This window comes from Bos javanicus, chromosome 15 (genome assembly GCF_032452875.1).
Source record: "Bos javanicus breed banteng chromosome 15, ARS-OSU_banteng_1.0, whole genome shotgun sequence".
NCBI classification, from domain to species: domain Eukaryota; kingdom Metazoa; phylum Chordata; class Mammalia; order Artiodactyla; family Bovidae; genus Bos; species Bos javanicus.
Window position 1 is genome coordinate 26,678,902 of NC_083882.1, and position 144,179 is coordinate 26,823,080.

The window sequence follows — 144,179 nt, forward strand, 5'->3', positions numbered from 1 at the left end:
TCATGTTTTGTGCTTTGACTATGTATTTGTCTATAAATAAAACACATCTTTTGGTAACTCATTTTTTCATCACTTTTATGTTTTAGAGACTTGTGGATTTGGTTATATATGAATCAGGTGCATTCACTGAAATTTTTTATTGTACAGGATTTCACTGTGTGAATAAATCAGCTTATTAGTCCCCTGGTGAGGGGTGGTTTGTTTCTATTTATTCACTTTTACAAGCAGTGCTGCAGTGAGAATCCTTGCACATTGCCTTGTGCTTATTTGTTAGACATGCCAGTCTAGCCGGTCTATAGGATACATGCAAGAAAGGATATTGCTGTTTCTTATGTATGGTACATGCACACATGCTCAGCTGTGTCCGACTCTTGGCTCATGGAAAAGAGGATGATTTCTTTTCTTCCTTCCCACAAGTTTAGGTAAAACTGTTACCTCCAGAACCATGGACAGAATCCATCCTGCGTTGTTTGTTGTGTAGTCTCTCAATCGTGTCTGATTCTTTGCAATCCTGTGGACTGTAGTCTGCCAGTCTCCTCTGTCCATGTGATTTCCCAGGCAAGAATACTGGAGTGGGTTGCCATGCCCTTGTCCAGGGAATCTTCCTAACCCGGGGATCAAATCTGCAACTCCTGAGGCTTCTGTATTTGCAGGCAGATTCTTTACCACTGAGCCAACTGGGAAACCCATACATTACTAACACACAAAAAAATAAAATTGATTTCTGTATATATTTTGTATGCTTCAATATTTCCAGACTCACTAATGAGTTCTAGTAGCTTTTTTAGTAGATGCCGTCAGAGTCTCTACATAGGTGATAACATCATATATAAATATAGACAATCTTGTTTCTTCTTTCCAACTTGGATGTCTTTTTTTCTCTCTCTCTCTTGCTGTATTATCCTGGCTAGGACTTCTAGTTAAATAGAGGTAAAGAGAGTAAGCATCCTTGTGTTGTTCCCATTCTTAGAAGAAAAATGTCTAGTCTTTTGCCATTAAACACCATGCTAGCTGGGCTTCCCTGGAGGCTCAGCTAGTAAAGAATCTGCCTGCAGTGTAGGAGACCCAGGTTTGATCCCTAGGTTGGTAAGATCCCCTGGAGAAGAGAATGGCTACACACTCCAGTATTCTTGCTTGAAGAATCCCATGTAGCCTAGCAGGCTACAGTCCGTAAAGACTCGCAAAGTGTCGGACATGACTGAGCACATGTACCATGTTAGCATGAGTTTTTCATGGATATTTTATGTCAAGTTGACTAATTTTCCTTCTGTTTCCGTATGTTTTTTTGGATTCTTACCAGAGGTGAATATTGTTGTTGTTCAGTCACTCAGTTTTGTCCAACTCTTTGCAACCCCATGGACTGCAGCACACCAGGCGTCCCTGTCTCAGTATTGGGACTTCGTCAAATGCTTTTAGTGTATCTTTTGAGATGATCATATGGTTTTTTTTAGTTTGTTAACATAAATGTATACTGATTGATTTTCAAATCTTAATTTCACCTGGCATGCATGAGATAAAACTTACTTGGTTATAATATGCTTTGCTTTTTACAAATTATTGGGCTTAACTTGCTAAAGTATAAAGAATTTTTTACTTCATGTTCATAAAGCTGATACCAATATGTAGCTTTATTTCTTTGGATTATCTTTATACAGTTTTGGTATCAAGTTAATGCTGACCTTGCAGAATGAATTGAGAAACATTCCCTTCTCTTCCACTTTTAAAAATATTTTATGTAGAACAGGTATTTTTAAGTGTTTGATAGAAGGAAGCCAATGCAGTCACCTAGGACTGAAGTTTTCTTTGTGGGAAGGTTTTTAATTGAATGATTTTAATAAGTACAGAGCTAGTCACGTTTTCTATTTCATCTTGAGTGAGCATTGATAGTTCTCATCTTTAATTATTTTTTTCATTTCATCTAAGTCATAGAATGTATTAGCATCAAGTTATTAATAATATCTCCTTATTATCTTTTTAATATCTGAAATATATTTTATTCCTAATATTGCTAAATTTGAGTCTACTCCCATTTTTGTCTATTCAGGCTGCTTCATTGATTTCTGTTCTGATCTTTATTATTTGCTTTTCTTTCTGTTGTATGAGTTTAATTTGCTGTTATTATTTCTAGTTTCTTAACGTGAAAGATGAGATCACTGGTTTGATGCCTTCTCCTTTTCTAACATAGGCGTTTAGTGCTATAAATTTCCCTATAGGCACTGCTTTAGCAGCATCCTACAAATTCCAGCTCTCGTGTTTTCGTTTTTATTCATTTCAAGATATTTTCTAATTCTTCTTTTAATTTCCTCTTTGACCCATGGGTTATTTAGAAGTAACCAAATATCTGGTGATTTTTTTCCAGATACATTTCTGTTGATGTCTACTGTAATGTTACTTTGAACAGAGAGTATATTTTGTATATGGTGAATTCTTTTACATTTTTGTGCTTTTATGGCCTTGAATATGGTCTATCTTGTGAATTACCCCTTGGACACTTCAAAAGAATCTGTGTTTTGTTGTTTGAGGGCAATGTGTCCTGTAATTGTCAATCAGGTCAATTGGATTGATAGAGTTATTCTGGTCTTTCATGTTTTTACTGAGTTTCTATTTGACCTATTAATTATTGAGAGAGTGGCATGAAAAACTTTTGAGTGTTCTCTGTGTAGATGTCTCCTCTTTAATGCTCTTTCTTGCTAACTCTAGTCCCTCTGGCCTCAAATTCTCAGCTCCATCTTCTCAGGGAGTACCCTCTCCTTGCCTGGATACTCAAAGCAGTAAGCTAGTGCAACATGTGACCACTGGGCTCAGGTCGTTTCTTTCCTGTTTCTTTGAGATCGCTGTGATTTGTTGCCTGATGCCCAGTGTTTAGAAAATGGATGTTTCAGGTATTTTGTCAGTTTTTTGACTGTTTCAGGTGGGAGAGTGAATGCAGTTTCTAGTATTCCACCTTGACAAAATGCAGACAACCTATATGTATGCCATTCCTTTGTTTCTGCTTGCCTTATTGCAGTGGCTGAGACATTCAGTATAACATAAAATAGAGGTGGCAACTGTGGTTATGTTTAATTCATCCGCAGCTGAAGGGGAGAAGTAGTCAGTATTTCACCATTAAGAAACATGTTAGCTATGAAATTTTCGCAGATGACTTTTGGAGGTTAAGGAAGATTTCCTCTGTTTTTAGTATGCAGAGAGTTATTAATTTTTCATAAATGGCTGCTGAATTTTATCAGATGCATTTTCCTGCATGTATTGAGGTGATTTTTTCTCAATCTGTTATTTTAGTGAATTACCTTCATTAATTATCAAATGATAAACCAATTCTGTATTCATGATGTATTATTCCTGTTATCTGTTGCTAGGTTCAATTTGCTAATATTTTATTAATGACTCCTATTGGTCTGTAGGGTATTTTTCTCTTGAAGTCTTGACTGGTTTTCTGTATCAGGATTATTCTGCCTTATAAAATGAATTGGGAAGTTTTCCCTCTTATAAGTTTTCCCTCTTATTCTGAGTCTTAGAATATTGGCATTACTTTTTCCTTGAATATTTGTTTAAATTCACCTGTGAAATGTCTGGACTTGAGAGTATTATTTGTGGGAAAGCTTTTAATTACAAGTTTAATTTCTTTAGTAAATAGCTATTATTAAATATAATTAATTTATTTAAACATAACAGATTTTCTATTCCATATTGGGTCAATCTGGTAATTTTTAATCTTTTAAATTTTTTTTCATTCATCTAAGTATTCAGTTAATTAATAATTTTTCTTTCAGCATCTGTAAGACCTGTACTGTTGTCCTTTCTTTCACACCTAATGTTGTTAATTTGTGTCTTTTCTTATTTTCTCAATTTGTCTAGCTAAAGATTTGTCAATTGCATTGGTTTTTTAAAAGAACCACTGTTCTGTTTCTTGGATTTTTATCTTTTGTTTATCCATTTCCTATTTCATTGATTTCTACTCTTATTTTTAGTATTTCCTTTCTTCTCCCCTCTGTAGGGCTAATTTGGTCACTTTCTCCCTTGATTCTTTCAGCTAGAAGCTGAAATAATTTATTTCAGACTTTCCTTCTTTACTAATTTAAGTATTTAAAGATATATATTTCCCTCAAAGGACACTTAAGCAGTATTCCACAGTTTGTAAATGTTATTTTATTGAGGTCTCATTTATACACCACAAAATCGATACTTTATTGGTATACAGTTCTATGAATTTAAAAAATTTGTATGGTCATGTAACATCACCTGATCAATATATAGAATGTTTCAGTCACCTCAGAAATTTCCCTTGTGCCTATTTATAGTTAATCTTCCTCCTCTACCTTCAGCCCCTGAAAATCACTGATCTGTTTTCTGTCTCTGTAATTTTTGTTCTTTTCCAGAATATCTTAAAAAATTGTAGAGCATGCATTTTTTTGAGGTTACCCTCTTTCACCTAGCATAATGCCCGAGAAATTCTCCCATATTAACATGTGTGTCAGTACTTGATTTTTACTTTAAGAAGTGCTGTATGATAGGACTATACCACAATTTATTTATGCATTGACCAGTTGGACACTTGTGTTGCTTCTGGGTTTTGTTGATTATTAATAAAGCTGCTGCAAACATTTAGATACAAGTTTTTATATGAACTATACTTTTTAATGTATTTGGGTAATACTTAGCAGTGAAATTACTGGCTTGTACGCTATGTGTCATTGTTTTTCAGTGACCCAGTCATGGCTGACTCTTTGCAACCCCATGGACTGCAGCACGCCAGGCCTCTCTGTCCTTTACCATCTCCTGAAGTTTGCCCAAGTTCGAGTCCATTGCATCGGTGATGTCATCCAGCCATCTCATCTTCTGATGCCCTCTTCTCCTTCAGCCCTCAATCTTTCCCAGCAACAAGGACTTTCCCAATGAGTCAGCTGTTTGCATCAGATGACAAAAATACTGGAGTTTCAACTTCAGCATCAGTCCTTCCAGTGAGTATTCAGGGTTGGTTTCCCTGAAGATGGACTGACCTGATCTCCTTGCTATCCAATGGACTCTCAGGAGCCTTCTCCAGCACCATTGTTCAAAAGCATCAATTTTTGGATGCTCCGCCTTCTTTACGATCCAGCTCTCACAACTGTATGTGACCACTGGGAAGACCATAGCCTTGACTATATGGACCTTTGTTGGCAGAGTAATGTCTCTGCTTTTCAACACACTGTCTGGGTTTGTCATAGCTTTCCTGCCAAGAAGCAAATGTCTTCCAGTTTCATGGCTGCAGTCATCATCTGCAGTGATTTTAGAACCCAAGAAGAGGAACTCTATCACTACTTCCACATTTTCCCCCTCTATTTGCCATGAAGTAATGGTAAGTGAATGTTTAACTTAGTACCAAAATGCAAACTATTTTCCAAAGTTGCAATACCATTTTGCCTTCCTAACCAATGGATGAGAGATCCAGTTGCTCCATATGCTCCTCAATAGCACTTGGTATTGTCGATTTCATTCCTTTCTAAATGAAAGCCATTTTAATAGGTAGTGGTATCTCTGTGGTTTTAAATTGCCTTCCTGTTATGTCGACGGAGAAGACGATGGCACCCCACTCCAGTACTCTTGCCTGGAAAATCCTATGGACAGAGGAGCCTGGTGGGCTACAATCCATGGGGTTGCGAAAAGTTGGACATGACTGAGCGACTTCACTTTGACTTTTCACTTACATGCATTGGAGAAGGAAATGGCAACCCACTCCAGTGTTCTTGTCTGGAGAATCCCAGGGATGGGGGAGCCTAGTGGGCTGCCGTCTATGGGGTCGCACAGAGTGGGACACGACTGAAGAGCAGAAGTTATGTAGAGCATATTCAGGTTCTTTTTTTTTTTTTTTTTTGCCATCTGTGGGCTTCACTGGGCTCAGTGGCTCAATGGTAAAGAACCCACCTTCCAGTGCAGGAGATGCAGGTTTGATCCCCTGGTTGGGAAGATCCCCTGGAGAAGGAAATGGCAACCCACTCCAGTATTCTTGCCTGGTAAATCCCAGGGACAGAGGAGCCTGGAAGGCTACAGTCCACGGGGTCGCAGAAGAGTCAGACATGACTGAGTGACTAAACAACAACATTTGCCATATGTATCTCATCTTTGGCGTTGTTGTTGTTAAGTCACTAAATCATGTCAGACTCTTGTGACCCCATGGGCCAAGGTGTAGATTGAGATGTTTCTGGTTTTGTTTTTCATGTGGATATTCAATTGTTCCAGTAACATTTATTGAGAATACTAACTTTGATTCTTTAAATGGCATTGAAATTTTGTCAAAATCTGTTGGCCATAAATTTTGAGTCTATTTCTGGGCTCCCCAACCTGATTCATTGATCTGTATTTCTATATTTTTTACTTATATAGATCAAGACTGCATGATCTTGATTACTTAGTGCTTTATAGTAAGCCTTATAAAAGTCTTTTGTAAGTCCTGCAATTTTGTTCTTTCTCAAAATTGTTTTTATTACTCTAAGGATATTACTTGTTTATGACTGCATAACAGTTCACCCAAAATGTAAAAGTTTTAAAAAGTAAACATTTATTATCTCACAATTTCTGTGAGTCAGAAATTCAGAGAAGCTTAGCTGGAGTTTTCCAGATAAGGTTCTCTCATAGGTTGCAGTCAAGATGTTACCCAGAGCTACAATCATCTGAAGGCCTGGCTGGATTAGAAGGGTCATTTCCAAGTTCAGTTACATGGCTGTTGGTTAGAGACTCCAGTGAGGGCCTCACCACAAGGGATTCTCCTTAAGTTTGTTCACACATGGCTGCTGACTTTCCCCAAGGTCAATGGAGAGAAAGGGAATGTGTGAGGGAGAAAATAAAGAAAGTGACATGATGCCTTCTGTGACCTACTCTCAGAAGTAACATACAATTATTTCTGCCACATTCTATTGGTCACACAGACTACTCTGAATACCAGAATTATTGGAGGCCATTTGGGAGGCTAGTTACCACACCAGGTCCTTTGCCTATATATACCAACTTGCTGATATCTCAGTTCAGTTCAGTTGCTCAGTCGTGTCCAACTCTTTGTGACTCTATGGACTGCAGCATGCCAGGCTTCCCTGTCCATCACCAATTCCCAGAGCTTGCTCAAACTCGTGTCCATTGAGTCAGTGATGCCATTAACAAACAAACAAAAACAAAACCCCTTAGTAGTTTTGATTGAAATTCCATTGAATCTGTAGATTGATTTTGGAAGAACTCACTTCTTCTCAATGTTAACAATATTGAATTCTTCCAAAGTATGAACATATCTCTCCATTTATTTAGGTCTCCCTTGATTCTTCTCATCATTGTCATGATGTAAAGCAACATTGTTTTACAGTTTTCAGCATAGAAATCTTACATACATATAATAAGATTTTACTTTTGTGTTGTTAGTATGTATGAAATTCCTTTTATAAGTTTAAACTTCCACTGGTGCATTGCTAGGATGTAGAATACAACTGATTTTTTTAAAATTATGCTGCAAACTTATAGAATTCACTTATTAATTCTAATAGATTGTAGATTTTATAGATTTCTTTAGGATTTTCTACATAATCATGTTATCTGCAAAGTACAAGATTTTTACTTCTTTCTTTCTAATCTGTATGCCTTTTGTTTCTTTTTCTTGCTTTATCACACTGATGAAGACCTCCAGCACAATGTTTAGTAGGAGAAATATCCTGTAATATTCTATTTTGTCAAATATATTATCATTTGACCACATGATGCTGTGATCACTCACCTAGAGCCAGACATCCTGGAATGTGAAGTCAAATGGGCCTTAGGAAGCACTGCTCCCAATAAAGCTAGTGGAGGTGATGGAATTCCAGCAGAGCTATTTCAAATCCTGAAAGATGATGCTGTGAGAGTGCTGCACTCAATATGCCAGCAGATTTGGAAAACACAGCAGTGGCTACAGGACTGGAAAAGGTCAATCTTCATCCCAATTCCCAAGAAGGGCAGTACTAAAGAACGTTTAAACTACTGGACAACTGCCCTCACTTCCCATGCTAGTAAGGTTATGCTCAGAAGCCTTCAAGCTAGACTTCAGCAGTACTTGAATTGAGAACTTCCAGATGTAAAAGCAAAGGAACCAGAGATCAAATTGCCAACATTTGTTGGATCATAGAGAAAGCAAGGGAATTTCAGAAAAACATCTAATTCTGTTTCATTGACTATGCTCTAGCCTTTGACTGTGTGGATGTGATCCAACCATCTCGTCCTCTGTCGTCCCCTTCTCCTCCTGCCTTCAATCTTTCCCAGAATCAAGATCTATTCTAATGAATCAGATCTTCACATCAGGTGGCCAAAGTATTGGAGCTTCAGCTTCAGCATCTGTCCTTCCAATGAATATTGAGGGTTGATTTCCTTTAGGATTGACTGGTTTGATCTCCTTGCAGTCCAAGGAACTCTCAAAAGTCTTTTCCAACACCACAGTTCAAAAGCATCATTTCTTCGGTGCTCAACCTTCTTAATGGTCCAATTCTCATATCTGTAGTTGACTGCTTGAAAAACCATAGCTTTGACTAGACGGACTTTTGTTGGCCAAGTAATGTCTCTGCGTTTTAATATGCTGTCTAGGTTTGTCATAACTTTTCTTCCAAGGAGCAGGAGTGTTTAATTTCATGGTTGCAGTCACCATCTGCAGAGATTTTGGAACCTAAGAAAATAGTCTGTCGCTGTTGCCATTGTTTCCCAATCTATTTGCCATGAAGTGATGGGACTGGATGCCATGATCTTCATCTTTTGAATGTTGGGTTTCAAAAATGTTAGTCCTAAAGGAAATCAACCCTGAATATTCATTGGAATGACTGATGCTGAAGCTGGAGCTACAATACTTCGACCACCTGATGCAAAGAGCCGACTCTTTGGAAAAGATCCTGATGCTGGGAAAGATTTCGGGAAGAAGAGGGTATCAGTGGATGAGATGGTTGGATGGCACCACCGATTCAATGGACATGAACTTGGGCAAACTCTGAGAAATGGTTAGGGACAGGGAGGTCTGGCATGTTGCAATCCATGGGGTTGCAAAGAGTTGGACATGATGGCGACTGAACAGCAACAAAAAATTATCATTTTTATATATTGCTGAATCAATGCTAGTATTTTATTAAGGGGCTTTATATCCATGTTCATGAGGAGTATTAATCTGTAGGTTATTTTTTCTTTTTTAGTTTTTCTTTGTTTGGTTTCTTTTTTTTGTTCTTTGGTTTCAGTATCAGGGAACTGCTGACCTCATAAAATTATTTGTAAAGTGTTCTCTCCTTTCATCTTCTGGAGGAGTTTTTGCAGAATTTGTATTTTTTTCCCCTTCAATGTTTAGTTCGAATTAATCAGTAAAATCATCTGAGTCTAGAGTTTTCTTTTTGGGGAGTTTTATAAACAAATTCTACTTCTTTAATAAATATAGAGCTATTCAAGTTATCTGTTTTTTCTTGAGTGAACTTTGCTAATCATGGAATGTGTCGATTTCTTTTATGTTTCCAAGTTTATTTTCATAACAGTTCAAACCTTCCTTTATTATCATTTTAAGGTCTGTAGGATCTGCATGACGTTTCCTCTTTCATTTATGATATTGTTCTTTTGTATCTTTCTTTTGTCTTTGATCAAGTTTGGCTAGAATTTTTCAATCTTATTGATTTTTACAAAGAACCATCTTTTGCATCTTTTGATTTCATTGTTTTTTTTTCCCTCTATTGCTTTCTGTTTTAAATTTTATTTATTCCTGGTCTCATGATTATTGTTTTCTTTCTCCTTTTTGCTTTGTTTAATTTTATATTCTAACTTGGTTTCTTAAAGTGAACACTAGGGTAATTTAGTTGAGATTTTTATTATTTAATACAAACATTTAATGCTATAAATTTCCCTCTAAGCATTTGCTTTATCTGCAAGTTACATTTTAATTTTTATTAAATAAAAAAATGTTTACTAATTTCCCTTGTGGCTTTCTTTTGATGCAACTAAATATCCAATATATTTGAAAGTATATTGTTTAAAATTTTGTTATGTGGGGATTTTCCAGATTTCATTCTATTATTGAATTCTATTTTAATTTCATTATGGACAGAGAACATACTTCTCATGATTTTACTTCTTTTATATTATTTGCTTTTATCACTTTTGTGGTCTATTTTAATGAACATTCCAGGTACACTTGTAAAACACATGTATTCTGTTGTTGGGAAGGATGCATAAATGCCAAGTTAATAATTAGATAATTAAAATAGATTGTGCTAGTTAATAACGCTGTTCAGAGCACCTATTCTTGCTAATTTTTTTTGACTATTCATTCTATTAATAATGACAGAAAAAGGTTTTTTAGTATAATTTTTGACTTCTCTCTTTCTCCTTTCAGTTCTATCAGTTTTGCTTTATGTATTTTGAAACATATTCTTAGACAAATAACATTTAGAACTATTATGTCCTCTTGATAAACTGATCTCTTCATTATTATTTAATGTCTCTATTCCCTGTAATATTCTATGTTTTGAAGTCTCTTTGGTATCAGTATAGCCACTTAACCTTTAAATAATTATTTTCATAATACCACATTTTTCATTGTTAAATTTCAACTTGTTGTTGTTGTTTTGGTTGCTAAATTGTGTCTGATTCTTTTGCAACTCCATGTACTGTAGCCCACCAGGTCTCTCTTCATGGGATTTCCCAGACAAGAATACTGGAATGGATTGCCATTTCCTTCTCCAGGGAATTTTCCTGACCCAGGGATCAAACTAGCATCTTCTGCATTGGCAGGCAGATTTTTTACCACTGAGTCATCTGGGAAACCCAAATTTTAACTGTTCTATATCTTTGTACTTAAATTGGATTTCTTATAAAGAGCATACCACTTAATCATCCATTTTTTAATCCAGTTTGAGAATCTCTGCCTTTCAGTTGGAGAGTTTACTCTTAATGTATTTGGTTGAGTTTAGATTTACATGGTGGCTCAGACGGTAAAGCATGTGCCTGCATTGTGGAAGACCTGGGTTCAATCCCTGGGTTGGGAAGATCCTCTGGAGAAGAAAATGGCACCCCACTCCAGTACTCTTGTCTGGAGAATCCCATGGATGGAGGAGCATGGTAGGCTACAGTCCACGGGGTCACTAAGAGTCGGACACGACTGAGCAACTTCACTTCACTTACTGTGTTGCTCTTTGTTAATTCTTTGTTATTTCTTCCACTATATGGACCTTTTAAAAATTTTAACTTTTTATTAATTGAGTACTTTTTATGTTTTCATTTTATCTCCTGTTGTGGAGAATTGGTTATATTTTTATATTTTTTAATGATTGCATCATGGTTTGCAGCATACATTCTTATTAATAGCTTATCACAGTCTATCTACTGTCATATCATATTATGTCACATATAAATAAGAATCTTGAATCATTAACCACATATAAGTAAGAATTCCATTTTTCTCCTCCATTCTTTATGTTTTTGTTTCTACATATTTTAATCAGAGACATTACTTTGTCAACAAAGGTCCATCTAGTCAAGGCTATGGTTTTTCCAGTGGTCATGTATGGATGTGAGAGTTGGACTGTGAGGAAAGCTGAGCGCTGAGGAATTGATGCTTTTGAACTGTGGTGTTGGAGAAGACTCTTGAGAGTCCCTTGGACTGAAAGGAGAGCCAACCAGTCCATCCTAAAGGAGATCAGTCCTGGGTGTTCATTGGAAGGACTGATGTTGATGCTGAAACTCCAATACTTTGGCCACCTGATAGGAAGAGATGACTCATTTGAAAAGACCCTGATGCTGGCAAAGATTGAAGGCAGGAGGAGAAGGGGATGACAGAGGATGAGATGGTTGGATGGCATCACTGACTCAATGGAGATGAGTTTGAGTAAACTCCAGAAGTTGGTGATGGACAGGGAGGCCTTGTGTGCTGCAATTCATGGGGTCGCAAAGAGTCAGACACGACTGAGCAACTGAACTGATAACTGATTTTAATCTTTCATGTTACAAATCCCAAAATAAAGCATTATGTTTCCTTATACAATCAATGATAGTTAGAACAAATTAAGTGAATAAAAATATTACATTTAGCTCCATAATTGCTATGTCCAGCACTCTACATTCCTTTATGTAAATCTGTTTCATTAACTGTCATTTTTCTTTTCAGCCCATTTCTCTTGACTCATTTTTCTTCTTCCATTTATGGGCCACATTTTCATGATTCCTCACATGTCTACTAGTTTTTAATTCAATGTTGGAAATGGTGAATCTTATATTGTTCAGTTCTGGGTTTTGTTGTATTCCTGTAAAATTATGGGATTTTATTTGACAATTAAGTTACTTGTGAATCAGTTTGATCTCTTTAAAGCTTGTTTAGGAAATTTTTTAAAAGACAGAGAAATGTTAGTGAGAGGTAAAGAAACTCTTAAACAGTCTTAGGAGGGTAGAGATTGAAAGTAAGTGGGCAATACACATTGTAAACTGAAATGTGAAAACACTTTAGACTGAGAAAATACCTGTACATTTAATTTATTCCCCTAGTGAACCATGACCTTTTTGGTGTCCCTCCTAAGTTTTCTGTGTAAGCAACAAAGTCCCTCCATTCTGGCCAGTGGGAACTCAGATGATTCCTGGACTTGTGTGAACTCTGTAAACTGTTCTTGGCTTGTAACTGTCCCCCGCTCCCCAGCCCCCAGAAGCTGATCTTTGTCCAGTCTTCAGGAGTTTCATGTTGTACCTGTGAAGAATGGTTTTCAGTCAACAATTCAAGGGAATTCCTATGCTGATTCATGGGGTTCTTTATCTGTGTATCTTCCCCTCTCCAATATTCTGCCTCAGGAACTCTCGCCACTTCAGTGTTGCTGGACTCTGACATCTGACTTCTCAACTTATTGGGACCATCAGGTCATTTTGGTCTCCATTCCCTGCAATATCTAGAAATTGCTTCAAGGCAGAAAGGATGGTGGGGTTCACTTGTTTGGCTTCCTTCTTTCAGGGATTACAGTACAGCATGCCTCTTGTTCAAGATCAGAAAAACGTTGTTTCACTTATCTGTCCAGTTTTCTATTTGTTCACCTTAGGAAGCCAAGTCTGGACACTCATACTCCTTTAAAGCCAGAGTGGTTATTGCTTGATTATATGTTCACATTTCACTTTACAATGTGTATTGCCCATTTACTTTCAATCTGTACCCTCCTAGGAATGTTTAAGGGTTTCTTTACCCCTGACTAACATTTATCTTTGTAAATCAAATAGATTTCAAGTTACATCTGATTTTTAAAGTTTGTATTTTATGATTACTAGTGAGGATAAGCACCTTTGCTTCATATGATTTTTTAAATATAAATTTTCCCTGTTTATATGCTTTGGCCGTGGTGACCATGGACTCTTGCTTATCTGACACAGTCCTAGTGTGTATGTAAGATGCATAAACAGCATTCGACATAGAATATTATTGTGCTTATTGATTTCTGGATTGAATTGTACTTTTCATTGTTCTATTCCTAGATTCATTTTCCTGCTTTCTCTTGCTTTGATTTGATTGATTACATTTCTTTTAATTTTACTTCTTTTATGTAGTATTTTTCTCCGTGTGTGTGTGTGTGTGTTTAGCTTTAAATTTTTAACATGCTTGCTGACTTGGAAAATGTAAACTTAATCAATATTTCTATCCTCTTCCTGAACAAAACAAGAATGTTTGAACATTTCAGCTTCAAACTATTATGCTCTGTTTTACTTGATATTATTGTCCACTATTATTTTCCACCTTGTTTTTCAAATCCCAAGTCAGATATTTTCATTATATTCATGTTATACAGTCAAGTTTTGCTTTATGTCACCCACAGGTTCACCAGTTTCTTTATTCACCATTACATTTTCCGTCTTACTCTTTCTTTATGGGCTCCATTCCTTTCTACGATTTTTCTCTCAGTGGGATCCCATGAGTTATAAACTCTCTTAATCTTTGAGTTTTTTAAAGTTATCTTTATTTTTCCTTCACTTTATTTTTCCTTCACTTGGATCAGGATGGAAGCTGGGGTTGGGAGTTATTTTTCCTCAGCATTTTGAAGACTTGTTCCATTATCCTTTGGGTTAAATATTGCCATTGAGAAGTCTGCTGCCCAAGTAATTATTGTTTGTCTACACAAAAACATCTTCTCTGTTTTGTTTTTGACTTTTGTGTTCAGCAGTTTCACTATGATATGTTTAGTTATAGATTTTTAAATTTATTCTACCTGCACAGTATGCCTTTTTAAAAACACAATTAATCAAGTTTGTCCAGTTCTGGACAGCTTTCCTCTTATGCATGCTCAATTATTTTCTTCTAAAAATTCTATTAGGCATTTATGGTGGCTCTAATTCCATTCTTTATTTTGACACTTTTCATATTTTCCATCATTTTCTCACATCATATTCTACTTTGGTTAAAGTCTCCTGATCCAGTTTCTAATTCATCTTTTCTCTTGTTTCCAAAATGCTTCCATTGAGCCTTTAGTGCCAAAGGCTGTATTTTTAAAAATTTTATTTGGTTCACTTTAATACTTTTTCTGTCTTCATAGTGACTTATGCATGTATTAGAATCTACATTACTTTTTAAAAGTCTTCATTCATTTTAAACATACTTGTTTTGTATTATCTTTCAGACTGCTATCCTGTCAACTTTCTGATGCTCAAATATTCCTGCTGTTGGTGTTTGTAGATTCTCACTCATGGTAGACCATTTCCATGTGTCTGCCTCTGACTTCCCTAGGTCTTGGTTTCTTCTTTCATTTATTCCTTTTCTTTTCTTAAGATTTTAAGTTGTGCTTTACAAGATTGTTTTTACATAAATATCAAACATTTATAGCTACTTTTAGTGGTGTAAGACTTTCAGGTTGTGATAATTTACCATCTTGCCAGAAACATAATCTCAGCTCTTCTTTCTTATTGACCATGCTTTCTATCATATTGGTAATCAAATGAAATAAAAGGTGTCACCTTGTCTTAACTGGGTCATTTCTATCTTTGCAAACTTCAAAATGAGATGGCAGCCATTTCCTTTGACATCTGATTTTACTTTTAGCAATGTTGTTTTGATTGTGGACATCAAAAACAAGCAAAAAATGGAAACAAAAGCTATAAAGTTTGGCAGGGTGCGGGGATTATTCCAAAGACACAGGGGCATCTTCGACCCTGGGGAGAAGGAAGAGCTGAGCCTCAGGATGGACTAGAAAGTTGTCCAGTGCCTAAGCAGGCTTTGTGCTGGATGTCCGGCCTCACTTCTCTCTGTGCGTCTGCCTTAGCCTTCTCTACTTTCTTTCAGATTGGCTTTTCCTGCCTCACATGTACATGGCCAAATGTGGCTATCAGCTTCTTGACAACCCAGCTCACCAGTTTACTACTCTTTGTTCAAAGGACTAGCTTGGGCTGAAACTAGTCTTTTGGTCTTCTTTCTCAACTCCTGGAGAGAGAAGACTGGATTAGCCCTGCTGGATCATGAGTCTATGCTGGTCCTCTCAAGTACGGACAATGAATGAGGACCATGTAATACAAACATAGCTTCTGGACCACACTCCTATGTCAGGCAGTAACCAAAGAATTGGGTGACCATGCATTGGTAAGACACCCCCCAGAAGATACTTACTACATCCCTAAACAGAACTGTTCTCCTTTGCATCATTTCTCACAAACTGACCTGGAGGCTCATAGATAATAACAATGAAGAGAAGTAGAAAGGGGTCTTAGCAGATGCTGTGAGCCTCAAGTTGTCATGGGGCTTTTCCACATGAGAGGAAGAATAATGATCTAGCAACAGAAATGGGGAAGTAGCTGAAAGTCGACTCTTTCAATCTCTACATTTTCTAGATGCTATAGAGTGAGTGGAGGATAAAAATCTCCCATTAAGAGGACTCTGGAGGAAGCCATGACCTCTGGGGTATCCGGGTTTTTATTAGAGCCAGAAGACAGAGAGTATTGGTGATGAATTTGAGCACACAAGATTCTTTTTTTTTTTTTTTTTACAATACAATAGGACTGAATGGGTTACAGAGGAAAAGACTGAAGGAACAGTAAACAGTGAGAGATCAACTGGCAGGTGGGGTGGGAGGCACAGAGCAGTGCAGGAAGAATTGTCAGGGGCACGGGAGCCAATGCTAAGCGAGGAAGCAGGGATGAGTGTGAGTGCAACTGTCGAGAGTTTGCCACCTGTTGAAGCTGGGGCTCAGGGGTCACTGGATTTCACTGTCTTTGAATGTATCTTGTATGTTCTTCCCCTTTCCTTTTAACGGTTCTGTTCATTAAGTTTTCATCAGCTTTCAGATGCAGCCCAGTTCCACATCCTTTGGCAGGCCTTCCTGGGGGCTCTTTAACCTCTCCTACCTCCTATGTTCCTTCTGGTCACACCATCCATGTGTTGACTCCCTGTGGACCACCTTGTGCTATTGTCCCAAGCTGCCACCTATTCCTATGTTATCATTTAACTAGCCATGGTTTCTGGTGTTTGGATTTACCAGTGAGCCTGGAAGAGCCGTGAGGGGGGAGCCTGTCTTGCCGTTCTTTGTACCTGCTGCAGCATGGCAGGTAGTGACCGTAACAAAGAAGATGAGCAGATGTTTAAGATGTATTTATACTAACTCTCTGGGTTCTTGTTTATGACCTTTGGCACATCACTCTGTGACGTTCAGTTTACTTAACTGTAAAGCAGAGATAATAATCTCCTCTTTCCATTCTTTTGCCTCTCAGTTGGTATTTCTTGAGCACCTACTCTGCATGAGGGTGAATGTGTGGAGTGAAAGCTTATTAACAGGACCACTAGAAGCATCAGATAAGATATTGGACATGAAAAATGCCATGAAAAGCAAGAAGCACTTACAAAGGAAAGGCATGATTTAAACATTCACTTTTAGACATTGGAACATTAACTAAATAATTTTCTAAGCTCCCTCCTGAGTTTCTTTAGCACTCTGAGTCTACAGTACCTGTATTATAGTACTTATTGCATTGTGTGATAGTTATTTGTATATATTTCCATCTCTGCCCCAGACTGTGAGCTTCAACATTGAATCCCCAGTACTTAGCACAGTGCCTGCCACATAATAGGTCTCAATAAATATTTTAAATAAATTAATGAGTGAAAGAAAATCAGCCTGAAAGCATGCTCAGCCTATAAAAATGCATTCAGACAGTAAGCATACTGACAAGAAGTCTGTCCTGAGAATCTTGTGGAGAGGTTTACAAAGGAAAAGAAAAAGTATAGATTTTGCCCTGGAGGAGCTTATAAATGGAATAGAGAAGCAGAGAACATGCATCTGAAAATGCCTTAGATGATTTATCAAATTACCTAAAAGTAGTTGTATTTTTCAACTAGGACACAGACAATGATGGATTTCAGAATAAAAGGCAAGAGGGGTTAATCAGGAGGAGCTTTTGTGAGAAACAGGGAATTATATAGGGAGGCACTGACAATATAAACAAAATTTACAGTCTACTACTTCATGGATGGAGGGATTACATGGACCACTGGTGATTTGCAAGGGTATTTAAGAGCTCTAGAGTCATAGTGTTTGTGGGAGATGCTCTGTCCCTCTGTTGGACACACATACATGCACACACACACACACACACACATGCATCTCTGTGGCTATAGTGGTGTGGTGATGGGCTTGAAGTGCTTCCTTTCTCTGGGGGGAAATCCTCTGCCCTCAAGTGCTTCTTTCTTTGCTTTCCCGTCGGCCCTTTGAAGGTAGCAGCTTTGCAGTTCTCAAGAGCTCTCTCAGGACAGGGCCTGCTCTGCAAGTGCCACCACTTCCAGGATGGAACACAGAACTCATTGGTGATGAGTCTTTGTTTCAATGCCTTTGATCATCTTAGGAACAGGTAATTTGAGTAAGTCAGCAAAGGGCAGAGCCGGTTGCAATATTTGAGCCACAAGCTTGACAATAATGAGGAACAGGACTTCTTCTCTGGTGGTTCAGTGGATAAGAATCCAGCCGCCAATGCAGGGGACATGGCTTTGGCCCCTGGTCTGGGAAGGTCCCACATGCCTTGGGAAAATTAAGCCCATGCACCGCAACTACTGAACCCAAACTCTAGAGCCTGGGCTCCACAACAAGAGAAATCACTGCAATGAGAAGCCCGAGCACTGCAACAAAGAGTAGTGCTTGCTGCAACTAGACAGAGAGCCTGCAAGCAGCAGTGAAGACCCAGCACAGCCATAAACAATAAATAAATACTTTTTTAAAAAAGAATAATGATGAACCAGCCGTACAGAGAACTAAGGCAAGGCCATTCCAGGCAAAGAAGTGTGAAGTGTAGGTGCAGAAGCTTCTGCGGAGCTTGAAGGTGTGTACATGTGCTCACTCACACACCTGAGCACACACGCATATGTGTGCACATGCACACACACAAACACACACGGGAATTAGAGCTTTTAAGGAATCAAGATAGAAGACAGTAAAGGCCAGATCATGCAGGCTCAGTGCCCCATAGTGATGCACTGGGATTTTATTCCAGGGGCAATAGGAAGCTGGGAGTGATGTGACCCCATAAGAAAGACTTAGTACCTAGCCTGTGTCATGGGAGATGGCAGCTTTTGTGCTATGCCAAAGCCTTTGACTGTGTGGATCACAATAAACTGTGGAAAATTCTGAAAGACATGGGAATACCAGACCACCTGATCTGCCTCTTGAGAAATTTGTATGCAGGTCAGGAAGCAACAGTTAGAACTGGACATGGAACAACAGGCTAGTTCCAAATAGGAAAAGGAGTATGTCAAGGCTGTATATTGTCACCCTGCTTATTTAACTTATATGCAGAGTACATCATGAGAAACGCTGGACTGGAAAAAGCACAAGCTGGAATCAAGATTGCCGGGAGAAATATCAATAACCTCAGATATGCAGATGACACCACCCTTATGGCAGAAAGTGAAGAGGAACTAAAAAGCCTCTGGATGAAAGTGAAAGTGGAGAGTGAAAAAGTTGGCTTAAAGCTCAACATTCAGAAAACGAAGCTCATGGCATCTGGTCCCATCACTTCATGGGAAATAGATGGGGAAACAGTGGAAACGGTGTCAGACTTTATTTTTCTAGGCTCCAAAATCACTACAGATGGTGACTGCAGCCATGAAATTAAAAGACGCTTACTCCTTGGAAGGAAAGTTATGACCAACCTAGATAGCATATTCAAAAGCAGAGACATTACTTTGCCAACAAAGGTCCATCTAGTCAAGGCTATGGTTTTGCCTGTGGTCATGTATGGATGTGAGAGTTGGACTGTGAAGAAGGCTGAGCGCTGAAGAATTGATGCTTTTGAACTGTGGTGTTGGAGAAGACTCTTGAGAGTCCCTTGGACTGCAAGGAGATCCAACCAGTCCATTCTGAAGGAGATCAGCCCTGGGATTTCTTTGGAAGGAATGATGCTAAAGCTGAAACTCCAGTACTTTGGCCATCCCATGAGAAGAGTTGACTCATTGGAACAGACTCTGATGCTGGGAGGGATTGGGGGCAAGAGGAGAAGGGGACGACAGAGGATGAGATGGCTGGATGGCATCACTGACTCGATGGACGTGCGTCTCAGTGACTCCGGGAATTGATGATGGACAGGGAGGCCTGGCGTGCTGCGATTCATGGGGTCGCAAAGAGTTGGACATGACTGAGCGACTGATCTGATCTTATCTGTTCAAGGTCTTAGTCGTGGTACAACTTCCCATACAATCCCAGCCTTTCATCTCTCCCAAACCATAGAAATTGCCATGTGGAGAGATGGTCCATGATCCTCAAAGGCTGCCTTAAGATACGTCAAACTGCAAAGCCCAGAAATTTGAAACTACTTCTCTCTTTTGGGGACCTTAAAAAAAGCCAGTGAGTGGATGGAAGATGGATCAAAACTCTTTGTCTCACCAGGGATCACCAAAAATCATTGAAGTCACCTTGGAATTATTTCAGACATACCAGCGCCCCTTCTCCACTGAAATATTCCTGAGAAGCATCTTGTTTGTTGGCATATTCCATTATTTTCCTCTCTGGGAATTTTCTATTATCCCATACTCTTTCCCTGATGACTTAGCCTAACTCTTTCCTCACAAACAAGAATGTCTGATCAAGAACACATCTTAGAGAATATCTCATCCAATCCATTTGGTTTGTAAATGGGAAAGCGGAGAGTCAGAGAAGGCGAGTGACTTGATAAAAACCATAAAATCCACGTCTTTAGGTTTTAGTCTTTTCCCCTTCAGTATACTTGGCTAGCATGAAAGAAGACACCTTGATTCAGAAAAAGAGCCCGCCCCGCCCCCCACCCCCACCCCATTTAACAACCAATTCAGTTTGCCAGCACAGAGAGTCTGGGAAGTGAAAACGGAATAGCCATGATTCACCCATTATCTCCTTAAGCTCCAGATTCTATAACTCAGAACTTCCAAAATAAGCAGGAAGAGTGATCCTGGGGGCTGAAAATCTCATCAGTCTTTTCATATCTTCAGGAGGTTGAGGTTTTAGGTAAAGGATCTTGGTGGTGGTAGGGGTAGGGGTTGTTGACAGCAAGTGCATGCTCTTAATTCATGGGTGCCAAGTGGCCTACCTTGGGAACTGGGAAGCCAGGCTGCAGGGCACGGGAGGGCCAGCTCTGTTTGAGGGGTGAAGGGGATGGGCCCTGGTAATCCAATATCCTCTTGGAGCCACTCAGTGCTCCAATCCAAATCCATCACTGCAAATGAACCTGGTGACAGGATTAAATATCCCCTAATTGCAGTCCCCCAGGGAGGGGCTGTGCCAGCTGTCTCTTCCACATGCCTAGCCCAGCAGATGGGAGATCAGATATCAAAGGGTCACTTCTGATGGCCCACGAGGGAGCCTGGGTCCTGGCCACCTGGGCCGAGTGGAAGGAGAAGAGGAGGGCAGATTGGGTGCTGTAATGGGTCTGAAAACCAGAATATTTAGTACCATCTGCCCCTCGGCATCTATATAGCAAGGTCTGCGCTACTCCGTCCTCTTCATTCACCAGGACAAGATTTGAGCCACTGCACCCTCTCCTCCTGCCCTCTGAAATTCACTGCAAGAAATGGATTTCTGCCTCAGAAAGCCTGATACACCCAAGGGCATGAGGAAGTCTACCTGCCTGGCCCCTGTTCCCAACTTGCTTCTCACTGCCTCAGAGGCAAAGATTTCTCATCATTCCTTCCAGACCTCTTGGAAAAGAGATTCTATAGGGTTGCCAAGTTATGTGTTTTTGCATCCTGGGTTTCAGTGAAGGGCAGGTTGTCCAAATTCCCTGAGGACCAGGAGAGAAGAAGAGGGACTTACTTTTGGGCTCAAGAAATGCACTTGAGCAGCTAGCAAAGTTCCAGGCCACAGGAGGCTTTCTTGGTGCAGTTGACCAGACAGAAAACCTAGAGCAGAGGAAGAGCAGTGTGACTTCTGACAGGCTCTAGACTCTTCTTCTGAGACCTTCCCACTTGGGAGGCTCTGCTGTTGTCTCTCCTCCAGACGGTTCTCACCCAAATCAGCTCCCACCTAAGGGTGCTGGCAGTTCTGTATGAATAAGATGCATTTTCATTGAGCTGAAATCATGATATTGTAAAATCAGCAGGAGCCAGGTACAAGCCAAGAACAGCTCTCCATCCAGGGATGGAGAGACCACAGGCAGAAAGAAGGCTTGTGTTCTGGGGCTCCAGCAAAAGCTAGAAACAGACATCGAAAGTAGTTCTTGGCCCACGATGAGAGGGCTGCAGAAGACGCCAGTGACCTTTGAAACAATGTGATTGTTGAGAAAGACAAGACCTCCACAGATGGGTCAGGACTCAAGTTGGTTTTCTCTAGGGCAGTGGGAGAGCTCTGGGTATTCAGTCCCTGGACTTAGAAAAGGGTCTGATGCTGATCTAGCTCTAACTCATTTTTTTTTAAGGATAGTCTTTTATAGTCTTAGAAATATGCTAAGAGCAAAGGTGACTAAGATAAATACTGTCTTCAACCCCAAGGATCATGCACCTGTTTGACTTAAGAAAGTTACGACATTGCTCCGAACTTCAACTTCATCATCCACCAAATGGAAGTTATCATATCTACCCTAGGTCCTTCTAAGTGTTGCTGAGAAGCTCACATGAGATGACCGAGGGAAAACTGCTCTGGAAAAGCTCTTTGGCAGGTGCTATAAAACTAAGCAGTATTTGGGAGTCATGCTTCAGCTCAGAGAACAATGTAGCTTTGTTGCCAGGGATCTGAGGCCTCCTTCCCTTTCTCCCCAGCTTACCCCTCCCCTTACTCTAAACAGAGACGTAGCCCAAAGAGAACAATCCCACGCTTGATGATAAAAGGCACAATGGGATTTCTGAGTGGTCCTCTGGGCTCACACACAGGATCCCTGCAGTCCAGGATGCCAAACAAACCAGGTGACTTTGGAGGGAGGCGGCAGCTGAGCTATAGGCTAAGAACAAAAGACTTGGCCCATTTCCGCGTCTCTGCAGTGGTCACACACCAGCTGAGCATGTCAGTGTCTACTTGTGTCCCAGTTTTAGGAAAACCAGAAACCTGGAGTCTCGACAGAACTCTCCACCCCCTAAAAATGATAGAGAAGGATGATTCCTGATAATGATGTTTGGGGACTAGTAGTGTGTTCTCATATAGGCCAGTGGGCCCAAATGCTGGAATTACCTGGGAAATTAGTCGACATACAGATATCCAAATTCTACCATGAGAGATTCTGATTTTGAAAGTTTTGTTGATATAACCTCAGAAAGGATTCTGATCCACCGGAAAGCTTGAGAATCTCACATATAGACAATCTACCCACATCTTGTCTGCTTTTATTATATGCTCAGGATAGACCACAGAATAGATCCTTAGTAAATGTTTGTTTACTAAGTAAATAAATTCATTAAAATATATCCAAATACACTCAAGTAAAAAGCAACGCATGGCAAAAAAAACAAATTTTTTTTAATGGTTCAGAAATCTTCTAGGACCCACCTGTATCTGACTTTCTGACTCTCAGTTCTCAGGATACAAAACTGAGAAAACTTCATTTAACTTTTTTGTACTTTCTATTAAGTTTGTTCTGAATAAATGGAACTTTGCTCCCATTGGCATAAGATAGAGCTTGATGTAAGAATGGTTTATCCTGTTCCTTCTTTCAAAATATTTTATTATTTTATTAATTCGTTATCAGTAATAATAACAATGTTGTTGCTGTTCAGCCGCCCACTTGTGTCCGACTCTTTGCAATGCCATGGACCATAACACTGCAGGCCTCCCTGTCCCTCACCATCTCCTGGAGTTTGCCTAAGTTCATGTCCATTGCATTGGTGATGCCATTCAGCCATCTCATCCTTTGATGCCCTTTTCTCCTTCTGCCCTCAATCTTTCCCAGCATCAGGGACTTTTCCAATGACCCGGCTGTTCACATTAGGTGACCAAAATACTGGAGCTTCAGCTTCAGCATTAGTCCTTCCAATGAGTATTCAGAGTTAATTTCCTTTAAGATTGACTGGTTTGATCTCCTCGTTATCCAAGGAACTCTCAGGAGTCTTCTCCAGCATCACAGTTCGAAGGCATCAATTACTTGGTTCTCTGCCTTCTTTATGGTCCAACTCTCACAATAGTACACGACCGCTGGGAAGACCATAGCCTTGACTATACAGACCTTTGTCAGCAGAGTGATGTCTCAGCTTTTCAACACACTACAGTAAATGCTTTACTTCCATCATCTCATTTCCTCATTAGAGATCTTATGAAAGACATAGGGAATTATTATCCCCACTTAACGAGTGAAAAAGCTAATGCATTAAGAGGCCATATAGCTCATCTCTGCACTCACCCAGTTGGAAAACAGCAGGATCAGACTCTTGACTCGAAATCTGATATTCTTCATGCTCTAACAAGCTTTCCCCAAAACACTGCAGATCTGAATCCAGTGACCTCCCACGTATGTCACTCCAAATGTGCAAACCAGGATGACTGTAAGCATCCCCAAAGAACCAGGATAAGTTCCCTTACCAAAGAATTCCTTTCAACAAAACTCTTCATTTTATGTAGGATCATTAAGAGGTTAAGACAGATAATGTAAAGAATCACTCACTGCTAATTGAAATGCAGGCAAATCATCTCTGTAATGATAATGTAAGTTAATAGGAAAGGGCAACTCATTCTTTTAAACATATCTGGCTTATATGTGACCTTTTAGGAGTATACCTGTCACAGGGAAGACAGGTGAATGCACACACTCATATAACAGACTTGCATAGGAAATCCAGTCCTGAACTGAAAATAAATTGACAAATAAGCTGCTTTTCCTTTTTTTCTCCTAGAGCTAGGTTCTAATGCCTCAGAAGGTTCTAGCACCCCAGCCACTGCAATCAGTCAGATCAGAGGCTCATGTATTTTCTTCTGGGCAGCTTGGGCTGAAAGAAGCTTTTGATGGAGTTCAACAAAATCATCAGAGCCTTAGGCTGCATCCAGACAAAGCCCAAAGAATGAAAATGATGGCGATTTTCTGAATACTCTAGAATTCTGGATTTTGAAAATGTCATTTGTTTCAGATACAAAGATAATGACTGAATATTTAATCTGACCCATTATCCTAAATACTTTAAGCAATGCCTACTAAATCCATGACTTTCTTTAATTCCTGGCTTTGGCCATTTTGAGCAGAACTGATCCATTAATTTATCCTAAAGTCAATTTGATTAAATAGTCAATCAATTCAGTTTAACATCTGGCTATTCCAATAAATGGGCTAACTGACAAAATAGAACAATAACCTTGACAATGGATCTTGGAGCCTGTAAGACGTAGGAAGTCACCAGCTTCTCAATATGAGGCCACTTGCTATAAAGCAAGGGCCGAAGCAGACATGACTGGAATAAAGATGCTCTTTATCCTCTATAGATGTCTCTGGGACCCAGAAAGATATAGTTATTCCTCTGGAGAATCCTGGTTGCCATATGGAATAGCCTGGCTCCCCACCAGCTCTCCCATCCATGCCACCCACCCCTGCCTGCCACCTCCAACCAGCTCACAGGCATCTGGGTCCTCTAACAGAGGGTGGGGATTGGTCAGGCCATTCATTGGTTCTGAAGTTTCTTCTACTTAAACCAATTTGTTAGGTGCTTCGTGATTTACGGCCACAGTGGAAAATGGGGCTGGGTATTGATTCTTGGCCTTTTCTATTGCAAATGGGTGTAATGTTTTATAGTATGTCAGAATAATAGCAGTGGGCACTCTATCAATGTCAAATGTTAAAAATGATCAGCTATTGTGATGTAGGAGATTAAATATGAAAGCTTGATGGGTATATAAAAGTGAAATGGCAATAATAAAGGGATTTTTATGTTCAGCTCATTGCTCTCTGGAATCCACCTGGGGAGCTATTAGAAGCAATTGTGCTGATCAGTGACATATCACCATGGGTTAAAGGACGAGACAGGTGTGCCACTCCCCAGGCGATGTTGAGCCTGGCACAGTGGAATGGGAGGACCCAAGTGGAGAGAAAAGAGTTCACTGGGCCCTTTCAGGTCCCTGGAAAGATGGCAATCCCATTCGGTGCAACCATGGAAAGTTACAACTGGAATAACTCTCACAGGTCACTTTGTAGAGTCAATCTTCCCTATTAAAATCCAGGGAATTGAGGCCCAGAGAAAGAAAACTATGCCCAAGGTCACACAGGGCTTCCCAAGAGGCCCTAGTGGTAAAGAACCCGCCTGCCAATGCAGGAGACATTAAGAGACGTGGGTTCGATCCCTGGGTCAGGAAGATCCCCTGGAGAAGGAAATTGCAACCCACTCCAGTGTTCGTGCCTGGAGAATCCCATTGACAGAGGAGTCTAATGGGCTACAGTCCATGGGGTTACAAAGAGTTGGACATGACTGATCGACTTAGCACACACACAAGGTCACGCAGGTAGTAAGTGACAGAGTCAGATCAAACCCAGGTCCAGGCTGGAAATCTCCCCAATGTCTGTTCTCGTCTGCCACAGGCGTCTGATGCCCTTGTGTCCTCCAGATCAGCACTACCCAACAGAAATATGATGAAGACTCTATACACGCCTTAAAATATTCTAGTAGCCACATGAGAAAAAGGGAAAAGAAATAGGTGAGATTTAATCTTAAGGCATTTTATTTAACCTAACGTAGTCAAAATATTATCCTTTCAACGTGTAATCCATGTAAAAATTATTGAGGGGACGTCTCTGGTGGTCCGGTGGCTAAAAATCCGCCTGCCAATGCAGGGGACTCGAATTTGATCCCTGGTTCAAGAAGACGCCACTTGCCATGGGGCAACTACTGAGCCCATGCCCTAGGGCCCATGCGCTGCAAAGAGCAGCCCCAGCTTGCTGCAGCTAGAGGAAGCCTGCACACAGCAACAAAGATCCAGCGCAGCCAAAGATAAATAAAAAATTTAAAAAATATGTTGAGATATTTTACACTCATTTTTTCATACTAAGTACCTGGATGTATTTTACGAGTTGGGCACATGTCACTTTGACTAGCACATCCAGTGCTCCATAGCCATATGGGCTAGTGGCCTCAGCTGCAAACTGAGATGCACAGAGCCCCGGGGAACATACCCCTATCCCCTAGGGTGGTACAGAGGGCTTAGAGGAAGGCATATGTACTTTGAAAAAGAAAATAAATACTATTAGTATAATACATTTGGAATTTTTTTAACAAAAATTTCTTTTATAAGCACAGACAGTAAACCTTGACAAAATCAAGCACATTAAAGACAGACCATCAGTCACATATGAGACTTTTCAAGAGGGTTGGAAAGTATATTAGAATTTCCGGGCGTTGTAAGGGACCTGGGAAATTTTTATATATATGCCAAAAAAGAATACGAATTTACAAAGACTAAGAAACTGACTAACCTTTGGGGCAGAGCAATTTCCCAGGTGATGTTGTCATCATAAGTTACTAAACTCATTTTCCGAGAGAAGAACCAGGTTGGAGAGCTATAGAGTCTCATGTGGAGGTTGCATTAAGTATTTGACTTTGTGTCAGAGACCAGGGAAACTTTGAGGATTTGCCTGAGTCACCAATGCCCTTTTCTCAAACATGCAGTGGAATGGCAACCTTGCAAGGATGCCATTTACCGATAGGTCCATCCACGCCCTGGAACATCCACTGGGTACCCCTAGGGTGGGGGAAGAAGTCATAGTCCTCAGCTCCAACCTGGAGATCAGCCCACAGCCAGAGGGTGGGGAAGCAGGAGCTGGGGCAGAGTGGCCATCAGGGTACCACACAGCCACCTCTGTGTTACCATTCCTGAGAGCAAGCCAGCCAAGTAATGTACACAGAGCCAGCCTGAGAACTAACCCCGGGTCCCTTTCAGCCAGAGACAGGTTGTCATTCTGACAGCTATCAAGCCAATCAGAAGGGTAAATTAAGGTGTCCTTCTCTTTTTTTTTGGAGGGTAAGGGGTGGTTAAAATGCTGATCTCCGAGTGACAGGTTTCTGAGCTGAGAGTGAGCTGCCACTGCTGCCATCCTCACTCTGGAGCTTCTCAGGAAGAGCATGTCAGGGAAACCAGCAGGTTCCTTACAGACCCGCTTGCTCCCTAAGGGCATCCAGGCACAAGTCACGCTGTCTGATCTGTCCCTGGGGACCCAGGGGACGAGAGTGCCAGCCTCCACCCATTTCAAAGGCACTGGGAGCCAGGGATCAACTTTCCACTTTTGGGGGAGAAACGCCTTTTTCTCGCCTTAATTGCAGCATTAATAATTAAGTGGGTGCTTTAACAATGCGGGCATCTTGGGCGGTGCAGGGTGACATTTGGAAATCCACACACACAAATGCACGCACCTTTGTATACTTATGTGAATTCTGGAAGCCAGTCATCAAATCACTTAAAAAATTATCGTAAGCAAAAATTTTAAATAAAAAACAAGGGATGGATGTGTGCTTAATTACAAGAGGACTTTATTAGCTGGTGCTAATTAAAGCGTGTTATGAAGTCTGACAAATGTCTAAAATTACTCACTTTGGTAAATAGTTTTGACTCAAGTAATTTGTTTACAACTAGAACTTGGTGGAAAAGTTCAAGTAATTTTCTTTTTGCCTGGGTAGCACATTATGTGATGTCTAGGGGGGTAATTAACGATTAGTGGTTTAATGACAGAGGCACATTCATTATCCTGTTTTCTGATTCCCGCCAGGACTTCCGTGCTGAGCAATCAAGCCATGCCCTTTCCACCTGCCTGCGAATTGACCTCCTGCTGATGAGCCCATTTCACAGATGGGATTTCCTGAGGCCAAATGAGACACAAGCTCTCAGATGTGTTTAACATGGACACTTCCCACTCTTTACAGAAGAGGGAATCTTCTAGTTGACATGTTCCTTATATGCCCTTCATTATGTGGGTGCCTCTGGGCTGTGGGCAGTCACTACTATGAATCTGCTGCTTTGACTCTCTTCCAGGAGCTCTAGACTGACCTGGAAAATAGCAATTCCATTCTCCGTTCCCAGCTAGAAAGGCCTTCACTGGCCCCCTCAACGGTTCTTGCCCGTTGGCCACCTTGTCTGTTCTTCCTTCTCCTCACCCCACCAGGGCAGAACTATGTCATTATCCACACACACCGCACTGCCTACATATACAATCCAAAAAGCCTCAAATCATTTTTTTAATTTTTTTTTTAAGTTGAAGTATGGTTTTGGGCTTCCCAGGTGGCACTCGTGGTAAAGAACCTGCCTGCCAATGCAGGAAACATGAGTCTCAGCTTCGATCCCCAGGTTGGGAAGATCTCCTGGAGGAGGACATGGCAATCCACTCCAGTATTCTTGTCTGGAGAATCCTATGGACAGAGGAGCTTGGCAAGCTACTCTCCGTGAGGTCACAAAGACTCAGACACGACTGAAGTGATCTAGCACTCAGATAGTCAATTTACAGTGTGTCAGATATAGTGCAAATTTAGTTTCAGGTGTTAGTTTCAGGTGTAGCACAAAGTATTCCTTTTCAGATACTTTTCCACAATAGCTTATTACAAGATATTGAATATAGTTCTCTGGGCTATACAGTAGGCCCTATACAGTAGTACACATATAATGATGTGTATCTGTTAATCTCATACTCCTAATTTATCCCTCTCCCCAACCCCAAATCATTTTAATTGTCTGTGTGACCAGGAATATATGCTCCTAATACTGCTCTTTGCCTTGGTTTTTATGTCTGCCTTAGAATGGTTTAATGCCCTGCTCTAAGCAATGTGATTGGGGGACAGGGGAATGGACTAATTGACCTCCTGGGGCTCCATCTAGTCTGTAAATCTGAGACCACGAAAGGTCACTTCTTAGTCTACTCTGAGGCTTGCCTCCGTAACCTAGGCATACTTCCTGGAGGCAAGAAGACAGACTTGGAAGAAGATAGCACTCAAGAACATTCTCCACTTCGTCATACAGACCCTCAGAGGATTCCCCCTCCGTCTCCTTTTTTTTTTTTTCTTTTTCTTAAACCAAAGTTTGAAGCTAAATCCACTGTGGGCTCAAGGAGGCACTTTAAACTTCACTCACTTCGAAGTTTAAATGGGAAGACTTGACAGGTATGCTAATGCTCTTCTATTAAGTCTGCAGAAAATGACATTAAAGGTATTGGTTAAAGACACGGCTCAGTGTTTGAGCAATTTAATGAAGTGTTACACACAAGCTGACCTTGTAGAGGGAGAAGCTCGCAGCTCTCTCTGCGTTTCGGGAGGCCCTGGCCACTCTGTTTGACATCTGAGCTTAACACCAACCCCAGACTCATTACTGTCTGCGAGGTTCCAGGAACTGCCAAAGGGGAGACCAGCATTTGCTTGTAAAGTCCAGTGACAGCAAGGAGAGGTAAAAATAGTGACTCCTGATCCTTGGCGGCGTAAAGCCAGAGGTGCCGATTTGAATGACATGTTCGCTTTTCATAAACATGGGCTGTGGTCCCTTGGGGGAAACCAGAACAGGAGGGGCTCCTAGGGCGGGCAAGGTGGACAGGGTCAGCCAAGTGTGAAGGCCAGAGCTTCCTGCTGGCGTCTGAGCGCCAGGTGAGCTGGTGGAGCTCACAGGGGGGTCTCTGCCAGTAGAGTGGGCAGCCCCACAGAGTCCAGGATGGGGGTCCCTCGAGACTGCAGCAGCACGGGAAAGATGTGAACCCCTAGAAAAGGATGGGATCCCAAGACCCCAACAGAAGCCTCATTCCTTCACCAGCTCGTTCATTCACTCACCATGTGTGTTTGAGCCCCTGTTGTGTATCACTTCTCTCTCCAACGCCCCCGATTCACTGTACTGCAGCATACTATGGTCTGCAGGTTCCTAGAACATTCAAAGGCTCCTCCCTACCACAGGGCCTTTGCACATCCTTTCCCCTTTGCCTGCAGTTCTCTTCTGAGATTGTTTTAAAGATAGCCATTTTAAGCTTTCTGATACCAGCTTACACATACTCTTACCAGAGGGGCAGATGGGCAAGCATTACAGAAGTTTAAGGTCCACAGATCTTGCTTGGGACATAACAATAATTGTTATTATATTTAAATATAATTGTTATTATATTTATTGAGAATCCTTTGGACAGCAAGGAGATCAAATCAGTCAATCCTAAAGGAAACCAGCCCCAAATATTCATTGGAAGGACTGATGCTGAAGCTGAAGCTAAAGCTCTCATACTTTGGCCACCTGATGCAAAAAGACTCTGATGCTAAGAAAGATTGAAAGCAAAAGAAAAGAAGGGGGTGGCAGAGGATGAGATGGTTAGATAGCATCACTGATTCAATGGACATGAATTTGAGCAAACTCTTCGAGATAGTGGAGGACAGAGGAGCCTGGCATGCTGCAGTCCTTGGGGCTGCAGAGCGGGACATGACTTGGCGACTGAACAACAAAAAATTACATATATTAGGCGTATGATCCTTTCCCTTTGCCTCCAAGTGGCTCCTTATACCTTCCAAAGTTCCCTCGTATGTTATCCCATTTGAGGTTTCCAGTAGCCTCCTACGGAGAAGGCAATGGCACCCCACTCCAGTACTTTTGCCTGGAAAATCCCGTGGATGGAGGAGCCTGGTGGGCTGCAGTCCATGGGGTCGCTGAGAGTCAGACATGACTGAGCGACTTCACTTTCACTTTTCACTTTCATGCATTGGAGAAGGAAATGGCAACCCACTCCAGTGTTCTTGCCTGGAGAATCCCAGGGATGGGGGAGCCTGGTGGGCTGCCGTCCATGGGGTCACACAGAGTCGGACACGACTGAAGTGACTTAGCAGCAGCAGTAGCAGCAGTAGCAGTAGCCTCCTAAGGCAGGCAGGGGATTTGCTAGCTGTTCTTCTGTTGAGACAAGTAGCCTGAGGGCAGCAGAAGCAGTGAGGATCCGAGGAGACCCGCTGGACTCACATCAGGATCCAAGATACCCGAATCCCAAAGCAGAGCCATGTCCATCACTGCAAATATTCCCCATAGCCCTCTGTCAATGAAGGGGATACACACTTGAGGCCTGGAAAGCAGCTCTTGGAGCCCCTCCTCGTGCGGAGATGTGACAGGTGAATGGGCAGCCGCATTACCAAGAGCTGGGATTCCTGGGTCAGGCACCATGCTGGCAGGGCAGACACAGATGGCAGCCTTGCCCTCTGGAAGCCTGTGCCCGCAGTCTGAGGGGCAACGAGAGGAGCCTTTGACACGTGTCTTTTTGTCCTCTCCCTTCTTCCCTTCTCCTGCCTCCTTAGCTTGTGCTCAGAGCTGGCCCTGCTATAGTCACGCTGGCTTGTTCAAGCAGAATGCCTTGGAGGAGGAGTCCCGTCCAGGCTTTCTAGGGGAGAAATTCATCCATCAGTGGCCATCTGTCGAGCATGACCTCTGTGTCCTCCCCTCTGTTCAGACTCTAAAAATAATGCCTGATGTTATTTGAGCACCTGCCCAATACTTAGTCACTGAAACATACTACCTCCCTCCACCCTCCCCTCACAGCAACCCTAGGAAAGGGGGGTCCCCGCTGTCCCCATCTTGCAGGTGAGAAAACTGGGATAAGAGAGGTAAATAAGATGTCTAAGATCACAGGGTGATAACAGCCTGGCTGTGAACTCAGGGTTGTTTGACTCAGAATCACCCAGAGTCACGGCCCAGAGGACTCTGCACAGTTGTAGTTGGTGAGAGTGGCGCCCCCTGGAGGCGTCGGTGTCCAAGCTGGGCAGCTGCACAGAGGTGCTGGACCAACCACGCCAGAGACCAAGGGCTTAACCACCACAAGAGTCTGTCCCCTTCTGGAGGCCCCGCCCCTTAGGAATCCCTTACAAAACCGCCAGGGGACAATATGAGGGGATACGTTTTCTCTATGGCTGGGCTGTGTGACACCTTCAGACGAGAGAAATCTTTGGGGTTGGAGCTGTCTCAGAGGGCTTCACGGAGAAAGCAGAGTTGGAGATGCCAGATCTCAGATGGATAGGACTCACCCTGAACTTCACAGTGGCCTAGTTGTAAAGTAATTTCTGTCATTACCATGGATAATTTAGTGCCACGCCCTATTGTAGATATGTTACATTTTTATCTCATTTAATGTTTTAACAGACAGCACTGTATAAGTTTAAAGAGTACAACATAATGATTTGACTTTCATCCATCATGAAATGATTACCACAATAGGTTTGGTGAACTTCCACCATCTCATATAGATACAACATTAAAGAAATAGAAAAGTGTATCTGTTTTCTCCTTGTGAAGAACACTCTTTGTTACTCTCTTAACTTTCGTGTATAATATACAGCAGTTTCTTAATTATATTTATCATGTTGTGCATTATATCTCTAAGACTTATTTATCTTACAACTAGAAGTTTTTACATTTTGACTGCCTTTATCCAATTCCCCCTCTCCCAAACCCCCACCTCTGGTAACCACAAATCTGATCTCTTTTTCTGTTAATTTGTTTGTATATCTGTTTGTTGTTGAAGCACAATTAACCTACACCACTATTTAGGTCCTGGTATACAACATAGTGATTCGATATTTCTATACATTTCAAAATGATCACCATGATAATCTGGTTACCATCTGCCACCATACATAGATATTACATAATTATGGTCTATATTCTCCACACTCCCACAACTCATTTATTTTGTTCATAATGACCCTGCGAGGTAGGTGAGTGAAGACTTGAGACTCTGATCTTCCCTCTGATGTTCTGACCCCCGTCCATTGTGATCTGGTGGAAATAATAAGGATTTGGGGTCTTGCAGAGTGACATTTGAAGCCTGAGGGATGCTCAGCTGTGCAATTCTAGGGAGGGTGTGGAGGAAGGTAGTTATAAGAAGAACCAGTATAAGCATGGTCAGCACACACACACACACACACACACACACACACATAGGGCTAATGAATGGTCTTAGAGTTGGACTATTGAACAAAATAAAATGTCAACTCAGTTGTTCTGGCTGATGACCCTCAGTACCTGGTGAGGCTTTTGAGGACTTTGTGTAGTGGTCAAAACAAGAAGGTTTCAGTCCCAGATGCCAGTTCAAATCCTGGTTTGAAGCCGCATGACCATGGGCAAGTTCAAGTCAACCCCAGTAGCTCAGTAGGCTCATCTCTGAAATGAGGATGACATAGCATCTCCTCCTGGGGTTGTTGTGAGGATTAGCAGTAACACCATCAAAGGCTACGGAACACTGCCTGTCTTCCCATGGCTCAGACCATGTTGGGGCACTTAGCAATTCCGCAAGTCTTCCTGTTGAACACCCAGCCTGCACCAAACCCTGTGGGAAATACAAAAAGGAAGTAGACCTAGCCTTCACCTTGGCTGTGTATCCAAATAACTAACTCAGCCCAGAAGGGGATCAGACGCCATTTCTGAAGTATGAGTAAAGCATTTCTAGGAAGACATCAGTCCTTACTGGGCAAGAGGAAAAATGGTGAGCTGGAGCTTGAGGAACTGGCAGGGTTTTAATAGAGGGGGCTCCGGGATAGGAGGGCAGCAGGCAGGTTGCTGTTTTCACCACGTCTGTCAGGCATCAGCTGCTGGGATGTCTGCTGCACCCAAGTAACACCTGCTATAAAGAAAAAGAAGTCAGTCAAACTAGCATTGCCTGGAACGTGGCATCACTCCCCATCCCAGTCCAGTAAAGATCTCTCCAGTGGGTTCATGAACACAAGCCCGTCTCTGTTTCCTTTTCATCTTTGGAGTCACTGTGCAGACTCAGCCGTACTTCCCTCCATCCAGACCCTTCTGCGCAGGGACGGGCTAAACGAACACTGAAGGGCACCCATGCCCTTGGCGTTGAGTCTACAGCTCAGGCGTGATTAGAATGGGACTGAAGGGGACAGGTGCCTGGAAAGCAAGCGTGAGCTGAAACCCTGGGGCCCAGCCACGATTCCCGCATTGCTCCTTAGACTAGGACACTCTTTCCCTTTCCTCCTCACCCGTTCTTTTTTTTATTGAAGTATAGTTGATTTACAATGCTGTGTTAGTCTCAGGTGTATAGCAAAGTGATTCACTTATATATGCATTTATATATAAATTTTTTAGGTTCTTTTCATTATAGATTATTACAAGATACTGAATATCGTTCCCTGTGTTGTTTAGTAGGTCCTTGTTATTTATCTATTTTTTATATAGTAGTGTATATCTATTCACCCCAGATCCCTAATTTATCCCTCCCTGATCTGGCCCCTTTGGTAAGCGTAAGTTTGTTTTCTACGTCTGTAAGTCTATTTCTGTTTTGTAAACAAGTTCATTTGTATCATCTTTTCAGATTCCACATAGAAGTGATATCATATGGTATTTGTCTTTCTCTGTCTAATTTACTTTACTTATGATCATCTCAGGGCCCATCCATGTTGCTACAAATGGCATTACTTCATTCCCCCGCCAACCATTCTTTTCTTTTTCTTCTTGTTTTCTTGTCTTCTTCCTTCCTTTGCTTTCCTTCCCTCCTTCCATCCCTCTCTCTCTTCTCCCCTTCCTTCTTTCTGACTGAGGGCTATTTTTGGAATTTCATTAAGAACCCCTTTGGTCTCCTACAAATATACACTCCAGCCTCTCTGTCCCCAACCCACATCACAAGGCTGAGACTAGGCTTCGCTTTTGCCTGGAAAGCAGACAGGTGATTCAACTCAGGGCAGAGAAGAGAGAGAAGCAGCAGCAGAAATAATTCTCCGGCCATGAGACAGGCTTGTCTCCTAAGAAGGAAAATAAAGCCAGGAAAGAATTCACTCACAAACAAACCTTTTGAAGGGACATGGAGGAAAGTGGAGAGATTTTTCCCCCCTTCTCTTTCAGGAAAAAAGCTTTTAAAATAAATAGCTGACAGCGTCTCTTATTTGAGTAATTCTTCTCTGGTTATAAATGTGCCACTCTAGAGTGCTTTATTTAGAAGTTTAAAAAAAAATGTATTCTCCAGGAGAGAGCTCAGTATCACCCAGGAAAGCAAGGCTCACCCTCCCCTGCCCCTCTTGATGCCCAACTTCAGACATTCATATATTTGCCTATAATCAGATCTAGTTTATACATTAAAAAAAAAAAAAACAGGAGAGACAGCTGGTTCTCCCACACACATCTGACATTTTCCTTTATGCCTGGTTTAACTTTTTTATGACAGCCTGGGTTCACTCCATTGGAGAATTTCTCTCTTCAAATGAGCTTTGTGTTTTATGTTTGAAATTTTTTCTGTAGACAAACCTGGTAATTTTTCAAGTGAAAATGTGTACACTTGAAGCACTTAGGAAGTTTCAGGATCCGTCTGATCAGCACAGAAATCTGAGGTTATTCAAGCTAAAGTCTCCATATCTAACTGCACTCTTAAAAAAATAATCAAAAGCGAGTGACATATTTTAACTTGTTTTTAAGCAAAAACTTCCAGACTGTCAATTGCCTATGTAACTGATGAGTATCTCTGCACACTCCCAATTTTTCCCTTGTGACATGCAGGTATGGAGCCGCACTTGGTGCTTACCAGGTACTCATCTGGAAATGGGAAAGGAACACAGGCCAACTTGGTGTCCTGTCTCTTCCCAGTGGGGAGATAAATTTTTCCTCTGGTGGCTGGTGTCTGCTGCTTCCCAAGCTGGAGGCTCCTTGCTGGGCCCATGTCCAGACCTCACCGGGTGTGCTAGAAACACGTAGACTTTGGGAGTCCAGCACCCGACTCTGAACCTGATTTGCCCATAACTGACTAAATCACCTTAGGATGCCTGCTTGACCTCTCTGTGCCTCTGTTTCTAACATCTATAGAAAGGAGTTAGCCAAAAGCATTCCACTACACGTTGTACCAAGTGAGGTCACATATGTGCTTGGTAAACAAGCCATCCCTGTGTGATTTTATTTGTTGGTTTAAATTGGAGGGAAACCAGAGTGCTTAACAGTCCATCCCCTTTAGATTCTTAAGTGGTCCGGCCAGAGGCAGAATGTAAAGTTCAACCTTTCGTTCCTACCTCATCATACCCTAATTCCAGGGTTAAAGTAAACATGCAGCGATAACAAAGACCCCCCCCTCTTCATGCTTGACTCTGCTCCAAACCCACCTGCACTGAGATTCAGGCGCATCTTATGATCCATAGTACTGTGTCCTCACTCCAACTATACCTTTCGATTTGGGCACGGTAGTACCATAAAAGGAAACTGATCATCATTTTGGTATGGGTCCTCTTATCTCTTGGTTGTGCTCAGAGCATGGTCTCTAGAACAGCAACACTGGCATCACCTGGGAGCTTGTTAGAGGTACAGGATCTCAGACTCCACCCCAGACCTCCTGAATGATAATTTGCATATTAACAAAACCCCAGGGAATTTGCATGCACTTCAGAGTTTGAGGAACATGTCCCTGGATCACAGTACTATTGCAGGAGCCCAAGCTTCAGCCAAGGAAGGACCTTTCCATCCCTTGTGTCCCCCTGCTGGGGATTTGGAGCACCTAACCCATAAATGTTGTCAGACAGACACCAGCTCCTATAGTGGTTGTCTGGTCATTGGAGACTCTTCAGCCTCTTTTCCTCTAACACTTGCTATCACAAGGCACAAGGTTTGGGTAGAATCAGATATCCAAGGCCTGAGACTAAAGATGGGGAAGTTCAGCTGAGTTCCGAACTGAGAGTCTAAGAGTACTGCTATGATCCCTTCCATCTCTACTGCACTTAACGGTTTGCATATATGACATCATTTGAGCCTCTGAATACCAGGATGGGGAAGGGGGCAGGTAGGTCTTCAGAGAAAGGAAAAAATCTGCTCAGTCCCACTCGTGAGTCAATGATAGGATAGGGGCTAGAGATCTGGTCTGCGTAGTGATTTATAAATTTGTGTCCCTTAGATGAAGCCTGGATAGAATTTGAAGGGTTTCTGCAACCAAGGGATTTGTGGATTCTAGAGATATCAGACAGAGGTTTACAGCCCAATCAGTACTAAATCAATTAATTTAGCCTTCCAAATAGCCCTGTCCACTCACCCAGGACTAGAGACTCAACTCCTGGTGTGGAGTCAAAACGGCATGCCACTCACCAATCAGCCAGCAGCATTGATTGAACACCCACCGTGGGCAGCACCTCCTGCCAGTACCGTGGTGGAGGGGGAAGGTGCACAGCCAAGAAATGTGTTTTGGGAGCCTCGAAGGAGGCTGGGGTCCAAAATGCTATTCAGTGTTCTGTAGAGAGAGACATGTCCAGTAAACATTTACTCGAGTTTTATGCCAGCAAAAATAAATTCTCTCCACAGTTGAGTTTGCATGCTTTCTTTTGTTAGAAAAAAAAAAACAAAACACTGTCAACTCAATGAATATCCCTCTTTTGCCTCAGCTGCCAGAAAACCCAGAGTAATTCTGCCCAAGTCATGTAATTGGCTCATTTCAGAAGCCTGTGAGCACCTACCACTTCTACATCCCTTCCACAGTCTCGCTTCCTTTTTGTTTTGTGCTTTGGTGTGAAAATCACTTTGAAACATTTTCTGATAATAGATAGGGCACAAACACTTACACACAACTTTGAGGAATTTTCCACATCCTTTCAGGGGATGGGGGAAAGGTGGCTGATGTGGGGGCTGGATGCCTGACTTAGAATTAAGAGTCTGAGGTCTCAGATCTCTTGTGATTGGAAGGCTGATGTTGCACAAATCATTTTACCCCTCTGGGCCACAATTTGCTCATTCACAAAATGGGGAGGTGAGAATGATTCCAAAATTCTGCCAAGAAATAAAGGGAAACTACAAAAGAACAGGTACAAGTTAGTAAAAATGCAGAGAATAAGTGACATGCGTGTCGCTGAGTGCTGTGTTCCAGAAGGAAGCTCTGCTAAAGCTTCGAGCCAGGTGCAGAAGTCAAACATGGATGTGTGTGTCTCTACGGGGGCTAGGGGGTTGAGGGGACAGAGGCAACAGGCTATTCTGATAAAAGGAAAAATGGCCACAAATTCCTCTCCTCTGCTTCATGTACAAAAGTGAACTCAGGAGTCTATTTCTCTACTCCTTGACCTGAGCAAGCCCTATGATTTTCTTTGTTCAATGGGACATTAGTAAATATGACCCAAACAGGACCAGATCTGTGCTTTTTTGGTGTTGCCTTCTTGGGGCTTTGGGAACCTGGCTACTGAGCTAGCTGCTAGATTATAAGAAGCACCTGGTCTTTACCCTCATAACCAGACATCAGAGGTGTGTTTGGGGCCACCAAGCCAGTCCCCAGCCAACCCATCTGCACGTCAGTGAACCCAGCTGTGATCAGCCAAGACCAACCCAGATTAGAATTATCCAGAAGAATCGTGATCTTAAAAACTGATGATTGCTTCAAGTGGCTAACTCTTGTGGTGGTTTCTTTATTATACAGCAAAGGTTAACTAGTAACACCAAATGAGAGGGCAGGTCTATGTGAAGACATTAGACCTGGGACCAGTAACTCCCAGTTGGGGAGCCTGCTGAGAATAGAGGGTAGCTAGGGCCTTTTTCTCCACATTTGCAAAGCTGGAAGGAAGACTTCACACCCTCCCCACCCTTATATCCCTGTCACCACTCTGCTTTACTCTCTTTATCCATCATGCTTCCAGCAGAGGCAGGAAGCAGGCGTTCTCATTCTTGGCTCCGCACACCTGCTAAAGGGAGAGAGGATTAGCTGTGGTAGACCAGACAGGGGAGCAGGATGCCTGATAATTAACCCATCCTCCTACATATCCTGGCTTCCAACAAAAGAGCTGTACAAATCGACCCAACAAAATTATCGGTGCTAATCTCCCGGCCCCTCCTTAATGCTGTCCCTCTCTTGGCCAGCACCTGGCAGGGCCTGTTAAGCCATCACATTCTCCCCCCTCCACCTCCAGCTCTGTCCCCACTCTCCTTTTCTCTCTTTCTCAAGTTGTTACAGCACAAGCATCACGAAAGGAATCAAACAGGGACAGGTCCTATTGTTCAGCAAAGAGGCAAGAAAAAAAAAATAATCAAAAAAGCAGGGGACTTAAAAAAAGACCAGAATTATTTCTCAAATAGAATGGGAAAATCTAACATGCCTTATCACTGCGGAGAACAAGCACTGTGCAAACACCCAGGCCTCTGACTGGCATGCCGGTTGTTTTGAATAGACGCATGACATTGTCAAAGAACCTGCCATTGTGTTGTTGAAAGGCACTTGCAACATTGCATAAAAATCAGGCATTCGTGTCACCCTCAGACTACTCAAAGCTGCTGTTTTTTCTTTCTTTCTTTCTTTTTGAAAGAAGAAAGAGGGAAAATAAGAAATGTCCCTAGAATAAGACCTTCAAAGCCAGATAAACGTTATTTCTGAAAGACATTGGAAACTGGGCACCCAAGCAAAGCCATCAACTAAAGAGGTATTCTATTTGGAAAAGATGCCTGTAGGGCGACAAGGAAGCTGGTATGGGGCTACAGTCAAAGATTTTCTCAGAGATTGAATTCCTTAAGATTGACTTGCTGTCCAGTCCTTCTGGAACTGGCCAATCCTCTTGCTGACATCTCTGCTCTCTGTTACGTCCTCTGTGAGCTGTTATGTAATTTACACGTGTTGTTTTCCAAGACCTCTACACTATCTTTCTCATCTCTTTCCCTTCTCAGTGAGGACATGAAATTTCAGATCCTTAGAATTCCAAAGGGATCTGAATTCACCTCCAGGGACTATGCTTATCTCCAGCCACTCTTAGACCTCACTGGGAAACCTAGAGAGAGCTGACCAGGGGTCTTCTCAGATTCAATTCTTTATGGCAAATAGCCTTCAGCTTTCACAGTTTGCCTGGAGCAATCAACGATGACCATAGGTAAAGGGTCTGATGTTCTCTGGGTAAAATAGATAAATTCTCTTCCACAGACTAGAGATACTGGAACTTGGAAAAGTTAGCAGAGAGGGCCATGGTCATTGCATTGAGAGACAACTTTTCCAGTTTCCTTCCTACAGGAGAAGGCAAGATTCAGGAGTCTATGGAGAAGATAAGACATTTGTACATGCACATAAAGCCCGTACTGTGTTTTACTCGATTGCTGTCCCTTACGGTTCCACAGATTCAACCTTTAAGAAGAGGGAAGAATTGAACTCTAATATTGATTTGACTTCCTTTGCACCCATGGGAAAGAGGAAATCTGGGAAACTAGCTCTGGGTGGACATCTGGCTCATGGATGCTCCCTAATTGCAGGCTTTGATTTGTTCAACTGCTTCAGATTTCTACGTGCTAACAAATGGCCCTTAGCCTGTGCCTGCTTCTTCATACCCAAGGACTGCCCCTACAGGCTGCTGGCTTCCTCTCATGAAGGGCTGGTGCACGGAAAGAAGCTGGGACTGGAAGGGCAGTTCTCAGGTGTACCCCTGGCATAACACATGCTCTCAGGTTGGCCACTTATCCACTTGGAGTCTCAGCCTTTTCATAGGTAAAATTTACTTTATTTTATTTATTTATTAGTGGCCCACTTGTTCCAGAACAGATTTAAGGTGGCTTATCTGTAAAATGAAGGGATTAGACTAGATGATCCCTTCTAAGTTACCCTCCCAGCTCTTAGGAGGCTCTGACAGTCTTGCTTGCCACTTGACTTTGCAGACTCTGTAGTTCAATTCCAAGTCACAGGGATGCCAGAAGCCCCTCAAGTGTGAGTGGTTCATAGTTACAGAGGGGCTGTGGGACTGATTGGAGAGATATGTGCTTTGTGCTATGATCATACTTTAAAATTAACACTTTCACACCAGCAAACTAAATTCTAGGTACTAACAAAATTCATATTCACACACCTTTAATAGCAAAGCATTTCTATACTGAATTCATCTCCTAACAGTTCCCTACAAAGGGTAATTCATTTTTAGATACTCAGCACAGTAATCCAGACCCTGACCAATTCTCAGTTCTGTGGCATCTTTTCATAACATCTTACAACTCTGCCTCATTCACAATCCACAGGCATTTGAAGCCTGAAGAGTCTATTTGGGGCACTTCACTCTAAGAGAGACCCTGTCAAATGGGAGTTTGTGCTGAGGAGTATGATCAGGGAAATACCAATAGGGATGTCTGGGTTTCCTAGGTGGCACAGCAGTAAAGAATCCACCTGCCAGTGCAGGAGATGCCAGTTCAATCCCTGTTTTGGGAATATCCCCTGGAGAAGAAAATGGTAACCCACTCCAGTATTCTTGCTTGGAAAACGCCATGGACAGAGGAGCCTGATGTGCTATAGTCCACAGGGTTGCAAAGAGTTGGACATGACTGAATGACTGAGCATGCACACACACAAAATAGGGATGTTTAGCTCAGAAAAGAGAGGACTTCCCAAGTTTTCAGAGTTGCCATGATGAAGAGGGGCCCATGGAGCTGCCCATAAGTGGGATGAGGAGTCTCGGTGGTTGGTGAGCTTGCACCACAGCAAGTGTCAACCAGAGGCTGAATCAGGGTGCCATGGAGGAGTGGATGCCTCATTTGGTCCAATTTAGCAAATGCTTGCTGAGTGTTTACTAAGAAGCAAGCTCTGAAATGAGATAGGTACAGTGAGACATACAAAAGCGAAAAACCCTTCACTATTAATTAGAATTCTCCTGGCTATAAGCAGCACAAACCAACTGGAAATCTTAGTTAAAAACAGACAATTATTATAAAGATGCAGACGTGACCTTTATACAAAGATACAGAGGTGTTGCTAAAGCCAGAGTCGGGTCCTCAAACACCAGCGAGATTCCTCTTTCCTCCTTTCTGCAGGTCTTTTCACTCTTTTCTCTCCTTCTCTGAGGAACCAGCTTTGTCTGCTTCTCCTGTTCTTGATATCAAAAATATGGCAGTTGACAGGTCCCAGGTCTAACTTCCTGTCTCTCCCAGGTCCTCATTTTTGACAAAAGTACACTAATTGGTCCAACTCGGGTCAGCTGCCCAGGCACTCACTATTGACAGGTACGGTTCCTGGAGGGCACTGCTGACACGTATGGGTTGGACTCAAGTCAGAGAGTTGCCAGAAAGGAGGAAAGATTAGAAAAGAAAGTAAAGACTGTCCACTCTAATGGCACAGTTCTTGGACTTAAGGAGATTGTAGTCCAGAAGGGAAAGCAGACACACTGAGCGTGAACTCTAGTCTAACATCGACTGTGGCACATGCTGGAACAGAGATGTCTGTCCCAGATAGTGCTCAGGAGGGAAGAATCTGACAGATGAACCAGAAGGCTTCACGGCAGAGAGAGCTTTCCCAGAAGGCTAATGGTCTTCTTGTGTTGCTATTGGTGGTAATTAATTTTTTTCTTGAGTAGTAAATAAATACATTCTTCTTATTTAAAAAACTTTACTGTTTCCTCATGGTTAATCATGAGATATGTCCTTTTAAATTATATCCATAAATTTACATTGATGTAGACATCATGTATAAAAATATATGATTTACATATGTAAATAAAATACCATGCATATTATGTTATGACTCCCATTTTTCACTCAGTAATGCTTCTTGAAGAAGTACCCATAATAATACCTACTAGAATGTATTCTATTCTTTTAAAATAATTCATATTCTTCTATCATATGACTGTAATAACGTATTTGACTATAACGTGATTTTTTTCTTTTTACTTTAAAAAAAGTTTTTTAAACTTTTAATTTTAAATTGGCATATAGCTGATAAACAATGTTGTGATAATTTCAGGCGAACAGTAAAGGGACTCAGCCCTCATATACATGTATCCATTCTCCCCAAAACTCCCCTCCCATCCAGGCTGCCGCATAACACTGAGTAGAGCTCCCTGTGCTATATAGTAAGTCCTTGTTGATTAGCCACTTTAAATTTAACAGCATGTACATGTTCATTCCTAACTGTCCCTTCCATTCATTCTTCCCTGCTTGGCAACCCCGAGTTTATTCTCTAAGTTTATGAGTCTGTTTCTACTTTGTAAATAAGTTCATTTGTATCATTTCATTTTAGATTCCACATTTAAGTGACTATGATCTATCCAGAAAAAAACATGGTCCAAAAGAATACATGCACCCCATTGTTCAGCCCTGTTTACAACAGCCAAGACATGGCAGCAACCTAAATGTCCATTGACAGAGGAATGGATAAAGAAGATATGGTACATATATACAATAAAATATTACTCAACCATTAAAAAAGGTCAAACCTAAATTAAATCGCTTACAATTATACAGTGGAAGTGGCAAATAGTTTCAAGGGATTAGATCTGATAGAGTGCCTGAAGAACTATGGATGGAGGTTCATGACATTGTACAGGAGGCAATGATCAAGACCATCCCCAAGAAAAACAAAGGCAAAATGGATGTCTGAGGAGGCCTTACAAATAGCTGAGAAAAGAAGAGAAGTGAAAGGTAAAGGGGAAAAGGAAAGATATACCCATCTGAATGCAGAGTTCCAAAGAATAGCAAGGAGAGATAAGAAAGCCTTCTTCAGTGATCAATGCAAAGAAATCAAGGAAAACAACAGAATGAGAAAGACTAGAGATCTCTTTAAGAAAACTAGAGATACCAAAAGAACATTTCATGAAAAGATGGGCACAATAACGGACAGAAACTAGTATGGACCTAACAAAAGCAGAAGATATTAAGAAAAGGTGGCAAGAACACACAGAAGAACTATATAAAAAAGATCTTAATGACCCAGATAACCACGATGGTGTGATCGCTCTCCTAGAGCCAGACATCCTGGAATGTGAAGTCAAGTGGGCCTTAGGAATGTCACTACAAACAAAGCTAGTGGAGGTGATGGAATTCCAGCTGAGCTATTTCAACTCCTTAAAGATGATGCTATGAAAGTGCTGCACTCAATATGCCAGCAAATTTGGAAAACTCATCAGTGGCCACAGAACTGGAAAAGGTCAGTTTTCACTCCAATCCCAAAGAAAAGCAATGCCAAAGAATGTTCAAACTACCACACAATTTCACTCATCTCACACACTAGCAAAGAAATGCTCAAAATTCTCCAAGCAAGCCTTCAATAGTACATAAACCAAAAACTTCCAGATGTTCAAGCTGGATTTAGAAAAGGCAGAGGAACCAGAGATCAAATTGCCAACATCCACCGGATCATGGAAAAAGCAAGACAGTTCCAGAAAAACATCTATTTCTGCTTTATTGACTATGCCAAAGCCTTTGATTGTATGGATCACAATGAACTATGGGAAATTCTGAAAGAGATGGGAATACCAGACCACCTGACCTGCCTCCTAAGAAATCTGTGTGCAGGTCAATAAGCAACAGTTAGAACCAGACATGGAACAATAGACTGATTCCAAATTGGGAAAGGAGTATGTCAAGGCTGTATATTGTCACCCTGCTTATTTAACTTAAATGCAGAGTACATCATGCTAAATGCCAGGCTGGATGAAACACAAGCTGGAATCAAGATTGCCAGGAGAAATATCAATAACCTCAGATATGCAGATGACAACACCCTTATGGCAGAAAACAAAGAGGAACTGAAGAGCCTCTTGATGAAAGTGAAAGAGGAGAGTGAAAGCCAGTGAAAAAACTGGCTTGAAACTCAACATTCAGAAAACTGAAACCATGGCATCCGGTCCTATCACTTCATGGCAAATAGATGGGGAAACAATAGTAACAGTGACAGACTTTATTTTCTTGGGCTCCAAAATCACTGCAGATGGTGACTGCAGGCATGAAATTAAAAGAAGCTTGCTCCTTGGAAGCAAAGCTATGACAAACCTAGACAGCATATTAAAAAGCAGAGACATCACTTTGCCAACAAAGGTCCATCTAGTCAAAGCTATGGTTTTTCCAGGAGTCATGTATGGATGTAAGAGTTGGACCATAAAGAAAGCTGAGCACTGAAGAATTGATGCTTTTGAACTGTAACGTTGGAGAAGACTCTTGAGAGTCCCTGGGACTGCAAGGAGATCAAAGCAGTTCATCCTAAAGGAAATCAGTTCTGAATACTCATTGGAAGGACAGATGCTAAAGCTGAAGCTCCAATACTTTGGCCACCTGATGAGAAGAGCTGACTCATTGGAAAAGACCCTGATGCTGGTAAAGACTAAAGGAGAAGGGGTCAACAGAGGACGAGATGGTTGGATGGCATCACTGACTGAATGGACATGAGTTTGAGTAAGCTCCAGGAGTAGGTGATGGACAGAGAAGCCTGGCATGATGTCCATGCCCTTGCATGTCCATGCCAGAGAAGCCTGTCCATGGGGTCACAAAGAGTCGGATATGACTGAGCGACTGAACTGATTAAAAAAGAATGAAATAATGCCATTTGCAGTAACATGAACAGACCTAGAGATTGTCATACTGAGTTAAGTAAGTTAGACAGGGTATAATACAATTTATGTATTTCTCAGCCTATAGGAATCTGGGATTTTTTTTCATTTCTCACTCAAAAAATGCTGTAATGGGCATCTTTGTACATACCTCTTTATCTAATAGCACAAGTGTGTCCCTAGATACAGAGAGATAAAATTTCTGGGACACAGTATATGCACACTGAAAATTGAATGGCAATTGAAAAATTAGTTCCAATGTCTCTGTCCTTAGTTTATTCTCCGTCATCTGTATATAGGAGTATGTTTCACAACACCACACTTTACGAGTAAGTACCCCTCTTGTGGGTGACAATGTTTTGATATTCAACTCCTTGATTTCTGGTGTGCTGAATGTCTTCAGTTTGCCTTCCAGGTCCACTCTCCACATTTCTCCACCCTTTTATCTAGGAAGTTGGCTTGTAAGAACTGTATCAACAAGCTCCTTGCCGATAGAAGATCCAGAGGACTATACGAGAATGAAGTTGGGGAACTTATTTACTCCCTCTCCCTCCCCGCCAGTTCCCAATGGGACAGTGCACCCCCATGCCCAAAGTCACAGTTCCTGTCACCAACCCTCTCCATATAATTCTCCCAGGCTTCTATCCTTTCTCTTGTACCTTCAGATACAAGCTGTGATCATAGTTTGCTATTTATCCAACCATCTGTATCTTTGGTGTTATTTTGCTACTTGTTCTATCACAATTGCTAAGGAAAACTTGTTAAAAACTCTTCTTGTGGATTTTTCTATTTCCCCCTTTAGATTTGTCAGCTTTTCCTTTCTGTATCTGAAACTCTGTTATTAGGTACAAAGACATTTAAGTTTATTAAGTTTTTTTGTTGGTGGTGGTATATTGACCCATTATTTAATTTTTTTTACTTCCAGTAATATATTAGTTTTAGAATCTATTTTTTCTGATAGCAAATGTAGTGGCACCAGATTTTTTATGCTTATTCTTTGCAGTTTACAACTTTTATTTTTAATTTCTCTCTAGAAAGCTGAGCACTGAAGAATTGATGCTTTTGAACTGTGGTGTTGGAGAAGACTCTTGAGAGTCCCTTGGACTGCAAGGAGATCCAACCAGTCCATTCTGAAGGAGATCAGTCCTGGGTGTTCTTTGGAAGGAAGATGCTAAAGCTGAAACTCCAGTACTTTGGCCACCTCATGCGAAGAGCTGACTCATTGGAAAAGACTCTGATGCCAGGAGGGATTGGGGGCAGAAGGAAAAGGGGATGACAGAGGATGAGATGGCAGGATGGCATCACCAACTCGATGGACGTGAGTTTGAGTGAACTCCGGGAGCTGGTGATGGACAGGGAGGCCTGGCGTGCTGTGATTCATGGGGTCAAAAAGAGTTGGACATGACTGAGCGACTGAACTGAACAGAACTGATGCCTTTATAGTGAATATTTCAAAATACCATATAGTTGATTTTTTAATGCCTTTTTGGAGAGGGAGGATATACATACTATTTATTGTGGTAAATATACATATATAACACATAATCTAATAATGTAAAATTACTAGCCCATCCCTTGAGCCAGTATCATCCCTTGTTTGTTTATTAAAGGGCAGGTCACGCTTTGTGAATAGTCCCTTCATTAAACTTTCCTCAAATTGCCTAGCTTTATCCTCTGTTTCTTGCTGGATCCTTGATCCTTGAGTGATAAAAATCAGTGAGACTGAGCATCTCCCTAGGCCTCTTTTAGCCATATCAGTATCTTTTTTTTTTTTTTTAAACTTTACAATATTGTATTAGTTTTGCCAAATATCAATATGAATCTGACACAGGTATATTTTTTGTGAATTTTCTGCTTATATTTTCTGCCCTTTGTCTTTGTTATTAGAGTGAACAGTCTTCATATTAATATTACCTCAATACTAATAATCTATGGTCTGTTAACATAAGTTGAAAACATTTTTAAGTCTGTATTTTGCCTTTCAAACTTTGTTCTTGGCATTTTTATAACCAATAAGTTTCCATTTTTGATATAGTTATATTCAGCAATATTTTCACTCTGTGTCAATGGTCAGCCATTTCTGTAAACGGGCAGATAGTAAATGTTTTCATTTTTGCAAATGATGTGATCTCTGTACTCGACACCATCACTGTAGCACCAACGTAGCCAGAGACATGCATAAACAATGTGTCCCAATAAATTTTTTGTTTATAAAAATAGGTGGTGAGCCAACCCCTGTTCTATATCCTTTGCATATTTTCATTTATTTAAGAAGACTCTTCCTACCCTAAGGTCATAAACAAATTATTCTATAGTCTCTTCTAAATATTAAGGATATTTTTATGTTAAGATTTTTAAGCTATTTTGAATTGACTTTTGTGACTGGTAGAATCTAGCTCTATTTTTTTTTTCTCAATGAATAGTCAATTTTCCCAGTCCAACTGATGTGAAATGCCACCTTTGTTTATTTCCTCAACAAATATTTATTGAGTGTCTACTATGTGCCAGCAAATACATGTGTTCATTTCTGAACTTGGTATTCTAGTCTGTCAACCTGTTTGTCTATTTATGAGTCAATAGCACAGAATGTTACTCTTTTAAAGACCATACATTTATAATATGTTTTGATGTCTGAGAGAACAAATCCCTTTTTCTTTCTTTTAATTATCTTGTTTTTCTTGATATTAATATTTCAATCTGGATTTCAAGATTAGCTTGTCAACCTCTATGAAAAATCTTGTTGGAGTCTTGATTGGGAGTGCATTAAATATTTATAGAACCATTTGGGCAGAGTTGACATCTTTGTGATATTGAATCTCATCAGGAATGTGGTAAATGTCTCCACTTTCCAGGTTTCCTTTTAAGGCACTAATGCCTAAAATATTCTTAATATTCTTAGGAGGAAGACTGGATTCTCTGTTTTGTCTGCCCACTGTGTGTCAGAGTGACCCCAGACTGACAGGTGGACTTTGCGCCATCTTAGACTTCCTTTCCCTTTTTCTAGGGCCGTCTAGGAAGTTAGTGTGAAGTTTATTGATGTGTCAGGAGAGACTTCCTTATTCTAGGATTATTCTGCATCTCGAAGAAACAAAGGTTCCAATGGTAATTTTACAACTCCAGGCCAGTTGGTCAAATATTTCTTTATATATTCAGCATCAGGAATCATGCAAAATCTTGGAAGTTAGTTATTCAGGAAGATATGCCTATATATTTATGTCATCAGCTAAACACAGTGATTTAAAGACCTTTAATGAATAGTTAATGAGTGATAACCATGAGCCAGGAAATGTGTTAGCTGCTAGGGCAGGGTGAAAATGATGTATTTTCTATGTAACGAATTTCCATTCCAGGTCTGGAGGGCAGAGCTTGAAGCCTAAGATGTGTGAACAAGTAATTGTCCTCAGGAGTGTACCCAGGGGGCTGTGGATAACAGAACAGGAGACTTAGCCTACCTGAGATTCAGCAAAAGCTTTCCGGAGACAACGATGCCTAGACTGAGTCTTAACGAAAAATTAAGCTGAAGTCTAGCAAAGAAGAGTGGGGAGGGCACTTCAGGGAGAAGGATAAGCTTACATGAAAGCACTGAGATGGGAAATCTCTTGGTACTTGCATTAAAGGAGTTATGAGCAGTTTAGCATAACTATGCAATATAATGCAACGGGAAGAGTAGGATCTAGAGCTCAGGAGATAAGCGGGGTCACAGAAGACCAGTGATTCATAGAAAGTGTTGCTGTTGTTGTTGCTGTTTTTCTTCTGGGTAGTTCGGAATTATTGAGTTTTCCTTGGAGCCTGGGAATGGCTTTGTCAGAGATGTTTATTAAGTCATTCGCTGGCTGAGTGTAAAGGACAGATTTAATGGACATAAGCCCCAAATCAAGGAGACCATTAAGGAGGGAGTTCAACAGTCCATTTCAAAGATGAGGTTGATCTGAACTAGGAGAGAAGAAAAGAAGGGACCATATTCCTGGCTGACCTTGGGGCAGAGTGCTTCACAACACAGGCTCTACAGTTAGGGATCCTGGGTTCTAGTCCTTGCTGGAAGTAGACACTTGGAGGGAGGTGGGTTTTGCTCCATTAAGCCCCCAAATAGAAAAATTACTTTCTATTCCCTAAAATAGAAATATTAATAGCCATTTCAGTCATTTATTGTAAGGACCAAATGAGGTACAAATTCCTGGCCCGTAACAGGCACTTACTATACATTCATTGTGGGGCTGCTGATGAGGGTGACAGAAGTTACTGCCATATTTCCTGAGTAGGAATAAGAAATGAATCTCTTTGGCTTTATTTTAAAGTAAGGGCCAGGAAAATGAAAGTGGTTTTGTTGGTCCTACAGGGAATAGGTTTGGTAAACCAATGAAAAAAATAAACTCTTGAGAGTATCCAAAATAATCTTGGTTTGCTGGTAGTTAAGAGTTTTGAAACAGTGGCTTTGGTTTATGGTAAAGGACAGAATGGGCTTCCCTCAGATTCTTAGACGGTAGAATCTGCCTGTCAATGCAGGAGACATGGGCTTGATCCCTGGGTTGGGAAAACCCCCTGGAGAAGGAAATGGCAACCTACTCCAGTATTCTTGCCTGGAGAATCCCATGGGCTACAGTCCATGGGGTCACAAAGAGACACGACTTAGTGACTAAACAACAAATACAGGGTGGATTCCGCCCATGGTTCTGGAGATAACACTTCTGCCTAAATTTGTGGGAGGGAGAAAAAGGAATCATCCTCTTTCCCATGAGTCATAGGAAACCTGAAGACCCAAGCCCATGTGGTAGTTAGGGTGGGCAGGAAATGGGAGTCAGGTCAGGTTGCAAAGAAAACATGTAATTTGTCTCAGAAAACCTGGATCTTGGTTCTGCCACGATTATCTGTTCCGTTGTCCTGAGTATATCTTATAATCGTCATGTACCTCAGTCTTCTCATTTGTAAAAAGGGAATGATATGTAATGATCTATAGCAGCTTAATGATAAACACTAGTAGTATACAATTGCTTACTCCACCTAGTTGTAAAATTCAAAGGAAATGGGGGTGGTAGAGGCACCATTAACGGGAAAGTGGGGTTTAAACATTAGCTATCATCTTGCTAAGTGAAGGTGGGGCCTGGGGGCAAGGTTGAGTGTCTGGAAACCGCTCCACACCACAGCCCAGCAAGCTTCCAGTCCAGGAAAGAATTCAATTATTGCAGCGTGTAATTTTCTGTTTGCAAAGCTCATATTGTGTATGTAATTGAATCAGGATAAAGAGATCCAAAGGCTGCGGGCTCGGGATAAGGCTTTCAAGCTGGACTCCAGTGAAGCCAGGCTGGAGGGGGCTCAGATGCAGGGTGGGGGGACCTCAGGGGACACGGCTAACAGAGGGTCCAGCAGGCCTGGGAGCAGGGGCGCTGCTCCTTCTTTGGCCTGGTGCCCCTCAGCCTCCTTTTCCCCCACGGACACAGAGCCCCTTTGGCTGGGAAGGCATCTCTAAGTGCAACCCCCCTTGGCTGGACGGCTCTTTTCTCGTTTGCTGGATTAGAAGGCCACGCTGTTTCAGTCTGAAGGCTCTTGTCTTTCTCACCTCAACCCACCCTCTCGCATCCTCCTCACTGCCCACTGCCTGTTTCAACAGGGTGCATCTAAAGCCAGGAAGATACCTTTTAAGAAAGGGACTCGGGAAGTCAGGTCAGGAGTCATGGGGTGATTTGGGTGGCATGACTCAGGGTCCCAGTTTGCACAGGACTGTCCCATGTTAGCCTCAATCCCAGGCATATTGGGTGTTCAGTCCTCCTAATCTGGGGAGAAGATGGATTTCAGAGCAATGAGCTGAGATTCAGAGAACCAGGTAGGGAATCAAACAGCCTCCTCTTGGGTGCAGCGGTCCAGCGTCCTCCCTGAGGCCTGGGAACAGCACCAGACCCTGTGCAGGCTGTGGAAGAGGAGGCTGTGCCTTTTCTGAAGTCGGTGCTGCCGGAAGGACAGAAGCGGGGAAGCACAGAGGGAGGGAGGAAGCTCTGCCCTTGTTCTCTGTGCACGTGTCCATCCCAGGCCTGGCTCTTTGTCCCAGCTGGCTCTGACCACTCTCAATGCGCCTGCGGCAGCCAGCACCCCAATACCTCCTTCCCCATTCTAGCCTCTCACCCTCTCTGTCTATCTCCTCGGCCAGCCTGCTCTAGCCCTTCCATTCCTCTCCATCCCTGGGGGAAGTGATTGGGATTTGGCAGTTGGACCAAGCCAGGGAGACTAAGAGATTGAATTCCAGCAAAGAGCCAAGAGCAGGTCGGAGTCCAGCTGCCTAATGACATTTTCTGAGCGCTAACAAATCTGACTCCAAGACAAACAGCCTGGAGCACCTAGGAGAGAAGGAGGCTGGTGGCCAGCGGAGGGGGAGGCAGGGGAGAGAGGAGGAAATGGGGACTGGGAGAAAGACAAAGTGAGGGGGAAAAAAAATGGAGCACACCCAACCCAAGGGCTCCGAATCTCTCCCACATCTGCAGAATCAGAAACACTTATTAATAGCCAGCGAAAGGCAAAGAGGAAGTGTCTCATTGTCTGCCGCTGTCATCCCTCACTCTGACGAGCACTTAAAATGTCAAGACCCCTTTCAGCAGCTATGCACAAGCAATCAGGCCCTCTCATCGGTCACTGCGATTTCGCAGCAGCCGCTGCATCTTAGTCCTTACGACTTATTTCCACGCTACGTTTGGAGACAAGGCGAGTGTGAGCACATAAACAAGCACTGTCTTGTGGAAGGACAGCTGGTGGGGCGGGGGCTGGGGAGGCTGGAGAGGGAGGAGGAGACCAGATCCTGTCTAGCCGGCTCTGGGAGGTGGGAGAAAAGGTCATCACACGCGGACATTTGGAGGATTGAGTCTGGACAGGGGGCGGGCGCTGAGCACAGAAGGTTTACCTTGTTTCAGAGAGTGAGAGCCCTCAGCTGTTGCAGCTGGAAAGGAGATTCCACGCGTAACTTTTAGGCAACAAAGGATTGTTTTCGGGAGGTGGGGGCTCTGGTTACTCAGTGCATCTTCTGGGAGGGAGATAAGACAAGGGGGCTGCAGCAGGTGGGATTTAGGTGGGATAGAAGGAAGGACCTCATGACCCATAGCATCAGTTGTAAAGACAAACGGGCCTGGACAAATCACGTTCCCTGAGGATATTGCCCTGCTCTTTCAGGCCACCCACCTGACATACTTATCTGGAGGCCTGGGGTGGGGCTGGGGGTGTAGAGGAGGGAATGGGAGATGCAAGGCTTTCTCCAGCAGCTGTATCTCCTGCTGTGTAAGTTTGCAAGGGCTGCTGTAACCACAGGCTGGGTGGCCTAACAACAGAAATGGATTGTCTCCCAGTTTTGGAGGCTGGATGTCCAAGATCAAGGTATCAGCCGGGTCGGTGTTGAGAATATGTTCCACGTCTCTGCCCTAGCTTTTGATAGTTGCTGGCCATCTCTGGGGGTCCTCGGCTTACAGAAGCATCATTCCAAGTCTGCCTTCATCTTCTCACGATGTTCCCCTTCTGAGAGTGTCTGTGTTTAAGTTTCTCTCTTTTATAAAGATACTAGCCTTGTGGGATCAGTGGTCCATCCTACTTCAGAATGGCCTCCCCCTAACTAATTACAAACCCTATTTCCAAAAAGGTCGTATTCCAAGATCCTGGGGTGAAGACCTCAACATATGCATTTTAAGGTGACACATTTAATCTGTAACTCTTAACAGTTAGCAATAAAAGATTATCAAGAGGGTCGGTGGGCTCCCCTAGTGGGGGAGGGGATAAGAATCTGCCTGCCAATGCAGGAGACATGGGTTCTATCCCTGGTCCAGAGAGATCCCACATGCCGCAGAGCGACTAAGCCCATGTGCCACGACTACTGAGCACTCTAGAGCCCATTCTCCACAGTAAGAGAAGCCACTGCGATGAGAAGCCAGCACCTCCATGCTGCAATGAGAGAAAGCCCATGCAAGGCAACAAAGACAATAAATTTTAAAAAATTTAAAAAAAGAGGGTGGGTGACCCAAGAAGTCAGAAGTTGGAGAAAGAATTCCAACCTCTATAGCCTTTGGCTCCACAAAGGCTCCTCCATGTTATTTCTGTTGGAGGAGCGTGGATCTGCTTCTCAAACTCAGATCTTTTCTTTTCCTTGACTTTTACTCCCCAAAGCAGCAGACGGTCCTGACATTACAAATAAAGGGAGCTCTCGTGGGCTCCTTAGCTTAAAGGGCCGGCTGGTGTCCAAAGTATCCTAACCACAAGAAACTCATAACAGCACAGGCAGCAAACCTCCCAGCTGCCTTCCCACAGGTTTCAGAACAGATTCGATGAACCTGCTCACTTCGGAAAGAGAAGGTAAAATTATTTCACATCTGGCTTTATGCTGACCTGACAATGACACCGCCCAGGGATCCAGTTAATGTTCAAAGAAAAATGACCTGTTGTTCAACATTCTCTATACTGTCCATCCAATTCAATTAGCTAATAGAATCATGAAATGTCAGTGCTGGAAGTGTAGAGATAATTCAATCTAAGCTCCTCGTTTTTTAGTTGAAGAAAGCAACGCTGAGACAACGCAAAACATTGTCTGCATTATCGTTAGGGTCCTTTGTGGGGACACTCAGGTTTGAGGGCTCCCAGGCCAGTTCAGTGTGCATTTCCTGAGCACCTGCTTAACCAGAGTCCAGTGCGGGGCTTTGTCCTGGGGGAGACAGGGATGGGTATAGACTGAAAGTACACAGCAGCTGTCCCCCAGGCCTGGTCTGATGCAGAAGCCAGGGGCATGCTCTTCCCCTCTGGTGGAGGTGACCAGCATATGCCCTTCGCTTGTTGGCATTACTTATGCCCCTCCCACCTAAAGGCTGCAGCTGCAGGTTCAGAGAGAGGCTTGGGATACCTGAAGTTGACTAGCTGATGGACAAAGGGACCTGTGGCTTGGACCTCACTGACCCTACCTTTAAAGAAAAGAACTAACACAACAGAACACCTGAGCAGATGCCAGCACCCACAGCCGGGCCCGTCTTTCTGCTCTCTCTTGGCAGTTCCCAGGTCCTCCAGCCTGCCCCTCACTCACTCACAATCTGGGCAAGGGGTCAAGAGTGCTGTTTGAGGCAGCATGAAGGCCTCTGCCCGACGCAGCCGGGGACCACGGTCTGTTGTCTCCAGAGCTTTCCAGCCTGGGCTGGTGGGGCAGTTCTTGGGAATCTGCAATTTCCACTCCTGGCCTTATCCTTAGCCTCCCCCTCCCAGACCCTGGCAGCCAGTTAATCAGAGGCTGAGCCAGAAGATTAGACAAGGAGACAAGCAGGAGGTCGTGCATCTTCCCTGGGTGCTCTGGTTTCCCGCTGGGGTCCTGAGCCACTCTCAAACATACCTGGAATTTAGGGAGGCTGATTTCCTCCTACATTCTGACTGTAGACTGGGAAGGAAACAGACTCTCATCCCCTGATCTAAAGGGAAGGAAGTGCCAAGGGAATGGGATTTGAGTTTCAGAAGGGAATGTCGCAGAGATGGAGACTTAAAAACAAACAGAGGTACCAGCAGCAGCATTTTAGTGATAGTCATGGTAACGGACACCACCGGAATTGTAGCCGGCATGGGGCCTGCTCCTGAGGCTCCAAACTGGATGCAGTGTTTGCTGTTTTCCATTCCTCTTTGTCATTATTGTTGCTGTTTTAAATTCTTGGGGTTGTGAACACAGCAAGCCCCAATGCACGATGGCACCACACACAAGCACCCTGAAATTTTCACACGCATACACAGATCCTTCTTTTCCTGGATTCCCGATAGATATGTGCTCCTGGAGCCCCCGGCACACTCAGGAACATACAAATGTGTGCCAGACACAAAGATACACCCTGGGGTGCTCACGCAGAGACACAAGTGTCCTTTGCACACTCCTACTGCGCTAAGTCGCTTCAGTCGTGTCCGACTCTGTGTGACCCCATGGACGGCAGCCCACCAAGCTCCCCTGTCCCTGGGATTCTTCAGGCAAGAACACTGGAGTGGGTTGCCATTTCCTTCTCCAATGCGTGAAAGTGAAAAGTGAAAGTGAAGTCGTTCATTCGTGTCCGACTCTTCGAGATCCCATGGACTGCAGCCTACCAGGCTCCTCCATCCATGGGATTTTCCAGGCAAGAGTACTGGAGTGGGGTGCCATTGCACACTCCTATATCTGCTTAAAAATATGGGACTACTGTAGTCAGAGGTCAGCTGGGGACTTGAACGTGGGTCTCCTGCTGCCTTATTTGTGCCCCATAGCGTGTTAACACTCTTACAGTTTACCTGACATGTGCACGTGTGTATCCTTTCTCACTGGCAAGAATATGGTCCATGGAGGTCCTCATACCCAACATCTCGCCCAGGTGTGCCACACTCCTGGATGCCAAGTACATACAACTGACATATGGCTCCTTACTTGACATGCTTGAGCACTCATGTAATTGTGTTCAGCATCTGCTTCCATAAATGTACGTTCTTGACCACAAACGAATGCCTGTTTGCCCACCCCGTCTTATGCTTCCCTGGTGGCTCAGAGGGTAAAGCATCCGCTTGCAGTGCTAGAGAACTGGGTTTGATCCCTGGGTTGGGAAGATACCCTGGAGAAGGGAACAACTACCCACTCCAGTTTTGTGGCCTGGAGAATTCCATGGACAGAGAAGGTGGGCAGGCCACAGTCCATGGGATCACAAAGAGTCGGACACGACTGAGCAGCTTTCACTTCCTTTCACTTTCTTGTGTCCCTGTAAGGATGAAATGGTTAGATAACATCACTGACTCAGTAGACATGAATTTGTGCAAACTCGGGGAGATAGTGAAGGATAGGGAAGTCTGGCATGCTGCAGTCCACAGGGTTGCAAAAAGTTGGACACAACTTAGCAACTAAACAGCCATAACAAGGAGTCTCTCGGTGCCATGAGGGCAGGCTTGGATGATCAAGCAGAGTTGCTCCAACAAAAACTAACCAAGACACTCTCCAGAGTTGCCCTCCTTATCTGGCCCCCCTCTCTCTCTCTCTCTCTCCATCAGCAAAACACAGAATACAGTTTCACATGCCCCATGCAATGTGGGAGAGGGAACACAAACAGTCAGAGATGGGGTTTTGAGACCTGTGGGCTCCACGGCAGGCAAAAACGGGCAGCAATATTGTACCAGAGCCAGTGTGTTTTTAAAAAATCACGCACATCTCCCAAGGAGGCAGAAAAAATCAAAGCCTCGTCATTTAAAATCCCCACACAACAGAAGGAGAAATAAACACAGAGTTCTCAGAAAAGGCTGAGGCTCCCCCATGCCTCTCTGCCTCCCCAGAAGAAAAGACAAACAGAAAACAAATCAAAAAACAAATCTGGACTGAAAGGAGCAATTGTCGGATGAATAGCTCCGGGCTTGCTTCTCGCCCTGGGAAACTCTCTCCCGACCAGCGGGGCGGGAATGAGAAGCACTCGGGTGGGAGCTGATGAGAGGGCCTGCCTGGGTTAGGCTGATCCAGGTAGTAGGGTCATGATTCCTGGGGAACCAGACGGAAAGGTCACAGGCTTGAGAGGGAAACAGACCTGTAGATGTGGTCATGGTCCGTTCAATGGTGTGTGAACTTGAACAGGGCACTTGGTCTTGGAGTCTCAGTTTTCTCACCTGTAAAATGGGGATAATGCAGGGTTCTTATGCCCAAGCTTGGCTGCGAGGGTCAAATGACCTCAGGATTCTAGAACAGGGGAGGTCTCCAGACTCCTGCCTCCAATCACAAATGCTTGCTTGTGTGCATGCTCAGTCACGTCAGTTGTGTCCTACTCTGCGACCCCATGGATTGTAGCCCACCAGGCTCCTCTGTCCAGGGGATTCTCCAGGCAAGAATACTGGAGAGGGTAGCCAGGCCCTCCTCCAGGGGATCTTCCCAACCCAGGGATCAAACCCACATCTCTATGTCTTCTGCACTGGCAAGTGAATTCTTGACCACTAGCGCCACCTGGGAAGCCCTAGACACCTTTAAAGTACAAAGTTTGCCTTCAGTCCTGGGGGAGAAAGATGTCTAAGGGGAGGGGGAGAGCGACCATAATGGGCTCCCTTCTCCACACTTTTGATGGTCTTGTCCGAAGACCCTCCGCTCCTCCTCCTGCTGGTGGAGGTCTCCTCACATAGTTTCTCTTCTCAAGAAATGAACAGATCTTTCTTGTTCACCTACTCCATGCTTAGGAAGTGAAAGTCACTCAGTCGTGTCCAACTCTTTGCAACCCCATGGACTATACAGTCCATGGAATTCTCTAGGCCAGAATACTGCAGTGGGTAGCCTTTCCCTTCTCCAGGGGATCTTCCCAAACCAGGGATTGAACCCAGGTCTCCCTCATTGCAGGCAGATTCTTTACCAGCTGAGCCACAAGGGAAGCCCCAGGATACTAGAGTGGGTAGCCTATCTTTTCTCCAGCATATCTTCCTGACCCAGGAATCGAACCAGGGTCTCCTGCATTACAGGAGGATGCTTCACCAACTGAGCTATCCTGGCCCCATATGAAAGTCCCATGCAGATGCATAGGTCTAAGGCTGAATCTCTGCTCCTAGGTGCTGCAGTTCAGCTGGGGAGAGCAGACCCTTGCCTGAGAAATATTAAAGCATCCTTGTATCAGTCATCTTGGGCTGCTGGAATAAACTCCCACTGGCTGGGTGCCTAAGCAACGGAAGTTTATCTTCCCACAATTCTGGAGACGAGAGTCCAATATCAAGCTGCTGGCAAGTTCAAGTCCTGGTCTGGGCTATTCCTGGCTGGCAGACAGCCACCTTCTCCCTACGTCCTCGGGGGGCTTTTTCTCTGTGAGCTCACAGGAAGAAAGAAAGGGATTTCTGATATCTCATCCTCTTCTTAAGGATGCTAGTCCTATGGGATTGGGGACTCATATCTATGACCTCACTTAACCTCCATTTGCCTTTCCATAAGCCCTCCCTGGTAGCTCAGACAGTAAACAATATGCCTGCAATGCAGGAGACCCAGGTTCAATCCCTGCGTTGGGAGGATCCCCTGGAGAAAAGAATGGCTACCCACTCCAGTATTCTTGCCTGGAGAATTCCATGGACAGAGGAACCTGGTGGGCTACAGTCCATGGAGTCACAAAGAGTCAGACACAACTGAACGACTAACACTAACTAAGCCCTCTCTCCAAATACGTGTATGGACCTATATGGACACAATTCAGTCCGTAACATGCCCTGTCCCTGATCCCATATGTCCTTGAAGCTAGATATCATAGAGAGTGGGCCAGCCCAGGAGAGGGTACCCCATGGCATGTGCTTTGGTATGAAAAAGCATAGAGCCTGGCGAGGAGAAAGCACTCAGATTTAATTCTCAGGTAATGTATGCCTGGCTAGCAAATGTGACCAGAGACAGGGGTTAATACCTGGACTCTTCCCCTTCCAAGAAGACTAGACCTCAGTGAGCAGATGACGGAAAAGGCCAACCGCTGGCTTATACAAAGAAGGATGCTGGAAACCAAGCAGGAACAGAACCTTCCCTTGAAGAACGGAATGTGCAGCCACACAGATTACCACGCAGGACTGAACGAGACACCAAAAGGTGGCTGTGAGCAAGCCCCCTTATCTACTAGGAGAACTCCTACCGTTCCACTGCCCAGCTCAAACACAATTCATCTACAGAGCATTGTTGCTGCTGTTCAGCCACTCAGTTGTGTCCGGCTCTTTGTGACCCCATGGACCGAAGCATGTCAGGTTTCCCTGTCCTTCACTATCTCCCGGAATGTGTCCAAACTCATATCCATTGAGTCAGTGATGCCATTCAACCATCTCATTCTCTGTCACCCCCTTCTCCTCCTGCCTTCAATCTTTCCCAGTATCAGGGTCTATTCCAATGAGTTGGCTCTTCCCATTAGGAGGCCTAAGTTTTGGAGCTTCAGCTTCAGCATCAGTCCTTCCAATGAGTATTCAGGATTGATTTCCTTTAGGATTGACTGGTTTAATCCCCTTGCTGTCCCAGGAACTCTCAAGAGTCTACTCCAGCATCACAGTTTGAAAGCATCAATTCTTTGGCTTTTTTATTGTCCAACTCTCACATCCATACATGACTACTGGAAAAACCATAGCTTTGGCTGTATGGACCTTTGTCAGCAAATGATGTCTCTGCATTTTAATACACTAAGTTTGTCATAGCTTTTCTTCTAAGGAGTAATCGTCTTAATTTCCTGACTGCAATCATTGTCCACAGTGATTTTGGAGCACAGGAAAATAGTCTGTCACTGTTTCCACTTTTTCCCCATCTATTTGCCCTGAAGCAATGGTACTGGATGCCATGATCTTAGTTATTTGAATGTTGCATTTTAAGACAGTTTTTTCCCTCTCCTCTTTCACCCTCGTCAAGAGACTCTTTAGTTCCTGTTCACTTTCTGCCGTTAGAGTGCTATCATCTGCATATCTGAGGTTGTTGATATTTCTCCCAGCAATCTTGACTCCATCTTGTGATTCATCCAACCCAGCATTTCGCATGATGTACTCTGCATATAAGTTGAATAAGCAGGGTGACAATATACAGACTTGACGTATTCCTTTCTCAATTTTGAACCAGTTTGTTATTCCCTGTCCAGTTCTATCGCTTCTTGGCCTACATACGGATTTCTCAGAAGACAGGTAAACTGGTCTGGTATTCCCATCACTTTAAGAACTTTACACAGTTTGTTGTGATTCACACAGTCAAAGACTTTAGCATAGTCAATGAAGCAGAAGTAGATGCTTTTCTGAAATTCCCTTTCTTTTTCTATGATCCAACAGATGTTGGCAATTTGATCTCTGATTCCTCTGCCTTTTATAAACTCAGCTTGTACATGTAGAAGTTCTTAGTTCACATACTGCTGAAGTCTAGCTTGAAGGATTTTGAGCATTACCTTGGCATGTGAAATGAGGGCAACTGTAATGGTAATTTGAACATTCATTGGCATCACCTTTCTTTGGGACTGAAATGAAAACTTATTTTTTCCAGTCCTGTGGCCACTGCTGAGTTTTCCAAATTTGCTGGCATATTGAGTGCAGCACTTTAACAGCATTGTCTTTCAGGATTTGAAATAGCCCAGCTGGACTTTTATCACCCCCACTAGCTTTATTCGTAGTAACATTTTCAAGGCCCACTTGACTTCACAATCCAGGATGTCTGGCTGTAGGTGAGTGACCACGTGAACAGAAGAGCCTGGTGGGCTGTAGTCCATGGGGTAGCAAAGAGTCAGACATGACTGACTGACTAACAGTTTCACTTTCTAGAGACCATCCTCTGCCCCAAACACACACACACTCACGCACACACACCAATCATTGTTTTGTATTCTGTGCATTCATGGTAGTTGGTGCCAATCTTTTAACAGCATGCTCAAGTTGCTTTTTTGGTCATTCTCACTTTATAGGGTATAAGCTCCTTGAGGGAAAGAGCTTGTCCATCTGATTCACAAATTTCACTGCAGTATATAACAAGTGGAGCCTGGTAATAAGGTGACCAATCATCCTGATTTGCCAGGGACTGAATGGTTTCCTAGGACAATGGACTTTCAGTTAAAGCCAAGAGAGTACCAGGCAAATGGGAATGATCAGTCACCCTACCTTGCACGTGGTAAGCATTTGGCAAATAGCTAATATGCAAATACTACAATAAAGAATAGAAAGATCCAGGAAATAGTTATAAAATGATGAAAGGGATGAGGGTGGTAATGGGAAGCACCCAAAAAGACTCCCCAGAGATTAGGCTTTATTGGCTTGGGAAGGAAGATGCTAAAAGTAGATAAACCCCAATCTTTAAGATCATCAGCTGGAAACACAAGAAGCTTTAAGAACATTTGAATACATTATGGTTCACAGGGACAAGCCAAAGTGTTTGGGTCTATCTATAACTTTTTTAAGACTGATGTATAAAATGACTATATATTCCCCAAAACCCCTTATAGAGACAGACCCCTGGATTGCCTGGCTCATGGGCTGAATTGCTGTTTCCATTCACCACATAAATATTATCATAACAGCATTAAAAAGGAATTTTAAGGAAGGAAAATAAATTGCTTCTGTTGACTAAAGCCAGTCCAACAACTAATTTTCTTTTTATGTATTCTCTTTTAGTCCTTGCTGATAATTCTACATAATTATAATCAGAGTGAACATACAAATTTGTATACCTTTTCTTAAAAACTATAGATTATGCGGCAAACATTTTCTATGTTGTCGCATTGTCTCCAGTTAGTTTTTTAATGGCAGTAGAATAGTCTATAACTCAGTTAACACATTATTGACCAGAGACGTATTAGGGTCACAGGTGTTAGTTTCTGTGAAAATCCCTCTGTCAATAATGTGTTAACAATTCCGCATGACTGACATTTAGATTGCTTCCAGTTTTCAAATAAAGACAATCCTGCAGTGAATATCTATGTGCACATTTCTTGTTCCTTCTTTTGTAATATTTCCTGAGGTTAAATTCCTGCAAGTGAGATTACTAGGTCAAGGGATAGAATAATTTTAAGGCTTATCCTTTCTTTCACCAGATATTTATTGAACAGGGACTGTGGGCCAGAGACTGTGCCACGCACTGAGGACCCACAGGTGAAAGGAGGAGCCAGTGTCTGCCACCCTGGGGGTCACAGGCAAGCGGGAACACAGTCACTTAAGTGATACAGTTGGATACATGCTGCCACTGTGACAGAAACAGACCTACGGGACCCTGGGGAAAGACTCTTAAGTGCTGAGAAAGAAGGGCCTGGTCAGGGTGGAATTTACTTGCAAATTACTTGGAACTCTTAGGAAATGTCAACCTGGTGGACAGGCTGGGGATGGAAATTCTGAATAGGGAAAACAGCAAGATCCAAATGATGACGACATGAGAAAATGCATTCTAGGACTTACTGGTGGCTTGATAATGCTGGGGTGTAGGTACGGGCATGGAGAGGGTTCCCAGGAGCTAATGAGGGGACAGGAGACCAAACAGGTAGGCAGCCTGTACCATGCCAAGGAGTTTGTATTTTACCCTCAAGGTAGGGAGAAGTCAGTAATGGATTTTAAGCAGACTCTTGATACATTTTTACAAATTGTTCTCTAAATTGTATGCAGTGACATTAGGAAAATCTTTTCTAAAGTTGTCCTGTCCTGATTCATTTTGGGATTCCTCGGGTATCTATTTCTGCCATAGGATGGGGGTGGGGCAGGGAGGGAGGGAACCATGGCCTCTGGCCTGAGGCTATTGTAATGGAATGGCTGTTATAGTTGAATGGAGATGAGCTTTACCCCAGGAGGAAGAGACAGAATTGCTGAAGATCTTCCAGGACTAGAAAAAGAAGCGAAGAGGGGGTTAGAATGAGATGTACGACTTCTGTCACCTCCCGCAAAATGAAGCTAACCAGAAATCCAGGCTCACTCTAAAGCCTCTTAAGCAGAGGCCTCCTGGTCCCTTACGCTGCTCTAGAACCTTACCCTGGGTGGTGCAGCTTAGTCACATTGAGCAATGTGGGGAGATGGATGTGACTCCTTTATCTCAGAAGCCTGGAAGCTACTTGAACTTCCTGCCACTTATTGACTGGGGCCCTAGAGAGAGCATCAGCCGCCAGCCTTTCCTAGTATCCCTTCTGCTCCCGTATCCCTCATTTTCCCCTAAATGCACAAGGCCCGTTAGTGACTCTGGGGCTCTGAACAATGCTCTTCCTTCTACTGGGATTACCCTTCTTCTCTCTACCTGTCTAGCTAACTCTGCCTTGTCTTCTGGATCTGAAGCCAGGCTCCGTGAAGCCCTCCGAGCCCTCTAAGAGCCCAGCCAGCCCTGGACTCTGCACTTAGAGCTTTCACTGTACTTGTTGACTAGAGCATCCTTGGTGGGCGCCTTGATCTCTCAGTAGCCTGTGAACATCTTGAAGGCATGGACCAAGCATTACTCATCTCTGATTCCAGTGCCCACCCAGAGTCCGGTACCTGCAGGTTCCAACTGAATTCTTAACTAATATTTGGTCATGTGACAAGCAGACTATGAGAAAGGGGAAAAGGGGAGGAGGGACAAGCACTCTCAGCTACAAAGGCCCCTGCGCTATGTCATTTCATTGGGATGCATAAGAGATATTTGGAGCCCCGAGGATGCTATTTGTCCCTTTTTCTCTTGGCTACATCTTCTTCTCTCTGCCTCCTGTTATCTTCCCCTCAGCTTCTAAAGACGCGATTAGGCATCCACCCCAGGTTCCTGTCTGCTCACCTTTCTCTCCACCCTGGGGCTGGAGCAGGGAGCGAAGAAGCTGGGCCAGCAACATAGAGTTTCCCTGCCGACTCTAATTCCTGTCCCTTATTAAATTCAAGGCTGATTTGGGCTGTGTGAGCTTTCCTGGGCCACCTGCTGTCTGACCAATTCCTTTTCTTTTTCTCCCCCTGGTGACTAATAGCTGCTCTTTCCTCCCTTCGGAGTCTCAGAATCTCCTCTCTCCCTACTCCTCCCTACCTGTTCAGACCCCCATGGCTCCCCAAAGCAAGGATCTGAGAAGCCAGGCCATGCCTTCCAGGCAGCTCCTTTGGGGCCTGGGGTTCCTCTCTCCAGGGAGGGGCTGCTGAGAAAGGAAAGCATGGCTGGGAGGGGGATGGAGGCCAAGGGAAGGAGTAGCGGGAATAGAGAGGCTGGGGCTGCCAAGCAACCAGGGGAAGCTTCTGGAAAGGGAGGTAGAGCCTGAGAAGGACAGAAAGCCCGGGACAGAGAATAGATCCCCAGAGCAAGAAAGGATGGAAGATGGGAGATGAGACGACAGTGTAAGCAAAGGGCACTGAAGGATGGCAGAAAAGGAGGCAGCTGGGTGAGGCTGGGAACCCAAGACAGCAAAACAGCAACAAAACAAATGTTCACACTTGAAGGCGTGCAACCTCTTGTCGTTTTCAGAGGCGTAGAAGCACCTTGGAATGAGCACAGGAAGCCCTTGCTATGTGGATGAGCAAGGTGGGCATTGGACCAAAGCTTCAGCCACAGAACCCAGTTCTGGGCACTCCCTGGAGGCTGAGTGTGCTGCACACACACACATGCGTGTGCCCATGAGCCCACGGCTAGCTGGGGGGTTAGATCCCAACTCTAACAGGGTCCAGGCTTCAGGTGGGTAACTGAGGAAACACAGATGGTGCTAATACCTTGGGCGCCAGGCCAGGGCATCTGCACAACCACCTCACAGGGAGCTGAGTATCACACCAGGTGTCAGAAAATATGTGTTCAAATCCCAGCCCCTAGCCCTGGCCCTGAAACTAGTCACTGGGCATCACTGAGCCTCTGCCCTCAGCTGTGTTCACAGCCCCAGATCAGCGTCTTGTCATAACTGGCGAAAAATGGGTATAGAAACGTTTCCCAAATGGCAAAGCACTCCAGAAACAGGAAGCTGATTTTCCTCTTTCCAGCCAGGAGATCACAGGACGGGGCGGAGGGAGACCTCGGACACCCCAGGCTGCCTGCTAACTCCGTGTGTGTGGGTCTCCCCCCATTTTTTGCTCCAGTCAATCTGAATTTCTCTCCATTCCAGCGCACCAGCCTGCCCACCCACCACTCTCCCCCCTTCATCTCTCTCTCTCTTACCCCCGGGCCTTGGCGCAGTGCTCCCTGTGCCTGGAATGTAGTCTCGCCTTCTCTTTGCTCAGCTGAAACAACTACTCTGCCTTCTAGTCTCAGCTGAACTGTGGCTTCTTCCAAAAAGCCTTCCCAGACTCACCAGTGCTGTGAGTTCAGCGTCGCTGCTGCCTTCATGGAACCCTGTGTTTCTAGGAGTGTGTGTGTGAGAGAGAGACAGTGTCTGCATGAGGGGGAGGTGGCTGGGTCTCTCAGGCCTAATTATAGCCGACTCCAGGCCCCGGGACCAGCGTGGAGGATGGCCACAGCCGCGCGTGGGTGCCCGGCCACCTGGCTACCAGCTGCCACTCTCTCCACACTCTTGGGGAGAAGCTACAGGAGTCTGAAACGTTTTCTGGGTCACCGCCTAGCACCTGGTCTCTCACCAAGTGAGCCCCAAAACCCGCCTTCGCCTATTCACAAGGAACGGTTGCCATGGCGGTGACTCAGCCTTCCGGCCCCGCTGAGGGGGAGGCCCTGGGCTGCGGGGACCCCAGGCGCCCTGGCTGGGGCACCTCTGCCTTTGTGAGCAGGGCTCTGGGTGGCTCACAGGGGTGGGGGCACGCGCCTGAGCACAGCTCTGCCTTCAGACATGCAGGGCACGCTGAGAACCTGCCTTCCCCGGGGTCCACCTCGCTTTCCCAAGTGAGGTACTCTGTCCCCCTGGAACGGGGCTTCCAGGCCCTTCCATGGGGACCGGGCCCAGTTTATCCCCTTATTTAGGCCTCTGCATGATGTCACCTCCTCAGAGCACCCCTCTTCCTGCACCCCCTCCCTGCATCATTCTGTTTAAAACAGGCCCCCTTCCACTTCTAAATCTCCACCTGCTCTGTTTTTCTCAAACTACTCAGTGTGACTGGGTCATAACCATTTTTTGGTTTCATGTGGGGGTTTTGGTGTATCCAGTGTCTGTCTTCCTGCAGAATGAAAGCAAGAGGAAGGCAGAGATTTTGTTGACCTTGCTCCCACTATGCTGGCTGGTCTCCAGGAACTCCTGCCCCTCTCTGGTCCCTTCTCTGCTCGGCTCTGGCCTCAGTAGACTGATCTCTGGGCATTGTACCTCCCAGATTCTCTTGATGTCCAGCTCCTGGCTGTGTTGTGGCCAATGTGGGCACCAGAGACAGATCAGAAGGCAGGGCATTCCTTCCCTTTGACACCAGGGATCTGGCAGGTTCGTCCCTCCACACCATGGCTCCCACCAGACAGCCTCTCCCCTGTGATTCCAGGCTCCCAAGCTGCACTCAGCAGCTCTACCACTGCCGGCTGGCCTGCTGTTTCTGGTCTCGGAGCCAAGCTTCGGGGGTTCCCGAAGCTCATATCTCTATAAGGAGTCCTTCCACTGCAACGTCTTCATCAGAACGACGTGCACTGAAAACATCTCCTGCTGAGACTCGGACCCAGCTCTGGTCCAGCGGAACAAATATTGTTGAATGGATGATTTCAGGCCTTCCCTGGTGGCTCAGTGGTAAAGAATCCACCTGCCAATGGAGGCGATGTGGGTTCGATCCCTGGGTCAGGAAGATCCCCTGGAGAGAGAAATGGCAACCCACTCCAGTATTCTTGCCTGGGAAATCCCATGGACAGAGGAGCCTGGTGGGTTACAGTCCATGGGGTCACAAAGAGTTGGACATGACTTAGTGACTAAACAAACAAACCAAAAGATTGATTCTATGAATGGCAAGTGCCTCAGGCTGAGCCTCTCAGAAGCCCAGGCTCTGGTATGGAAGGACAGAATAGAAGGTTATAAGCTCAAGGCAGACATGGGCTCTCTGCATAGAACAGCCCTCCAAATCATTCCCAGACCGAGAGCATCATTCACATTTTTAAAGGTTATGAGTAAGAAAATTCCAGAGTCTCCCTCCCTGGCCTGTTCTTATGACTTATAACTCTCCCTGGCAGAAATATCTTCCTCATGTCTAACCCAAATCCCTTTTATTATAGTTGGAAACGCCTTCTTCTTGATCTAAAGATAAAGGTTGCATCTCTATGATATTATTCTAGGAAATCATTCCACTACATTTGCATACAGCCTTCTAGTATGTTAATATACTAAATGAGAAAGGCAAAGAGCACAAAATTTGAGTCCAGAAAAGCTGAAGTATTGGTTCTGGCACCTTATGCTGAACAACTTCTGGCAACTCATCTATCAGTTGGGAATAATAGTGAGCCATGCCCAGCCTACTCCTGCCTTGCATTTATGAGCATCAGATGCAAAGACCGTGTCAATGACAAAGAATCCTATATTCAAATGTTAACTGATACTCTCATCCTCTTCAGAGTATTTAATCCCAGGATCTGGAATTGGGCTTCCATAGTGGCTCAGTGGTAAAGAATCTGCCTGCCAGTGTAGGAGGCATGGGTTTGATCCCTGGAGAAAGAAATGGCAACCCACTCCAGTATTCTTGCCTGGAAAATTCCATGAACAGAGGAGCCTGGAGGCCTACAGTCCATGGGGTAGCAAAAAGTTGGACATGATTTAAAGACTGAACAACTACAATCTGGGATTGTCTTAATGTCATCTTTTTCAAATCCTCCTGAAACTGAGCCACATTTTCCACATGGCTCTTCCTGGTATTGTCTGTACCTGGGGCATGGGACGGGGTCGGGGGATCACAGTTTCTCTTCCTTGACATTATTGTATTTGTGGTCCATCCGAGTGTGGTGGGAGAGACAGCAGTCTGATCAGGCAAAAGCCTTGGTTAGAATGCTTGATTTCCTAGGAGAATGCCGATTCTGCCGCCTACTCAGTTGATTTCTGAAGGAGGTTTGCTACCTGTGTTGACAACACAGAATGCCAACACTGCACCTTCCCTGGGAAACAAACTCGAATCGTCTGCTGCTGGCTGTTACAAAGAGCCCAGTGCGAGAAATAATCATCATGTGAGATTATCTGAAGGACATGCTGCCCAGCTACTCCTCTAGATATTCTAGATGTTATCCCTGGATCAAGTTAGACGATCCGAGAACTGCATTTCTGGACCAAATGGCTTTGGCTCCTTGTGGAAGCAGATTTATTGACTTGTGTTTAGTCATACGGTTTGAAGTTAGCACCGAAGCAACGCTCGAAGAAAAAGCTCTGAGTCTAGCTATTATATTTAATGGAAGAAGGGTATTTTTTTAAATTGCCTGTGTGATTTCTCGTTCCTTTTTGAAGTCCCATATGGGAAATCCTCAGTTTCAGCTTCTCCAGGGAAACTGGTCTAATTTTGACTAACGGACAATGCAAAATTCATCACCGATGAATTTTTGGCTTTCCTTTTGTCTTTGGTTGTTAGGAAGCTCAGTCCTTAGGGCATGAATTTCTGAGTTCTAGCTTTTCCTCAGTCTCATTTTTTTTTTCTCCTCATCTTCACTTTATCCCAACCATTTATCTATCTTTGTTTCTTACTGTGGTGTATCATCAATTTTTGTAACATTGAAAAAAAAAGACTGGTGGTTCAGATTACTATGAAAGTTTGGCAAAGGGGTCAGACTGGTGTAGACAAAAGCAAAATAAAGAAAGGTATCCATTGAGAGATGGACAGCTGCACACATTTTTTTCCTTAGCTTTTCATACATCCTTTGTGATTTACTGAAGGCTTACTATAATATTAGGTCCAAGGGTTATAAATGAAAATAATATTCATTAATTTAGCAAATATTTATTAGGACCTGCCAGGTGATAGACATATAATAGGAAACATTATATGCTTTTATATTAGCATTATATGCTAATAAATGTTTTATATATTAATAAACATTATAAAACATTAATAAACATTGATAAACATTATAAAATATATAATGCATATGCATTATATAATAGGAAATATAACATGCTGAAGGCATGTCTTCAGCCCTTGCCTTCATGAAGCTTTACAGATGGCAGAGAACACTGGCAATTTCACCAAAAACTACCTTCAGGTGTGAGCAACATGTTCACTGGAGAGAGGACCACGTGGGGAACCTAATTCTGTCTGGATTCTGAGCGATCTGCCTAGGGAAGGAGTGTATAATCTATCTGAAGAGGGATAAGGAATTAGAGAAGCAAAGAGGAGGATGGAGAGAGGAAGGGATGTCCCCAAAAGGGACAACATACAAACGTCAGGAGACAAAAGGAGTCATGTCCTCAGGCGAGTAGATAGGCAAACCTATTTTTAATCTGTGAAATGGAATACTACTCAGTCATTGAAAAGAAAAACCTACTGATACACACAACTTGGGTAGAACACAAAGATAATTCTGAGTGAAAGAAGCTGTTCTCAGAAGGTTACATACTATATGTATGATTCCAGAGATATCCCATCTTTCAAAGAAACCCACAGTGATGGAGAACAGATTAGTGCACATTTGGACTTAAAGACAGGGAAGAGTATGATCATTACGTATGAAGAGGTACATTTTATGTAATGTAAAAAGGTAGATTTTACAGGAGTGATGAGATTCTTTTTATTCTGATTGTGATGGTGGTACAGACCATTGGCCATGTGTTACAATTTATAGAACTGTAAACTAAAAATAGAAGTCAGTGTTCCTGTTAGCTTATTTAAACAGTAAAAGTTTAAGTCACAAAAGAAAAGTTCACAGCTGAAGACCTCAAAAAGGAAAAAGGGGGCCAGAGGATGGTAGACAGTGGATCTCGAGAGTATCTGCAATGTTTTGTTTCTTACAGGATCTGAAGGAAAACACAAATCAGCTTCACCAAGGCTATGATTGCACATTATCCTGATGATGGTGGGGAGCCATTGAGCTGTTTTGAGCAGGGAAGGACACAACTAGATTTGCTCATTAACACAGTTCCTCCAGCTGTAGTATGTAGAGTGGATTAAAGGGAGCCCCAAGGGGCTGTGGGGTGGCTAGCGAGGGGTGGTCGGGAGATCCTGGTGGGTGAAAGCGGCTTGGAGTAGGAAGATGAAGACAAACAGGTTCATATACAGCAACAGCCTCTGCACAGGTCCAAAGGGAAGGAGAGGGAAGGAGAACAGAGATGCTAATGCTCTGGATGGCATGGAGGTGACCATGGACCATGGGCCTCTCTTAGCAGAGTCCCGTGGCATCGCCAATCTACCAATCAGGATGGGGTGTATAGTTCCCTTTCTAGTCTGGTCACCTGGGTTAGAAACCTGTGGCTCTCCTAGTCACTTGGTCCGTCACTTGGTCCCCTCTCCCCACCTTTGGATAATAGCAACCTCTTAGGGCCGATGGAAAGACCAGTGGAGGCAGTGGGCTTGGCCCTGGGAGAGGAGCAGCTGTTCACTCCAGGGTCTTTTCCATCTCATCCCATCTCCTTCTTCTTCTGGGCCCATTTAAATTTGGGAGAGGCAGGGGTGGGGGTCCAAGGGCAGGAAGGGGAGGAGGAAAGGAAGGTTGTAACGCTGCTCCTCCCAAAACCTGCTGCGAAATGGCTTCCCAGTGCTTTACCTTCCCTGAATATCGGCTGCCAGGATCTTAAACCGTAATTACCCAGCCTGGGTCTGTGCTAATTGGTTCTCTGGAGCAAAGTTACCTCCAATCTGTGTGTTATGGGTGCACAGCGGGAAATGAGTTGAGCTAGGGAGGTTGTCTGTGATGACATGTCAGGGAATCACTGCGGTGGCTACAAGAACGTGGGGCTGGAAGCCAGCTTGGACGGAAGAAACTGTTCCATGGGTTCCAATTCTAACCTGAAGTGACCAGCCTCCCATTTCTGATCTGACTTCTGTCTCCATCTGGGACAGAAATTCCATTTTCAAAAGCCTCCAAACACCTGGGATGATGGAATCTGAGGACTGAAGAGGATCTTAAAAATCACCCCAAATCCAACATATATCTTCCCTTTGACAGCCTCACTGAGGGGGCACCAGTTCCCACACGCCCTGAATGAGAGACCATTACCCCTTGAGTAGCCCTTGCCATGCTCAGAATGACTCTTATTATTAAAAAGATTTTTGTTGATTTTTTTTTTTTTAATATTTAGCTCAAACCTGTCTCCTTACAATTTCGTCTGCCCCTGTGGTGGCATTAAGCTAGCACAATACTTCTTTCTCCTGACAACACTTCAGCTATTTTCCCCTAAAATATTAGAACCCAATACAACAATGCACCCTATACCTCCAGACAAGATCCTGCGTGTCACACACAATCCCCTTTTGTCTCCTCCTACAAGCATGACACACCATGTCAGCTGTCTGCCTCCAGAAAGGTCTTTAATTTGGCCATATCTCTCCACTGCTGCTGGTGCCACTCTGATCCAACAAAGTACCATCATTTCTGCAAGACTACGTGAGACCCTCTCCCCCAACCCTGCTGGTCTTCTGCTTCTTCCCACTCTCCCCACCCAGCAAGGAACTCCACAATCTATTCTCCACACGATAGCTAGAGTAATTCATTTGCCATTTTTCAACTGTGGTAAGATTTATATAACGTACGATTTGCCATTTTGGCCATTTTAACATGTATAATTCAGTGGCATTAAGTACATTTCCAATGTTGCACAAGCATCAGGACTGTCTATCTCCAGAACTTTTTCATGACCCCAAACAAAATTTCTGTACCCATTAAACAACAACCTCCCATTCCTCTCCCCTCGCCCCTGGTAGTCTCTGATCCACTTTGTGTCTGTGAATTTGCCTGCTTCCAGTACAGCAAAAGTGGAAGTATGTAATGTCCATTCTTTTGTACTGTTCTTTTGTGTCTGGGGAGCCTGTTGGGCTGCCGTCTATGGGGTCGCACAGAGTCGGACACGACTGAAGTGACTTTACTTCACTCACTTATCTTACTTAGCATCAGGTTTTCAAAGCTTATCCTCATTATAGCATGTATCAAATTTTTATTCCTTTTTAAGGTTAAATAATATTCCATTGTGCATATATACAACATTGTGTTTATCCATTCAGCTGTTGCTCTGTGTGGTCTTAAGATGGTTACTTGATCCCTCTGAATCTTCATTTCCTCAAATGCAAAGTCAAATGAATAGTATCTTCTTTTTAAGATGATTGTAAGAAATCAAAGAATCTGACTTTACAAACTGCCAGAAGACCTGAATAGACATTTTTCCCAAAGAAGACATACAGATGGCCAACAGGCACATGAAAAGATCCTCAACATTGTTAATCATCAGAGAAATGCAAATTAAAACCACAGTGAGATATCATCTCACACCTGGCAAAATAGCTATCATCAAAAAGACCATAAGTAACAAATGTTGGTGAGGACACGGAGAAAAGGGAACACTTATGCACCGTTGGTGGGAATGTAAATTGTTGCAGCCACTGTGGAAAACAGTATGGAGGTTTCTCAAAAAACTAAAAATAGAACCACCATCCCATCCAGCAATTCTACCTGGGTATATATCCCAAAAAGCCAAAAACACTAATTCAAAAGGTACATGCACCCCAGTGTCCATAGAAGTATTACTTACGATTGCCAGGATATGGAAGCAAACTAAGTGTCCACCAACAGATGACTGGATAAAGATGTTTTACACACACACACACACACACACATATGGAAAACTACTCAGCCATAAAGAAGAATAAAATTTGCAACAACATGTATGTACTTAGAGCACATTATGGAAAGTGAAATGTCAGACAGAGAAAGACATATGCTGTGATATTACTTACATGTGAAACCTAAGAAATACAACAAACTAGTGAACGCAACAAAAAAGAAACAGACTCCCTGATACACAGAACAACGTAGTAGCTCCCAGTGGTAAGAGAGAAGAGGGGAGGGACAAGATGGGATAGGGGAATAAGAGGCACAAACTACTAGCAGAAAATAAATAAGCTACAAGGATATATTGTACAACACAGGGATTGTAGTCAGTATTTTATAAAAACTATAAATGGAATATAACCTTTAAAAATTGTGAATTACTATGTTGCATATCTCTAAGCTACACATCAATTATATCTCAATTTTTAAAAAGTAAAAAAAAGTGGGCTTCCTCAGTGGCTCAGCAGTAAAGAATCCGCCTGTAATGCAGGAGATGCGGCAACAGCCACGGGTTCAGTCCTTAGGTTGGCAACATTCCTTGCAGAAGGAAATGGCAACCCACTCCAGTATTCCTGCCTGGAAATCCCATGGACAGAGGAGCCTGGCAGCAACAGTCAATGGAGTTGCAAATAGTCGGACACGACTGAGCGACTAAATAACAAGAGCTAAACAAGATAGAGTAACAGATACAGATTGTCTACAGTAGGAGCTTAACAGATGGAAGTATCATTACAATTTATTGAGTATTCTGTTATCATCTTCAATGTTTTAACACCCTGACTTCTTCCTGGTATCCGCCTAGCACTGTTCTTGGCATATGGTAGGCAGTCAATAAATATTTGCTAAAAGAATAAGTGAAACTCAACTTGCCCCTAAATGAGCATTTCCTGTCCCCACCCAGCTTCCCTGCTGCATTTCCTTATTTTTATGTCACTATTTCTACTCTTCCAATTAGCCAGCCTCATAAACCTCTATCACTTTTGACCCCATCATTATCTTTATCCTTTAAATCCAAAGAATATGTAAAGAGATAAAAGACATGATACCTCCCCATCTATCACTTCAGTTCAGTTCAGTCGCTCAGTCGTGTCCAACTCTTTGCGACCCCATGAATCGCAGCACGCCAAGCCTCCCTGTCCATCACCAACTCCCAGAGTTCACCTAGACTCACGTCCATCGAGTCAGTGATGCCATCCAGCCATCTCATCCTCTGTCGTCCCCTTCTCCTCCTGCCCCCAGTCCCTCCCAGCATCACAGTCTTTTCCAATGAGTCAACTCTTCGCATCAGGTGGCCAAAGTACTGGAGTTTCAGCTTTAGCATCATTCTTTCCAAAGAAATCCCAGGGCTGATCTCCTTCAGAATGGACTGGTTGGATCTCCTTGCAGTCCAAGGGACTCTCAAGAGTCTTCTCCAACACCACAGTTCAAAAGCATCAATTCTTCGGCACTCAGTCTTCTTCACAGTCCAACTCTCACATCCATATATGACCACAGGAAAAACCATAGCCTTGACTAGAAGGACCTTTGTTGGCAAAGTAATGTCTCTGCTTTTGAATATGTTATCTAGGTTGGTCATAACTTTCCTTCCAAGGAGTAAGCGTCTTTCAATTTCATGGCTGCAGTCACCATCTGTAGTGATTTTGGAGCCCCAAAAATAAAGTCTGACACTGTTTCCACTGTTTCCCCATCTATTTCCCATGAAGTGATGGGACCAGATGCCATGATCTTCATTTTCTGAGTGTTGAGCTTTAAGCCAACTTTTTCACTCTCCACTTCACTTTCATCAAGAGGCTTTTTAGTTTCTCTTCACTTTCTGCCATAAGGGTGGTGTCATCTGCATATCTGAGGTTATTGATATTTCTCCCAGCAATCTTGATTCCAGCTTGTGCTTTTTCCAGTCCAGCATTTCTCATGATGTACTTTGCATATAAGTTAAATAAGCAGGGTGACAATATACAGCCTTGACGTACTCCTTTTCCTATTTGGAACCAGTCTGTTGTTCCATGTCCAGTTCTAACTCTTGCTTCCTGACCTGCATACAGGTTTCTCAAGAGGCAGGTCAGGTGGTCTGGTATTCCCAACTCTTTCAGAATTTTCCACAGTTTATTGTGATCCACACAGTCAAAGGCTTTGGCATAGTCAATAAAGCAGAAATAGATGTTTTTCTGGAACTCTCTTGCTTTTTCCATGATCTAGCGGATGTTGGCAATTTGATCTCTGGTTCTTCTGCTTTTTCTAAAACCAGCTTGAACATCTGGAAGTTCATGATTCACGTATTGCTGAAGTCTGGCTTGGAGACTTTTGAGCATTACTTTACTAGCATGTGAGATGAGTGCAATTGTGTGGTAGTTTGAGCATTCTTTGGCATTGCCTTTCTTTGGGATTGGAATGAAAACTGACCTTTTCCAGTCCTGTGGCCACTGCTGAGTTTTCCAAATTTGCTGGCATATTGAGTGCAGCACTTTCACAGCGTCATCTTTCAGGATTTGAAATAGCTCAACTGGAATTCCATCACCTCCACTAGCTTTGTTTGTAGTGATGCTTTCTAAGGCCCACTTGACTTCACATTCCAGGATGTCTGGCTCTAGGTCAGTGATCACATCATTGTGATTTTCTGGGTTGTGAAGATCTTTTTTGTACAGTTCTTCTGTGTATTCTTGCCACCTCTTCTTAATATCTTCTGCTTCTGTTAGGTCCATACCATTTCTGTCCTTTATCAAGCCTATCTTTGCATGAAATGTTCCATTGGTATCTCTAATTTTCTTGAAGAGATCTCTAGTCTTTCCCATTCTGTTGTTTTCCTCTATTTCTTTGCATTGATCGCTGAAGAAGGCTTTCTTATCTCTTCTTGCTATTCTTTGGAACTCTGCATTCAGATGCTTATATCTTTCCTTTTCTCCTTTGCTTTTCGCTTCTCTTCTTTTCACAGCTATTTATAAGGCCTCCCCAGACAGCCATTTTGCGTTTTTGCATTTCTTTTCCCTGGGGATGGTCTTTATCCCTGTCTCCTGTACAATGTCACAAACTTCATTCCATAGTTCATCAGACACTCTATCTATCAGATCTAGGCCCTTAAATCTATCTCTCACTTCCACTGTATAATCATAAGGGATTTGATTTAGGTCATACTTGACTGGTCTAGTGGTTTTTCCTACTTTCAGGGCAGCCAAGAGGAGCTACCCCATGTCCAGGGAGTGGTGGCTGCGCGGGTGCAGGAGGGCCTAGAGGAGGTATCCCATGTTGAAGGTCAGGAAGAGCGGCAGTGAGGAGATACCCCTCATCCAAGGTAAGGAGCAGTGGCTGCGCTTTGCTGGAGCAGCCATGAAGAGATACCCCACGCCCAAGGTAAGAGAAACCCAAGTAAGATGGTAGGTGTTGCAAGAAGGCATCAGAGGGCAGACACACTGAGGCCATACTCACAGGAAACTAGTCAATCTAATCACACTAGGACCACAGCCTTGTCAACTCAATGAAACTAAGCCATGCCCGTGCGGCAACCCAAGATGGGTGGGTCATGGTGGAGAGGTCTGACAGAATGTGGTCCACTGGAGAAGGGAATGGCAAACCACTTCAGTATTCTTGCCTTGAGAACCCCATGAACAGTATGAAAAGGCAAAATGATAGGATACTGAAAGAGGAACTTCCCAAGTCAGTAAGTGCCCAATATGCTACTGGAGATCAGTGGAGAAATAACTCCAGAAAGAATGAAGGGATGGAGCCAAAGCAAAAACAATACCCAGCTGTGGATGTGACTGGTGATAGAAGCAAGGTCCGGTGCTGTAAAGAGCAATATTGCATAGGAACCTGGAATGTCAGTCCATGAATCAAGGCAAATTGGAAGTGGTCAAACAAGAGATGGCAAGAGTGAATGTCGACATTCTAGGAATCAGCGAACTCAAATGGACTGGAATGGGTGAATTTAACTCAGATGACCATTATGTCTACTACTGTGGACAGGAATCCCTCAGAAGAAATGGAGTAGCTATCATGGTCAACAAAAGAGTCCAAAATGCAGTATTTGGATGCAATCGCAAAAACAACAGAATGATCTCTGTTCGTTTCCGAGGCAAACCATTCAATATCACAGTAATCCAGGTCTATGCCCCAACCTGTAACGCTGAAGAAGCTGAAGTTGAACGGTTCTATGAAGACCTACAAGACCTTTTAGAACACCCAAAAAAGATATCCTTTTCATTATAGGGGACTGGAATGCAAAAGTAGAAAGTCAAGAAACACCTGGAGTAACAGGCAAATTTGGCCTTGGAATATGGAATGAAGCAGGGCAAAGACTAATAGAGTTTTGCCAAGAAAAGGCACTGGTCATAGCAAACACCCTCTTCCAACAACACAAGAGAAGACTCTACACATGGACATCACCAGATGGTCAATACCAAAATCAGATTGATTATGTTCTTTGCAGCCAAAGATGGAGAAGCTCTATACAGTCAACAAAAACAAGACCAGGAGCTGACTGTGGCTCAGATCATGAACTCCTTATTACCAAATTCAGACTTAAATTGAAGAAAGTAGGGAAAACCACTAGACCATTCAGGTATGACCTAAATCAAATCCCCGTCTATAGCTTTTCTAAATACCTGGGCTGTGCTTTTTATCAGGTGACCCAGATTCTGACCCCACCCTACCTCTACCTACCATGCCTATCAGACTATTAGCTGATTGGATGAGGAGTGGGCATCACCTGAGCTGGCTGACAACCTACAATATTATAATGTAACAGGTATGGGAAGCTGAGTCAATCAGACCCTTAGAAGTTTGAAGGCATGGATATTAAGCAGCTGAGTCACTTAGCAGTGGGAGGACTGGAGGGTCATGATGCCTCAGAAAAGCTGAAGTTACTGAGAGAAAGGAAAAAATGAATGATCAGAGAAAGCCAGTGGGTAGAAAGAAGACAGTGGAGAAGCCATGTAAGAAGAATTGTTTCTAGGATTCAGAGAGAGACAAACCAAAAGACCCCAAAGGACAAAGCCCAAAAGGGAAAGAGACAAAGATGGAAAGGGGAGTTGGCTCCATGTGTCTTCCTGGGTCTCTCAGTGACTTCTGGGTTCTACTCTAATTCCACTATCCCACTGTGGGTCTTAATCCCAGATGCCTTAGACTCTGTGGTTTCTACTCTCTAGTGTCTGGTATCCAGGGGCTTCCCAGGTGGCTCAGTGGTAAAGAATCTGCCTGCCAATGCAGGAGACTTGGGTTTGATCCGTAGGTCAGGAAGATCCCCTGGAGGAGGAATGGCAACCCACTCCAGTATTCTTGTCTGGAGAGCCCCATGGACAGAGGAGCCTGGCAGGCCACAGTCCATGGGGTCACAAAGAGTTGGATATGACTGAGCAAATGAGAACACATGTATGTACGTCTGGCATCAAATTACATCCTCACTCAAAAGTGTGCTGGGTAAAGTCTAAAAACTTTAGTGCTTGTTGGATAAAGTCTAAACTCAACAAATATTCTAGGTCCTAAATCTCTTGATTCTCAGATAAGTCTGTACTGTGTTATCTTCCAACACAAAACCTTCCCCCACCAGTCAAGATGCCTCCCCATCCCACTGCTCCCTGCTCACACTCTGGTCTTCCCCATCTGTTCCACATCCTTCCCTTGTGTGCTACAATGACCATTTCCCCCCTCTTTATATTTCTTCCTCTGTCTATTCTCCTATGCTCCTCTATTTCCCTCTTTCCCCTTTTCATTCCTCAAAGCTAAGGTCAATTATTCCCTAACTACACCCAGACCGCTTACTTACACGTCAAATATATCCATCTTGTCCTTCCGGGTTTCTTGAAGTTACAGACTACCACTTCTATCTCCCATGGTACCTAGCAGTGTTCCATGTGCTTAGAAGATATTGGAAACATTCTTATTCAATTGAATGTGGGTATAAATAGAGACTTTATTTGAAGAAGTGAATAATGCTGGATGCCAAGCAAATCACTGTGTGTGAGCGAGAGGGAGTGAAATTGCACCTTTTGGCATCCTACTGAGCATACTCAGAATTTTGTTGCCTACTACTCCTCTGCACATCAACAGTTCTAGCTAATGCTATTCTGCATATTCTTCAGATGAATCTAACTTCAGGACTCATTTTTGAAAAAAGAACTCTTCAGATTAAGGAACTATATCACCTTCTAGTCCTACAAATTCAATTAAAATTCAAAAAGCATTTATTAAGTACATTGTGGGAAATATAAAATTGATTAATAAGACCTAATCTCTTCCTTAAAGATGCTCACAGTCTGGTTGAGGGATAGGACAAGAGCATCAGTGACTGAAGTCAAGGTTGGATAAGATATGTGCTGTAAGAGAGGTGAAAGCACTATCAGAGAGAGACGTGGTCTAAGGAAGGGAAGGGTCCACAGAAGAGCTGGAGGAAGAACTGTTTGAGACAGGCAAAAGCATGGAGAAGGCAATGGCACCCCGCTCCAGTACTTTTGCCTGGAAAATCCCGTGGATGGAGGAGCCTGGTGGGCTGCAGTCCATGAGGTCGCTAGAGTTGGACACGACTGAGTGACTTCACTTTCACTTTCCACTATCATGCATTGGAGAGGGAAATGGCAACCCACTCCAGTGTTCTTGCCTGGAGAATCCCAGGGATGGGGGAGCCTGGTGGGCTGCCGTCTATGGGGTCGCACAGAGTTGGACACGACTGAAGCGACTTAGCAGCAGCAGCAGCAGCAGCAAAAGCATGGATGCTAAGGCAACACAGTCACATTGGGGAAACTTGAATGGTTCAACTGGGGATTTTTTAAATTTATTTTTTGTTCATTTATTTGTTTGTTTTGGCTACACCATACAGCGTGCAAGATCTTTGTTCTCTGACCAGGGACTGAACCTCTGCCCCCTACAGTGGAAGCAAGGAGTCTTAACCTATAGACCCCCAAGGAAGTCCCTTGAATGGTCCAGTTGGTACTCAGTGCCTGATTATCAGATCTCTGCCATTCATGAAAGAGGAGCGTTCCCAGGGCCAGGAGGTCTCATCAATACACAGCCACTAAGCATTTGTTGAGCATGAACTTGGACATGACAGATGGGGAGAAGGCACTTTGTCCATCTGTCCCTTGTCAAACTCACTCGACGTGGAATAAACTGTCCACCTTCTCTTTCACAAAGGCACAAAAGCAGGGAAGAGCAGTTTTTTTGTTCAAGGAGAGTTTGAATATATTATTACATTTTATTAATAAATGTTATTCCATATTCATTAAATACTGATATGAATAATGAAAAGAATTGTATTTTACTTTTACCTTATGTTTAAAATACTGTTTCCTTTATTCTTACCCCATCTCTGAGACAGGCAGAAGCTAGATGTTTTTCCTGTTACTTGCCATCTGGTTTTAGATTTAGGAGCTAAGGATATGTGTTTGCCCAGACAGGGAGAGATTGAATGCATTCTGCCTGGCTATCACATTATTATTTGGTTTGATGATGGAAGAGAGCTCAACCAGAGCTAGAACCATCCCACGCCAGTTCAGGAGAGTGGGTCATGGGCATTTCTTCCCAATTCCTTATTCATTGTTGGTTTGGCAGCTTGAAATCTGTCATGCTGGGCATATTTACACCATGGAAATTGGCAAAAGCTGTAAATAAGGTCTTTTCCTCCCTGGAGAGCCAGCTACATATTTACCAGCACACCCCTGGATCTCACTGCGCAGAAGAGGAACTGGAGCGGAGAGCTAAGGTAACTTGTCCAAGATCATACAACTAGTTGCTGTTGTGAAGCTAGTACCAGTCAGGGCACCAGTATGCCTATGTATCATCACTCTTTTTCCTGGAAGCTACAGAACTGATTAGGATTTAGAAGGTGCCTCTAAATAAGAATGTAGACAACAGCACAGATTATTATACAAAAGAAACAGATGCCATGGTCTTTAAGTTAATAGTTTGCCAGGGCTAAAAGAGGAACATCCCAACTTCTCTCCCCAGATGGCTGATTCGTACCCCTCCCCTCACACTCCTACCTTCCTGGTGGGAGGGCTTCTAGGAGTGGAGAAGCAGGAGGGAAACTTCCATTTTTTCCAGCTTTGTATTGGAGTGAGTGGCAGAAGGCATTTCTCAGCCAAGTGCCTAGACGCTTTGGACTCCACTTTGCTCTGTAATTAGTGTCTATTTGTCTCCTTAAGTTAAACTGGTTTTTAGCAATTTAGAGCCATGGAGCCCATGTTATTTCAGTGAAGTGATAAAAAAAATGGATATGTAATTGAAATCCAGTTCTACTCCTCTGGGAACCTGGGATGTTGCTTCACTCCACTGAATGATAAAGATTCAGGACCGTGATCACAGGCAGATAAGTAGGCTGGTTGATTAGGATGAATCCCACAGGCAATCCCTAATCTACTAGTCTGTTTGTTAACTATCTGTCTTTTTAGAATATTTGGTTTGCATAATATGATAATATAATAATGCACACGCTCTTTAAAGGTGGAAATGAACCCAAATTGAGGACAAAACAGCCACAGCTGGCATCTCTCCTCTCTGCTGCAACAGATCAATTATCAGTTGGCCACAAGTTTTTATTGAGTGCTTATTGTTTGCTTGGCGCTAAGGGAAGAAGTGACGTCAAATGTCCAGTTCCTGGCCTTCAGGAGCTAGCGAAGGCAACAAGGCTCGCCCACAGGAAATTCATAAATACTATAAAAATAGTGAGTGCTTTGGTCCTCAATGTGTGAATTAAAGCAAAGGAGCGGGTGTATCAGGGAATTTGGCTCTTGGCTGAAGAGCCATGGGAAACTGCAGAACCTCACAAACCCCTGGTCCTTGCTTGTAAAAAGCATTGAAGTATCTGGTTCAATGTCAACATTTGTGGTTAAATGGTCTGTACCAATGTGCAGCACCCTGGATCCAGGGAGTTCCAGCACATCCAGAACCTAGCCTGGCTCCTCTCTCCCTCTGAGATGCGGCTGGCGGAAGTGGTTTGATGGGTGACTCTTCTGCCTTCTGTGTTTCTCCTGCACTTCAGTAAACATACGGAGGATGGCCGCCACCCCCTGAGCTCCTATGCCAGGCCAGACTCTGTGCCAGCTGCTTTACCCGCTCTGTTCCAATGTCACTCCTGCCACAAATGTATGAACATGTTCAATAAAGAAGCTAAGTGAGAGAAACAAACACTGCATGGTCCCGCTTATATGTGGACTCTAAAAGAAAATTCTAAACTCCAAGAAATAGAGAGTAGAAGAATGACTGTCCGGGGCTGAAGGGTTGGGAAAAATGGAAGAAGTTCCTAACAGTAGACAAACTCTCAACTATAAGAGGCATATGGTCTGAGGATGAATGTAAATCATGGTGACTACAGTTGATAACAATGGATCACATGATTGAAATTTGCTAGGAGAGCAGAACTTAAACATTTTCACCAAAAAGAAATAGATAAATAGGTGAGATGATGGATGTGTTAATTAATTAGATGGGGAAATCCTTTCATGGTGTGTACATATATCAAATCATCACGTGGCACCCTTTAAATATCTTACAATTTTGTCAATTGTGCTTCAGTAAAGCTGGGGGAAACAAGAAGAAGCTAAGGCTCAGAGTGAGGAATGGCTTGTCCAGGGTCAACCAGCCAGCAACCTGACCCCAGAGTGCAAGCTTTTCCCACCAGCCCGATCCATGTAAGTCAGTAATCTCTCAATTGCATCATACACCATAGTACACAGATGCCTGGGCATCAGCTCCTAAATTCTGACTCTCAAAATCTAGGCCTGAAGCCAGGCATCTGAATTTGTAACTGACTTTCCAGTTAAAAAGTGTCCAGGTGGTGTACAGCTGACACTACACCAAGGCAGGAAAATAAGTACTGTTATCCGGTGGCACACTGTCTGTCATCCTGTCCGTCCCCTAGTCCAAGGACACCTCAAGGTCAGGGAGTGGATCTGAGTCACCACTGGGTCTCCAGCCTCAGTGCGAGGCATGGCACAGTTGGAGTACCCAGTGCATTTTTTGTGGCCATGCTGAGTCACATTGCATGGCCTCACTGTCTTGGTGGCTCTTCTACAGGTAGGGGCTGGCTTATCACACTCCCTACTGGTTCCAGAGACCCAACCACAGAGTGCCCGAGGGTGTATGTGTGTGGCTAGTTTGCAATATGTGCATCCTGCCAGCACCTGTGTGCATGCATGCTGAGTCACTTGAGTTGAGTCAGACTCTTTGCAATGCTATGGACGGTAGCCTGCCAGGCTCCTCTGTCCATGGGATTCTCCAAGAAAGAATACTGAAGTAGGTTGCCATTTCCTTCTCCAGAGGATCTTCCTGACCCAGGGATCAAACCTGCATCTCTTATGTCTCTTGCATTGGCAGGTAGATTCTTTACACTAGTGTCACCTGGGAAGCCCTACTAGCACCAGCACGCACCCCCAGCTACCTTCTCGGGGTTCCCGATCTACTGGATACTGTCCACCTGCCTCACCCTCTGTTGGGTGTTTCTGCTCAGAGAAAGCTGACTGAAAGTCACTTGACCAGAAAAGCATAACTGGGAAGAAGGAGATGGCAGACAAACTCTGTAGGACATTCTGAAACAGTGCAGCGTGACCACTGGCCAATCCTTGGTGAGAAGCTGGATGCCCCCCAATCCCCACTGCTCCCACCCCCGTGTGGAATTGCCTTGTGAGAGTCACAGAGACAGAAAAAGGTTAATGAGGACAAACCCAAGAGACTCCTTTGTCACATGCCCCCAGCAGCACGTGCCCGCAAGAATCAATGTCATAGGACGTTATAAGGGTTCTGCAAAATTTGAGCCAAGACAGGTTGAATAGAAACAGTTCTCCTGATTGTAGACCTTTTATGAGACTCATTATGTTCATCTGCCTGCTGATTATCTTTACAGATATTAGGCAGCATTTCTCAAACATTTTCTTGAATTTTTTCTTTCTGGAACTCTTTTTTGAAATTTTTCATTTTTCTGAAAAATACTTTGAAAAATGATGATCTGGAATAATGATCTTTGCTCCAACCTCCAACATCCATTTTGCAGATTAAGAAACAGAGTCAAGAAAGGAAAAGAGAGTTGCCAAGACCTCGCAGCTCGTCATGCTGGATGCAGGCCTTGGTCTCAGGGATACTGAGTCGCTTCTGCTCCTGGGATCTCACCTGAGATCACCCCATGCCCACAGGATGGGCCTTGTAACCAAGGTCAATGTCAGCAACTTTAGACTGTAAGCTTCTGGTGAACACCCTCTCTCTAGCAATCAACCTTTAACTACACCCAAAGGTGAGAAACAAGTTGAGTGGGCATGGAGCGCTCAGTCCTTCACACCCTGTGGCTTGACCAGCTCCACTGCCAGCACCTGTCCACAGCCCAGGGAGGAGAAACATACAGGATTCCTGGGTTTCTGGAACTCACAGGCTGTGAGAGGTTAAGGAATACACCTGAATTGTTCAGCTAGAGCAAGGACAGGACTTGAATCCAAGGCTCCTGACTTATTCTTCATCCACCCTTTGATGACAAGTCTGTCTCTGGTGCCAGGAAGCTAACTCTCAGCTCACTATGTGGTAAGCGAGTACAGGCCCTGGCCGGGGCCCCTTAATAGGCTCAGAAGCTCTTTGCTACCCAGCTCAGGGCAGGGTTCACTCACCTCGCCCTCCAGGGATGGAGAGGCAGTGTGAGTGATACTTTGCCCCTGGTATGACTGTACGTGTCTAATTCCTTCTCAGGGCCTTCTTAAGCCCTTGGCCTCAATTATGTTCTACGACTAGCAAGTGACACAAATTAATTATCTGCTGGGAAAAGAAGGGCTTTCTTTTATCTATTTGAAAGTAGTCACCTTCTCATTTCAAGGATTGGCCTCATAAATTCCAAGGAAGGACAAAGAAGATGGCTGCCAGTATGATGGAGGGAGAGAGAGAAGGAGGAGAAAAGACAGGCAGAAAGGGAGAGGGAGAGGGCCAAGAGGAGGGTGCCGCAGAGCGTGGAAACCCGCCTGCAATTCGGGAGACCCCGCTTTGATCCCTGGGCCAGGAAGATCCCCTGCAGAAGGAAATGGCAACCCACTCCAGAATTTTTGCCTAGAGAATCCCATGGGCAGAGGAGCCTGGCGGGCTACAGTCCCTGAGGTCATGAAGAGTCAGACAGGACTGAAGAGACTTTCACTTTCAAAGACATTATGCTAGAAGAATGTCAGTGGGGTACAAAGGAGGAGGTGCTTAAGTCTGCTAAGGGAGGATGGATGTCACTGTAGGCTGTACTATTTAATCTGAGGGTTCCATCATTCAGAAAATACAAGCTCCGTGAGGAAGAGAACCATCTTTGTTTAGTTCACCATCATGTCCCCAGTGCCTGTCACAGTGACTGGCACGCAGTGGATGCTCAACAAACATCCGTCTACTGAATGGATGGATAGTCAGTAGGCATTGGCCAAACAGTGGGGCAGGAAAAGCCGTCCAAAGAAGGGCGGCAATGGAGTGAAGACAGCTGTAATGAGCAGCCATTCTCTAGGTCTAGAGCATCACATGTGTGCTGAGGGGTGGAGAGGTAGACGCGAGGTTGGACAGGCAGCCAGGAACTGAAGTTCTGTGCCGGGGGTCCTTGATCATCATGAAATAACAGCAAATTCCTTTTACATAGAAAATCCCATTTCATCCTCACGGTCACTCTGTAAAGGATACAGGGAGGCTCAGAAGGCTTACAAGATCACAGAGTGGGAACCAATACCTGATTTTGAACCCAAACCCTGTGATCTTTCTGTGACAGGTGCTCATTCCTCAGGTATCTGCCTGGGATGATTCACATACCTTAGTGATTTCCTTCTGGCCACTGATTATCCTCTGGGCTGGGTTAAGAGCATGGACATGTGTTTTCACGGCAAATAAAGATGACAAATATGTTAAAAAGAAAATCCATATGACCATTCCAAAGGCAAGTAGGTGGTCATTTGCTTCATCAGACACTCTTTGCAATTCTCTGTATCCCTGTAACTGCCTTTTTTTTTTTTGGCTCAAAGGTGGGTTGTCCCAGGGTAGCTGTAGACAAGGGGATGGGAGCTTCATGTCATTTCCTAGTTGCCCCAGGTCAAAGGGAGAAAGAGAGAGAAGCGTTGTTGGTAAGTCCATAGACAGGCCCCAAGGATTGGCACTGACCTGGGCATGGCCCACCAGAAAGTGTGTTGAGAACAGGATGCAAAAGGCACAGAAGACACCATTTCTGGCCCCAAGAGAACTGTATGCACGTGAGGGAGGTGACTAAGGGGCGTGAGAAGAGTGGATGCCATGGGAACTAGCTGGTCTTCGTGGATGCCTCCCACTTGGGCAGCGGGAGGCAGGGACATGGACTGTGAGGCCAGACGAATCTGGGTTTCATCCTAGACCTGCCACTTGCTGGCCAGATGATCTCGGCTATCAGAATAATACCGAATGCACATGGACAGCTGTACAGGTCGATGCATGATCTCATGCGAATGGCAAGCACTGGGAAACAGCATAGGACGAAGTACGTTTTGCAAATCCCATTTTCTGGATGAGGAAACTGAGGATCAGAGTGTGATTTAGCTAAAGTCACCCTGAAAGCCATGATCTGAGACCTCTATACCCCAAATCCCAGGGCCTCCCACGGTGCTACACTGAGGAGGAAAAGCCAAGTTCCCCCGAGCAACACAGACAAGGCATCTTAGCAAGAATCAGACAAAAGCAGGGTATGGATCTTAGATCCCCAAGGTCTTGTGCCAAGGGGTCTGGGGAAGGAAAAATGGAGTCTCATTAACATAGAGGTGGGGACCCAGGACTCCTGGGCTGTCTTCCTAGCTTCCTCCATCCTTTGCCCACTGCCCTTTTCTCCCAGGTTGCTGCCTAATTATAGAGCTGTTGATGCAAATTATTCTAATAACGGTGCTAATTTATACACATTTACATATAATTTGCAATTCATTTCCTGTCCACATTTAGTCAAACTTCACTAATTCAGACAGAAGTGGGGAAAGCCTAGTCTGAAATGAAGAGTCTAAATTATAGAATAATTCAATAGTTTCTCACAGGAGAGTCTGCTTCAAAATCAAGCATGCGAAGTAAAAAGGAGGTATTGTCAAAATTTTCTCTGCAAATTCTTAAAATCTCCAAAACATGGACTCTCAGAAACTCAAAAGCCAAAAATTAATTCCTTTTATTTCTCTTTGAATTTGGGCTATGGAAGAAAAGACAATGGGTAAATAAAAGCTCTCTTTCTTCTCTTTCTCTCTGAATTTCTATAATGGAATTCAGGAAGTTCAAGTTCAATTATGTGATATGATTCCACCTACTAACTTAGTCTGAACTAGTAAACTTCTCTGAGTGCAACATTCTCCATCCCTCAAAATATGCAGATTGGAATTACTTAACTGAGACATGATAAATCATAAAGTAAATTGGCCTTTGATATATATGGGTCATATAGTTAATAAACATAATTTAGAAAGCGCAAAATGACAACTGGGTTTGTGCAGTATACACTAAATGATGGCACTGGAAAAGAATCTGCTTTAAAAGTAATAATAAATGCACACAATGTGTACAAAATTAATGTACACATTGGCTTTGGTCGTGTAGTAGAAGTACATGTGAGTAAGAATTCTTGCTCAAATGATTTATTAGGGGGAGCACTCTTAGGAGTGAGGGAAGCAGGAGAGGGCAGGGGGGCTGGAGAAGCAGAGTAGGAAGTAGAAAGTAGCCTCAGGCTGATCTCATGGGAAGGCTCTACTCTAGCACTGAATGCACCAGTTAGTCCCACCTATAGGACATTTGGTCTCCCCGTGCCAGTCAGTCACTGGCTGAGATCATCTCTTAGGATGGAGCGGAGTTGTTGGCTCCCAAGTCAGCTGCCCAACACTCCCAGTGCATAAAGGGTACCTGGGCAGGGCACTAAGAACATCTCCTGCAGTCCACCTTTGCTCAGCTCTGACTCCCTCACTTCTCCTGTTGTTTACTCCATCCAGACACAGTGTCTCCAAAACCCTGAAGGGTCACAGTTTCCTGGGAAACATTGTGAAGGAGGGTGACTAGAATGAACCACATTCCTGATATTTGCTCCTGAGGCCATGTCGCTACTCGGTATTTCCCCCTCCATCACCCTTTTAGATCTCACATTTTAGCACTTCCATTGGTCTAAGTAACTCATCTAGGGGTTGACCTACCTGGCACTGTCCAAGCTAGGGGTCTGCTAACATCACCTGATAAATGGGATATAGCAGAATTCCCCAGAGTGGAATATGCTGCCTCCGAAACCCTAAGAAGCCCACTAAGTGTTATCTGTCTTGACAATAAGAGGTACAAGGAGCAGTATCTCATTTTGAGGAGGGGCCTCATCTAGGCTATTAATCCTTTAAAAGCATCAGTGATATGGAATTCTCTAGAACCTAAATCTCCAGGGTTTCTCGACAACCCTCTGGAATGCATGGATCTTACCAAGGCATCCAAAGTATTTGCTACTTCTCATTGAGTTCAACTAACATGATGGCATTACTACCATAGACCATTCTGACATTTTATCCAATATCCAGATGGTGTAGGACATTTTGGACCATATTAGAAGCAGAGAATTCACATTACCCCTGAGACAGGAAGGTGAATATATACTGTTGTCTGTTTCATATGAATGCCAACTGCTTTTGATCGTCCTTGCTTATGGGTATACAAAAAAAGAATGTATTCATCAGATCAATAGCTACATACCATTTATCCAAGGCCATGTTAATCTCCTCTAGTAAATAAGGATGACTGATAAAGCAGCTACAATACAATTGGGACCACCTTGCAGTAGTCCACTGTCATTGGTCACAATCCACTTGTGTTTTGCAGGGGCCAGACTGGTAGATTACATGGGACTATGACAAGGAACCACCACCTCAGCATCCTTTAAGTTACTTAGGGTGGCACTGATCTTTGCCATCCTCCCTGGAATGTGATATCCTTGTTGGTCTTCTAGTGGAGGGAGAGAACATTCATGGGGGTCCTACTTGTCTTTCCCATTCAATAGTTCTTACACTATAGGTCAAGGAACCAAGGTTATACCTTTTACTATGTCCATTCCAATTTTATTTCAGCAACCAGAAAAGTGGGCTTCCCTGGTAGCTCAGCTGGTAAAGAATCCGCTTGCAAAGGAGACCCCAGTTCAGTTGCTGGGTTGGGAAGATCCCCTGGAGGAAAGCATGGCAAGCCACTCCAGTATTCTTGCCTGGAGAATCCCATGGACAGAGGACCCTGGCAGGCTGCAGTCCATGGGGTCACAAAGAGTCAGACATGACTGATGAGCTAAGCACAGCACAGAAATGACCACTTGGTAGATATTTTGTGACACTTGGAAGCCAGAATTTCATTTATTATCTGGCCTCCTCTAACCTCACAGAAGTGTCATAACGACACTTTGTGTCCCCAGGTACTGGAGTCAACTCAGACCTTGTCTTCAACAAGCCTTACAAGGCTCTGAGTATTAATTTTCCCAGTGCCTGGTTATGAAAGTAAATGACTATAGGTGCTTTGTGGGGTAACTTGGGTAATCAGTTACCCTGCCAAGTGTATACAGGTGTATACAGTTTTCTGCTATATACACTTATCATAGTGTCGCAGGCCCCTTTTTATGAGAACTTGGCCTCTCCTTTAGTCAATGAGCTTGGGTTTGAGAACTGGTTCACTTCTGAAAGCTAGACAAGGGATCATGTTTTCTATTAGAGAAGCTGAACTTGGCCTTATGTTCATCCATCCTGATCTCTTTCTCTTATTATCTATTAAGCAGTATATCTGCTGGCTTCCCATCTATTTTGCCTCTAGGAACACCATGATCCATGTACCATTTTCAAAAATCCCTGCAGGCCAGGCTCTTCTGATTGCCACCTCAACCTTGTTACCTGTTTCAGTAATCATGTCCACCTTGCCTCTGACAACTGGGTGCTATCACCAGATCTCTGCTACTCTGGAACATTCTAGCTTTTAATAGGGAGCCTGGTGTGTCACAGGATCTCCATCAGTCCTAATGCTGAGTCCTCTGGGGTTGTCAGCCCTTATCACCTTGGTAATCAGAGTGTCATCCAGCCACCTCCCCTGCCCCCCCAAAACCACAGTTAGCTGGCGGATTTTCCAGATTATATAACAGACTCACTCTAGGATGTCTCTTTCTCTGAGCCTTTTGATCCCTCCCTATCCAGTTCAACAAGGCAATTCTGGCAACTCTGTTTTGTTTAATGTGGGCCATCACTTTGGCCAAGTTTCCAAGAGCCATCTTAGCAGTGATTTAAAATAGAAACTCAGGGCCCTTGCCAGGGTTTGTATGCTGTGTCATGGGAGAGTGCCCTGTATTGGAAAACCCTCTGTAACAGCTTTGTATTCTGGCCCCCAACCCAATGCAGGCCCTTCTGGGTCCACTCCTGTTTCCTGCCACTATATTATAGCCAGGTACTCCTGTAGCTCTGGATTCCTCTGACCCCTTAGCCAGGCCCAGCAATTCCCTAGTCTGGCTATGCTGAGATTTAACCCCAATCTATGGTTCTGATGACCAGAGGGGAGGCGGGTGCGGAAATCTGAGGAGGGCAAGCATTGTCCCTCCTTAAAGTCTCACTTGAAGCCTCTGTATCACCTTCAAGCAAGTCTTTTACAAGGAAGAGAAGGCCATTTGTGCAGGCCTAAATGATTCAGGGAACTCTGGGGAATCCACCTTAAGTACGCTGATACAGATATTCCCACTCCAAGAATCAAGGTCCCACAACTTCCCTAGTAGGGCTCTGGTCTCAGCATAAATGACTGACCTTGGCTGAGAATTTAGTCTCCTTTGAGGTTTTGCCACTCCTACAATTAAGTCCTATGCCTGCCTGGCTTTTAGCTCTGTCTGCTTCTGCTGCTAAGTCGCTTCAGTTGTGTCCGACTCTTTGCCACCCCATAGACGGCAGCCCACCAGGCTCCCCTGTCCCTGGGATTCTCCAGGCAAGAACACTGGAGTGGGTTGCCATTTCCTTCTCCAATGCATGAAAGTGAAAAGTGAAAGTGAAGTCTCTCAGTTGTGCCAACTCTTAGTGACCCCATGGACTGCAGCCTACCAGGCTCCTCTGTCCATGGGATTTTCCAGGCAAGAGTACTGGAGTGGGGTGCCATTGCCTTCTCCACTGTCTGCTTCTGGCTACAGGTATAAAAATTCTCTTTAAATGCCACAACTTGGCTTTAAATTGTTTATAGATTTGAGCTTATCATTTCCTCTCTCCAGCAAATCAATGGTGCTTAGCAAAAGTCACCCAATTCTGTAGTCTTCCTGGTTGTTATTACCCTCATTCCTTCTGTTATGGATTGAATTGTGTCTCCTCAAAAGTCTTCTGTTGAAACTCTAACCCCCGAGGTGACTGTGTTTAGAGATAGGGCCTTTGAAAGAAGTAAATGAGATTAAAAGTAGTCACAAGGGTGGGGCCCTAATCCAATAGGATTGGTGTCTTTTTATAAGATGAGAGAGACACCAGAGACATGTGAGTACTGAGAAAAGGTCATGTGAAGACACAACAAGGTGGCCATCTACAAGCCAAGGAGAACGGCTTCAGGAGAAACCAAATCTGCCAACACCTTGATCTTGGACTTCCAGATCACAAAATTATGAGAGATGAATTTCTGTTGAACAAGCCACCCAGTCTGCAGCAACCCAAATAGGCTAACACACCTTTCAAATTCCCAAGACACTAAACCGGATAGCGCATCCATTTCCCAGTTCACCAAGATGAAAATCTTAGCACTGATTGTGCTGCAGCCTGCCAGAGACCATTGAAACTCCATGTACCACCAGCAACGGGGGCTCCATTGCAATCCAATTCTAGAATCCCATGCTTAGTGTCTGCTTTTTGTTTGTTTGCTTGCATGCTTTTTTAGGATTACTCTTGATACAAAATGGCTTAGGTTGGGATCTCCAAAAAGCAGAGACTTAGATGAGGACATTCATTGATTTATTGAATTCACCTGCTAATGCAGGAGACCTAGGTTCAATCCCTGGGTCAGGAAGATCCCCTGGAATAGAGAATGGCAACCTACTCCAATATTCTTTCCTGGGAAATCTCATGGACAGAGGAGCCTGGAGGGCTACAGTCCATGGGGTGTCAAAAGACTCAGACACAACTTAAAGACTAAACAGCAACAAGCTCAGGAGAGGGGAACGGAGGAAAGCAAAACAGGAGGAGGGGACAAAGCTAAGCAGGAATATGCCCTTGTCTGAAAACTAGCTTCATTCTGATCTCATTAAGAGGTCTTCAGTGCAATTCTACCATAGAAATTGTCCCACTTTGAAGCAAGAGTGTTGCCCTTTTATGCTGTGCCAGTCATTCCCTGATGTCTGTCACTGGGGAAGAGAAGATGGGTGCAGAGACTCTAAGGTGAAACATCTCCTGTTAGACCAAGGGAAATTCTCTGGAAAGAAGGCAGTTGATACATATTATAAGCCAACAGTTACAGCAGCTGGGAGATGGGAGCACCAGCCAGTGAAAGTTATCTGAGTGGGTACCGACAGCATCAACATCTACAAAGAGATAGATGGATGGGGGTGGATAGATAGATGATAGACAGATAGAGATAAATAGGGATGAATGAATAGTTAGATGGAATGGATGGGTAGATAGAGAGATGGGGTGGATAGATAGATTGATAGATAAAGGAAGGAAGGAAAATAGAAACATAGATGATAGATTGTAGGTAAGTAGACAGGTGTGTCGGTAGGTGGTAGATGGTGTTTTTTAGGAATTAATAGAGTAAGAGAAGTCTGGAAAGATTCAAACCAACATATGTCTGCCAGATGAAAAAAACTCAAATGGCCTCATTGCATTCTGTCCTCCTAACATATCTCTTTGGAATCCAGCATACCAGTGCACACTGCTAATGATATGTCAGAAAGGATGCTACAGTCACACAGATGAGGTTCTCTTGTTCCAGGTCAAGTTGCCCAGCAATCAGACCCTGAGATGGAGATTAGTGGGCAGGAAGATAATTTTGGAGTATTCATGGGATTGACCCCTGCGGGAAAGGAAAGAAGCAAGACTGGGCAGAGGGAGGAGCTGGGCTGAAAGGCAGCCTCTTTAAAGGCTGCAGCGACATCACAGGGACCTAAAACTAGAATGGCATCTCAGAGCTGAACCAAGCTGAAGTAGTGACCAGGCCTTGACATCTTTACATGGGCCACTCATCAGATGCAGGCCACCCCACAAAAAAGGCCATGACTTTGGTGAGATGACTCTCTTCAATGATAGCAATTGCTCAGGAGGGTTAACAGGTAAGAGCTGTCAGCTGACAACCCTCCAAACAGCCAGCAGAGTGCCTCCTTCAGTCCTTCAGAAGGTTTGGGGTTGCATCGCACAGCATCCAGGTATAATCACCTAACCTAGTCCAGGGGAGAGGGGAGGTCTCTGTGATGAGATGGCACATCAGCTGGACCTTGACAGAGAGTGGGAGTTCAGTGGGGGGCCAGGTACCACCTTGCTCCCCTCTTCAATGCCAGATGAGGAAGCCCTCAATTAGGCTGTTTCACGCTGAAGACTTTGGGGGAAAGAAACAATTAGGAGCCATTAAGTAGGATACCTGTTCTCTCTCTTTTGTTTTCTCTTTTAAAAACAAGCTGGAAAATATGCCTTAATTAACCTGCTTTTCATTTGGAAGACAGCAGCAGAGCTTCTGAACATGTCAGTGGCTTGAAGATGAAATGGAAGAGAGCTTGTCAAACATCTCCCTAAAAGGGCAGGAAAGCAAAATCGGGAGGTGAAAGGTTGGGTGGGCGGATTGCTCAGACTCAAGAAACTCTCCACCAGGCACTAATTGGACTGCCAAGATGCACTGGGGCAAAGAGGAGAGATGCAGAGAAACAGCTTTGCAGCCAGGGGTCAATGATGAAGCCAGAGCGAGGCACAACCAGGACCCTCCACAGAGCAAGCACCTGAGGACCAAGCAGGGTTTCCAACTGAAGCTGGAGCAGCTCACGGGAGCTGATGCCCATTGAACTCCTCATTTTAGGCTCTAGACCACATTTCTCCCCTTCACCACCCCTGTCCAGCCTATACCCTGCCCATCTGCAGCCTCACTGGGGGGATTGCTGGTGGGGAATAGGGAGAGGATTTCTGAGCACGGCATTTCCAAGGAGGAGGCTGAGGAGGAAGACCAGGGAGGGCAGGCTCCTGGAGGATCTCAAGGGCAAGGTCAGGGTCATGGAAGAAGGGGAGGGATGGGGATGAATGCTGCTAGGCCAAGCAAGGAAATTCACTCACAGCTTCGGGACAGAAGAGAAAGCTTAGTGTAGGAAACAGGGTATGTTCATGCATGCGTGCTAAATCACTTCGGTCATGTCAGACTCTCTGTGACCCTATGGACTGTAGCCCACCAGGTTCTGGGATTCTCCAGGCAACAATACTGGAGTGGATTGCCATGACCTCCTCCAGGGGATCTTCCCTGCCCAGAGGTCGAACCTGAGTCCCTTTTGTCTTCTGTATTGGCGCCTCCTGTAAAGTCCCAGGGGGTGTGTGAAGGTCAAGTCAGGAGCTTGTTTGCCCAGCTCCTTCTCCACTCTCTGTTCCTCTACTTCCCACTTCTCAGCAGAGCTTTCTTAGCAACTTAGGTGGGACTTCCATCCTGATTACCCAGCTCCACTGCTCCCCACTGTTGCCCTGACCTCTACCCAGAGTGTGTCCCCAGAGGGCGGAAGGTAAAGATGCAGATCTATCAAGCCTCCCTGGTTAATTTTATTGTCATTCTCCTCCTCCCTGGTTCTTTTTTTGAGAGAACTCTTTGGAATCCAGAGTGTATTTCCTTGATAGCTCGAACATTTTTCTAGAAAAAAGCTCTGTTCGGGGGCCTGGTGTCATTCATTCATCTATGTATTCATTCATCCTCTTCTGTGTATTTATTAATTCCTCAAAGGTTATTCAAGCACCTAGTATGCCAAATATCAGGCTTCCCAGATGGTGCTGAAAATGCAGGAGATATAAGAGATGCCGGTTTGATTCCTGGGTCAAGAAGATCTGCTGGAGGAGGGTATGGCAACCCACTCCAGTATTCTTGCCTGGAGAATCCCATGGACAGAGGAGTCTGGCAGGCTACTCTTTGTAGGGTAAAAGAACTTGTCAAAAAGAATTTGACATGACTGAAGCAACTTAGCACCCTTGCACACATGTCAGATATCATAGTGTTCAAAATGAACACTATGCAATTCCTACCCCTTTGAGCTCATGTCTAGTGGAAGGGAGAAAGTCATAAGCCAGTATGCATACTGTTATAGAACCATCCTGCACAATAAATGGAGAGAGAACTTCTGCCTATGACTAGAGTATGGGGAAGATTTGATGGGAACTGGGGCGTTAAGGGTTAAGTGAGCACTGACCAGGCATAAAAGGAGACGAGAAGGCTTTAAAGGTGAACCTAATTGTTTTAGATGCTATCTGACTCTGCTGGGCTACCATAACAAAATACCAAACTCTGGGGAGCTTAAAAAACAGAAATTTATTTATTCAAGTTCTGGAAGCTCAAGTCTGAAATCAAAGTGCTAGAATGACCAGGTTCTTGCAAGACCTCTCTTCCTAGCTGGCAGGTTGTCACTATCCCTGGGTCTGTACATGGTCTTTCCTTGGCATGGGCAGGAAGAGAATGAGAACAAGCTCTCTTATCAAGGCACTAATCTTGTCATGGGACCCCACCCTCATGATCTCATCTCAACCTAATTGCATCCTAAAGGTCCCACCTGTAAATCCTGTCACACTGGGATTAGGGCTCCAAAGGGTGAATTTTGGAAGTGCACATTCAGTCCATAACAAATGTGGAAGACTAGTGAAGATTTTTAGGCAGATTTTTAGGAAGTGGTATAGTTAGATTTAAATTTTTAGAAATACCCATCTGTTAGCAGAGGGAATCATGAAATGAAAGGGCAGGGGTGAAGACAGACAAGGTAAGAGGCTGCTGAAACAGTCAAAGCAAGAGGTGATGAGGGTTTGGCAGCAAATTCCAACAGTGAACAAACAGTTGTCAAATAAGCACAGAGTGGGATTGGAGAGATTTTTGTGGCTGTCCTCAAGTTGGGTGATGGGACTTACCTGATGGCTCAGATGGTAAAGCATCTGTCTACAATGCGGGAGACTGGGTTCAATCCCTGGGTTGGGAAGATCCCCTGGAGAAGGAAATGGCAATCCACTCCAGTACTATTGCCTGGAAAATCCCATGGGCAGAGGAGCCTGGTAGGCTACAGTCCGTGGGGTCGCAGAGTTGGACACGACTAAGCGACTTCACTTTCACTTTCCAAGGATGGTCATATTAATGCTGCAGTCAAAAAGAAATGTTCAGCTTGTGAGGGTCCCCTTTCCTTGCATTCACTGTTTGGTTATTCTCCCTCCAGGAGGAGAGGGGATTTAGGATTTGGGAGCACAAATGGCAAGACATACTATGGTCTGGATTGCAGTCATATTAGATGACCCCTGATAAACCCCTCTCAAATTTTGGCAAGATGTGAAATGCTGATCTTGCCACTGGGTAAGGGAATGAGAAGAAAAGTCCTCATAGAAATCATAGAAATAAGTCAGAGCCGACATATTCATTGCAGACTGGCAACCTCCACCCGGATACCCAGATCACACTTGATTACTTAATTTAGATGACCGTATGTACTGGTTCATGAGGAACAGTCCGATTTATACTTGTTGTTCAGTCATAGTAATATAATCCCTTTCACTCTCAAAAGTGTCCAAGTTTGGATGCTAAAATTTAAGTTTACCTTCCACATTAACTGCAGCCTTCCTTCACACTGAGCCCAGATGCAATCTGAAAAATTCTTCTCAACTCTGCCTACTTTCTAAGCAATAGCTATCCATCAGTCAATCAGGTATTGAAATCTACCTGACACCTTCGACAAAAGAAAGGACGTAGGTCCAGTATTATCTGGGCAATCCCGGGCATGCCACTTGTCCTCTGGGAGCCTTCATCTCTTCATCTGACAATTGTAATAATAGCATTACTTACCCTCAGGGCTAGTGTGAGCCGCAAATGAGATAGTGCATAGCAAAGGACCACACAGACGATGGAGTCTTTATGATTATTCAAGGGTGAAACAGTTGGCATTGTGGTCTCAGGGGTCTTGGCATCTCCCTTGCTTCTGCTCTAGGAGGAAACCAGGATCCTCCTTGGGAAGGAGGCTGCTGATGCCAGCAACTCTTCCTGGAGCTTAAGCCTCTCCTCCCCTAATCCTCTTCTCCTTTGGAGACAAACAACAAACCCCTCCATCACCCCCGCCCCTCAGATCAACTCCATCAAGAAGCAAGGCTTCTCTTTGTACTACAGCAAACACATGTCTCTTATTGATGCTCCCCTGGGACCCTCTGCAGCAACACACACAGAGCTTTGAAGTTGCGAGTGTGTTTAATGCGCCAGGGTCCCGTCTCAGTTCAAGGACAGTATTTTAAGTCCCTGAGAAGATGGGAATAAAGTTTTGAATGCAGAAAGAAATAGATTCTTAACAGACTTAAATGATAAAACATCACAGTCCCCATCCAATTGCAGCAGCCAGCTCTGAAGAGACACCAAAGGAAGAAACGATCGATTGGGAAGCCTGACTTCTTTCCCAGCCATGGGCCAGGTGCCTGCCCTAACTTGGCAGCATCTCCTTGACTTGTGACAGCCATGGACTAAGCTTGAGGATGTGGGCTGCTGAGGAAGGGGGACAGGGAAGCGAACCTAACTGAGGTATGAAGGACAAAGACATCGTGTGGGGATGTGACCCTTGAAAGATTCCTGCCTGAAGGAGGTGTCACCTAGCCAAATCATAAAAACCCAAAGTGGGGAAGTAAATTGCCTGACCTAGAGTCATCCATTAGAGCAAATGCATCTTTTATCCCCCCATCAAATGAACTACATTATATCAGAAAGAAACTGTAAACTTGACTGCTGGTGCAAAAGGAGTCCAGGCTTCAGGAAGGAAGAACAGAGGCAGTCTTCTGAGAGCTCCTAGGAGATAGAGATATAGGCAGATGACTCCCGAGATGGTGGTCTCCTCAAGAATTCTGGAAAGACCTGGCCCAGAGCCTGGGTGAAGAACAGGCTGAGCATCAGCAAACCAACTCCCTCATCTGTGCTGCAGACAGAGGGACCTAGGAGATGTCTGGGCAGGGGAAGGGGTCACATTGGGAGGCCAGGGTGAGCTTATTGGTACCCAAGATTTGGGAAGGACCAATTATTCTGAAGGCGTAAAGCCAACAGCCCATGTTCATTATCAAGGGGTAGATGAGATCATTTCACAGTCTCATCAAGAAGTTTGAGTCTTATCCAACTTTAGTTCAGTTCAGTTCAGTTACTCAGTTGTGTCCGACTCTTTGTGACCCCATGAACCGCAGCACGCCAGGCCTCCCTGTCCATCACCAACTCCCAGAGTCCACCCAAACCCATGTCCATTGAGTCGATGATGCCATCCAACATCTCATCTTCTGTTGTCCCCTTCTCCTCCTGCCTTCAATCTTTCCCAGCATCAGGATCTTTTCCATTGAGTCAGCTCTTCGCAGGTGGCCAAAGTATTGGAGTTTCAGCCTCAACATCAGTCCTTCCAAAGAACACCCAGGACTGATCTTCTTTAGGATGGACTGGTTGGATCTCCTTGCAGTCCAAGGGACTCTCAAGAGTCTTCTCCAACACCACAGTTCAAAAGCATCAATTCTTCAGCACCCAGCTTTTTTTATAGTCCAACTCTCACATCCATACATGACGACTGGAAAAACCATAGCCTTGACTAGACGGACCTTTGTTGGCAAAGTAATGTCTCTGGTTTTTAATATGCTGTCTAGGTTGGTCATAACTTTCCTTCCAAGGAGTAAGTGTCTTTTAATTTCATTGCTGCAATCGCCATCTGCAGTGATTTTGGAGCCCAGAAAAATAAAGTTAAGTTACCCAACTTAACTTGGCAAAATCAGGGATATAGTCCCCCTACTTCTCCCAGGAGTGATCTGATGCAAGGCGGGGGCGGGGGGGGTTGTTTTACATTGAGCTAAGGGCATCTTAGTCAACTTTTCTGGAAGCAAGCACAATGCTCAACATACACCAGGTCAATATTTCAGCCTCATCCTCTCATTAGAGCAACCTGGGTTGCTTTATAAAAATATCAAGGTATGGGAGTCACTCCCAGTATCTCTGATTTAATTGGTTGGTCTGGGAAAGAATCTGGGAATTTTTTATAACTCTCCAGAAGATCTGGAGTCAAGGCCATGAACTGTTGTACTAGTTCATCTGTGAATGTGAACTGAATGAATGAAAGAACCAGTGAAGGAATGGAAGAATTGGAGGTGAATGCCGGCCCTCACTCACAATGGCGGTACCCACTGCAGGACCACTGGCATTGGCATGGGTCAGTGAATGGGCATGCTCAGGGGGCCAAGTTACCCATCCCAAGGCTCTGGGTAAACCCGACATCAAAGCAGAGGGAAACTGATTGTTGCTGAAAGGATCTTCCCAATAAACCATTGTAACCAGATGTGTTATCCTCTCTTCCCTGCCAAATTCTGTTTAGGGTACTGATATGTGTCTCTCTCCATTTCATTTGCATAACAAACCAGGGTCATCAGAAAAGTGTTTTTAATCTATCTTATAGAATATAGATATATCTATAATATAGAAAAGAGCTTGTATCTATATTTCATGAGTGAATAAAATGAAGTGCCCCCTCTCCAGAGAAGATACATATTGCCCCAGGTCACTCATTTCTCTGGTGCGGAACCAAGGACTCTGCTCTGGACTGGGTTCACCTTTCCAGCTTCCGCTGAGAGTTAAACTGGGAGTCTGACCTCTTCTTCCCAACATCTATATATATATCACCTTGTTCCCCAACACACAAGGGGTGGGGCAGCACAACCAGCCATCCAATTGGGCAGAAATCAAACTCAAGAGGGTCCCATTACCTCCACTGTGACCTTGTAGTGATGATGAGGAAATGTAGGATCCTGAAGGTTGAGTCACAGTTTAATAAACATCTCCACCCTTACGTGGAGCCTGATTTGTGTTGAGGCCCAATGTCTTCTTGAACTAACTTGTTGAGCAATTGCAAATTTATTTGAGTGTCTCATGGGAGACGGTACTCAATGCAGGTTGAGCAAGATGCAAACACAGGCATCTTAGATGGATACCCTACCTCCTTTCCGTTCTCTCTTTCCCTCCCTCTCTCTCTCTCCTGTGTGTGCGTGCACACGTCCTCCTCACAATGCCATAATGTCTATGTAAATTGGATCTTTAATATCCTTCAGATAAATGGCTTCAGAAAGAACATGGATACAATAGTCTGTCTCTGAGTTAACATGATAGGCTCTGCCTCCCAAATTGGCTCAGAGAAATTAGCAGGAAGGAAAGAAGGATCAAATGAAATAATAACCCGCTTACCTGCTCATTAATTTAATCTCTGCACCCCCACCCTCTTTTCGCCTTGTGGTTTCACTACCCATAAAATAACCAGACAACTTCCAAGTCCTAGATGAAAGGAAAACTAGGTCTGGAAGCTCTAAGATTAAAGGAGAATTTTTAGGATTAGTCTTTGATTTTCTCCTTTCTCTCTTTTTCCCCTCTCTCTTATTTTGTTCTTTTTATCTCAGAGGTGACTGCGGAGGCATCTCCTTCTGTCCTTCTCTCTGCTGAGCTGGTCAACCCAGAGTCTCCTTTGGCAGAGCACACCAGCAACTTGAGACCTAGGATGGAAAGCGGAGGGTGGGACTACTTTCCGGGAAATTGCCCACCAAGGCTCACTGGAGTGTGTCTGTGGTTTGGGTGATGTACGAGTGCAGGAAACTGTTCCCTCCTCAGAGTGTAAGTGGGACCCCTTCTTGCAGATTCTTGGGTACCCTTCTCTATACCTTTCTTTTTTCATAGCTCTAGTGTTGAGGCAGGAAAGACCCCAACTTATCTAGTCTACAGAATCTTAGGAGATTTTGATAATGTCATGATGCCTACACCATCATGGGAGCAGGACTTCGAACAGCTCCGACAGTGCTCAACATGGTGCCCTTAAAACAAGTTTTACGAGTATCACAGGACCCCTCCCGAGGTCAATGCCTTCCCCTTGTTATGGTCAGGAAAGATGAGATACCCTGCTTCTATACTTCAGGTCCTCCCATTCAACGAGTTTGCATTAGGATTGCTCCATTCTTTCTGAAAGCTCCTGGAAGCTCAAGTGGTGAGCCCCTGTCTGAATGTTCTGAGTAACCAGGTCTCCATTCATTACTCTGGCTTCAAGAGTATCTCTTGAATCCTCCCCAAAGTCTAGTGAGAAGAAATCAGATAAGATACATAGATACTACGTTCAGTTAGTGGAAGGTGAAACCTTTTAAAACAGAAGACATTACGGATCATCATCATCAGACTCTGCTCAGTAGGTAGAAAGCCCAGAGTGATGAAGGTGGAAATATATACCAAGCAGGAGTTTGCCCTGATGCACACATGGGGTTTCATTAGAATGGCTCCTCCAGTTCTACCAAAACCCCTTCATACAAGGGGGTTTGTATCTAAAACTTCCTCTCAGGTCAGAGTTCTTCAAAACAACGTTAACTTCTCCACTATAAGTGCTAAGGTTCAGCAAAGGCACAAGCACATGAAAACATTAACAGAGGCAAGATTCCAGGGAATTTTGGTCAGCTGGACTGTACTATAAGAAATGAAACAGAAGACATTTCTCTGCTTCTTTCTGAAGCCTGTTTAGGGATCTGGATCCAAATATTTATGATGTTTTAAACTCATGGCTAATATGACACAAGATCTAACCTGTTCTTCACTTTCAAGACCATGGACTTCACATCTGGAAGGAAAGTTACTCTAATCTAGAGCAGCACATTTTTTAAGACCTCTTTATGTTTATGTTTTTATATCTATTGATATTTACTACACTAGAAATTATTTATACTCTAGAAAAATCTTGAATGTTTACTAATTCATTTAAATGTACAATAATAAACCACTACATGTGAACATAAATAATGTATTTTATTAAAAATTTTTTCCAAAACAAAATTAATGAGACCAGTGGCATTGTTTTATATTTTCATAAGTCTCTTTAATGTCGGGCAAATTCAAAGTCAGCTGGATTCTCCTGTCTGCTTCTGAATACATCCTAGTGTGACATATTGTTTTGTTAAAATATATGGAGAAATTACGGCTTCACACAGATATGTAATTGGAAATGGGAGGAATATTTTGTTAGCCTTTCTGGTGACTGTGGATATCCTTGGAATTATATCAGAACTCAACAAACAGTATTTTCTTAAAAGTTAATTGCAGTTTGAAATAGAAAACTTTCCACCCTCTGTTATATTAAAATCCATTGTTCTATCTTACAATTTGAATAGACATCATGCATTGATCATTTGGAAATATTGGTTCACTGAGTTATTCAGATCTTGTAAATGTCCATACCTTTCATTACACAATTTTGGAAAGTCTTATTCATTAATATAGGACTTCCCTGGTGGCTCAGTCAGTAAATCAGACTGCAATGCAACAGTTCGATCCCTGGGTCAGAAAGATCCACTAGAGACTGAAATGGCAACCCACTCCAGTATTCTTGTCTGGGAAATCCTATGGATAGAGCCTGATGGACTATAGTCCATAGAGTCACAAGAGTTGGACCCAACTTAGCAACTAAACCACCACCACCAGCATTCATTAATACCATTGCTAATGTCATCAGAAAAATTTTAAAACATTTGGAAGTTCACAATGCAAGAGCCCCTGTGATTCAGATCTCATTGGAGAATGTATGGCTGCCGCCCACCTGTACTCCCTAAATTCTCCCTTTTCTTCTTTAGTCTTCTGAGAAAAAGGATACTCCACAATAGTAAGTGTTATGGTTACTGTCATTCCCAGTCATTTAGCTGGTAAAGAATCTGCCTGCCAATGCAGGAGACGCAAGAGACATGGGTTTGATCCCTGGGTCAGGAAGATTCCCTGGAGAAGGAAATGGTAGCCCACTCCAGTATTCTTGACTGGAAAACTCCATGGACAGAGGAGCCTGGCTGGTTACAGTCCATGAGGTTGCAAAGAGTTGGACACGACTGAGCACACATGCCTAATCCCTAATAACACACCCGATAGATAACACCTATTGAGAACTTGTTCCATTCTGGGCATTATGCTTAGTGCTGCATGTATTAGTTGATCAAAAAGTTCATTCAGGTTTTTCTGTAACATCTTATGGAAAATCTCAAAAAATTTTTTGGTCAACCCAATGTATTATTTCTTTTCACCCCCCTCCCCACCCCCGAACCACCATGAGGTGGGTACAATTTGAGCTCATCTTAAAGATAAAGGAATTGAGTTACACATCAAATTTGCACAACTGATACATCACTTTGCCAACAAAGGTCTGTCTAGTCAAAGCTTTGGTTTTTCCAGTAGTGATGTATGGATGTGAGAGTTAGACCAAAAAGAAGGCTGAGCTCCAAAGAACAGATACTTTGAACTGTGGTACTGGAGAAGGCGCTTGAGAGTCCCTCAGACAGCAAGGAGATCAAACCGGTCAATCCTACAGGAAATCAACTCTGAATATTCATTGGAAGGACTGATGTTGAAGCAGAAACTTCAATACTTTGGCCACCTGATGCAAAGAGCTGACTCATTAGAAAAGACTGTGATGACGGGAAAGACTGAAGGCAGGAAGAGAAGGGGATGACAGAGGATGAGCTGGTTGGATGGCATCATCCATCATCCAAGATGACTCGATGGACATGAGTTTGAGCAAATTCTAGGAGATAATGAAGGACAGGGAAGCCTGGAGTGCTGCAGTCCATCCGGTCGCAAACAGACATGACTGAGCAACTGAACAAACATCAAGTTATGTGTTTACCTGACCCCAGAGTCTGTACTGGCACCACTTAAGAGTGAATTTTCCAGTAGCTGAGTGAATTTGCTCCTCTTTTACTGTGGTATTTCGGATCCCAATCTTCTTGGTTAGCTCAAGTCTCCACATTGCAGGCAGACGCTTTAACCTCTGCGCCACCAGGGAAGCCAGCTTCCAATACCATCCCCAGACTGAAAGGTTTTGGTCACTGCCCCTGGTTCCTTGTCAAGGATAGCTTTCTATGTATTCCTCAAATCCAGTCTGACTCCAGAGTCTTTGGAACTCCTCTTCTCTGCTCTTTGGCTTTCTTGACTTCAACTCCTTCTCTTGCAAGTCTCACTCCACGCTGCTGCCATCATAGCCTTTCTAAACACACAAGTCCTCCCCTAGCTTAAATGCCCTGAGGGCTGCCCCATTTCCCACTGGATAAAGACTAAATTCTCCAGAATGTTCAAAGTACTTCGTCGTCTGCTTCCAGCTGACCTCTCCAAGCTCGTTGCTTTTTCTCCTGGCCTGTTTGCTATGCTTCAGAGGCCTGGATGGATCCCACGGCCTCCTCAACAAGGACTATGGCTTTTTTCTCTTCGCGTCCCTGGTGCCTGATACTGTTTTTTGCACACAGTTGCTGTAAAGAGCATGTTGTTGAAGAAATGAATGATGTATAGGTGCCCCTTCAATAACTCTTCCCGTATGCATCCTTGAACCCTGCTCATTGAACGTTTCCTGAATGCCAACCTTCAAAAATGTTGGGTTCACTTTATCTGAGCACCCTATTTCTAGCTGTTAATAGCTAGGATCCCCTAGACATTTTTATTCCTGCCAGCTTTCCTAGGAAATGGGTCACCACCCTCTCACTCATCAAGATCAGCTTTTCATGGGCTTTTCCCCAGGCTTCAAATTTCCCTGTCCCATGAAAATTTTCAGTCCTCTTATACTCAGACCATAGAAGGTCAGATCTGTAGAATGATATAGCTTTCAAATTCTCTGCCATTGGCTTCTCCACAGAGCTCCCTGCCAGAGATTCCCAAGCTTCCCTCTCTTCAGAGACACTTCTTTCTGAGCTACCATCATTCTGAAGGCAGTTTTAACACAGTTCACATACCAGCTTAACTCTACTCCAATCCCCCTGGCTCTAGCTAGGCTGGGAGTGCTCCCAGGTCCACTTAGAAATTTTGTCTTGGATTGTATGCAAGGAAGAAGCAGAGAGGTGTTACTGAAAGGAAAGGCCAAGCAAAAGTAGCAGAACTGCAGGGAGCAGGCAAATCACTTAGCACCACATGTGTTTCTTTGCAGAGTTTTGCGCAAGTGCCTCATCTAGAGGCAGCAGGGCTAGGGCATTTCTAACCGAGAAGGTTTGCTAGAGCCCTTCAGAATCCCCTGGAATGGATCGTCTGTCTATCAATCTAGCACCAGTCATGAGCCGAGACTGGTACTAGCCTGGGTGGAGATGCATAAAGATGTAAAATTCGTGCTTAAGTACTATTTTACACAAAGTGAACACATCCTACCAGACATGAGAGAGTGAATCATGCAATGGGCATGATTCTGGGAAGAGAGAGACCACTGTGAGCTTTGGTGTTCCCAGTAGGGAATCAGAAAAAGGGAGTGGCATGAAGGGACTTGCAGGTAGAGAGGGGGACAGTCTGATCTGAGGCTTGCGCATGCGCCAAGGATAGAAGGTCAGCTTACACTATAATCACAGCTGTCAAATTCTCTTTAGATAGATGGTCTTATCCAGTCTCACTGGCCGAGATACAGCCTAGAATCCCTCTCAGCACAGCCCTTGAGGATGTCACTAGCAGGCACTGCGAATTCCAGCCTGAGATTAAATTTATTTACAATCCTTGAACCCATAGCAACAAGAATAGGGGGAAAAAGAGAGAGAGAGTTTGTGAGTTATCCCAAGAGGGGAATAAAGGTGAGTGAGAAAGTGCATTTGGGAGGTAACAGAGTACATAAAACAGATCACTGCTTCTTTTATACCCCAAGTACTCAGTACATTTGCCAAAAAAAAAAAAACCATTTTAAGTGTTTGCTTTAGATAGTTGCTTGCTGTCTCACTTAAACATAAGTCCTTAGAGGGTGAAAGTGTTAGTCACTCAGTCATGTCTGACTCTTTGTGACCCCATGGACTATAGCCTGCCAGGCTCCTCTGTCTGTGGAATTCTCCAAGAAAGAACTCTGGAGTGGGTGAGGGTGAGGAGTGTCTTATTTTTCCTTCTCTCCACGGTATGTCATTCAACATCAATATCAACAGACAAATATCAATAAGCATGTATTGAATGAATAAATGAAGGAATAAATGAATGATAGTCTTGAAAAAAAAAAAAGTAGAGATGCCACTGAGAGAAATAGAAGATAATGGGGCCAGTGTAACAAAGAAGTTGTTTTAAAACAAAAACAGTTTTCATCTCAACATAAAGAAGAACTTTATTATAGAGACCAAGAGCTTCTAAAGATGAACTCTGCTTCACTGGGGGGGATGATGGTGAGGATACAGATAGTTATCATTGATATCATGTTCATCTCATGCAAGCCTCACTGCAGCCAGGTGACATGGGAGTCATCCTCATTTGACAGGTGAGATAGCCAAGTCTCAAAGAGTTCATGTAACTCACCCAAGCAACAAAGCTAGGAGGGGTAGAGACAGATTTTAACACCCAGATTCTCATGATTTCTGGAATCTTGAGGCACTTGCTGACTGTCAAAACAGCAAAACCCCATTCTCTGGGGATACATATTTGACCAGCTCCAAGCTCTTTATCCCATCACTCCTCACCTGGATGTGTGTACACTCTCAAACCATATTCAGCTTCCTCCCTCAGACTTCCTCTGTGGAGATCAGCCCATCCCCAGGAAGAGAGGTCACTCCAAGCTGTTTCTAGGCTCAGATGCTGGTATTTTCTATGAGGAAATGAGGGGTGGAGAGGGGGTTGGTTTCCTCACAGGCAGGCCTAGACCCCCATGCTGTCTGGAGTCACCTGCTCTCATAATACATCCTCAGCATCTTCTCCGGTATCTTTCCAGGTGCGCAAGGACTAACTTTGCCCTAATAAATGTTTAACTCTTGCCCAACTCCTGGAAGGTAATCTCTTACCCTTTGGAATATCTGCCTGATAGGAGTGTCCTTCACTGGGAGGTCTTGGGCTATTCAGCATCAGTGTGACCTCTGGGGTGGCTGGAAACTAAGGTCCATCATACCAGTTCTCCATGCATCCATGTACAAACTAGGATGATGCCCAGCACAAACTAGACCCAAGGGCTCAGGCAATCTCCCCTGGCTCCCCTGGCTGCCACACAAGGTTGCTGGGGTGAATGGGCACTGTCTGATGACTCCCCTGGGAGAGGACATCTGGAAGCTCACAGCTGGAACTGTCCTGGCCCTGCCTGTGTACTGTTCCCTGCTGCTGATTGTGCTGTGTCCCTTTTCTGTAATAAGCTGTAACTGTTAGTTTAACAGTCTTGCTGAGTTCTGTGAGTTTTTCCGGTGAATTATTGAACCTGAGTATGGTCATGGGGATCCTTACGATGCAGTCCTCTTGGTTCCCATTGCTCCTGCCTGCTCTCTCTCATCACCTCTGCTTCAGACCTGGGCCTGGCTCTCTACATGTGTTCTTCTACCTAACCCTTTGGACCTCTTTGTCTCCAAGTTTGCATTGTCCAAGGATGGCATATGCAGCATCCCGACCATGCCCATGGCTCAGTCTTGCTTCCAGAGAATGCCAACCCAGGCTGGAGCACTCACTCAACTCTCCCCTCCCCAAGGAAAGGAGGTCAGAGATATCTCACCAAAGCTGAAGAGCTTCTTGGAGGCTCCCTGAAGACAATGGAGAGGAAGGGACGAGAGATGGACCATATGACCTTTAAGCTCCTCTCAAATCCTAATGTGCTGATTGCTAGTTATGCCCATTTGGTTCATATGCTTTCAACTTGAAGCAATAACAAGATTTTCAAGTGGAAGTGTCCTCTTGAATGTCCACAGACAGAATTGGGTAGATGGATGTGTGTTAGAGAGGGAATAATCTCAGATCTGGGCACTGCTTGGAAGGGGAGAGGCAAGCAGGGAGCTCAGACTTCAGGCAGAAACATAGGAGTCCAGGAAACCAAATAGTCAGGCTTCTTTTCAAAGCTCAGCTTTGGTTTTCCAGAACTTGCTAGGGAAGCCTCCCCTTTCCTCTCTGCCAACTTCTCTTCCCCACCTGGCACCAAAGGGCCTAGCCTCAAAGTCACAATTATGAAAGCTCTGCAAGGATGCTAATTGCTATATCTGACCTCCCTTCAGATAACAAGGGAATCGCTCTCCCTAATTAGCCCTGCCGCCGGTAGACCAGCAAAGCCAAATGTTTATTATGGGATGAATGCACTTACTGCAAATTTTGACATATGCTGTGGAAAGATGTTGGATAAATAAGACTTCAGAGGCATGGGTTGTTTAAATAATGAATACTCATTGCTGTGGGTGACAAGGGCTGAGGAGAGCAAGGCAAAAAAAAAAAAAGGAAACAAATCCTGGAGCAGTGCTCAGAGTCTAGAACAGACTGCGCTGGTCAGAAGAGTAGAGGAGGAATTCTGGAAATGAAAGCAGAAGGGCTAAGGGAGGGGAGAGAAGATAGGCTGACATCCTAGCTTCACCCACTGGAGCCTCTATGCTCCTGCTTTCATGAGAGAAACTCCCTCAGTGCCCATCCCCACTCACCTACTCATAATCCCTTGGGAAGGTTCTTGGGAGACAAGGGCACATGTTCATAAGACAAAGACAGAGGAGGGGTCAGGAGAAAAGTGTCCCCCTTCACCTGTGGACTCTATGTGGGAAGATCCTTATCTATTGTTGAAATCTTGCTTCTTTCCAGCAAAAGGGAGGGTGAGACAATGGGAGCCCGATCCTCTTCCTGGGCTTCCTGGGCTGGATGGAAATATCAGAGGGAATCATTCTGTAACAGAAGGGAAAGGGCTAGGGTACAACTTTTGAAAGAATGACATAGTCCAAGGACACAACAGAAACTGATTAGAATCAAATGTGTCCAAGATGGCAGCCATCTTTTGCCTGAGCCCTTGCTAGGAGGACTCGAAAAAAAACCTTGTGCGCACCAGGACCCAGAGACCCCACAGAGACTGAGCCTTTGAGTGTTTGAGTGTCTCCTGCAGAGGCACGGGTCAGCAGTGGCCTGCTGCAGGGGCAGGGGCTCTGGCTGCAGCAAACCTGGGACATGCAGCCTGTGGCATACGCCCTCTTGGAGGAGGTCACCATTAATCCCACCGTAGAGCCGCCAAACAGACGACCCACAAACTGCAGATCAATTATACCAAATAAATTTTCGTACTGTTAAGAAAGTTCTAGGACCCACAACAGATTTCCCAACCTTGGGATCTGGCAAAGGGACTGAGAACTCCCAGGGAATTTGACTTTGGAGGCCAGTGGGATTTGATTACAGAGCTTACACATGACTGTGGAAACAGACTGTTGGAGGGCACAAACAAAACCTGTGTGCACCAGGACCCAGGAGAAAGGAGCAGTGACCCCACAAGAGACTGAGCCAGACTTGCCTGTGAGTGTCTAGGAGTCTCCAGTGGAGGTGTGAGTTGACAGTGGCCTGCTGCAGGGTCAGAGGCACTGAATACAAGGGTGCACGCACAAGTCCTCTTGAAGGATATTGCCATTATCTTCATTACCCCTACCGTAGTTTGGTTTCAGGTCACACAACAGGGAGGGAACACATCAACAGATAACTGGCTTAAAGATTTACTGAGGATTCCCTGGTGGCTCAGACGGTAAAGCTTCTGCCCACAATGAGGGAGACCCAGGTTCAATCCCTGGGTCGGGAAGATCCCCTGGAGAAGAAAATGGCAACCCACTCCAGTACTCTTGCCTAGAAAATTCCATGGATGGAGGAGCTTGCTGAGCTACAGTCCATGGGGTCGCAAAGAGTTGGACATGACTGAGCAACTTCACTTTCACTTGAGCATGGCCCCACCCACCAGAACAAGACCCAGTTTCCCCCAGAGTCAGTCTTTCCCTCCAGGAAGCTTCCATAAGCCTCTTATCCTTACCCATCAGACGGTAGACAGAATGAAAACCATAGTCACAGAAAACTAATCAAACTGATCACATGGACCACAGATTTGTCTAACAGTGAAACTATAAGTCATGCCATGTAGGGCCACCCAAGACAGACAGGTCATAGTGGAGAGTTCTGATGAAATGTGGTCCCCTGGAGAAAGGAATCATAAACCACTTCAGTATTCTTGCCTTGAGAACCTCATGAACAGTATGAAAAGGCAAAAAGATATGACACTGAAAGATGAACTCCTCAGGTCAGAGGCTGACAATAGGCTATTGGAGAATAACAATAGGCTATTGGAGAATAGTGGAGAAATAACTTCAGAAAGAATGAAAGGATGGAGCCAAAGTGAAAACAATGCCCAATTGTGGATGTGACTGGTGATAGAAGTAAAGCCCGATATTGTAAAGAACAATATTGCATAGGAACCTGGAATGTTAGATCCATGAATCAAGGTAAAGTGGAAGTGGTCAAACAGGAGATGGCAGAGTGAACATCGACATTTTAGGGGTCAGTGAATTAAAATGGACTGGAATGGGCGAATTTAACTCAGATTACTATTGTATCTACTACTGGGCAAAAATCCCTTAGAGGAAATGGAATAGCCCTCACAGTCAATAAAAGAGTATGAAATGCAGTACTTGGGTGCAATCTCAAAAAGGACAGAATGATCTCTGTTTGTTTCCAAGGCAAACCATTCAATATCACAGTAATCTAAGTCTATGCCCCAACAACTAATGCCAAAGAAGCTGAGGTTGAACAGTTTTATGAAAACCTACAAGACCTTCTAGAACTAACACTTAAAAAAAAAAAAAAAAAAAAAAAGATGTGCTTTTCATTATAGGGGACTGGAATGCAAAAGTAGGAGGTCAAGACACACTTGAAGTAACAGTCAAGTTTGGCCTTGAGTACAAAATGAAGCAGGGCAAACGCTAACAGAGTTTTGTCAAGAGAACACACTGGTCATAGCAAACAGCCTCTTCCAACAACACAAGAGCCAACTCTACACATGGACAACTCTACACCAGATGGTCAATAACAAAATCAGATTGATTATATTCTCTGCAGCTGAAGATGGAGAAGCCCTCTACTGTCAGCAAAAACAAGACCGGGAGCTGACTGTGGCTTGATCATGAACTCCTTATTGCAAAATTCAGACTTAAATTGAAGAAAGTAGGGAAAACCACTAGGCCATTCAGGTATGACCTAAATCAAATCCCTTAAGATTATACAGTGGAAGTGACAAATAGATTCAAAGGATTAGATCTGATAGACAGAGTGCCTGAAGAACCATGGATGGAGGTTCATGACATTGTAAAGGAGGTGGTGATCAAAACCATCCACCCAAAAAAGAAATGCTAAAAGGCAAAATGGTTGCCTGAGGAGGCCTTACAAATAGCTGAGAAAAGAAGAGAAGAAAAAGGCAAAGGAGAAAAGGAATGCAGAGTTCCAAAGAGTAGCAAGGAGAGATAAGAAAGCCTTTCTCAGCAGTCAATGCAAAGAAATAGAGGAAAACAATAGAATGGGAAAGACTAGAGATCTTTTCAAGAAAATATACCAAGGGAATATTTCATGCAAAGATGGGCACAATAAAGGACAGAAAAAATATGGATCTAACAGAAGCAGAAGATATTAAGAAGAGATGGCAAAAATACACAGAACTATACAAAAAAAGATTTTAATGACCCAAATAACCACAATGGTGTGATCACTCACCTAGAGACAGACAACCTGTAATGTGAAGTCAAGTGGGCCTTAGGTAGCATCATGATGAACAAAGCTAGAGGAGGTGATGAATTGAGCTATTTCAAATCCTGACAGATGATGCTGTGAAAGTGTTGTACTCAATATGTCAGCAAATTTGGAAAACTCAGCAGTGGACACAGGACTGGAAAAGGTCAGTTTCCATTCCAATCCCAAAGAAACACAATGCCAAAGAAGGTTCAAACTACTACACAATTGCACTCATCTCACATGCTAGGAAAGTAATGCTCAAATTCTCCAAGCCAGGCTTCATTAGTATGTGAAACGAGAATTTCCAGATGTTCAAGCTGGATTTAGAAAAGGCAGAGGAACCAGACATCAGATTGCCAACATCTGTTGGATCATAGAAAAAGGAAGAGAGTTTCAGAAAAATGTCTACTTCTGCTTTATTGACTACCCAGAGCCTTTGTGTGGATCACAACAAACTCTGGAAAATTCTTCAAGAGGTGGGAATACCAGACCACTTTACCTGCCTCCTGAGAAATCTTTATGCAGGCCAAGAGAAGCAACAGTTAGAACTGGACATGAAACAATGGACTGGTTCCAAATTGGGAAGGGAGTACATCAAGGCTGTATATTGTCACCCTGCTTACTTAACTTATATGCAAAGTGAAGTGAAGTGAAGTTACTCAGTTGTGTCTGACTCTTTGTGACCCCATGGACTGTAGCCCACCAGGCTCCTCTGTCCATAGAATTCTCCAGGCAAGAGTACTGGAGTGGGTTGCCATTTCTTCCTCCAAGGGGTATTCCCGACCCAGGGATTGAACCCGGGTCTCCCGCATTGCAGTCAGACACTTTACCGTCTGAGCCACCAGGGAAGCCCTGTATGCAGAGTACATTATGCAAAATGCCGGGCTGGATGAAGCACAAGCTGGAAACAAGATTGCCGAGAGAAATATCAATAACCTCAGATACGCAGATGACACCACCCTTATGGCAGAAAGTGAGGAAGAACTGAAGAGCCTCTTTATGAAAGTGAAAAAAGAGAGTCAAAAAGCTGGCTTAAAACTCAATATTCAAAAAACTAAGATCACGACATCCGGTCCCATCAGTTCATGGCAAATAGATGGGGAAACAATGGAAACAGTGACAGACTTTTTTTTCCTTGGGCTCCAAAATCACTGCAGATCGTGACTTCAGCCATGGAATTAAAAGAAGTTTGCTCCTTGGAAGAACAGCTATGACAAACCTAGACAGCATATTAAAAAGCAGAGACATTACTTTGCCAACAAAGGTCCATCTAGTCAAAGCTATGATTTTTCCAGTAAACATTATGGATGTGTGAGTTGGACTATAAAGGAACCTGAGAATCAAAGAATTGATGCTTTTAAACTGTGGTGTTGGAGAAGACTCTTGAGAGTCCCTTGGACAGCAAGGAGATCAAAGCACGCCATCCTAAAGGAAATCAGTCCTGAATATTCATTGCAAGGACTGATGCTGAAGCTGAAGCTCCAATACTTTGGCCACCTGATGCAAAGAACTGACTCATTGGAAAAGATCCTGATGCTGGGGAAGATTGAAGGCAGGAGGAGAAGGGAATGACAGAGGATGAGATGATTGGATGGCATCATTGACTCAATGGACATGAGTTTGAGTGAGCTCCAGGAGTTGGTGATGGACAAGGAAGCTGGGCATGCTGCAGCCCATGGGGTCGCAAAGAGTTGGACACGACTGAGCGATTGAACTGAATTGAACTGAACTGAAGATGACAGACAAGTCGATCTTGATTAGACCTCGATCCTCAATTATCTAACTAAATGACATACCAAGAGATGCCATGAAAGTTCCAAGGCACTGTCAAAAGACCAATTTGCGTGGTGGCCCAAATCCTGGAAATCTCCACCCCTTCCCAAATGTAGTTGGAATAATCCTCCCAACTCATTAGCATATGAAATTACTCAGCCTGTAAAAACTAACCATGCCCCATTTCATGGCCTCACTCACCCTCTGTGATGACCTATAGTGTGTCTGTGGAGTTTGCTTCTCTCTGAATCTGAATAAATCCTCTTCTTACCTATCACTTTAATTCTTTCTGCAGTGAGACATCAAGAACCTGAGCTCCATTAGGTCCTGAAACAAGGTACCATGCGTTTTGGCTGGGTTTAAGTCCTAACCATGTGAGTTCAAGTTCCAGCCACATGGGTTCGAATCCCAAACTGGGTTTTGGCTGGGTTCAAGTCCCAGCACATGGGTTTAATCGTTGAAGTAAATAGTTTCAATTCTACCCAGTCAGGAATCCCAGGCCCATGATATTCTGATGCATTTCTGAAGGGAGCATGCTGATATTATGGGTTCCCTTCAGTTCCTGCAGGCTTAGTCCTAGGAGAGCAGACAACACACTGTGAAGAAAGATATTCACTTCTCAATGAGAAAAGACAGGCCCCCCATCCCAAGGGGCTCAGGTCCAGAGGGCTGATCCACTAGCAGATCTCACGTGGTTGCTAACTTCATTTCTTTCAGCTCATCAGGTTCCAACTGACCCAGTAGAGAAACATCCTCTCATCTCAGTGGATGGGGATTTTTTGGACAAGTATGCCTGGATGAAGAGAAAGCAGAGAGGGAATCTCAGTAACTGCATAGACAGTCAGGCCCCATTGAGACCATGTCTATTTAAGACACAGGACCTGCTTGTCATGTCTCTACCTCAGCCCCTGCAAGGGTGCTAAGTCGCTTCAGTCGTGTCTGCCTCTTTGTGACCCTATGGACCACCACCAGGACTCCTCTGTCCATGGGGTTCTCCAGGTAAGAATACTGGAGCGGGTTGCCATGCCCTCCTCCAAGGTATCTTCCCGACCCAGGGATCAAACCTGCATCTTTTATGGCTCCTGCATTGGCAGGTGTGTTCTTTACCACTAGCCCCACCTGGGAAACCCACACCTCAGCCTCTGAGTTGAGGGTGCAAATAGGGTGACTTGCGACCCTCACCTCTGCTTCTCTTTCTCTTTCACTGCCAAATAAATGACTCTCAGTGCAGGCCTTAAACATGAACTTGAAAGATCTTTAAGCAGTACTGAAAGGAGTTTTCTTTTCACCCATCAGCAGGCACTGGAGAACCACCAAGGACATGTGAATCAGGATGGACATACGGGATCAGTCTACCAGTAGTAATGAGGAAACTGAGCCAGAAAGGGTGACTCTGGTGACGCAAGCGCCCTTTAAGGAAGCTGTTACAATTGGGCTTCCCTGCTGGCTCAGATGGTAAAGAATCTGCCTGCAATGTAGGAGACTTGGGTTCAATTCCTGGGTTGGGAAGGTGTCCTGGAGAAGGGAATGGCGACTCACTCCAGTACAACCCACTCCAGTATTCTTGCCTGGAGAATTCTACGGACAGAGGAACCTGGTGGACCACAGTCCATGGGGTTGCAAATAGTCGGATATGGCTGGTGTGACTAACACTTTCACTTCCACAGGGGTCTAAACTTTGTTCACACGTCAGAATACACTATGGGCTTCCCTGGTGGCTCAGCTGGTAAAGAATCCACCTGCAGTGAGGGAGACGTGGGTTCAATCCCTGGGTTGGGAAGATCTGCTGGAAAAGGCAAAGGCTACCCACTCCAGTGTTCTGGCCAGGAGAATTCCATGAGCTGTATAGTCCATGGAGTTGCAAAGAGTCAGACAAAATTGAGTGACTTTCACTTTCTTTCTTTCAGGGGTCTAAACTTAGTCAGTTCACAAGTCAGAACAGACTAGGTTATGTTTACATGGTTTACAATTCCGAATTAAAGCAAGCACTGAGAAAAAAAAAAAAAAGCTACAGAGAAATGGAATATTTTCTGGCGTATCAGTAAACAGAAGATGTCACAGTCATCTGTGATTGAAGCCCTCCAACAAAAGCCAGTGAGCCCTGAGGAAACTCAAGGTGTAAAAACACAGGATTTGGTCTAGATTACTAAGGTGCATATCAAAGGAATGATTTCAGTGAGCCCAGACTCTTACATCTTCCCGTACATAGGAAAGTGCTAAATTCCTTAACTTGGGATATCTGGTTTTCTTTAATTACCAGTAAACTTTTGATGTTTTGACTACCTGCTCTTTGTTGCAAAACTCCCCCTTGGCTCCTCAGAGCAGTTCTCTCAGGGTTATTTGAGTTGCTGCCTCCCAGGCTTGAAGTCCTAAAACTTCTCACTGAATAGCTCTCAACTTTCAGGTTGTGAACGTTTTTTTTTAAGTTGACACCGCCAAAACAAAACATCTCTTATCCATCCCACGTGGGTCAACTGGGGCCTCTATTCCACTTAGTGACTCAGGGACCCAGGCTTCGGAATTTTTGTGTCAGGGAGGCGACAACTGGAAGGTCATTCATCATCTCTTCTACACTTCAGCTTTGAAATGACCCACCAGCTGCTCACAGCTCATTGGCCAAATCTAGCCATGCAGCTCTGAAATGGAAGAGGACCCTGTGGGGCTTCTGGGCACAGAAACCTTTCAAATACTTGCTAATCAGGGAAGGGAGGGGATGCAGAGACAAAGGGGGAGCGGCCAAGGAAGAGTAGTGTGGCCTTGGGACAGGGTCCTGATTGCCCTCAATGGATCCTCATAACAATATCTTCCCACACCTGTGCAAACATAGACTCAGAGACAGGGTGTCAGATCTGCAGAGCCCTTCCATTTACAGATGGGGCAACGGAGGCTGAGAGCAGGCTGGTGACCAGCACAGGTGGCCCCTGCAAGGGTGTCCTGCCAGCTTCTTCCCAGCCCAGCCCTGAGCCGCCAGAAAGCTCCCCCTCAGTCTCTTCTGTTTTGTTCACTGGTTCCTTCTCCCTTGTAATTTTTATTTCATTATCTTCCTCCCCTTATTCCAGGGAATTTCCAAATGTCATTCTTTCTTTAGTTTTTCACCTCTGCAGAGCCCTCCTTTTCTCTGTCTCCCTCCCTTGAGCAGACTCTTTTGCTGTGAAGGGCTCTTTCTTCTCCTCCCACGGAGCACGCTGACCTTTTCCTCATCCGTAGGACAAAGCCCGGCCTGGTGCACTCCTAACTGGAATTGGCTCTGCAAGTCCCGGTAATTGCTCCGTCCTTATTATTGAGTCTGGGAGGCCAGTCTTGGCTAGGGTGGCCCCTTCCCTTCCCTCACCCCCCACTTCCTAGAATCAGGCTGCAGATGGGCTGCTAACGAGGTGACCAATTAAATAACCCTAAAAGAGTTGTTTTTTTTTTTTTTTTCCTGGCCTGATTTCCAGGCCCTTTTGTTTCTCCTTAGGAATCCATCCTCCATGACAGGACCACAATGGGACTGTTCCCAAGCCTGACCCTGGGAGAAGCTGACCCACTTGATCCATGGTCACAAGACCCCATCACTTGACTCCTTTGCTTTTGGGGGCATGAAAGCAAGGGGGACGGGCATGGTTTCTGCCTCTCAGGAATAAGAATGAAACCACCCCACACCACTGACCACTTACTGTGTGTTATATAAGCCTCATGAAGCCTTTCAGTCACTCATTTATTCAAACAAACATGAATTGAGAACCTCTCATGGGCCAGATGCTGTATTGGGCAGTCCTGACCTGAGACTTGGGCAAAAAAAGACTGGTACCTCCTGACTCCATGCTCTGGAGCATATTCCTGTGAATTTTCTATGTCTCTTTCTGGTGCCTGGTACCTGCTGAACTGGCAATGCTGGCAGGTGGGGAACCATGAGCCCTTCAAGAGCTCCATCCCTGATTCTCCCCTCAGGAAGTCCCCAGACTCTTTACCTCACCTCCTCTCCCTCAACACACACACACACACACACACACACACACACACACACACACACACACACGGGGTTGACCAGATGCTCTGAGGCGAGTCATCTATGGAATCTCCTCCAGGAATGTGGATTGGCAAGCAGGTCACTTGTTGTTGTTGTTGTTCGGTCCCTCAGTCGTGCCTGACTCTGTGAATCCATGAACACCAAGCTTCCCTGTCATTCATCATCTCCCAGAGTTTGCTTAAACTCACATGTACTGAGTCAGTGACGCCATCCAACCATTTCATCCTCTGTCATCCTCTTCTCCTTCTGCCTTCAATCTTTCCCAGAATCAGGGTCTTTTCCAATGAGTCAGCTCATTGCATCAGTTGGCCAAAGAATTGGAGCTTCAGCATCAGTCCTTCCAGTGACTATTAAGGGTTGATTTTCTTTAGGATTGAGTGGTTTGATCTCCTTGCTGTCTGAGGGACTCTCAAGGGTCTTCTCCAGCACCACAGTTCAAAGACACCAATTCTTCAACTCTCAGCCTTTTTAACTATCCAGCTCTCATGTCCATACATGACTACTAGCAAAACCATAGCTTTGATTAGATGGACCTTTGTTGGCAAAGTAATGTCTCTGCTTTTAATATGCTATCTAGGTTGGCCATAGCTTTTATTTTAAGGAGCAAGCCTTTTTTAATTTCATGGCTGTAGTCACCATTCCACAGTGATTATGGAGCCTAAGAAAAAAAATCTGTCTCTGTTTCCATTGTTTCCCCATCTATTTGTCATGAAGTGGTGAGATCAGATGCCATGATCTTAGTTTTTTTAATGTTGAGTTTTAAGCCAGCTTTTTCACTCTCCTCTTTCACCTTCAAGAGGCTCTTTAATTCCTCTTTGCTTTCTACCATAAAGGTGATGTCACTTACATATCTGACATTATTGATGTTTCTCCCTGCAATCTTGATTCCAGCTTGTGCTTCACCCAGCCCCACATTTTTCATGATGTACTCAGCATATAAGTTAAATAAGCAGGGTGACAATATAGCCTTGAGGTACTCCTTTCCCAATTTGGAAGCAGTCCATTGTTCCATGTCCAGTTCTAACTGTTCTTCTTGACCTGCATACAAGTTTTGCTTTTGCAGGAGGCAGGTAAGGTGGTCTGGTATTCCTATCTCTTTAAGAATTTTCCACAGCTTGTTGTGATCTACACAAAGGCTTTAGTATCGTCAATGAAGCAAAAGTAGATGTTTTTCTGGAATTTTCTAGCTTTTTCTGTCATCCAACAGATGTTAACAATTTGATCTCTGGTTCCTCTGCCTTTTCTAAATCCTGCTTATACATCTGGAAATTGTCATATACTGCTGAAGTCTAGACTGAAGGATTTTGAGCATCACTTTCCTAGCTTGTGAGATGAGTGCAGTTGTGCAGTAGTTTGAACATTCTTTGACATTGTCCTTTTTGGGGGTTGGAATGAAAACTGACCTTTTCCGATCCTGTGGCCACTGCTGAGTTTTCCAAATTTGCTGGCATGTTGCATGCAGCACTTTAACAGCATCATTGTTTCAGTTCAGTTCAGTTCAGTCCCTCAGTCATGTCCGACTTTGCGACACCAGGCCTCCCTGTCCAAGCATCATTGTTTAGGATTTGAAATAGCTCAGCTGGAATTCCATCACCTCTGCTAGCTTTGTTCATGCTGGTGCTACCTAATTAAGGCTCTCTTGACTTCACACTCCACCATGTCTGGTTCTAGGTGGGTGAACACACCATCGTGGTTGTCTGGGTCATTAAGGTCTTTTTTTGCTTAGCTCTTTTGTGTATTCTTGCCACCTCTTCTTAGTGTCTTCTGCTTCTGTTAGACCCATATCCTTTCTGTCCTTTATTGAGCCTATCTTTGCATGAAATGTTCCCTTGGTTTCTCTAATTTTATTGAAGACATCTCTAGTCTTTCCCATTCTATTGTTTGCCTCTATTTCTTTGCATTGCTCACTGAGTAAGGCTTTCTTATTTCTCCTTGTTATTCTTTGGAACTCTGCATTCAGATAGGTATAACTTTCCTTTTCTCCTTTGCCTTTCTCTTTTCTCAGCTATTTGTAAGGCCTCCACAGACAACCATTTTACTGTTTAGCATTTATTTTTTGGGTGGATGATTTTGATTACCACCTCCTATGCAATGCTACGAACCTCCATCCATAGTTCTTCAGGGACTTTGTCAATCAGATCTAATCCCTCGAATCTATTTGTCACTTCCACTGTATAATCTTAAGGGATTTGATTTAGGTCATACCTGAATGGCCTAGTGGTTTTCCCTTTCTTCAATTTAAGTCTGAATTTTGCAATAAGGAGTTCATGATCTGAGCCATGGTTAGCTTTGGGTTTTGTTCTTGCTGACTGTAAAGAGCTTCTCCATCTTTGGCTACAAACAATACAATCAATCTGATTTCAGTATTGACCATCTGGTGATGTCCATGTGTAGAGCTGGCTCTTGTGTTGTTGGAAGAGGGTATTTGCTATGACCAGTGTGTTTTCTTGGCAATACTCTGTTAGCCTTTGTCCTGCTTCATTTTGTACTCCAAGCCAAACTTGCCTGTTATTCCAGGTATCTCTTGACTTCCTATTTTGCATTCCAGTCCCATATGATGAAAAGGACATCTTTTTTGGTGTTAGTTCTAGAAGGTCTTGTAGGTCTTCATAGAACTCTTCAGCTTCAGCTTCTTTGGCATTTGTGGTTGAGGCATAGACTTGGATTCCTCTGATATTGAATGGTTTGCCTTGGAAATGAACCAAGATCATTCGGTCGTCTTTGAGATTGCACCCAATTTCTGCATTTCAGACTCTTTTGTTGACTATGAGGGCTATTCCATTTCTTGTAAAGGATTCTTGCCCACAGTAGTAGATACAATGGTCATCTGAATTAAATTTACCCATTCTTGTCCATTTTAGTTCACTGATTCCTAGAATGTTGATGTTCACTCTTGCCATCTCCTGTTTGACCACCTCCAATTTACCTTGATTCACGAACCTAACATTCCAGGTTCCTATGCAATATAGTTCTTTACAGCATTGGACTTCACTTTCACCACCAGACACATTCACAACTTGGTGTTGTTTCCGCTTTGGCTCAATTTCTTCATTCCTTCTGGAGCTATTTCTCCCTTCTTCTCCTATAACATATTAGACACCTACCAACCTGGGGGGTTCATTTTTCAATGCCATGTCTGTCACCACAGCAGGGTTGGTCATTGGATCAAGTATGATTCTGCTTGATCCAATGACCACATGTGACTTAAATTGATCATTATACACAAAGGCCCCACCCCCAGTTTTTTTCCCCTGGAGTTTATACACCTAAGGGGTGGTCCTGACACTAGAGAGATGGTAAGGAGAAAATCAGACACAATCCTTGCTCCCATGGCAATCCTAATTATAAACATTAATCAAATGAGGACCAGAAGGAATAAAGTATTTGTGAGCCCAGGTGGTGCTAGTGGTAAAGAACCTGCCTGCCATTGCAGGAGACATAGAGATGTGGGTTTGATCCCTGGGTCAGGGGAATCTCTTGGAGCAGGGCAAGTATTCTTGCCTGGAGAATACCATGTACAGAGCAGCCTGGGAGGCTACAGTCCGTAGGGTTCCAAAGAGTCTGACATGACTGAAGCGACTTAGCATACATGCATGAGACTCATATAGGGACATGGTTTGTTGTATGAGGTAGGTATCACTACCAGATTGATTTTACAAATGAGGCAACTGAGGCACAAAGATGTTGAAGTCCTGCTCAAAGGCATGCTCAAGTAGAGCAAGAAGTAGATGGAGGAATTTGCTCGCCTGGGAACCCGTGAGGTGTAGGACTTCCCCCATCTACTCAGGCTGAAGGAGGAATATTCTGGCCTGAACACAAAGGGGTGGCAGTTATGAAGACACTTGTGGTAGCAAGAGAGAAAACCTAGCATAAACTCGTTTAAGCTCAAATAAAAGGGAATTAACTGGCTCCTAAGAGGTCTAGGAGTGTTTATCTTCAGGCATGGCTGGATCCAGATGCTCAGATGGTATCACAAGAGTCATTCTTTCCCTTTTATTCACTAGTCCTTTTTTTTTTTAATTAAAATTGAGGTATAGCTTACATACAGTAAAGTGTACAGACCTCAAGTGTACACATCAGTAAATTTCTACATACAAAATTACCACCCAAATCAAGATGTAGAATTTCCAGCACCCTGTGAAGCTCTCTTTTGCACCACTGTGATCAATAACACCTTAAGAGTAGCTTCAGTGCTAGACTTCTATCACCACAGTCTAGGCTTTCCTATCTTGCTTTTGTATAAATCAAATCATACAGCAGGTATTCTTGAGTGGCTCACTTTACCCCATCAGGATTATACTTGCTGAATTTGTGCTTCTTGTGTGTGATAGAGCTTGTTCTTTTTCATCACTCTGCAGTATTTTATTATATGAATATATCACAAACTATTGTTGATAAACATATAGATTGTTGTTTATGTTTATGTTTATGTTATGTTTATGTTATGTTGTTTATGTTGTTTATGATAAACATATAGATTGGCCACTATGAATAAAGCTGCTATGTATATTTTTATATACATCTTTTGGCAAACAGAAACACTCAATTCTGTTGGGTGTATATACTCAGAAAAAGAGTTTCCAGAAAATAGAGCATATGTATGTTTAGTTTTCGGAGAAGGCAATGGCACCCCACTCCAGTACTCTTGCCTGGAGAGTCCCATGGACGGAGGAGCCTGGTAGGCTGCAGTCCATGGGGTCACTAAGAGTCGGACACGACTGAGCGACTTCACTTTCAGCTTTCACTTTCATGCATTGGAGAAGGAAATGGCACCCCACTCCAGTATTCTTGCCTGGAGAATCCCATGGATGGAGGAGCCTGGTAGGCTGCCATCTATGGGGTCGTGCAGAGTTGTATACGACTGAAGCAACTTAGCAGCAGCAGCATGTTTAGTTTTAATAGACCCTTCAGAATAGGTTTCTGGAGCAGTTATCTCAATTTACACCCCCAGGAGCATTTTTAATTGGATTATGTGTCTTTTGCTTACTTGTTTGTAGGAATTCTTTATATATTCTGAATATTGTAATTCTTTTTCTGATATATGAGTTTCAAATATTTTGTCCTAGTCTTTGGCTTGCTTTTTTTTCTCTCATAATAGTGTCCTTATATGAATAGACATTCTTAACTTTAATAAAGTCTGATTTAACATTCATTTTGATGTTTAATTTTTTGGGACGATGTGTGTGTATAGCCTGTTGAAGAATATTCTGCCTCTCTCAAAGGCTTGAATATGTTCTCCTTTGTTTTTCTATAGAAACTTGATTGTTTCAGCTTTCATATTTAGACCTATGGTCCTTCATGCATTAATTTATTGTGAATGGCATAAGGTGGAGATCAAGGTTCATTTTTTTCCATATGATATCCAATTAACCCAGCACCGTTTATTAAAAGGTACATCCTTTACCCCTCAGAGCATCGTAGGAAAGCATTTGTTGTAAACGGGGTGATTGTATATATGTTTCCACTATACTTCACGCTTCATTAGCCACTAATGTGGTCACTCCACGTGGTATCAAAATAGTCAAGTGTGGCCCCAGTCTTACCTTAATCAATTTAGCAGCACCAAGTAAACAGAATGCCTCTTCCTCAATCAATAATCTCAGCATCACACTTGAGTTACCATACTAATCCTTGGACCGATCAGTACAGTCAACGTTGATTGACCAGCATTTGGTCATATGCCCACCGCTGAAGGTGGGATGGAGGGTATGGAGAGGTGCCTATCCAAAGCACTCAACTGGGGTAGGAAACGTGGTTCCTCTAAAGACACTTGGGATTCTGTTACGAAAAAAACAAAAAGCGAATGGATGCTAAGGTCAGCAAAACAAGGACAGCTTGGAAAGGCTCTGTGGCCTTTGGAAGGCCCTTCAATCTTTTAAGTTGTCATTGTCCTGATCTGACTTATTCATGGGGCTTTCCAGGGTATCAGGCACTCTGTGAAGCTCTACAGGTGGTACAGAGATGCTTGAAGATTTCTTCCACACCCCACCTCTGATGATAGGTAAGACTAAGGACGCTTAAAGAAGGATCCACCATTACTGGGTCTCTTGGGTTATCCAGGGAAACCTTGGGCAGGGCCGGCCACTGTGAGGCTGCGAAGCAAAGGCAGGTCTTGAGAGCTGCACATCACGCTTCGTTTCACCAGGTGTGATTTCCAATGAGACACCGCTCCACTGGGGACTAATGACACGGGGACAGCCGAGCAGGGAGGCTGTGATTTCCAATATGCACTGGCCAGTCATTACAAGCAGGAAATGGATTTTTGCTGGGTAATCAAAGTCAAATCTTCCCCTTTCCCCACCCTTAAGTGCCCCCACCACCAGCCCCCATCACACACAAGGTGCCCTGGCTGCTCGTTGCTCTCTGAGTCATCAGCAAACCAAAGCCGAGCCATGGTCCCTGCCATGCCCCCTCCCAGGGAGACCAGATGGCATCCTCTCCTGGGATACCTGGATTCACGTGGGGGAAGGCGGTGCAGGGAGAAGGACAGAGGAATAGGAGGGGTGAGGTCATAGGAGGGAGGTCTTCACCTGGCAAGAAGTGCAGGAGAAATAAAGCAACAATGTCAGAGGTTTAATCAACCTTTAAAGACTTCACAGTGTTTGGACAGAAGTGTGTGAATAATATTCATTTGGATTGGCACCTGTGCACACCGCTGAAAGGAAAATAGCATTTTGTCGCCCTTGTGATGAGGCGCAAGCAGTCTGTGGAGACAGGCTGTGCATCTCCTGGAAGCTGGGAAGATGGGTTGTTTTCCCCTTTGTTTCCGTCTCAGTGTGACCCTGTGACTCCTTGAAAATCCAGTGGCTCAGAGTCAATGCCTGACATTCCGTTTTCTGCTTCTAAAGACAGAGGAGGAACAAGAAAGTCCCTGGCAAGGGCATTCAGCTGGGATGTCAATGGCCAGGTTTCTGGCCATTCAACCCCATTGCTGGCTCACTAAGTGGCCCTGTAATCCAGTGGAATTAGAACTCTGTGCTCAGATGCCCTGCATGCAATGTACAGACGATCCATCTGTCCCTCCATACTTCTGGTTTGGGTGAGGGTCACAGTGGGAGAGGTGACCCTTGAGTCCAGAGGGTTATGTGATGGTGGTCATTCTCCTTCTCCTGAAAGGTGCCTGAGGGCATTCTATTGTCTGTAAACTGCAAGATGGTCAGATCGCGTGTCATCAAGGGACTGCGCCTTTGATGAGCCCTCCTCTCTTCCTTCTCAGTGTGAGGGCAGCTCTATGTCTTCATATCCTCGTTTCTCTCACCCAGGACCATCCAGTCTCAAAGGCAAAGATTCTGCACACCAACCAAGATCACTGAAAGTTGGAACTTCTCATCCGTTGGGCTCCTAGTCCTATTCCTCAGGCACAATGGACTCTGGCAAGCAAGGCTGTGCCAGAGCTTCCCCAGACACCCTGAATCCTGTCCCCAAGGACACCCCAACTTCTGTAGATGAGAGCCCTCCTTTCCATGCTTTAGAGACTCCTCCCTGCCATGGCCATGGGGCTGTCTTGGCAAGAGGTGGTGGCGATGAGAACGCCCAGGTGCTTCCACCCTCAGCCCTTGCCCACCACCCCATCAGGTTCTCTTGGGCCCTTGAATCTCCTCCCTCACTCAGCAGCACTCTCTCCTCCCTGGTATCTTTCAGGGCCCTCTGTCCTACTGACTACCTTCTGTACCTCTCTACCTCCCTCCCTCCCCTACCCCACTCCCTTATCTTCCTTTCTCCTCCCTGCTTTTTCTCCCCTGCCCATGCCCCCCCCCCCCATCTTATCCCTCATTCTCCTTTCTTCCTTCCAGCTCTCCTCTTATTCATTTTCCAAGACAGCTCTCCCCAAGGAGCAGGCACACTGCCTACTGCCAGCTGGCTTCCCCAGCAATTCCGGCATGTCGGTCTTTCTGAACTATTGTCGTGGAGTATTTCCTTCACACAGATCTGACAGCACACATGCAGGAGTCACACAGCTGGTGGGGACACAGCTCCCTCACTGCACAAAGGAGCCACCACCCCCAGCCACACAGGGTGTGTGTCACCAGCCCCTGCTTTCCTTGATGTACCAAAGTGGGGCCACTGACATTTAGAGTAGAAAGGCCCTTGTGCGTGCATGCTAAGTCGCTTCAGTCATACAACTCTGTGTGGCCCTATGGACCATAGCCCACCAGGCTCCTCTGTCCATAGGATTCTCCAGGAAAGAATACTGAAGTGGGTTGTCATGCCCTCCTCCAGGGAATCTTCCTGAATCAGGGATCGAACCAGAGTCTCTTTACATCTCCTGAATTGGCAGGTGGGTTCTTTATCACCAGCTCCACCTAGAAATCCTAGAAGGGCCCTTAGAAATCTATTTTCTGGCTCTGGAATCTATTGTGATCCCAGTCAATACCAGTAATAGAGCTTGTTTGCTATTCAAAATAATATAGTGTTAGCTATTAATGTACACCTAATTAGATGTACATTAGGTGTACAATAATATCTAATAGGTAACAATATCTAATATTATGTATTGTCTATATTACAGAACCATGTACCTAGTATAAATAATAGAGACAGTATCCACAATATGGTACATATATTACAGTATTAGATAATATCTAATATTGGATGTTAATGTCTGTATGGGACTTCTCTGGTGGCTCAGACAATAAAGAATCTGCCTGCAATGTAGGAGACCTGGTTTGATTTGTGGGTCAGGAAGATCCTCTGGAGAAGGGAACAGCTACCCACTCTAGTAGTCTTGCCTGGAGAATTTCATGGACAGAGGAGCCTGGTGGGCTACAGTTCATGGGGTCTCAAAGAGTTGGACATGACTGAGCAACTAACATTTTCAATGTCTGTCTAGAGAAAGAACAAAATCGGTAGAGCCACAAAAAGTAAACAAAAAGAATGAGAGAGAAGAACTGCTCTAGGAGGTACTGAAAATATTTTAACCCTACTATAATTAAAATAGACCATTATTCTTGTTCAAAGGGAGAGACAGTTCAGTGGGAAAGAATAGAGCCCCTAAATAGACCTAAATACAAAAAATCCACTTAGCCTCTTTTAGAGGGGACATTTCAAACCAATGCGGGGAGGAATGGACTTGAAGTTACTGGGGTTACCATTTAACACTGTACTGTTCAATATGGGCTAGAAGAGGAAATGGCAACCCACTCCAGAGCTCTGAGCTGGAAGATCCCATGGACAGAGGAGCCTGGTGGGTTATGGTCCATGGGGTCACAAAGAGCCAGACACAACTTAGTGACTGAGTATGTCCAATATTGGAGAAGGCAATGGCACCCCACTCCAGTACTCTTGCCTGGAAAATCCCATGGACAGAGGAGCCTGGTAGGCTGCAGTCCATGGGGTCTCAAAGAGTCGGACAAGGCTGGGCGACTTCACTTACACTTTTCACTTTCATGCATTGGAGAAGGAAATGGCAACCCACTCCAGTGTTCTTGCCTGGAGAATCCCAGGGACGGGGGAGCCTGGTGGGCTGCCGTCTCTTGGGTCGCCTAGAGTCAGACACGACTGAAGCGACTTAGCAGCAGCAGCAGCAGCAGCACATCCAATATGGCAGCCACTAGCCACATGTTGCTGTGTGCACTGGAAATGTGGCCAGTCCAAAATAGGAGGCTTTTGAAGACTCGGTATGCAAAAAGAAATGTAAAACACCTAATTTATAATTTTTATATCAGTTACATTTTGAAATTTTAGATATGGTATTATAATTACTTCCACTTGTTTCTTTTTACTTATTTTAATGTGGCTAACAGAAAGTTTTAAATCACATGTGTGGTTTACATTATGCTTCTATTGGACATCACAAGTCTGACAATTTGTAAAAGGAAGATTTAATCTTCATCCCCAAAATATCAAATATAAAAGCCAAATCAATAAATTTAATGATAACAAAATGGAAATAAAATCTGTGTAATTAATTTTATTATTTTATTTTATGATCCTGGTGTTGGGAAGATCTTTGAAACCATGACAAAACTCAAAAGCTATTTTTTGAAAAGATAAATTTAATGTCATTAAAAAATAAAATTGTTTATACACAAAATTACATTTTGTGCCTGTATACAAAAGACAAGTTTAATAGGAAAACATTTGTAATTGATAACAGCAAAAAGTTCATGCAAGAAAGCTCTTAAAAAAGATGAATAAACCTGTAGAATTTGCAAAGCATAAAAATAAGCTGTTTAAAGTTTAAAAAGTAATTAAAAATCATCAATACATATATAAAAGAATTCAACTTCACAATTGAGGTATGAAAACAAAAATAAAACACTGTTTTTTTAGCATGTTGACAAAACTTAGAAGATTATGAGGGTAGCAAGAAACGAGCCCTCTCAATGGTGGAAGTATAAATTTGGCACCTCTTTGAAAGTCAGCTCTGACTACAACTATCAAAATGTTAAATGCTTATATCCTTGGATCCAGGAATTCTTCTTCTAAGAATTTAACCTACAAGTCACTTGTATGAGAGGGCACAAGTAAGTCTATAACAATGTTCACTGCAATATTACGATAGCAAAAGTCAACCAACCACCAACCAATCTACATAAAACAACTTCAAGATCCATCAGTAGAGAAGAGGAAGTACATTTTGATACAGTCATGCCATGGAATACTACATAGCCATAAAAAGAATGAGGTAGGCTTATATATGTTGATATGGAAATATCTTCAATCTGTATTAGTACATGATCAAAGCAAATTATAATTCTATGTGTAAGTTTCGAAAGATATAATTATATACAATGTGATCACATAAAAGACTTCTGGAAGGATCTTTAGTTCATTGAAGGTAGCTATTTCTCAATGGGTGGGACGTATTCAAAAGTAGGAAAGGAAATTGTTTCATTTCTGTTTTTATCCCTTTGTGTTATTTGAACTCTTTTTGAAAATACTGTGTTCACCCACTACTTATAATTTCTAAAATAAAGATTTAAAAATTGTCTGGTCTAACCTATCATTTCAAAGAAGAAAATCAAGATCCAAGAGAGGAAATGTTTTTGTTATTAACAAACTACTCTAGAATTCAGCAACTTATAAAATTATTTTCTGCTGCTTATAATTTTGCTGGTTAGGAGTCTGGGAAGGGCTTGGGGGTGAGGCAGTCTTGGCCCTTGCAGTCAGATGTGGGTTGGACTAGCAGGCATCTGAAGACTCCACCTGGCTGGATGGATGAGAGGACTCATTCTCTTGGCCAGCATTCAGGGCTAACTGTCAGGAACTCAGCTGCACGGTGGCTGAAACACCCCTCCAGCGCAGCAGCCTCAGGGTAATTGAGTTTCCTATATAGTGGCTAGCTTCCCCAAAAGTGAATATTCTAAGAAAATCAAGCAGAAGCTCTGTGACCTTTTCTGACCCAATCTTAAACTTCACATAGCATCAGGGCCACCATTCTATATTGACCTGTTGTTTAGTTGATAAGTCATGTTAGACTCTTTGCGACCCCACGGACTGTAGCCCACCAGGCTCCTCTATCCGTGAGATTTCCCAGGTAAGAATACTGGAGTGGGTTGCCATTTCTTTCTCCAGAGGATTTTCCCGACCCAGGGATTGAACCCACATCTCCCACATTGGCAGGTGGACTCTTTACCACTGTGCCACCAGGGAAGCCCCTCTGTCTTGGTCTAAGCAGTTGCAAACCCACCTATTCAAGAAGAGACACCATAAAGCCTCCCCACACCCTGACATCATCACCTTCATTGGAAGGAGCGTTAAAAGAACTCTGTGGCCGTGTTTTAAAACCATTACAAAAGTAACTTGCCCAATACAATAATAAGAATGTGATTGAGGTCAATGGAGACTAAAGGAGGAATTCTCTGGCTCCATCACTGTTCTGAGCTCATTCTGAATGTGACTCCCTGACCTCCCACACCTGCTTCCCCACCGACTCTCAAGCACCAAGGACTCCCACTGCACACGGCTGAGCTCACTTTTCCCCCTTTTGCACAAATGCCTAATTGTTCTCCAGAGGTGTCCTTGGGGGCAGACACAGGAGCAGCCAGTAATGCCAGAGCCTCCTAATGTCATCTATGTATCCAGTCCAGCTGAGTGAAACTGGGGGCCACTGGGGCCTCCTCTGCTGGCTCACGATGATAGCTTAATTACTGAACCAATTCCTGTCTTGCCCTCCCCCACTCACTCTTTCCCCCTCCTCTGCTGATCTCCACTCACCCCCTTCTCCTTCTTCTTCAAGAGCTTTGGCAGAAATTGTCAGGGAGTTGATCAGATTTATTCAATTTAGACTTAACAGACCTGGGACTCCTATTTCTCCTTCAGGTTCATAAGGTTTTTGATTCCATTTACAGGTTTATTCATTTATCAGATATTCGTTTCAATTCACTTTAAACACCAGGCTCGAGGAGATGAGTTCAAGGGAGCTGCTCATCATTTACTGCGCTGGCTCCTTTGAGAGCTGCTGGGCTGGCCCCATTTTCAAGCCAGCTGTGGCATCAGTGTTTTAAAGGGACAGGAGACCCCGAGTATCCTTTGCCGGGGAAAGCTGAGACTCTAGGATACGCCCCTTTTCTAGGTGGCTTGAGGCACTCTGGGGTGGATACCCTAGGGATGTGCTTCCATTTTCTGACTTAGAGAATGACGCATTTCTAGACTGGGAGCTTCTTCCTAGTCTCATTTTCTTGGAGCTAAAGGTGAAGGTCCCGAGAGTGTTCTCACATTATCCCAGGAATAAAGAACTCACTAGGAGGAGGGCATGGCAACCCACTCCAGTATTCTTGCCTGGAGAATCCCATGGACAGAGGAGCCTGGCGGGCTACAGTCCATGGGGTTGCACAGAGTGGAATGCGACCTAAGCAACTTAGCATTCATGCATGCAAAGAACTCACTCCTTCAGCCACTAGCCGCCTGCCCTCCATCACGATGCCTCTCCCTGCATCTCTGTGAAAGAATGCGGCCCTGGGCCCTTCCAGGGAGCAAACACGCCTCCAAGGGGTCAGGATGGGGCTGGAAGTTTCGAGCAGCCTGAGGGTCTTCCTTTATGCCTCACTCACCACCCTACTGTCTGCTACCCCAGGCCCGGAAGCCCTCTCACTACCAGGAAAGCCCTTCACACATCTCATCCACACTCTCCTGCTGGGATGTAAGCCCATTTCAGTCTCCATTTGCTGTTTGTCCATCATTCTCTGAAAGGAAGAAAGGAAGAAAAAAAAATCACCTTTTAGTTATTTAAAAGGCATTATTAAGCCTCTTTGAGTTCTGTTACTCCCCTTCATTCTCCCAGCAAAGAACCTCCAGATCCCTGCATCTCTCACGTGGACGTGTCTTCCTGCTCCCTGTCCCATCTCCCACTACGAAAAACCCACCTTTGGGATGTGGTCTGGGCCCAACCGGCCACCTGCTCCCACCTGGGCCCTGGTTCTCGGTGAGTAAAGGAGAGACCATGGCACCCCAGGACACTGGGCCCTGGAGATGGGGGCACAGGGAGGAAGGGCCATCCAGCAGCAGTGGCGACCCAATGTGGCTGAGGCCGTGATAGCTTCGCGCAACAGTGGGGTAACGTGCTGGCCGCTGTTTTTAACATCTCCTGCTTAAATACCAAGAATATCCCCCTCGTTTTTGCTCTCCAGGACCACTCTAGTAGCCGGCCATTCCTCAGCCTAAGTCAGGCAGCCTTCCAAAGTCTTGGTGAGCCCCTGACATACTTCCAAAAAAAAATTCCTTTTTTGTTTACTCCACCCAGAGCCAGTTCCGCCTGCTTGCTACCTAGAACTTGCCCCTTGCTCCAGAAGGACAGGAGACGGGGCCGTTCTGTCACTAGGGCCTGAGAAAGCAGGTGACAGGGTGGCTCCGGAGCTTCTGGGCCTGGCCCGGAGCAGCTCTCCTGAGAGCTAGGCTGCCCACCGGGCACAGGTCGGCGGGCCTGGGCACCAGAGGCCAGCGCCCCTCTCAGCAACCTGGGAAGCACCGTTAGCATTCCTGTGGCCGCTCCAGCTGCCTGTGGGCTGACACTGTGACCTCATCGGAGAGGGGCCTGGGGCCTAAAGAGCCTCCAGATTTTTGACAAGATGACACGTACAACGAGAAAGCAGCTACACGGCTCCCCCTCCAAACTTGAACCTGCTTCACATGTCCCCCAAACACACGCGCACACACACACACACACACACACACAGACGCGCGCGCACACACACACGCACACACACACACGTCTCTCCTCAGAGCAGAGACAGGCAAGAGCCCAAGCTCAAGTTACACCAACCTTCCGCTACCACCTCGTCTGGCCTCTGGCAGGCCCTTTAACCTCTTTAAGCTTCAGGCTTCTCAGCTAGAAGGCAGAGGAGGGATCTTCCTCCATCTTTTCAGTCTGCAAAGAAAGGCTGGGCTGGAGGAAGACCTTCCTTAGTGCTATGTAAGGCAGATACCACACTCAGCCACTGCCTCGCCCACGCCAGGGCTCTGCTGAAGAAAAGGAAAGGCCTTGGAGAGGCTGCCCGTGAATGCGTATGACCACTCCATCTTGCTGACCTGAGGAAACAGGGAAGACATCTTTTTCCTTCTTGTCCCTGAAGCAATATATGTGAGCTCAGAAAGATGTGGAAAGTGACCGTTTCTCCTCTTGAGACCACTTATTCCAGAGAGGCCAAGAAAAGAAAAAAGGAAGAGAAGATGTGACATAGGAAGAGCTCTCTGGAAAGCAACATTTAAGAAGATGGAATAGGAGGGCACATCCGATTGGAATCAGAATGTACTTTCTAGATATGCCTCTAACTGATTTCATGACCGGAAGCAAGTCAGTGAACCTCGCTGACCCTCAGTTTAAACATCCGCAAAATGGACATGATCATTTGCCATCTGACCCACGGGGGCTGGGACGGGGGATGTACTTTGAAGGCTGCCTTCTGTTGTCTCTGCAAAACCCCCCTCACTCCCCATAGTACCCATCAAAGCAACTTGCACCTTGCGGACAGTCAACATGTAAGCTTGTATTTATCTAGATCATTCTAAAATGATTCGGAGTGCCTCATGTTTCAGTAAATGTGTACAATGAATGTACCAATAAATGGGCTAATGCTTGTGAAAGTGCTGGGAAAAATATTTTTTAAAAAAGGCTTTTGTCATCAGAACAGTGACGGAGGAAGTCTAAGTGGCACTTTCCAGAAGCACAAGCCCTCCTAGGAACTCTCTCCCGAGGGGCAAATTCTCTCTTAAGACCAGGTGATGAGCCAACTGACCTATGAAGGTGACACCCATTCAGCATTACTTTATTTTTTTTTCTTTTTTTTTTTAATTTTATTTTTAAACTTTACATCAGCATTACTTTAAAAAGGGGGTTCCAATATCCAAGTTTTTAAAAAGCAGCCCTGAGGCTCCTAGCGATATGCCACTGGTGTTTATAGGGCATTCAGCCTCCAGATCCAAGCTTCTTTGTGCCATACTAAGAAAGGAGATGGATTTTTCTAGGTACCTTCCTGCATCCACTTCAGAGGGTCCTGCCGCTCCCAAACATTCTTCGGGGTCACTGCCCATCATCACCTAGACCTCTCAGTTCCCTGTGCGAGACAAGCCCACCCTGGTCTCCCACCAAAATCCTAAAGCCACAGCTGGGGAGGGTCTGCTCTGAGAGAGACTGAGAGTCCCGACTCCAGGGATACAGGGCTGGGGTCTGGGGGCACCAGCGGGAGATGGTTGGGGGGCTGCAGGCAAGGCCCACAGTGAGGGTCAGCTCCTCAGAGCTGGTGTGGTACATAGCAAGGTCAGGCAGACACTGAGCCTCAGTAGGACATCTCAAATGACTTTATAGTCATTGTTCCTTAAATTGGACACCCCCTCGGAGCTCACACAATATGAGATGAAACAGCCTGCGGGGGGCTGCTGAGAAATGGAACAGCGGTGGGGGTGGGGAGGTTATTTCCCCCCTAAGGGAAATGCTGCAGACATCACAACTTTCTTCTCCTCCCCCACCTCCGCTGCTGTCAGCTTGGCTCCAGACATTTTTATCTGGACGGGTTCACAGTGTCTCTAGGATTGAAATGGACTGCTTCCCCAGACACCTGCCTGCATAACTGGTGGGGTGAAACCAGCATTGGCGGAAGAAAGGAGGGGTTAATTACAGAGAAAGGGAAGGTTGTTGCTGCCTGAAACTATGTCTGCAGCTGTATCTACCTGGGTGTATGTCACTGCTCATCCAAACCAGTGTTCATGTGTGTGCATTAATGCTATATATGTGAGTTTGCATGTGTGCATTACACACAGACGTGATTGGATACAAATTTTGGGATGTGATGTGTGTGTGTGAGACAGAGAAAGACAGAGAGACAGAGAGGAGACGGAGCATCTCTCCTGGTACAGTCTGGGTTCTGCCCACAGCTCTGAGCCCTGCTGTTGCGGTTCAGCCGGAGTCCAATCATTACCATCAGCTGGAGACATCATTTGGTGTCATTTGGCTTTGTAGCGCTCCTGTACCAGTGATGAAACCCAGGAGGTGAAGTTCTTTTGGAAAAGAACAAAGATAAGAGAGAAAACAAAGTGCAGGACGCAGAGGGAAGAGGTGGCAAGCTTCTTGAGAAGAGGCAGACATGGCACATGTGGGGCGAGGGGCAGCAAGCAAACTGAGGCAGGCAAACTGAGACCCGAGCGGATGGGCTGAATTCAGAACAAGAGCCTTCATCTCCCTCAATAAAGGAGGATTTGCAACATCTTTTGAGCCATTTGAAATCCCTTTCACCTTTTCATTTTACATTTCACTAAACAGTGAACCTTTTGAAAAAGTTCTCCAGAATTGAGGACCAAGGTTGCTGGGGACACTCTCTCAGAAGAGAGTTCTGGATCTGAATCCGATTGACTCCACATTTAGCTTTGTTTCAGACCTGCCTCCATGCATGGGGTTTGGAGGAGCTGAGGGTGAGGAATCTAAGGGACTCCGCCCTCTCTCGGCATTGGCTTCCCTGGTGGCTCAGACAGTCGAGAATCAAGCAGGAGACCCAGGAAGATCCCCTGGAGAAGGGAATGGCTACCCACTGCAGCATTTTTGCCTGGAGAATTCCATGGGCAAAGGAGCCTGGTGGGCTACAGTCCATGGGGTCCCAAAGAGTTGAACACAACTGAGTGGCAAACACTTTTACCCTCTCTGCTGCTGCTAAGTCGATTCAGTCGTGTTCAACTCTGAGCGACCCCAGAGACGGGAGCCCACCAGGCTCCCCCGTCCCTGGGATTCTCCAGCCAAGAACACTGGAGTGGGTTGCCATTTCCTTCTCCAATGCATGAAAGTGAAAAGTGAAAGTGAAGTCACTCAGTCATGTCCAACTCCTAGCGACCCTCTCTAGGTAGACCTCAAACTGAGAAGGTGTGCCAGTCTTCCCTGGTGAGTTCTGGGTTTCAGGCCACTGGATTCCCTCCCAACACTACCACTCCCTGTATCCAGTTAGAGAAAGGAAGAGATGGGTGGATCTGGAGGTTGGATGGAGGACAGACAGACAGGGATTGGTATCAGTCAAAGCACACCCACCAGATACAGAGACTGCTGTGCTCTATGATGGATCCAGGGCTAGAAATCATGTCTACATTGCTCTGACTCAAGAAATCTCTCCTGCCTTTGTAAATTCCCAGCAATGGAGCCTTCATAACTGCCTCATTAACTTAGCCTTGGCTGCTAGGAATTCTTAAGTCTTACTCAATTAGCTAGCATTAGTACAGACTCTAAGTAAGACCAGCTCTTTACCTTAGTAATACCTAACCTCCATAGAACACTGGTATAAAACATGGGGTTGGTTGTGGTCGTTTATAACATTTGCTGCACACTGAAGTGTATTCTCAATTTCCTGTTTGCTTTTGTTGAAAACAACATGGAATACAGTCCTGCATTAGGAGGCGGAAAATTCATTGAAAATAAAGCAGCAGGGATTAAATCAGAGTTGACTAGGAAGAGCTGTTGTGCATAAACTGTGGCTTGCATATAATTGGGGCCCTATAAATACTGGATAGATGAATGAATACATGTAACCCGGAAGAGGTAATCAAGAAAACACACACACACACACACCCCATTTAAACGCCATGGTGCTGCCTTAGTCCACCTACATCAGAACAAACAAAGCTCTTGATAAATACATGATGGATTCCCTGCCTCAAAGCCAGACCAATGAAAGCAGAATCTAGGTGATGGGGCAGGACTCATAAACGTGTTTTCTAACCAGCATTGCAGAAGAGTCTGATGAGCCACCAGGTTTGGGAATCACTGGCTTGGATGTCTTAGGTACCATGTGAGACCAGCATAGGCTCACTGAGACCTTCGGATGGCCCTGACATTGCAGCCAAAGCACTGGGCCCAGAGGCAGGGGACCTTGGTTCGTAGGTGGTGGTCAACTGTGTGTTCATGGGTGAGGACACACAGACAGTTGTTCTTCCTGGATGTGAGTATCGTCTCTACAGAGGTTATAACAGGACAACAAGGCTCCTTCCAGCACAAAACTCCACATTTTCATAACAAATTAGTGGGACAAACTAAGATAAGCTCAAGGGCACGTGGAGGTGACCTTGAGGCGATGAAGAAATTCTCCTGGCCTCTCAGCCTCCCCTGCCTACAAGAGGAAGGGGGCTGAGAGGCAGCAGGTGCCTGGATGCGGGTCTGCTCAGCCGCATCACTCACACAGCCTCTGGTAAGAAAGCAGGAGGACCAAAACCCAGATCTCAGGTGGCCCGAACCTCTGACAGTCACCTCGGTCTCCCGGAAATGGTGCCAAGGGGAAGCTCTAAATCACGTGCGGATTATAGTCGTTCTGTTTGCCTTTTTCCGCAGTAGATCCGATGATTTAAATTAGGTCTCGATTCTTGTTTAAATTATAGTTTACTGTTCTGCACCCCGCTCAGAAGTGAATTACCTTAAGCAGCGGTATTAATAACATGGTTATAATTAAGCCTCATTACTGCAGGCAGTTTGCTGAAACAAATTGCTTCTTCATTATTATTATAGCACCTTTGGTAAAAAGACATTTCCCCAGAATGCGACCTTGATGCTTTATATAGTAAAAGTCGAGATATGATAGAGATGTAAGGATGAATTAGCATCCTTTCCTTCTCTATTCGGCTCATTAGAAGGAAAGGAACGCAAGTCAAATCCAAACAGCCTTGATGGCAATTTTAATCTGTATGAAATGGATAATGAATAGTTTTGAACTTTCTGCGACATTTTTGTAATAGTGTTTTATTTATATGATGCTACTATTAAAATGAATAAAGAAAGAAAGAAACACAAGCCAAGGAGTAGAGACAAGTATAGCCAGGAAGGTCTCACCAGACAGCCAATGGCATTGAACTTGAGCTTGTTATCATCAATTGGTTTGAGAGTTTCTGGCCCAGAGCCTGTTACACTGGGGGAGAAAAAAAAGGGAAGGCTGGTCCGTCTATTTATTCTAATTCTGCTGCCTTACCCTGGCCTCGAGGCCTGGGAAAGAAAGGAGCCTGGAAGGAATGACCTAGAAACTCAGCAAACCACGTTTTAAAGGCAGGCAGACTTGAGAGGATGTGTGGCGCCTCAGGAAAGCTGTGATGCCCACTGGGGCTCTGAGAGCTTTAGCGCCACACGGCCCCTGCGGGGTCCCCCACGCTCCCCACCCAAGTGGTGCTGAGAAGCAAAGCAGATCTTTGAGAACTGAGGGACTCAGCAGGGTCATTTCCTGTTTCGCTTATTAATTACTCTTTCTGGTGATAATTAAGACTCTGAAAACTAATTTTGTTTGGTGATTTACTCTTTTTTTTTCTAATTAGATGCGGTGATTAGAAAGCGCTTTGTATCGCATTAGTGCTTTCTTAGAAAGAGGCAAACAGAGGCTCACGTGCGTGCTCAGGCACCCCCACACACGACGAGCAGTCCCCTCCGGAGGGGACAGACACTGCCACCAAGACAGGCCAAGCCCCCACCCCTCCCATCCCACCTCCCGAGGACAAGGGGGCTGAGCTGAGCCCCTGGCTGCCTACCTCCTTTCTCCGCTGGCCGAGATCCTGACAGGATCTAATCCTTCTCTCCTGACTTTATCTCCAGCTCGAGACTCTCTAGTCCCTGTAGCCAGCGGTGCCATTAAGACACTCTTTATTGGCATGCCATGTTTCTGTCACACAGACTGCCCCCCAAAGAATGTGTGGCATAATCAGCAGAATAAATCCTCCCTCTCTCTCCCACTCTCTCTCCCCCATGTGCACACACACACACACATGCGCACTCATGCACTCACACGCACACACACTCACACACACACATGCACACAGACTCACACACACGCACACATCAGATACCCAAACAGTGAGAGCAGCCTTCATAAACAAAATGCATATTCACAGCCCTGGGACCAACGTCTAGGTGACAAAGTCTTCCTAAGGAACAGGCAGAGCTGAATGGATACTGTGCCACCAGAGACTGTAAAACGTAATTGATGAGAACGTGGACTCTGGGGTCAGAGAGATCTGGGTCCAAACTCTAGCTCCCTGACTTGCTAGCTGTGTGGTCTCGGGCAAGTTACTTAAGCACTCTGAGTGTCCTGTTCTTACCCTTCCTAAGTCACCATGGTGCTGTGGGTGTAAATGGGAGAGTTACCTGAAGTGCTGAGCTAAGTGTCTGGCACACAGAAGTGCCCATCAAGTGGAAGCTATTACCATGCTTTTTACTCTTTCTCTAGGGAAGCTTAGCTTGTGCTAAGTATGAGGCGATAACTCAGCCTTCAGGAGACCTGGGGAAAGGTCAGCAGGACAGTCAGGGGACTCTCTTTATGACATGGAAAGCCCCCAAGAATAGCTGGACCCATTTGGAATGGGCCTCTGGGCCTCCCGCTCTCAGTGGCAGGCCTGCTGAGCTCAGTGTGGCACATGAATAATGTTCATGAAAGAAAAGAGACAGCTAGCTCCTCACTGCTCCTCTAGCACCTTGCCCTTTCTGGGGCGCATTCGTGGTTCATTACCGCTCACCTCCAACGAGGGTTTGCTGCGTCACCAAGCACCGGGGTCTTGCTCTAAGCCTGGCTCTGAACTGGGCGCAAGGATGCTACCAAATGACTTTTACATCATTCTTGGCCTCCACCGGCTTACAGCCTCTTAAGTGTGGCTGTGTCTCCAGCGACGTTTAGAAGGAGCCAGCAATGCTCAACTGAGATCAGGGATGGCTTCACCTGGCACTTGGACCCTGGGCAGAATGTGGATGGGCAAAGAAGAGAAGACAAATGTAGGGAAGGTCACAGCAGCCAAGGAGGATGGCACAACAGCACAGCACACTCAGAGTGGCAGAGTGTGGGATGGCTGGGGCTCCAGGTGTGTGGAGGGACATAACAGGAGCCAAGATTTGAAAGGTATGTTGAGCCCAGTTCTTAGATGAGTTTAGAAGCAAATCAAAGAGTTTGAACTTATTTTGCAGGCTTTCGAGACTTCCTGAAGGATCTGGGGAAGGTGACATGGCTCCGATTATGTTTTACAAAGGTTGCAGTGACAGCAGTGAGAGACAGCATGGAGGCAGGGAGGGCTGTGAAGGAGCTCGGGCAGGCCCCGCATCACAGCACAAGCCACCGAAGATAGGGACTTGCTCTGTGTTCCCCCAGGGATGTCTCTCAGCTCAGCCTGTTTCCCAGGCTGATGCGGTAAGGACCCTGCCATCTGCCTGCCTTGCTATTTTCAGACTTAATGCTCAGGAGGAAGCCTGACACTTTCCATCCTGCTCTCCATTTCTGTTCTGTCTTATGTGGACCTGTCGCAGGCTCCTCACCCTCTCCTACCTGCCCAGAGTCAACCCCTCAGTTGAAGGCATCCCCCACACCCAGACATAGACTGGTGGCTGTTTGGGTTCTAATGCCCTTCTGTGGCAGCTGGGCATTGGGTCCATCCTCAGGGGGCCCTCCCATCCTTCTTCCCTCCTTGCCACAGCTCTGATCCCCAGCACCTCCACTATCAGGGCATTTAGACTTTGCAGCCATGGTGGCATGCTCCTACAGCAGGGGCCTGGGTGGCATTTGAGGCAAAAAGCCATAAAGTCAAGCCCTGAACTTTCACAGCCCTTCAGACTCTTGTCACTTCCATCCTCTGTAAGAATTGAGTCTCGCTGAAGGACTCCGTGTGTGCAATTAGATCAAAGGTTACTGCAGAGAAGAATCTCTGCCATTGTTAAGTAAGATATAGGCCAGCCAGGGCCCCTTGGTAACTTTTCCTTGGGAGTTTAATGCCTCATGAACCAAACTGTGTAGAAGGCTGGAAGATGCACCTCAGAGATGGGGAAAAGCCTCTCGCAGGGAAGCACCAGGACCACCAACCTCCCTGACTGCCTGTCCCACCAGCCCCCAGGAGCACCACCCACACCAGGGGAGAGGGAATGGAGGGAGAAGGGTCGTCTGACTTGCAGGAACCCCTGGACCTTCCTTTCTCATTTGTGGGGCAAAGGCCAAGCTGTGTGGTTGTGGGGAAGGGAGAAGAGGAGGTGGTGAGGAACTGGACCGTCTAGTTGGCTTCCTGTGGGCAGCTCTGCCCCACGGTAAGGACAGGGGGCAGGTAGAGTGATGATAACAGGTAGAGAATGATAGCAACTGAAAACCCTGGCTTTCCCAACACAGCTCTAATTGCAAGCAATGGTAGTGTTAAGTATAAATATAATGTTATATATATATATATATATCTAATGTTATAATGTTAAATATAAATAAAATGCCATTTAATATGCATCTCATTGCATTTACACATCAGAAAAGAGATCATGTGTTATAATGAATTATACCACTCCGCACACTCTTGGGGGTAGTATTTGTTTATGACTGTCTTCCTCCCTAGACTCTGAGCTAGTAAAAATCAGAAACTATTATATCCATCTTTTATTCCCAGCATCCAGCGTGGTACTGGTATACATGGTAAGCTCCTAATTAATATTTACAGTATCAATAAATAAATCAAACAGGTTTATCTGTACCATTTTTTTTTTTTAGATAAATGGTACAGATGAAGCTTTTTGCAGGGCAGGAATAGAGATACAGATGTAGGGAGCAGACATGTGGACACGGGGTGGCGGAGGGGGTGGGATGGACTGGGAGAATGGAATTGATATATGTGCACTGCCGTGTGTAAAAGAGATAGATAGTGGGAACTTCCTGTGTAGTTCAGGGAGCTACGCTCAGTGGTGACCTAGAGAGGTGGGATGGTGGTGGGGAGGAAGGGAGGGGATATACGTATACATATAGCTGATTCACTTCATTATACACCAGAAACTAACCCAGCATTGTAAAGCAACTATACCACAATAAAAAATACTAAATAAATAAATAGAAGGGCAAGGGAGAAGGAAAACAGACTAACATTTTTGTGCATTTATTCTGTACCAGGTGGAAGCAGAGACATTTATTCATTCATGAATCTTACACCAACTCTGTCAACTAGAGAGCATCATTTTGTTACTCTCAGGAGGGAAATGAAGCTCCAAGACATTTAAGACATTTGCCCAAATCATATGTGTATTTGAACCAGTAGTGATAGCCTTCAAAGTCTGTTTTTGCTTTGTCTGTCCCACATAAAAATTGCAATGAATGTTTTTCTGAGTATCAGTTCCCTGTTTTTCAGGAAAAATACTCCATATTTTCTTTCAAGAGACACTCTTCTGAATTCTCATTCTGTATACTGGAAAGGAATCTACTCAACTCCCAGCTTTAGAGGTCTTGCGACTCAGGTGGATCCTTAGAACATGGCAGATCCAGGTCCAGTGCTTTGCTGGGGATGCTCACCTCATCCAGCCAGAGCCAACAAAACACAATTAATCATAGCAAGAGAATTATGGAGAGAGGGGCTATTTGTTGATACCTCACTTTTCTGGTGGCTCAGATAGTAAAGAATCTGTCTATAATGCAGGGGTCCCGGGTTCGACCCCTGGATCAGGAAGAGCTCCTGGAGAAGGGAATGGCTACCCGCTCCTGTGTTTTTACCTGGAGATTTCCGTGGACAGAGGAGCCTGGTGGGCTACAGTCCATGGAGTCGCAAAGAGTCAAACATGACAGAGCAACTAACACACACACACACACACACACACGCACGCACAGTTACCTTTCTCAGCTCCTTACTGCTCCATAGAACCAAAAGTCAGGAGATTCTTTTTCCCAGACTCCCTCACCAGGCTGATCTTTAAAAGTTCACCAGTGAGAGTCATGTGTACAGGATGTAGAAGGTGAAGAGAAGAAGGAGCCATGTTTTTCTCCAGCTGCGTGGAGTTTTGCAGGCTTCCAGGCATCTCAGGTGGCACAGTGGTAGAGAACCTGCCTTCCAATGCAGGAGATGTAAGAGATACTGGTTCGATCCCTGGTTTGAGACGACCCCCTAGAGTAGGAAATGGCAACCCACTCCAGTAGTCTGGAAAATCCCATGGACAGAAGAGCCTGGTGGGTTACAGTCCAGGGAGTTGCAAAGAGCGACTGAGCATTCACACTCCCTTTATGAATCACTTATTTGTGTGCAAACAGACTTAACACCTTGAGAGCAGCCTCTCCAAGGTCCTGCATTCCAGGTCTCCTGGAGGGCAGTAGCTGTCTCCATGACCTTTGTTCCCCAGTAGTTCCAATGGTTGTATAAGTTTTACTTCCTGTATTGAAAGCATTGTTCTTGCCTAAAGGGGCTCTGGTTTCCTGACCAAACTCTCACTGGCATGTGCAGGGATGCTCCCTGCTATCACCGGTCTGCAGGTGTAATGACCATTTGATCCTGGCCTTGTTGGTAGGTGTCCTGCGGAACATGAGAATGGAGCACAGATCTGCGAGATGAAGATGAAATGAGACTGTGATGACATCATTTGAGGCCCTAGCTCCAGCTCTGCCTGAAGCCAGTGCTAGCCCAGGGCTTCTCAAGTGTTTAGTCTAACAAGATTCCCTTTGCAGTGACTTAAACCCATTTCCTCTTGCATTTGACCAGCTAAAGATTCAGACCGAATCACCCCTCACCCTTCCAGCACCTTCTTCAGTCTTCCTCAGTAGATGCCTGCTCCAGCTTCAAGCTACCTCTTGAGTGCCTTCCTAGACCTGTGATTATTAAAATCTTCTCCAACTCCAGAGGCCCAAGCACAGCAATTCTTTATCTAGAACCCTTCAGGGGTTCGCAAAACCCACTTCCTCAGCCCCTTCTTTTCCTGGTTGAGATTTCATCCTTCGAAATCAGTTTAGAACAAGGAGAGTTTATGCTTATGTGTCAGGATTTCGAAACGGTCAGATTTTCTTTCCCTCCCTGTTAGACTTTCACCCTGCCCCTTCCCCTTCCCCAACTCACTCCCTCTTCCTGCTCACTTCTACCCCTACGATTTGGCCATTAGATATTCCTAGTCTTCGTGTGAACTCGGGACCTCTCGTCACCATTAAAACACAGTCCCTTGGGAGAGGAAACACAAGCTCGAGCGATAGCGAGAACAGGAATTCTAGACTTCTGTGCTGAAAGTTTGTTGTTTTTTAATGTTTCTTTGTTTTTGCTGCACAGGGTCTTTATTGTGGTGAACAGGCTTCTCTAGTCGTGGAGGTTGGATTTGGGCAGTATGTGGGATCTCAGTTCCCCAGTCAGGGATCAAATCCTTATCCCCTGCATTGGAGGGTGGATTCTTAACCACTGGACCATCAGGGAAGTCCCCATGCTAAAGGTTTGACTCCCACCTCTCTTTAGCTGTCTTGGGCTAATTTCTCAGAGTCTCAGCTTCTTCACAATAGGGGCTTCACAGTAGGCACAATAGGGGCTGAAGACCTCTTTTCACAGGATCTTGTGAGGGTTTTGTCAGGCAGTGCCTTTGCTCACTGTCACATGGGCTTACTGTGTGCTAGACTGTAAATGCTTTCATGTGGTATGTCATTTCATTCTGGCCAATCCCTATGCTTGGGTGCTAGAATTGTCTGCATATAACAAATAAGGAGACAACAGCTCCGAGAGGTTTGCTACTTTACTAAATAGAAGAGAAGACAGTATTTGAATCCTGGCAGGCTGATACAAAGCCCACACTGCGTATGGTGCACTGGTCAAATATCAATATTTTATTAAAATATTTTTTGTTTTTTAGAAGGCAAAAAATAAGTGGTCTTTGGGAACCAGAGAAGGAGACTTAGCTGGGAGAGAGGGGCTAGGAAGATAAGCTACCTCAGTGCTACCTCCTAATCCCCTCTTAACCAGCCCAATGGGCTTGTATATTCCTTTTTTGATTTCAACTAAGTGGAAGTTTGTTGAACAATTACTGCCCTACATTTTTGTGGGAGACATACATGAAAGTCGTTCAATTGTGTCTGACTCTTTGCAACCCCGTAGACTGTACAACCCATGGAATTCTCCATGTCAGAATACTGGAGTGGGTAGCCTTTCCCTTCTCCACGGGATCATCCCAACCTAGGGATCGAACCCAGTTCTTCTGCATTGCAGGCAAATCCTTTACCAGCTGAGCCACAAGGGAAGCTCAAGAATACTGGAGTGGGTAGCCTGTTCCTTCTCCAAAGGATCTTCCCAACCCAAGAATTGAACCAGGATCTCCTGCATCGCAGGCAGATTCTTTACCCACTGAGCTATCAGAAATATACATATGGCCACATAACGGAAAAGGAAGTTTAATAATATTTTTAGAAGAAGGAAATGTATCTATCATACATGTTTAATAGTTCCTAATTTATTTTTCAGTCTCTCTCTGTGTGTGAGCAATCTCATAAAGTACATATACATGGACAATCTTTGCAGTTTTGACCAGAGGGGCAGCCTCCAGAGGAGAAGGGTCACATAGGAAGGAGAAATCCTGGAGATGCTGCTGGCTTTGGGCCCGGGCAGACCAGTCTCCATGTCCTGCTTCTGGTTCAGCCTTCCCAGGGCAGGTCTGGGGCTAGCACGGGAGGATGGGAGGATGAAGGGAAGCTGCTCCCTGCATTCATTTCTGGGCCAGCAATGGTTTCAGGCCTCTTCATTTACATTCGTAATTGACAGCTCCTTAGCAGCTCATTAGGAAAGTAGGGCTTTGTGACCAACAAAAAAGAGGAATGAATCCCTGGGGTTGGGATTTGAGAACCTGTTTAAGAATCTCTAAAAGGCAACGACAGATTCCCAGGGACCAGGAACACAAGGAGCTTAGCAATCATCAGTGGCAATGAACTTCAGCATTTCAGCACTCTGCAGTGAGCCTAGAACCCATGTCTGCACCTGCTGTGGAGGCGAGAGAAGCCGGGACAATGGACTGAGGCAGGCAGGCCAGTGCCAACACTCAGGGGTCAGCTAGTGACCGCTCCCTGCCTCCCCTGGACTCAGACTGGGCTCCCAGATCCTCATGGCATCAGCAAGCAAGGGCTAGCCCCTTAAGGTATCCGAACCCAAATGCTGGGGAGGCAGAGCAAGAGAAAACCATGCGTGCTACAACAATTAATCAGGTACCACCTGTTTGTGAACCGTATCCCATAGAGCAGGTT